Source organism: Typopeltis vanoorti, chromosome 8 (assembly GCF_054136105.1).
Source record: "Typopeltis vanoorti isolate ZY-2024b chromosome 8, IOZ_Tvanoo_1.0, whole genome shotgun sequence".
NCBI classification, from domain to species: Eukaryota; Metazoa; Arthropoda; class Arachnida; order Uropygi; family Thelyphonidae; genus Typopeltis; species Typopeltis vanoorti.
The window spans coordinates 81,537,582-81,681,760 of record NC_143556.1 but is presented as its reverse complement, the minus strand read 5'-3'; the positions used below and the strand labels follow the sequence as shown (position 1 = coordinate 81,681,760).

General features: G+C 33.7%; 1 protein-coding gene across 1 annotated transcript; it reads right to left on the bottom strand.

Annotated features, from left to right (window-relative positions):
- Positions 1–25,819: 25,819 nt before the first annotated feature.
- LOC150104165 (head-specific guanylate cyclase-like) lies at positions 25,820–135,099 on the bottom strand. Its single transcript, XM_090396412.1, has 9 exons — positions 134,869–135,099; positions 68,122–68,192; positions 66,768–66,901; positions 62,360–63,051; positions 43,570–43,888; positions 35,101–35,267; positions 32,400–32,543; positions 32,059–32,213; positions 25,820–26,036 (listed from the first exon to the last, which is right to left on the bottom strand). The coding sequence occupies exons 1-9, from the start codon at positions 135,097–135,099 to the stop codon at positions 25,820–25,822; spliced, it is 2,130 nt and encodes a 709-aa protein (XP_090252538.1).
- Positions 135,100–144,179: the final 9,080 nt, after the last annotated feature.

The following is a 144,179-nucleotide window of genomic DNA, read 5'->3' as shown; positions in this document are numbered from 1 at the left end:
AATATTTCTCCAGTTGGTAACTAGAATTGATCCTTGAAGTCATTCTCTGGACTGTAAGCGTTAAAGACTGTTTAGATATATACGTGTGCTCGCAAAGGATTGCGATGTATTCTACATGCTATAATATTAACTCTCGTGGTAGGTCTGCAACAGTCTCCACTGCACACCTACCTTCAATGAGTTATCACGATGCTACGTTTAGGATTATGCAGGCTTAGCATTAAACTCTGTCATGCCAGATGTGCAGAAACAACGTCTACTAACGTTATTGTGACAAAGCCCTCACGAGTCATGAAATCGTGAATAAGAAATTATAATCGATTATAAACATACGTCCACATATTATCTTATGAAGATTAACCATCAAAAGAAATATCTGATAGCTAAATAATTAAACTTTAAAATAAAATCAAGTATTTTGTTATATTATTTCTTAAAGTTTCTTAATGTACTCTTCCATATTATTATATACTATATAGATATAAAAACAAGCTATTATTAATTTTATATGAATCTTAATTTATTAACTAAGATATTAGTAAAGAACTGAAGTATATGACATTAAAACACGATACAAATTGCAAGTGCGAGATTCTCTTCATAAAAACTACATTTATTATTTTTTTTACAGATAGCTTGTTAGCTTTGCATTAAACAGTGAATAGGCGATTGATCAATTAGGAATAGAACAGTAAAAAGAACACTTGAAATAAACTGACAAATATAAGTAGATTCCGTTATAAAAATTGCAAGAATACTTTCGTTCATCATCGGATTAAAGAAATTTAATCAACCTGTCTGCGACGACTTATCACATTAATAATGACCTCGCTTTAATTTATCATCCTAGACAAAATTAAATAAAACAAATTATTTATTTCATTTGAAGTCCACAGTTAGAGGAATTAATTATCCACACACATTTTCTGTTTTGTCTTAATAATTAAACCAAGGAAAAATTTTATTCATCTGAACATTTATTCTTCATACGGAATATAAATGTCATGCCACACTATCAAATTAAATTTGTATAGTAAGATCTCTTATAGTATTAGTACTAAATGTACCATCTTAAACAATATAAATTAAGTAATTTAAACTGAAGTTGAACTTCTGAATTTTGAAATTTACAATTATGAACAATTGAAATTTACCATCAAAACAGAGGTATTTTAATAGGCCTAATCTTTATTTGTTAATTCTCGTATTACTTGATATATAGTATGTAGGTGTGGGTACCATATTTCTTATTTTATTATAATCTGCTTCATACAGATGAATTATACGTGCATTTTGTTGGTCTGTTTAATCAGAGTCGTTCAGTCAAAGTTAATATTAAATGTAATTTTCAGCAGTGTCTTAAATATTTATTAGTTCGTTATAAGTTTAAAATATTAATGTTAAGTGACTAGTTATTCTCTTCAAAGAGACTGTTAGTTCATGCTATTAAAGCAAAAGTCGACTATTCCCTCGATGTTTTAATGTTGGCGTTACTGGCTGTCGGCTGTAAACATCTTTGCTTTGATGCATGCTCTATCCCATGAGGTACGGACGGGAATACATAAAATCTAAAATTAAAATTTGTTTTTCTTTCATATGAGAAACGTTTACTTTCGTCTAGAGAGATGAAATTCTTCATAGTCGATAATAACACACTTAGAAATGGTCTGTCGTGGGACTCTTTGTGAAATACGTACATTTATTAATTCGTTTTTTTTTTGGCTTCAAAGAATCACAAAAAATCCGTACGTAATTAGTAATCTTAAAAAACACAGTGAAGCTAGTCAAGAATGATGCAAATATAATAATTTAAAATACACACCGTTCTCAGTTCAAAGTTTGTGACCGTCATACAACAGAAATTAACAATTCCCATACAGAGTCTGAAAACTCTCATAACATAAATACTAATTAGTGATATGCTTTCATAAATTTGCAGGTATTCAATAAAGTAAGTCGAGAGGTCCTTTCGTATAAAATGAAGAAAACTTCTATACGGAATTTAGTAAAATGCGAAAGATAAGCCTGTAATTTTTGTTTTCGCCTATAATTTAAATACAGTAAAATGGCTAGTATATTTTTGCGATATGCAATATTTTTCATTAGCAATAAGACACAATTTCTCATTTAAAACCTCTTTTAAAAAAGCCCAATAAGGCTATTAAGATGGATCCTATAAGCACTTTGAAAGAGTTTTTTTTTTCTTTCCGGAATATGGATACAGAGTTAAGCTAGTTACATTAAGACATGCAATAGCATTGAGATTTGTTCGTCAGCCTGTTTTTCAGTCGGATGAAATATACGAGGAACGGATTCGTAGTTCCAAAAAGCAGCTTTCTATTCCAGTTTCTGAAGTCATGACAGTGCTATGTCTTTTTGATTAATGATAGCAATCGAGAGTTTGTGAGCCGCAACTGATCCCTGAACTCCCTTCTGACGCAACGCCCTTCATAAGATAACGGTCAGTATGTTCCTGAATAATTCCCATGTAGGAGTAAAGACAATTTTGTTGGTTAACACGTATGACATCGTTTCACCCACTCGCGTGTGGTAATCTTTACGGGGGTGTATTAGTCATTATATATGACCCTTCAGTTTAACCACCATCAGTCTGTATAATCTTTATTTACAAGTGGCTATTCGGGTTCATCTCCAGAGCGGTATTTTTTAATATTCTCCAAGAATCTGTCAATGATGTATAATCAGCATTTCTATTGAAAGATCCTTCGAGATATTCTCATATGTTATTAGAGCCATCGGAATTCATATAAGAGACATTATTGATTCTCTTAATGTTCATCTATTCATCAGAATTGCATTTCTCTAGTATTGCTTTGCCCTAGAATAGCTGGATGGTTGGTTAGAACTTTATTGGTAGATGGACAGCAGAGGCCTTATTTGGCCATTTTGAAATTTAAGAAGTACATGGCAAAAGCTAGAGTATGTTGCACTGCAATGAATTAGAAGGAAGGGAGTAAAGGTCCAATAGTATAACGATTCCGTAGAGAGTAGCCAGAAGAATGACTGTGAGCCCTTTAGTGTAACCTATATTGGAATTATTTATAAGTTTTTAAATTTAAAAAACAAGGTGAATTAATTGGCTTCATACAAATAGGTTTCGTACCGAGCAAGTCTGTTACTTCAGGAATGTCTGATTTACTGAGCAAACAGGCTAATCCATACTCATGTAGTTAACTGCTATCACACATTGATCTTCTAATCATAATTCTAATTGCACTCCAACAGTATCTATATGCAACTCAGTTTAGGATTGTACACAGTACTGAAAATAGAGGAAGACCATTAATATATTCTTTTGGCCGTTGTTGCATCTTGTGAACAGGATACCAATAAAGAATAGTTTCGCAGACAATAACCAATAGACAGAAACTTCATTGTGTAACACATCGAATACAAATCGCTGCTTGAGTCTTCAGTTATCAGCACTGATAGTTTACTGCTGAATTAATCGCACTATGAATTGGTGATGGAATATTTCTTTGAAGGAGTGTACAGTAATCCCGCGATTAATGCGCCCCCGATTATGCGTTTTCGATTAGTGCGTCATTTTTTCGATACCCAAATTCGATTAGTGCGCCTTTAAAATTTGATTAGTGCGCCTATATACACCTTAAAAATAAATGTTACAGATTTTAAACATTTTCTATCTATGCATTTTTATTTATGGCTAACTATTTCGAAAAATCACTCACCAGAATGAAATAATTTAGTTACCGATTTAAAACATTTTACAAAGTTATTTTTAATGGCATACTACACTACTTCCATGTACACTATGTTCCAAATTTTTACCGGCAATATTTATGTCGTCTGCTATAGTACGTCCACAGATTCGAGACCCTTCGACACTTCTGCGCATGTCACAAAAAGGAGAATCCATTCCGATAATAGGGTAATTAATCCGTCTTCTGGGATGAGTTGTTTATTATTACACGTCGGAAAATTAACTCCTCTTTTATGATCATTGCAGTTTTTCAAGTGGCAACTATTTTGCTTGTATACCAGTTCGGAAATTTTATCTATAAAGCACGTGATTTAGCGTATTGGCGACCAATTCGTACGTCCTTCATTTCTTTCTCCCCTTCAATGATAACGTCCAAGAGTTAATTAAATCTCATTCTGGAGAATTGAGTGATTCCGACCTGCTAAATTTAGATGCACAGCGGGCGGATCAAGAATAATATGAAGAAAATTTAACCACTGATAGTCAGCCAAAAGAGATTTCACAGAAACAATTTGAAAATATTTTCGTACAATCGAAGTTTTTAAGCAGCAATGTTTTGAGGCTGACCCTGAGTTTTTTCATACAACCGACGGTATGGCCGTCGGTTGTATGAAAAAAAGAAACAAAATGCCCGCCAAACATCGTTAGCTCAATTCTTTATTTAGAAGTAGAATAATAAAATTCATATTCTGAATATGTTTTATTGTATATAAACTATTATACTGTTTTATAATGTTAGTCAAGTGGCTTTTAATTTATCGTCCTGCATGTTTCCCAAAGAGCCTGTGTAGCTCAGTGGATGTGGCGTTTGCCAACCACCGCGCTTGGCCGCTCGAAGGAAGACTTGGTTTCGAGTCTAGTCGGCGACTAGAAGAAATTTTTCTAAGCCTTTCTTCGGCCGGTTCCCGAGTTAGTCGATCTCTGGCACGGACAAGAAGGTTTTTCCTCCCGAAAACTCGAGTTTTTCGTCCTGTAAACTCAAGAAAATCGACCGTAGAACCCACATTATTTCAGACATTAAATATATTGTGTTAGGGTTAGGGACCACGAGATTGCGGCACATTTGAGCCGTCTCTCTTCACTGAGTACCGCTTAATTAGTGATAGCCTTGGGCCATCTATCTCTGATTGGTTCCAGTGGAGATTGAACTGCCCACTCAGTCTCCAAAAGTTAGATAGGGCTAAATGGCCTCGCCTACTCCCCGTATACGGGGAATAAAAAGGCGTTAGCTGATTTTTTTTTTTTTTTTTTATGTTTCCCAATTTTTCTATCGGCATCTTCAGGGAATACAAAATTAGTAAGCTATATGAAGGTAACAGACTAGGTTATAACTGATGGTTCTAATTCATACAAAAATTAGTATTGTGCGAGTACAATGCGCGTGTCTCGGGAACGTGATTTATTTGTTATGACTCATGATGTAATTGGCATGAAAGTTCCTTTCGTTGATGTTTAATGATCTAATTAAAGCTTTCCAAATTTCTGGTAAGACTAGACCTTGATTCGTGTTTAGGTTTTCAGTTGTGCGGGCGACTGTAACAGCTTCCATGAAGGTTCTTGAATGGTAGTTATCTTCTATATAGGGCATAACGCTCTTCTCCCACTCAATGTGATGGTTGGTAGAGGCAACGTGGCAAGAAAGGCCTGAAATGTCTTAGCTGTTGTTTCTGACATACCCTATGTGTTCTTTCTTTCTCGTTTCGAAGCTTCTAGAGGTCTGACCTATACAACTAATTCCACATGAACAAGGTATATTATATACTCCAGAGTACTTGTAGAATGGATGAGGGTCTTTCGCTGATCTTAAAAATTCCCGAATAGTGTTGACTGACTTGAATGCTACTCTAATATTATGTGGTTTTAGAAAGTTAGCCAATTTTTTGGAAATGCTGCTGACAAATGGAATAGTAATAGTACTGATGTATTGGACGTCATCACGTTGTCTATGTGGTATATCAGTCAAGAGAATCTTGTTGTAGAGTCTTTTTGGATAACCATTTAAAGATAGCTCTCTGGATATCGTAGCTAATTCCGTTTGTAGGTCATCTTGGTCTGTTGTGTACTGTATAGCTCTTTTCTTGAGCATATGGATAATGCTAAATTTCTGAGATATATGATGAGACGAGTTGAAATGGAGGTAAGGTCCAGTATTTGCACGTTTTCTATACACAGATAGGTTGATACTATTATTGGTTTGTTTCTTTATTAGGATGTCTAAGAATGGCAGTTTTTCATCTTTTTCAATTTCTAATGTGAATTTGATGGTATGGTGGAAACTATTGATTTGGTTGAGGTAATCCATTAGTTCTTCTTTCGTATGATCCCAAATTAAAAAGATATCATCGACATATCTGTACCAACTTTTCGGTTTTGGAATGATCTGGGATAAGATTTTATCCTCTAGATCTTCCAGGAATATATCAGCACAAGAAGGAGAGGGGGGGGGCTACCGATGGCTAATCCGGTGAGTTGTTTGTAGACAGTTTGTTGACAGTTTTAAAATAGTTAGAAGTTAAACAGTGCTTGAACAAAGTAGTGATGTATCTTGGGAACAAGTTGTCTAAGATGTTGATGACTTCAACCACTGGAATGTTTGTAAACAGGGACGTAATGTCCAGGATTGCTAGTATATCATCTTCATAGATAGGGATGTTTTTTAATTTACATTTAAAATGTTGTGAGTTTTTAATATAAGTATCCGAGACGTGAATGTGTTGTTGTAAAAATCTTTGCAAGATACTTGGACAGTTGGTAAGTAGGAGAATAGATTCCATCAACTATTGGACGTAATGGTATACCTTCTTTATGAATTTTAGGAACGCCATACAATCTTGGAGTTAGCGGGTGCATTGATTTTAGCTTTCTTATTACTTCTATAGGCCAGTTAGTCATTCCACGTAATAGTTCATTGGTGTCATTATGGTTTTTTAGGGTAGGATATGTACTGAGAACTTCATAGACAGACGTGTCAGATAATAGGTTTTTAATTTTTTTCTTCATAATCTTTAGTATTATGAATACTAAATCACATAAAGAAGGTATACCACTTTGCCTCTATCAACCATCACATTGAATGGGATAAGAGCCTTATGCCCTATATAGAAGATAACTACCATTCAAGAACCTTCAAGGAAGCTACTACAGTCTCCCGCACAACTCAAGGTCTAACCTTACCAGAAATTTGGAAAGCTTTAATTAGATCATTAAACATCAACGAAATGAACTTTCATACCAATTACATCATGAATCATAACAAATAAATCATGTTCCAGAGACACGCGCATTGTACTCGCACAATACTAATTTTGTATGAATTAGAACCATCAGTTATAACCTATTCTGTTACCTTCATATAGCTTACTAATTTTGTATTCCCTGAAGATGCCGATAGAAAAATTGGCGAAACATGTAGGACGATAAATTAAAAGCCACTTGACTAACATTATAAAAAACGTGTAATAGTTTATATACATAATAGTCAATAAAGAATATCACACACGTTTTATTGTCTTTCAGCTTCATGGTTTTTCCTTTAACTAGGCCCTGAGACATACATTAATTCTTTTATAAAAAAATTAAGGTTCAAAAAAGAAATTTTAGGAACGAATTATACTTTTTCCCATAGGTTATTATATTCGATTAGTGCGTTTTCGATTAATGAGCCTGTTTTAAAGAACGCATTAGGCGCACTAATCGAGGGATTGCTGTATATAAAAATTGCAAGGTAGCACAGCTAATGGTGTGACGTACAATAAGAGCATCATTGGGTTAGAACAAAATTGCTAATCACTATTTGCAGGGTGACCCGATCACAAAAAGAGCATATTACTACTAAAAGTTTTAATTTTTTAAGTATCTGAGAAGTATGAAATGGACAATTCAGGAAAGAAACACATCTCCAGTAGTTTTGAAGAACTAAAAATTGGCATGATGAACCTACTATCATGCCAAATATTTATCGATATCAGATTGTGTTTTGATTATTGTTAAAGATATGTTATGAAGAAACAATAATAACCAAACGATTTATTAGAAGTGCAAGACGAAACCGCTAGAAATAGCGCACATAAATTGAGCTACAACTTTTCATGTTCGACCATACATAATGCATCACGCTCATTGGAAAAGTGCCTTAACGGTGAAGAGGATGAGGGAAAACCAACCATGCTTGTATGATATCGTTAAAACTTTATATATCATTAAGAACCACCATCACAGTCGATCTCTCTCTCTCTCTCTCTCATCGCTCTGTTCTCACAGTGTTCGGGTAATTACATCAATCACGCCGGAACGAGGCCGACAGCTTCTACATTCACGGCACAGGGCGGTTATCGATTATAGCAAACGCATGACTGGTATGACGGTGTCGGGCGCAAAAATACCGCTTCAAAGAATACACAATGAGATAAGACTTTTGAAAACTTTAACATGATCTTACAAACATCTAAAGTGCTTTTATTCTTTTCTGTCAAGTTGTTTGAAATATAGTGGTGAAGTTTAAGAAGCAATGTGATTCTATGTCGGGTTGTTCAGAGATAATACGGAACTTTCAAATCTAAAATAATAAGGAATAGACATTTTCAGAATTATTTCAAGTTCAGTTAGTTTTTTTTTTTTTAACTACAAAAATTAGTATTTCAACTTTCCTGTTTAAAAGCTATTATAGTGTATCTCTATCGCGCTAATACATACAGTTCTTGCCTGCTGCCTTACGAATAAAAAAAAAAGTTGAGAGAATTTGGCAACAGGCTGTTGCCAAAATCTCAAGTTGATGTTTCTTGACAAGGCACTCATAAACCAAAGTATCATGACCAACTATCTGCCTATTAGCATGTTGGATCCCGTTTGGCCAAGATAATCAAAATGTCCTGAGGTATTCTGGATTAACTAGACAGAATAACTTTCTAGACGTCAGCGACCAAGCAAGGCACTGATTTCCATACTGCAATAAATGTTCAATAGTATTCTGATCAGAAGACTTACGGCACCATGGGAGCACACGAAATGCTTGGATATGCTCGTCGAACTATGTTTGCACAATCCGAGCCTTGTAACATGGGATGTCTTGCTGAAAGATTCCAGATCCAAGCATTTCATTGACATTATACAAGGCAATATCTAGTCCCAAATAATCCCCAAGTAAGAATAATTGGTTAAAGTATGTTCATTGTGGAAAATAGGACTCGATCATGTTCATAAGAACAATTTTTTTTTATTTTATTTTTTTATATGTTGAGCCCATACACGAGACATTGCTTGATCAACCTGAAGTACATTAGTACAGTATATGGTAGTCATTTGGGAAAGGAGGAACCTGTTTACATTTGGTTTAAAAAGCCTGCATATTGTATCCTTGGGAAACACATCAGGGAGTGAATGCTCCACAATAGAGCAGTAGGAGTGATGAAGGAAGAGGAAATGAAACTTGTTCTGTAGGTATCGAGCTGTGCTGTGAAGGGATGTTGGACAGCAGCTGCAAGTGTTCCAACCGGCTTAGTACTAATTGGGGGAATTATTGATGCTATTTCAGATTATCATTTGCATAAACCAAACGATTGTGAATCTGGGAGGACTGAGTTGAAAAAGATGGGTTATTAATCAATCTAATTGCTCTCCTCTGTATTGAGTTAAGCATTTTGAGGGAGCTCTTAGCAGCCCACTCCAAATGTGAGAGCAGTATTCAATGGCTGGGCATCTGATTTGTATAAGGTTAACAACTGTTCAGAGGTTAACGTCTTGAGAGAAAGAAAAATCCTAGTGTTTTATTATTATTATTATTATTATTTTAGAAGCTGAGGATGCAATGGTTGTAATGTGTTTATGGCAGGAGAGTCTTGACGTCAGGGTAATTCTGAGAAGAGAAATCTGGGTTTTACTGACATTGAAATTGACAAAGTTATCTGAACCACATTGGAAGATGGTTTGGAAATCAGAATTGAGGACGGCAGTGGTTGATGTACTGTAGTTTTAGGTGAGTTGTGTAGAGTAAGGTCTATCAAATGAAAGGGAGGAGTGCAATGTGCTGTCATCTGCAGAAATGTGTATTGGGTTGCTGATCAACTGAAGTAGGTCATAGAACGAACCTTGTGGAACTCTGGCATTAGTTGAATGGTGAGAAGATAAGGAACCATCTAACATCGCATACAGTGTAAGTCTAGACAGAAAGCTGGCAATCCAACTACAGAAGCCCTAAGATAGACTAAATGATGGAAGTTTGCTTAGTAAGTCTTTGTGCCAGACTTTGATTTTCTGCCAGTTTTGAGGATATCAAGTACAACTTCTAGAGATTGACCAAACTGTGGTGGTAGCGGTATCCTATACCAGGATACCGCTACTCACCAGCCTGTTTGTGGCAACCGTCCAGTCTCATTGGCTAGAAACAGGCTTGGTGGTCATAATTTTTTGGCTCATGAGTATACTTGCATTCTTTATGAGCTTAATTCAATGCATTATTTTTCCAACAACAGAAATAATATTTCTATAACGAAACAGTCATAACACAAGTATAAGAAAAGGATAATAAAGATGCGCAATTGTTACAAAAGAATGCGGTAGTCAACACATTTACAGAACTTTCCTACGAGTGCTAAAATAGATTGTATGTCAGAGAAGCATGCATTTTATCCTTCTTAAACTATTGTACACATAAAAGAATATCTTGAACTCGCTTAAAAATATTTCTGTGCATGTGACGCGTAAACATTCGCAATTCCGACATATTTTGTTATGATTATTACTTCATTCGCCACATCTTCAAATGCATCTTATACAGTTTTTAGAGTTAGGACAGGCTGCAAGAAGCAGCTGTCCTGAAACTGAAAGCCATTGTCAAGTGACATCTGTGAAATGACGGAAGGATATAGCAGTAAAAATTGCTTCTACGTCTTAATAAATAGCTTAAACTTTCTTCCTTATTCCCTTTTACAATATGGCCTACTTCCAAGAAACTTTGAAATGTTTTGTGTTCATCTCTCTCTCTCTCTCTCTCTCTCTTTCGCCCATGCACTCCTTTGACAAATGGATACCCCTTCTGAATGTTGGCTTCATTCCAGATCTCCAAACAACATCCATTACAAAAAGTCTGTGTATTAGTGAATAGACCATTATGGAAAGAATGACAAAACGAACTCATTTTATCAAATATACTATTTATCATATGGGTACGGGTGGTTTCAGCAATGAATAAAAATGACAAAATTATATTGAAATTTACGAGCATCATTTATTTACAATAACCTAGCATACAGCGAATCAAGTTTATGATTGAATATGTCTCTTGATGTTTAATGAGTCATTTATTCCTCTGACCTTCCGATCATTCAGTTATGTTGGTTGTTATAACTATACATAAATTGTTCGACATAGTTCTACGAATCTGGGAGATTTCAAGAGAGCAATGGGTTCTTTTTGCCAAGACAATTGCAAAATTCTCATATTTGAAAGGCGAGATGTACGATATCCTTTTTATTTTCAGAACAAGATTTCTGTTATATGCTCAGAATACTCCCATGTTATTTTTAAGGTTTTATATTTGCTTGTATTTAAGTCCTATATATACAAGCCTAGTAAAAGTCACAAAAATGGGATTATAAACAAATCAGAGATAAATTAGCTGTGTCATCCGGTCAGACTTAATAGCTGAATGAATGCCTGGTGGAGGACAGGCAGAGCTCATCCAAGAACGTACTGGATGTGGTAATTTTGCCACTGCATTTTATATAACCCAAAATGTTCATAAGAGTCAGTTACAAACACTGCACCAGATATTGCAGTGTTTTGATGTTATTCTCTTCAATATTCTTTATATTTTACTTTATTTTTACTTTTTTAAACCACAGTAGTGTGTGTGTGTGTGTGTGTGTGTGTGTGTGTGTGTGTGTGTGTGTGTGTGTGTGTGTGTGTGTGTGTGTGTGTGTGTGTGTGTGTGTGTGTGTGTGTGTGTGTGTGTGTGTGTGTGTGTGTGTGTGTGTTCTAAATATATCGATAAAACTGTACAATAAATATGCACAGTAGAACCCAGATGGCGAACTTATGACACGCGTGCCAGAGGAGGTACGTCCGAGAATTTTGCCTGCACGTCAACGATTTGCAGGTGATATCCTTTTATACGCTTATAAATTATTCAATCATTTATTTTAATTGTCGCAATACGTACAAGCTAAATTTTGTTTTACAGGAGAAATCAGCTATGAAGACGTGCATATGATTGGTGCAGTATTAACAAAAGATCGTGCGACCCAAAGACAAAGGCAACAGACAATGATTGCGTTGAAATGCTAATTCTCTGCAACCGAATTCCATAACATAACAACATTCACTATATATTTCTTAGTTTTAACACATTCACAACGGGATGTCGTTTATCGTTCCGATGGAACTTTTCATTACCGGCGAGCTCAACTCACACATACTTTTAACCCTTGGTTGAATTGTATTGCTTCTTGTTTACATTTCAGTTATGGTTTTGCTTGAATCTATATAGCATAGTTTCTGCGAGAGGAAACGTGTGATTCATTAGTTAGCGCCGTTTTTATTCCAGCTGTCTGTAATTACACTATTTGTTCAGAAATATATTACACAGACTGCAAAAGCCTCTGTACCTTATTCAGGGATACAATAAAACTACTTGTTTTTGTTGGATCTGAAGTATGATGGCTGTTGGGAGGATATGTTGTTAACCGCTGGGAGCGAGTTAACATGTTTAAACATTTTTCGTGTGCGAGGTACGTGCAAAACTTTTTTAATGTCTTTTTTCGTAAAGTAAAATCAGGGGTGCGAGTTGTACGCGAGGGCAAGTTATGTTCGAATAAATATGGTAAGCGTTTCGTCAACAAATTAACATCCTTCTGTTGCTTTCCCTGCTCAGCTGACTTCTTTGGTGAGTTACAATGCATAAATATTTTTCTCACTACTGTTTTTTTTTTCTTCTTTCGAATCAACATAATTAAAATCAATTTAATAATACAATAATCAATTTCACACTGAATAATATTATAAATATATAAAATTTTCTATTAATTTTTCCCCAATTAAAAATTGCCCGGCACGTCAGCAACTCGATTGATAAATTTTTAGCACGCGCACATAAAAAGGTTCGTCACCACTGGTCTAGAACATCAATGTGAGACTTAGCAGACCCTACACTATGTAGTATGATCAAGAGAGATCTAAGCAATACCAAGAGAAGCAATCTTCTTCCCAACTTTATAATCTTACTTCCAACTGCATCATCATAACAACACAAACTGGATCGGTTTCCATTGTTCCAGGTTCTGTGTATCTTTACTCTTGCAATGAAGATGTGATGTTAACAAAGTCTTGTTGGCTGGTATAAAAACTCTCCCAGAAATTTCATGGATACAGCTCTTTTCGTGTCGTGGGAATACTTATAGATTTGCTTCTAGCTACTGGCATATACAAACACAGATTCTCCTAGAGATGCAGAGTTAAGGTAGCTGTCCTTCTCAAGACGATTCGGCTCCTATGAGTCATTATTTAATATTTATCTGGTCGTATTTGGGCTCGTTGTAGTCTCGATATATTCAGCATGTTTTCTGCTTACTTGAGAACCAATGCAGTGAGAGACATGGCAGACAATTTTCCCATTACCGTATTAGGTTTATATGCAACAAAATTATTGTTTGTAATAGATTTGGTCCGTCGCAGCTAAGGCTACCACGATAAAGTGAAGATAAAGTGGGATATTTGAATTCAATATATAAATTGTATTGTGGCATTTAAGCGATTTTGTTAACATTTATAGAAGTTTCAAACGAAAATAGTACTAAATAAATAACATTTATTACTAATTTTATATATATATAAATGCTTCTGGTGGCTTCGCTAGACGTGTGAGACATATTTAGTATTATTTAATATTATTAAATAAGAAATATTAAACTGCAGCGTTATTGAACAAGTTAAATTATTTCAGCGAAACATAAGTTTAAAATTTTGTATTCATCAAATTTTATGATATGTATGTGAATAGCATTTCTAATTATTCAAGAGTTTTATTTAGACTTGAAAATGCAAATTTACATGCACCATATTAGTACTATTATTACCAAGGAATCAGGAGTTCTTTCATGGATACAATATGGTACCCACACCAATTGTCATATCCATGCCTTAAATCATTCACCCTGTCTGCATCGCTACCTGCAAAGTCAAGCCACTCTAATCGAGCACTGCTCTATGATAAAAAAAAAATCTGGTTCTCACCCCTTTCTTTTCCTCATTCGTTCTCACCTTATACGTCTGCTCTGTTATTCTCTCCTCATTTTCCATAAAATGAAAAGTTTCATCTACCGGCATCCTATATGACCCTTTCCGAATTTTTACGATTTTCGTCATATCATCCGTCTGTCGCTGTGGTCCTCATTTTCTCTGTCTCATTTCAATCTCAATCTCATCTCAATCAATTCTCAAGTGACCTATGCATTTATTTTCTATTTTTATTAATTTTATACATATATGTAAAAATTTTGGTTTATTTAGATTTTATGGCTGAAGCAACTCACGGGTTATGAGGTCAGTGTATTATGTATGTTAATTGCGTGTGTTCTAATGACCGGGTTCCCTGTTCTATGACGAAAAACCTGAGTTTTCGGGAGAAAAACGCTCTACCTCCGTATGAGACCGGCTAACTCACCTTCAGTTGAACAGCCTGAGAAAGATTCTTCGCCTACTAGAAGGAAATCGAAAATGGTATCATCGAAACCGACTAAGCTACGGAGAATCCTCATATTTTTTAAAACACTGCTCAACAGACGAAAATACTTTTTTAAACCGTTCCAAGGGTTGAATGAGCAAGGCGGTGTTCTCACCCCGGGCAATGAAATTCATCTGTTTCATAAACACAATCAAACGACAATGTTCACGGGGGAGGGGGGAATTCGAACCCAGCAGCCTGTTGTTTAGTAAACAGATATACGCTAACTACTCGGTTAACCAACTCACCCAGTGTATATAATGCACATTTATAAAAATTAAAAATTCAACTTTTTTTTTTTTTCATTTATAAGATTTTTGATGAATTCTGCCGGTCAAAATAATTTAGAAGGTAATAATCTTGCTAGCATCAGTTTACACGCATTACTAAGATTACACATTATTATATCATAATACATGTCTATACTCATATTGTGAGCGATAATGTGACCTGTTGTATCCAATTGTATTTCTATTATCCGAAATCTATGGCGAATTTCAAATCAGCAATTAACTATACTAAAAATATTGGAAGATAAACTCATGTATTAATAACACTAACTCAGAAACAAATTTCTTGCTTATTGAAGACTTCCAGTAGACAAACCATATTGAATATATATCGCCTAATATGAAATTAGTTGAAATCTATATTTTAACTAATTATATATATATATATATATATATATTTCGATCCACTTACATCTTGGAATTGCTTTGGGTATTTTCCCTGTCAACCTGGTAAAGAACACTTGTTTTGCTAATCATTCCTCTCCCACTTTGTGTAAGTGAGCATACTAACTGAGATTAGACCTGCATACACATTTCTGAATGCAAGTTCTTTCCCTTTCCTAATATTCCAATTTTTAATATGATACTGCGATTGATGCCATCTGTTCATTCTCCTAATCTTTCTCAGAACTTTCATCTGTGGTTTCCAGTCTTTGATCAAGTGTTTTATTTCTAACCCAGCTGACAGATCCATAAGTTAAGATTGGTTTGAATACCATCCTATACACAGTTAGTTTAGTGAGTTGACTAATTTCTTTCTTATTCCATATAAACTTATTCAGCTGACTTCCTACCATACCAGCTTTACTAATTCGGTTGTCTATTTCTACATTTAATTCGCCATCTTCAAAAAAATTGTGTTTAAATATCTGAAATGTTTTACTCGTTCACCATTCAGGATGCAGAGGATGCTTTAAGCCTTTCTGCTTATTTTCATTTCCTTTGTCTTTTTATTTAAAATTGATTTATTAAAAATGGATTGATTAAAAATTAAAATAAAATTGATTTATTTCAATAGTTGTGCAGTTTACTAAGGGAATCTTGCAGATCTGCAATGAATTCATTTAGAAGTATAATGCCATCGCGCATAAAGTAAAGAGCTAAGATTAACATGACCAATTTTGGTATGGGTAGAAAATTTGAAGAAAATCGGCTTTTATAATTTTTTGGGGTAAAAAATCTATACATACTAATTACTAAACGTTTAGGTTATATTTTCATATGTCCTTGGTATATATATGTAACGTTTCATTTTAAGTGACACCATCCATAATCCATAATATCCTTCATTTAATATCAGGATATTAAATGAAGGTATTTTCATCAGAAGGCGTATTTCAATATCTCAATAGACAGATTTGTATGATGTGTCAAAGCTTTTCTATTCATTATCTTGGATTGTAGTCCTGTGTTCCTTAGCTATCTTGACATCTTAAAGATCATGTACTATATTTTGTTATAAAAAATGTTCGCTAAAAACATATATTCAAATGTTTTTCATAACCATAATAACAATAAATATAAATTACATCCTTAAAAATATAAGTTTTTTACGTTTCTGTTAAAAATAAATAAATAAAATAAAAAGAGTAGTCAATTTGATTTTTCTGAAAAAAAGTCTTACTTAATGCAAGGATAGCTCTTAATGCTTTTTTATTAAATTATAATGATTGAAATAATTTACTTATCAAATTTATCTCTTACAGCAATTGTTCATTTTGGAGAATAAATAAAAATATCAATGAAATTTATATCAAGAATTCTAGCATTTCTGTTCAACAAAAACTCTATATAAAGAGATGTAATGGTTGCTAACTATAATTACTTGAATAATAGTCATTTAAAATCATTTATGTCATTCATTTAAATTATTTTAAATGATTTATTAATGATGGGCTTTACATAATATTAAGAATAGTTTAAAACGAATAAGACGAGTCATTTGATCGTTGTTTATGGCGAAAAAAACTGTTAGTGTGCAAATATTTTTAGTTAGCTAAACTTCTTTTGAGATTCGTAAATATGTTTCTTTAGACAAATGTTTCCATTTTAGTTTGCTGTTACAAGATAACAGATTTTTTTATGTATTAATTTGCATTTTGTGTATCAATTTGCGTTTCTATAAAGTATTAATTTGCGAGAATAAATCAATTAAAAGAAGCGAACAGTTCTCAAATTCTCAAATGTCTTTATTTCGTTGTTTTTCCGACTTTTTAAATACTTCTCTAGTTCATATTTCGTCTTCAGTCAAGTCTTGCATGCATTTTAATGGTTTTCTTGTCTGTATTATTTATGTTAACAGTAATCTTATTAAATAGGCAACAGTTACTAGCCGAACATTAACGAATTCCTTTGATGTCATTTATACACGTAAGTGGTAGATATGGGAAACGACAGCCTGTCGTGAACTCCTCAAGTTGTTCGGGAAACACAAGAGAACACAGGGGGACGAAGGGGAATAGTGTTCCGTGTTTACTTATGGAACATGGGAAAGGCAGACAGCTGACAGCAAAGAAGCACTTCAATCAACGCATGAGCAACGTACAAAGGGGAGGGGAAAAAGATCGCTTAAGTGAAAACAAAGATTGGGATTTCTTTCTATTCTATGCATTAGCGGAGGTGGAGCAGTACTTTCATTTACAAGACTTGACCTTTGTTTAGCCGGAGTGCTACCATCGGTAGAGGTTTCAGCCAAGATTGTGACAAAGAACAAAAATAGAATGTACAAATACAGTAACATTTCTTGTAGAACAAGTGTGGCCATTTCTAAGATAGTATTAAATATATTTAGGTTAAGGTAGGGATATTGCATCCCATATTGTTTCTTAGCCGAATAAGAAACTCAAAGTGTTTCATGCCGAATATAGAAACCATATAAAGTTCGGCGATTCCAAGCGTGAGCAAATACCTGGATAGTGCAGCTCCTGATCCATTTGGTAGTGCAAACTGAGGCAACTCATAGTAAGGGTGGAGCAAGCTCCGATCACTATTCTTGGTATTTACCCATAATGTGAACGTAGCTCCTAGGAGCTGTATTGCTGTTCTACATTATGAGAGAAGGTCACTACTCAGACCGGTTTCAACCTTTATTGAGGTCTCATCAGTGAGTAGGCAGACCTGTTCTACCAATTCTATGTTTGATTTATCCCTTTCTAAGTAATACTATCCTGATACTGCCTTTTAAGGAACCTTGGAGCAAAGCAATTCAAACTTTCAAGTCTCTGTGCTCATCGCATACTTGAAATCAGAAAATTAAATTGAAAGTTTAGCTTCCGGTTGAGATGAAAGATGACATTAAAAAAGTCAAGGAATGAGAAAAATATGAAAAATTAAAGGTTGAATGTTCGTATACGATAATGAAATGCATCGAAAAATAAAATGAGAAATCAGAAATAAAATACCGTTTTGCTAAGTTACAAAAGAGTTCCGACTGTATTCGTTTTGGTAAACATTTCAGGATAGGAAGGACAGTAGTTGATTCAGAAGTGATCATGCGTATGTTGAAATATAGATGTGTTTTTTTTTTTTTTTTTGTGTGTGTGTGTGTGTGTGTGTGTGTGTGTGTGTGTGTGTGTTAGGAAGTAGAAGAGATGACCTTGGGAATTTTTTTTATATAATTCACTCACGAAAATTTATATACCTTTAGTATATTAGTACGTGGAGGTTAAGGAGTTTTTCTTTCCTATTTTTATTTATTACACATACATTTTTATTCGTTTTATACGTTTTTGTCTTTTGATTCACTTTATATGTTTTGTATTTTTATTTTTTTTAATTAATTTATATGATTTTCTGTCTTTTATTTTTACACAATCAAAGCACTGTGTTCTAGGGTCCGAACATTGAACTTTTTCAAGCCATTTCAATAAACGCGGTGTGGTCTAATATTGGGTGATGAAAAATAAATTAAGAATATATGCATTTAAAGATTATTTAAAGTAAAATGTAAAAAGAAAGAGAATAGAAATTTAAAAAAAAACATATATAAATACTAAGGATTGACATTATTTTTGGATTCTTAGTAATATTAATTGGTATTAAACGGTCTTGTGACTTACTATAGTTTACTTACCAGTAACAAATACGTCGAGTTTGAGAGGTCTTATATTTCATGAAAATGACTCTTTTTTATGCCAAGTTTAATCGGGACTAAATAACGGGATCGTAACAATTTAAATATTATTTTAAAGTGGAACTTTTGAACTCCGTATGAGACCGGCTAACTCACCTTTAATCGAAAGAGACCAGATACTGGTTCCTCACATCTTTGACGGGAATCGAACTCAGGTTTTTCCGACCATGCTCTCTAATTGGAATCCTACTATTCCGTAAATTAACGGCGTATTTCTCAAACCATTTGAGGCCTTCACAATAAGCAGGTTGGTTTAATAAAGGCCTGAAAAATACGATGAACATTGTCTACACTTTATCTAAAAAGCAATAAGAATAACTTTCCAATTCAGTTAACATTTGTGTTTGGCACACCTTCTTTGTCGTAAACGTGTTTGACATGTTTGGCTGATTATAACAAACAGTTCGGCTAATTAATACTAAAATATTCAGTTCTCAAACTTTAAAGAAAAATATTTTGAGTCCAGTTAATTAAAATTCATTTCAAACATCTCCTTACAATATATCAAAGAGTATAATTATAATTTACAGAATCCATCTGAAGAGACTGTATTATTCAGATTCCATGATCTAATGCCCCACCTTCAGTGTCTTCTTTGAAAGTTCATTAAAAGACAAAGCCATCGCCTTGTGAAATGTAGCTTCCGTTAAACAGAGAGAGGTGTATTTTTAATTTGAATCTTAACAAAGGCAAAAAAATATAAGCAGTAATCCAGGTAAATCGGCGTACTAATTAGACAGTGTTTCGTTCATACCAGTAATTAGAGAAATATATTCATTTCCCAAGAAAATAATTATTCTTCTAGATTAGAAAGGATTAAGAATTCTGCATGATTTTCTTTTCCAAATTAGCATAACAGATGCGACAAAATTTGTAAATGGGGCAGTTCATTTAAGTAAATGTAAAATGTGTACGTCACAATTTTTTCACATTTAATTGCCTTTTATTTTGCGACTAAATACTAGCTTTAGTTCAAGAAGCCTTAGTCAAATATTTATTATGATAATGAACATTATTTTACGTATATAAAAGTAATACACGTGTACTGTTGTTGGCAAGGAACCCGACTCCACACACTGTTTTCTTTCTTTCTTCTTCTTCTTCGTTTTATTTTATTTTCTTTTTTTGGTAATTATTTATTAACTAACAGCAGTTAAATAGTAATTCCATATAACAAACTGTTATCTCTGATGTGAATACGGGATATTTCATGCTATTTATCTGCAATTTTTTGATTTAGATATTCTTATTCAGTTTCTTCCAAGAACTCACATATTTATTAATTCACACTCTCAGAAACGAATAATTCGTAAGGGATATGGGTACCATGAAGGAATTAAGTATCTAGATAAAACAAATCTAGATACGCACATCTGGTTTCTTTTTGTTTCTTTCAACAATTTACCCCTTTATTGTCTGTTCTCTGTTTTTTCGAAGACTGAGCAACTAATTTAATTTCTAATAAAAATTGGTTTGTGGACAAGAGATTACATCTTTCCCATACTATCATATTAAAAACACCTAAACGATTTTCAGGGAAAAGCTAAATAATGTAAAAAGTAAGTTGTGAAAAATAACTTTTGATGTAGGAAGAGCTCATCCTTAATTCTCAGTTATTTCTTAGAAGATAATATGATCAATAAATAATGCACGCTGGGAGTTTAGCTTTGTCCAAGTTTAGTTTTATATATTCTGAAATGTCTACTTGTAGACATCGCAATTTTTAAGAGCTGTTGATTAAAGTAGTGTAATAAATATTTCAACAATTCATCACGTTCTCTATAACACAATCTACTGGATAAATGAAACAGTTTGGTATATTCTTTTCATAAACCCGTGCGAAATCCTCTTGCGATCTGAGGCAATATTGGTGAAGCGTTTGTGTAATTTAATGCTCAATTGTGTTGATTCTAATGCTGGTGTTCATTTATTAGTAGAAGGAAGATAACAGCCTCTTTCACACGAGCTTTCAAAATGTCTATAGAGATTATGTATCACATCTTACGATATGAATTCGTAACAAATTTATAAACTTTTACTTCTCACGTAAATTAGATTACACCTAAAATTTCTACTTTTTCGCTGTGCAGGTCCAAATACTTGCTATGGCAAGTTACTAAAATAATTACTCAGCGAATGAAGCCCCTCATTCCCCATTTCTTCACCCACCGCACACAAGACATTTATTAAGAGTTTGACTATCGTGCTACTTCTAACCATAACGTACAAGCAACAGCATTCAATGGATGCAAGAAAATTATTTAAAAATCCGTTTAAAATAAAATAAATGCAATGCTAAAAGGAACATATCGCGTTTTTACAAAAATTATATTTTTGTCTTTTCGTTAACCGAACTATGGTGGAAGAATCTAATTATTTTTAATTACCTCATTCCCGAAGGGAATCTATTGAAAAATCTTCTCCTGTAACATTACTTAGACGTTGAACTCCTATATTCATTAGATAGAGAAAAAGTAGTAATTCGCACAGATAAACTTACCGTATTTCTACATTACATTTCCTCACTCATTTTTAGTTTAAAGGGTTGAAACCCATTTTAATCCATTCCAGCTGGTCATCCTTCAAGGAACAGTGAAACTCCTGTGTCTAGAAAATCTATATTTCTCACAGTTTATCTCTTTATTCCATTTGAATATAATCCCTAGAATTTGGAACTGATCTGAGATCTAAATCGTAAAAAAAAAAAAAAAAAAAAAAAAAAAAAAAAAAAAAAGATAGAACGTGTTACCAATCTATCTACCGCCTAATCCTCCCACTTTCACTATTCTAAAATAATAGAAAAATCCATATGTAATTCGGCTTGTAACTTACCAGTCCCTTGGATCATGTCAGTTAATTAGTAAAAACTGCAGTAGACTCTATCATTCTAAATCCGCGGTTCTTGCCTACTTCATACAACTCTGGATTCATCAAAAACTTTTGACATTCGAATCCGTCATAAATACTTTGCAGAAAGTGCTATCATACATATCTGCTTTTGGCATCTGAGAATTTACTTTATTCTCTAATGGCCCAGTGCACATTTTCAAATCATATGGTATCTCGCTTTTCGTTAATTAAGCTGCGGTCCCTTCTGTCTCATTTGCCAAAGCTCCCAGTGAAAAAGCAAATCTTGTCTGTTACTAGCAACTTCAGTGAGAATCTTACTTGTCTTTCCTCCTTAACAAATTCTGTTTCTTCACTTAATGATTGTGTATGTGCTTGCGTGCACGGGTGCACGCGTGTACTCTGCATGTGTGTGTGTGTGTGTGTGTGTGTGTGTGTGTGTGTGTGTGTGTGTGTGTGTGTGTGTGTGTGTGTGTGTGTGTGTGTGTAGAATTGCTCTAAGAAAGATCTGAAAGAAGGTCAAAAAGAAAATTGTTCATAAGAAAGGTCAGATTACGATCTTCCTTTTCACGTAAGAGTCACGTGATAGTTTTCCCATTTCGGCGAAAGACATGTAGCTCGTAAGACATTTCAATTTATTGAGTGTACGCAGAATCATTTCCTTATATCGATACTGGAGGAGCAATCCCATCATGGGCTGACACTTTACAACATTCCTGTCTACGTTTGCATTGCTTAGTCTTTCTTATTTTTGTCTTCATTTTCACATCACGCATTTTCCTTGTGAGGATCTTGAAGATCACGAAATGCGATCTATAAATAGAAGTTCATGCCTCTATCGCGGTTTGGGTAATTTCAAACAAATCATGGCCCAAATGTGAAATTCAAACTTTTCTTTTTTTTTTTCATTCGAATCAAACGATGAATATTAAGAGAAAAATATTGTGTGAATTGTAACAGTTACATTTTCACAAACACTGATCAATAAGGATGTTGTGCATTTAGAATATAGACTAACAGTAGCATCAGTGTGTCAAATACTCTACTCTGATAAGAAATAGAAAGAAATGTATAATGTGTGCGTAAATATAAAATACTGTCTTGTTAATAGGCACAAATTTATAAACGAACTCTTCGCTGTTATTACTAAATCTAACGAAGTGTTAATAAAATAAAAAATATAAAAATAAATAATAACAATAATAATAATAAATAAAGAAATAAAAGAATATACAAAAATCGTACATAATTGATTTTCGCTGTTAAAATCTTGAAGCTGGTTTTAAGGTTCCGATTACAAAATAATTGTAGAGAATCCCTTCCAAAAATGTTATGAAATATTTTATTTATTACAATAAATAAATACATCTTCTTACGCTTATTTTATGGAAGAAAGAAATCTGCTTTTTCTGAAACTATTAGTTTTTATTAAAATATTTACACAAATATAGCATTATCAATTCCCTGTTGAATGCGCTTCGTAATAAAATTCGGCATTTTTCCTCGCCAACAGTAATAACTACTCAAAGATCTTGCTGATTTATTTTTTCTTTTTGATGACCCTATGGTAAGGAGATGTTGGCATTTAAGAAGTTTAAGAGCTCCTCCTGAGAGTCAAAGTTTGAAACTAAATATCATGTTCTGTTATTCTGAGACAAAGACAGACAGACAGACAGACAGAGGGAGAGAGATAAAATGATGGCCTAATATTTCGCAAAAAAGGTTATATTGTCAAATTTCTGTTATACTAATTTTATTCATTTATATAAGGTTCTGCACAGTGGACAAATTAGTGTATGCACTTTTACGACAATTACGGTGCTAGTTTCCATTTATAAATGAAATATTAATAAAAGAAACGAATACTATATTAATCTACTGCATTATTACTTCTACATACGACCACCGTTGTAGATTATATTATTATTCGTTTCGATTTTCTTCTCAAAGTTTTTCTTTATCTTCAGCATTTCTTTACAAGTTATCTATGCACCACACTCTGTTCGTCCCTGATTAAAATCGAATCATGTTCCGTATATCCATACCAGATCATTCAGCCTTCTTGGATTATTTAAAACTTCCAACAGTTAAAGTATTGTTTCTCTCCTCTGTTTCTTAATATTATCTTTCGTGGTAACGCCACATCTATTCCGACATCTACAGAAATGTAGATGTCGGAATTTAACTACTTAACTACTGCGTCATACTTAATTTCATTGGTCAGCTCTCAGCACGAGCAGTATTGCTAGTCTCGCTATAGCGATAAGAACGCTTTTCGGATTTCCTTGTTTTCCACAGTTATTCCCAACGTAATTTCAAAATATTAATCCCTATGCCCATCCCACCAATTTCATGGCTGCTATACTTCCCTTTCGCCATGATTTAACAGTTACTCTAATTCGTTTATTTATTTATTTTTTTCTTGAAATAACCTATCCTAAAAGAACTGACTTATTTTCCTTATTCTCTGATCGCCACCATCTTTTCTTTCTTTCTTCATTTACTTGGAGGTCCATAACAAGCAATTACTGTTGTGGCCTGATCACTTTTCTTGCTATTACGTTGCAAAATTTAACCACCATTAGGATAAACACATCGGTGATGTTTTTCTTCCGTTATTCCTATTGGGCTTTCTTAGCTCACACACACTGTTGACGATGTCTTTTAGAAATACTTGCTTTAATTCCCTACTAGGAAGGAAGGGCCTTCAGAATGACTTTTTAAATGAATGAAATGTAGTTGATTAATCGGAAGTCTGATTTTTTATTCCTCTTAGGAGAGAAAAACACGCAATTCATATACTCGCATCAGAGCTTCGTAGCTAAGTCGGTGTCGACGATTCCCATCTGTAGAAAAGCCCTAAGTTTCGAATGCCGTCAAATACAATAAATACCTTTATGAGCTTTTCATTTAAAAAAATAAGATTTCAATATCATAAGGAAGTAGAAGCATTTTTCCAGGTATTCAGATTTTTCTTATCGCCAACGGATGAAGAGAAGAAGACAAGCGATTCTCAGACATACTCGTAATAAACTGGCCTCAATGCCTTAGTTTGGAATGTTATTTCACCACAAAAATTGCATCTAATACGCACTGCAGATACACATTGGATGTGGCGATTTTACAAGGTTACGTTCTAACCAGGTTGTGTATACCATAATAAAACAAATTAATATTTTTATTTTTGCTTTATTATTATTGAATAAAATACGCGCCTGCTTGCAACCCACTTGCAATCAGTTCTTAACAGCGAAAAAAGATAAGACAGCTTTGTTCATGAGGTGAGTGGATAATGCCTGTTAAATGGCATGCTCCAGTGGGTTTTATTTTTTATTAGAGATTTTTTATTTTTATTAGAGAGAAAAACTACTGTTTTTGGAATTAAAAACAATTATTATCCCCTTCTACTTGTAGAAAAGGAGTATCAAGATTTTTATCCCAGCATGATTTTATATTCGGTTGTTAAGCATTAATAAAAATGCTTCCCATTTCTCATCAGAAACGAATTTACGCCTTTCTCTTCCAATAAAGGACATCCTCGATACACACAATAACGCTATAGGGAGAGACAGAAAGCATAGGAAGTACAGAGAAAAGCTAAAGTGATGCTTAATGTTTATTTATTTTATTTAATATTTAAATCGCAAAGGTGTTGTATATTGTTGAAAATGCGCAAGCAAACAAGAATAAAAATGATTATTCCAAGGATGCAAATCGTAATTACAACGCTCTTACATACTTAACAAATTATATTATAATTATTGGCTAAATACGGCTTTATGCTATTACTCACCGGATATGATGTCCTCCGACATGTTTTAGATATTGCAAAAATGAAAATATTTCATCTAATTTAGTAACAATAAATAACAATAAAAAGTTTAAATATTAAATGACTTATATGATCGATCAGTTGCACATATGGCACGAATGTATACTTTATGATTTTCAATATGTGAATTTTGTTAACATGAGAGAAGCATTATTTCTATCGAAATTATGAATATTTATTTATCTTCCTATTGAAACAATGACATTTACTAACAGCGTCTAATAGTTATCAAGCGACTGATGTACGACTGGGAATAATCTTAACTCTTGTTACAAGTCCACATTTGAGAAAAATTAGAAATTATCTCCTGCATGGCTTTGGAAATATGGACGCTCAAATCGGCAGACGGATCAACTTTGGAATGCGAGTAGTTTTCCAGGAAATAAACTGTGTCATTGGGACCGCCTGAATACTCTTTAGGTAGATGGCCCGGAGAGCGTGGAGAAAGCGCGAAACCACCTACTTTTCTTAGCAACCTAGTTGGGAAAAAAAGGGAAAAAAGAATTAGATCAAACTCTACTAATCTGATAGAAAATATATTCAAAATATATATTCGGTCACTGAAACTTCATGTTATGAAGAATATAACTGTTTTGGTACTGATATGAGATTTCTTGCTCCCCTTAGATTACTGCTTGTCTGGTCTCTGATGAGGACAACGGTTCCAAACAGCTGTCAGGCCCTTGAAACCTAATCAGCAGACTAAGAACAGATATCAAAAACTTCATTATACTGTATATTATTAAGATCCATCCAAACTGAATCATTTTATGCTCTATATTTTATAATAATAATACTATACTATTCTGAATGAAATACGAATAATAAACAAGGAATGAATTTAGTGAACAGCATTACTAAGGGAAGGTACTTGAAACGTCCTCTAATATCTCTCTTGTTTTCTTATCTCTTTTGTCATAGAACAAATTCAACCCCACAAATGACTATTCGCTGTTTTCTTCTGTCTTGTACAAGATCTGTTGCCAGTTTCTGACTTAATTTTGTGGTTGCTCGTAATATCTATAACCATGTTAATCCTTCTGCACATGATTCTTTCATTTGTCCATCCAGCATCTGGTGCACGTCTCTCTGGATGCATGCTGACGGACCGTAGTGTTCCAACTTTTGTCGTTTGACATTATTCATAATTGTATGTGGCCTGTCTTATCATATGTAATGTGTCTATTTGTTTTCATTTCTATCATGTGTTTTATTAATTTTCAGGAGAAATGTCATTTTGAAATCTAAAAATTTGCGTAATTTTTTATTAATTGTTTATGTCTCAGCTCAACTAAAGATGAGTGGGAATAAAAATTGCATCATAGAGATATATTTAAAGTGGTTCAATAGTTCATTACTTTCTGTATTTTTTTAGTTTGGTAATCATTTTCCACGGTATTGATATTGTGTGTTTAATTGTTGCAGTTTAATTTAATCATATTATGATTAAATTAAACCGCACACTAATCCCTTCCCCAATGTCTTCCGTGTTTTGTGTTTGGTGCATATGGCCTATTGCAATGGCTTGTTAAAGAAGCAAAGTAAGTTGGCTTCTTCGAAACCTAATTACTGCTTAAGGATAGTAAATTCTATCTGCATCTTCTTCTATCTGGAAACGGCGTGTTACTTCTGGCCGGTTTGTCTGTTTTGTTGGATGATGAAAAACCTAGTTTGCAAAATCGTGTTATCGAGTTTTTCATTCCTTCACCTCCGTCTGAGACCGTATAAACCACATTCGTTTGGAAATGCCTATTAAAAGTTTTTAGAAATGATTAGACGCAGGTCTTTCCAACTAAAGGATATCGTCCATACCGACTGAACTATGGAGGTTCTGTATTAGATGTGATTAATGAACCTAAAGAGTTAAAACTACTTACATGTCTTATTACTTAATTGTTTAACAATACAGATAAGAAAGAAGATAGCATTTGAAGCGATGTTTCTCTGCTAACAGAGACGAATGGTTTATTACTGAAAACATAAATTGAATTCTGTCTACTGAAGAATTTAAAAACAATTCTTCAAAATAATTTGTTTTATACTTCCGATTTTGGGATAGCAATTTTTTTAAAGATTTTTCAGTTAAAGTCTGCATTTATTACCAAAAGGAAAGGTTTAAATTCCGTGACCGTTCACTTTCTTTCTGCCTTCGTAGCGATTTTTGAATACGTGCACAAATCCTTATCAGTTTTGTATAAGCCACTGAGTAGTTTCCAAAACCGTTAAGTGAAGCAATTGGTCGCAGATGCCGTCGTTCGTAATAACGCGCAATCGATATGTACGATCCGTATAAAAAGTATAAAACTTTGAACTAAAAAAAAAAAAACACATTCGCATTACTCTGCCGCTTCGGTTTCTGGAAATCGTAAATTAAGGAGTTTAAACACGTACTACACGACGAACTGGTTTAAGATCGGTGAATAGAAGATGTGCAAAGATATTTATTTTTGCAATGTGGAGTTAATAACTTTAGCAAAATGTGAATCTTTTTTTTATATTAAACTGTTATTTGAAAAGATCCACACGGTTAAATAAAAACATACGACAAATAAAGTTTATTGAAATATAAAACCCTCCGGTTAGTTTTTCCAGATCATCGATAACATGGTGAGTTCTTATAAATTCAATCCTTGCTTTTGCTAGATTACCTGCCAGAAAATGGAATCAAATAATGGCGTTAACTTAGAAGTGAAATCGAAACAAAACCTACTTTATTATACATAGTAAAGAAAGTACTCAAGATTATTGAAGAAGCCTAAACAATAAGGTAGGTAAAATTTACATTTGTTCATATATGATAAAAAGTTACACTGTTTACTTAGATTATTAATTTATTATTATATGTTGATTGAATTACAAATGGTTTGTTTTGACTGAGCTATGACTGAATAATTTTTGTAGCACAAAATAAAATGTACACATCCTTACTGTCAATTAAAACAGTTTAAGATGTTTAAGCAATCTTAGCAATTAGGCGCATGACCTAAATATTCTATGCAGTTCACAAAGCATGCTGATGATGAGACTGAATAAAAATATTCGTAACATTTTTTTTCGGGAAATTAAAGATACGAACAACTTCGGACAAGTTACATAGTGTTCTCTCCATCAGACAAGATCCTCCTGATTGCATGCAACCATTCCAATGATTCTTCCACTGATCATTACTTGCTGTTCCCCGTTCCGCGATGTCTTGTACTGTTTCTCCTTAAGAATGGCTTTTAAAACCAGGGAAGAAGAAGAATAATTTGCATTGGGACAAATTGTTCTTCTTCTCACAATTGTTCTTCAAATTTTGCTAAAGTTATTTACTCCACATTGCAAAAATAAATATCTTTGCATTCTTCTATTCACCGATCCTAAACTAGTCGGTCATGTAGTGCGTGTTTAAACTCTTCAATTTACGATTTCCTGAAACCGAAGCGCAGAGTAATGCGAATGTTTTTTTTTTTTTTTTAAGTAGGTTGCAGTGGTGCATTCATGTTATATTTGTCTACGAATTCTTGAATTTAGGCGCCGAGAGGCAGTTGTGTTGCAGAAAATAGATGCCTGAAGACCATTTGTGACAACGTTTTGGAACAACAGCATCTCCCAGACATTGAGGGAAAGGTAATTATAAATACTCTGATTTTCTGATGTTTAAGAACGCCTTTATCATGCGTAAGATCCTAATGTTAAAGAAAGTGATTAGCGTTTGTCTTAATACTCGATCGAATTCGCATTTTTAAAATCGGAATATTAGTTCAGATTTCTATGATTAGTTCAGTATTATTTCTGGTAATGTTTCTTATAAATTTTAAAGTATTTTATGTGACTGCCTTACCCAATGTTTCCTACAACATATAAATTTCACCATAGTGAAAATAATTATATAATAGTTTTGCTCTTAATTTTCACTTAATTCTTAATTCATTCTGGATGAAGGGAACACTGATTTTATAAATTTATGCAAAAAGAATATATATTTAAACGACCCCAAAACGCTTCAAGAATAGAATTTGTATCGTCATTTTATTGACAGATGCACCTATTATTTGATCATATGACAATGAGAATCTATGCTTTCAGCGTTCAAATCTAAGCATAGGACATTTGGATGTATATCAAGAAGGATAGCATCTAAATTTTATCTGTCTAATATCGGCAAAGAAAAATAACTAATGAAAAGTCGAAGCTTTGGGACGAAAACAACACAATATTTAGTACTCTCACTGTTGTTACTAATTAGCTGACAACGATAACGACTCTCGCAGATAAATTCAATTTCCGGCATTGAGTAGTCCATGGAGTACAGCAAAAGGATGAAACGAATAACAAACCTTTACTGAAGAACTAGAGGAGAATGTCATCAGAAGCGACACATAATACCTGACCTCTGACTCTGAAAACCGAAATCGTTTTATATGCATTTGTCTCCTGATTGGGTCTTGTGAATTAATACTTCATTTAATTTTCTGGATCAATATATCATATTTATAATCCAGTCTGCTATCGGTAATTTGTAAGATTAAGGAGGTGGTGATGTTTATAATTCCTCGCAAATCTCTTCCTAAATCTATATCCTAAATGAAGCGTCTTCAGTTACATTCGCCAAAAATGATGTCCTTTACTAATTAATTTTATTGCAGTCCTACTTCGCTAATCTCTTATTAGATGAACACGAACAGTCAAAACAAACATAGGTATTAACGATTCACATTTTACTATTTTGCCTATGAATAAATTCATGTTGTCTTCAAATGAGAACGCCATTACCTACTTAATAACAACTTCCTTATTCGTACTTCTAGTCTTGTAAATCCTCATGCTAACTTAGAAACCATAAAGTCTTTTGATCAGTTGTTGGATACGTGAATTCTCTGAATGAAAACAAAAACTGTTTTCTGCATTGAACACTGGAATAAGTTTGCTTTGATAGTCTGGTGACCATCTTTTGTATCTAGTTCATTTCGGTTTGGTGTGGATTATATTAGGGATGAAGCAGCTAAGGCTATGCGGCCTCTGTTTTATTTCTGTTAAATGTGCATTCTAGCTGCCAAGGTTGCTAGTTTTGGGGGAATATAAATCTTGCTACCTTCACACAACACTAGACTAGATTAACTTATTTTCTGTTGAAAAATCCTTATAAAGCATCCTAGATAAAATGCGACTTCAGATCTTTCAAACCACAAAGTATTGTTGTTATTAACTAGCTATCGAACTATCAGAAGCTGAAAGAGGAAAATTGTATTCCGTTCACGTGAAAGGCAGAAATGTCTCTGAATTGCAATGACGAATGAACTACTGATACTCAAGAGTCTCTTTCCCCAATTTTTTTTTTTTTTAATTTACGTCGTATACCAGCACCAGTTATGAGAGTGATGGATGAAAATCCACCTAGATTTTGTTTTATCTTTTTCCGTGTTTTGTTTTGTTCATGAAGTTTTAAACACATATATATGCAAACGAAGTAATGTTATCTTCTACAATATACACGTTTTGAACAAAGAACTGCGACATTTTAAAATCAGATATTTTTCAAACTGAATACTAGCTTACTTAACCTAAGATATAATCAATTCATATAATCGGAGTCACGTGAATGAAAGTTCATTTTGTTCTAATGAGTAGACATGAAAATATTAAAAATTCATAAAAAATATGTTCTTGATATGCAAAATCTGTAGACAATTGTATATAAATGTAGAATTTCTTCTTAGATTTTTATTGTTTTAGGTATCGGATAAAATAAAAACAACAAAAGGGAAGTCGGTACAATCGTTAAAAGAGTAAAAAATATAGCGATATCGTAGCAAAGTTATTGACATGGAACAGACATAGCAACAGCTGTTACTGCTGGATATATGTCGAGTTAGACATGCAACTCATATTTCTCCACGTCAAATAAATAAACATAAAATAAAACAGCGATTAATTTAGCTTCTAACTGTTTCTGAAAATCCGAAATATATGTTATATATGCCTATGAAAATCTTCCCTTTAAGTTTTCTGTTCGGAATTCGTAGAAAGAGGGCAATTACATGTTACTTTGAAGAACAAGAGAAAAGTAAGTAAAAACAAGAATGCTTGATTACATCTGACATATACAGAACTAAAGGGGGGGGAACTCCAGTAAGATAAATAGAAAGAAAATTTTACAAAACAACAATAATAATAATAATAAATTTGAAATGCGTGTTAGGGGGGGGGAGAGAGAAAGAGAGAGAGAGAGAGAGCGCTTCAGGTAGAAAGTTATACATTTTAAAAGAGAGATATACAATGATAGACTGTCTATATATATCTTTCCGTTCTATTCCAAGGAATATGTTTTTTGTCTTTTTCTGGGCATGCGCAATTTCTTAAATAAAAACTTTAAGTAGGTTAGGACTTCTGTATTCAAGGAATGGATTGCAATTTCTAATCGTGCTTGATGAGTTATTTTGTATGTAATGTAGATGCCAAATATTACTACAAATATCAGAAGCAATGCTCATGAAACTAAAAGGAATATATAGTTACCTATATGTTGTGGGACTGACGTTGATTTTCATGGCTTGACTATTAGATTCGAATTTATTAGCGACAGTCACATTATTTCCAAATAGACAATATCTTGGCATTTTCATTCCCACCACGCCAGCAAGTACAGATCCGGTATGAAGTCCTATCCTCATCTGTGAAAGAAAGACAAAAAAAAAGTTAAATGACAAAACGGAACTTACATGCATTTATTTTAGCATCACATTCTGATAAGGCGTCAGTTTAGTTGAAAGTTAAGAGTAAAAACACAAAATATCATTTTGTGTTTTTACTTGAGAGTGTTCGTGCACACTTAAACTGACAGAGAGATTTATGATTACCTGTAATGGCTTGCCGTCATGGGAATAAACAGTTCTGGATACGTCCATCATCTTTAGTGCCATCCACGCAGTCTGCTGTGCATGCGTGAGACTTGGACGATGAAGACCACCTGCTATGCAATAAGCGTCGCCAATTGTCTCGGTCTAAAATAAATAAAAAGAAAATACAATTTTATGGTTGCCGAAAGTAGATGAAATATTTTCATAATGTTATAATAATAATCGATTTCAGTATAAAAGTCGGAAATGACTTTTCAATGGACCTAAGTTCAGAAGCCATTGAATTTTAGATACCTTCCAAAATTTGTGTTTCCTTAGGTTTATTGAAAAACAATATTGGATTTAGCATTTAGATTTTCAAACATTAAAGATATAAAGTATGATTTGGAATCTTCGATATTTCTGATGCCAAGATTCTTTAGATATTAGTTTTGGAAAGCTAAATGCAGTTGCGAATGTGATTAAATTAACCAAAGGAAGGAACTTCCGTCATATACTATCACTCTTTATAGTTAACTCATTTATCCATCCAATTCGCGTAACATCAAAGACGAGGTGAGTCCCCAAATAGTTAGTTTTCAGACGATCTAATGCAGCTGGCTTGCTATTCCTCTGCTGAATCCATCTAATGATAAGTATTTCATGTCTGTGTGTGTTCACGAGACTTGGCTGTTTTAGAATGAATTCCCCCAGTTTCCGGGAGGAAAACTCCCCTCCACCTCCGTATGAAACTGTCTAACTCACCTCCAGTTGAAAAGCCTTCTCGTCTTAGATGGGATTTGATCTCAGGTCTTTCACGCAAACGGCTTAGTCTGTACCGATTGAGCTACAGATGCTGTTTATAGTTAACTAGAAACTGTTAGTGTAATCAATCATAAATCGGAGCGCAAGGTTTCTACCTAATATACTCAACAAACCTGTTCACAGAAATCATTGGTTACCATGTTTGCTATTAGAGATATAGAATTCGACTAAATCAACATTAAAGCCCAATTCAGAAGAGTTTGTTCTCAATGATTTCCCTGTTTTTTACGAATATCGAAATTGGGACGCTTGGTTTCAAATTTAATGACTTTTTTAATTGCATACTGAGAAAATACATTTTAAATTGCACTGAAATGTTTTTTCGAAGAGAAACTAAACTTATTTTTAAATAGGGATCCGAGTTGTAGAGTGTTTCTGGTGTTCGAGTAAAAAGACATTGAACTGTTCAAAAAACAAAAAAAAAAAAAACATAGCTGACAGCAAATTTATATTAGCAAACTAAAACGAATATCAACTTTTCTGATATTTATCATTTGGCGCACAAGAGAAACTTGCTTTACTTTCATTTAAGATACTTTATTTCCATGAATTTTGGTTACATGCAATTCCTGCATATCTTTCTTTTTTTCATGCTTGAATACACTATGATGGTAATTCTGATGATGATGATGACTGAACGTCTCATACGTTCTCTTGTTTTTCCCTAAAGTGGCCACCATGGATGTTGCATTATGTACTATAACGGATGCATCTGCAGAATGGTCTCCCACGATGAGTCCTCGGATTCCTTGGAGGTGTCGGGTAACAACAATAATAATAAAGCAAGCATTTATGATAACTATTTACATTTTGGAACTAATTATTGCCTACTCTAATTAGTGTTTTGTAACATTTACAAAAAATTAAGAATTACTATTATTATTATTATTATTATTATTATTCTCTAGAGTTTATTTTTCACCAATGCAATAGCATTACTGAATGCCAGCAAAGAAAATTGAGCGTCATAAATATGCCATGCTTTCAGTCAGAGCTGCTATTAAAATGGTTAGGATGAAGAAAAGTAAATAAGTACTATGCATTACCCATTTTTTATTAAATGTATACGAAACGAATGAAATATTTGCATCTTTACGTTGACTTCAAGCGATAAGACAGATTTAAATGGGCACCCGTTTTCAGTTACTCCTTTTGTGAGCTTTAGTCTCGCAAAGGAGAGAATTTTGGATGGTTCTTTGAATAAAAGAAGCAAAGATATGTTTCTTCATATGCTAAATTACCAGAGCTTATATCAACGTGAACTGAAAGACTTTACTTTAAAGAAAATCCGGGATGGTAGAGTTTGTTGAATGGGCTGCCCCATCTGTTTATCCAGTTACAATAACAAGTTTCTAAACTTTTACAGACGAAATTATGAGGTGCGGCAAATATTTCCAACGGAAATTAAACTCCATATGCCGTATGCATGTATGTAGGAGTATGGTCATACGTTCTGGTACTCTGGGCAAATGCGGCACGCATTATTAAGGAAATGGGTTATTATGCTCGGTGATCACACGCCCTATTAAAGACCATTCGCCATGCAGACTGAATAAAAGCAGACTGTGTTTGCTCCTTTTTAATAACGGCTGGCGGACGTGGATATTTTGAACATTTTATTGATTCGCTGTCCTTACATTAATGTTCTACAGCGCACTCATTCCAGAAACAATATGGTGATCTCCATTTTCTATTTTTACATTAATACGTTCAATTTAATCCTTTGCTAGCGGTGTAAATAGCTCTCTTCTTAAATATCTTATGACAAAACTGCGCAGAAATGCATTAAGCACCCCATTAATTACGTGTAATATCGCTGGTTAATAGGTGGAGCAAACATGTAGACGTAAAAAAGATTAAGGGAATTTAGATGAGAAGATAAAGAAGTTTGCATTACCTTATATACATCCAACTCTCCACAAAACTGGTCAAAATGAGTGTACAGGGTATACAACATGTTTATCACCATGAGAGGAGTTGCTGTAGCACAGATAGCTGTAAATCCGACGATGTCAGAAAATAGGAGGGTTACGTTATCGTACTGCTGAGCTTCGACTGGTCTTCCTGAAAAATTTAATAGATTCATGTGTTTTTTAAATTTAAATTTTGTAACGAAATAATGTAAACCTAGAAAACGAATTTTTGACATTTATGCATGCTCGAATAAAAAGTAATGTCATTCATGACATTCTCTAGAATTCGTTAATATATTCTTTATATTTTGGTAAAACAATAAAATCATTTAATTAAAATAGTATTTTACTTAAAATTTTAAAAGCAACATTTAAATTTTAATAAAGTGGTCTAAAATCTCTAAGAAAACAAAAACAGCTTTATTTGTTTCATCTAAATATATTATATCAGTAAACTTTAATTTTAAACTATTATCAAGAAACAAAAAGGAGAACCCTTGGAGGGTAATGGATGGCAATGCTGTAGCCAATGAAGTTCTAACTGAGGCTCGGCTATTGCTGTTACCCTCCTGCCATGATCAGAGCTTTAATTAAGAGCTAGGAGAATTTGAAATTGTTTATTTCACACGATATATCAATCAAATTCATAAAACGGAGCATTTGAAGTAGCTTTTCGTGAGTGAATTACTGACATAAGACAGGGTGTTTCAAATTAATTTAGCGGTTTTCAGAGCTATCTGTAGAGAAAACCAGTAGATGAAATATCCTCAAACTTGGTATGGGTATCCTAAGCTATATCATAACACAGATATGTGTTAGATTTTTCTTGTTACATCACGATTACGGCATGAACTTACGGCATTCTCATTTGACTGTTCAACAACTGAATTTGTAATATTTTCATTTATTTAAGGAATTTTAGATATACGCCTTTTTCCTGGTTCAACTATCGAACTTCGTATCTCGCATCGGCGAACCACTGCACTTCACTGCATTTGGTATCATTGCGACTTTTCGCAAAGTCTTTAGGCGTTTGTACTCACGAAGTGCTGTGCGAATTTTCCCCATTCGCACAAAAACACTTCAGAAGCAAAGTGAGACCCATTCATAAATCAAATGATTGTAGAATCAGTCTCGCCCCTTCGTTTATTCCGCCTTATGGCTAACATGGTTTACAAAGTTAACTATATTTTTTCGCTCACAGCGCCATATTTCTCGTTACATGTCAATTTTTGAACTTTTAAACTTTATTTTATTGTAACATCTCTTCCCCATTATCTAGTACTTTGATTTGAAATCCCCTGTATATATATATTTATGTTTATAAAGGCTTTAGACGATCTTTGAGGAGAGTAATCCAGGGTACCTTTTTAGGAGTGTCCACCAGTGTGACGCATTTGGCGTTGATTGGTTGAAATGCTCATATTCTAAATACAAATTTCTCCCTGGTGGTCTTAGTACAGTTTCTCATCCTTCCCACCGCTCTCAATGAAGAAAAATGATTATGAATCTGATTTTTCTTATCTTAAATTGACACATCTTAAATTGACACATTTGGTAGATACGTAAAACATTTCTTCAGTGAGGTAAACAGAATTTATGATCGAATTACGAACTATTTCTTCACCTATCCCCATCGATTCTTGGAGCGGGAAAGATACCTCTTGGGTGAAAAACGATTCCTAAAATGGACTGTGTATACCCACTCATAATTGGTCACGAAACATGGGGGAAAGTTGTAACCGATCTCATATCATTGGTTTAATGATTTTTTCAATTAAAATTGTACTCACATTATTCTTGTTTATGTAGTCTATGTATTTATGTCTATGTGTTTATGTATTCTTATTTTTAGTCTAAATTGAATTTATTCCAAGACTGAACAAACCCGAGCTGCGAAGGTCAATATCAAGGTAACCCTGAGTTCTTTTAAAGAGGGATATCTTTGGACAGGTCTCCCTGTCCAAAGATATCCCTCTTTAAAATCATCCTTTAAAATCATAAAATAATATATATATATATATATATATTTTTTTTTTTTTTTGAGCTTTTCAGGATTCTAATACAGATCTGCCCAACTATTGGAACAGGACCATTCTTCTGACCAGTTCAAGGAGATGTTAGATTGCGAAATAAATGAAAAAATGAGACCTTCCTAATTTGCAAAAAATATATTTAAAAAATATTGTTTTATGTAATTATTTCTGATTGAGTAAGAACAGGGGAGAGAGGTTCAAATCTAATACCTTCCAGTGGTTTTGGTGATAGGATATACAATTTCTAATTTTCAATCAGGTCTTTAGTAATGAGCTTAGAATCACTCCTCTAAGGCTGTGTCACCGATTTTTATCCTGTTTTAAATACAGTTCATTCTGTCAGAAACATATTATTCTAAGAAAATACAGAAACACCTGTCATCTTTATAAGCTTAGTTTTACTGACGTAATGTAACAAATCACAAGCACATACGATTCTGTATCAATAATGTGAAATAGAACTTTAGTTGTAATTAAAGTGGAAGTATTTTGGCTGGAATGTTGTCTTAGCACTAGTATGTCCTCTTCACCTCTAAGATTGCGAAATACTTCATACTTTAATCTACACTGAAAACACAATTCAGCAACAATTGTTGCCAAGAACTGTGGCAAACAAAGGAACTATTGTGTTATCATACAGGTCACCTTCATGGTGTTTGTCGTAATCAATGACTGCTGTATGCAATATAATGCTTATTTAAATGAACCAAATCGAGTTAATGGTTCCGCCGAAGTCTAGAATCGCTATTGCAGCGAAAAGTGGCATTCAATAATGGCGATCCATTTATCTGTTTCTTTTGTCGTTATTCTTTAGATGGTCATGGTACATGATTCAGCTTTTAAAGAGTGCTGTACCAGCATTCCAAAGCAATTCAAACACGCTTCCAGTAATGTTTCTCTTTCTCTTTAGAGTTTTGACTGCATTCACTTTAGGGTCGTAAATTATCAGAAGCCATTGTAAATTTCGCTGACTATAACAGCATATTACTTCTTAAAAAAGTATCTCTTCCAAGGAAATAAAGACTCGTAAACCATTCCTATTTTTAGATTTTATCCATTTATGACTGCCCTTTTTATGGTTTAGTGTAAATCCCAACAGGCCATAAATTACTTCCATATGTGATAACAATCTTAACTCCTTCATACTTGCTGTTAACGTTGTTTAAAAATCTGAAGAATTTTAGATTGTGTTATTAATTAAAATAGATATGTCGATATATTTTCAGGTATCCGTTTCAACAATAAGGTTTTACTTTTACTCCGTGTTTCGGTGATTAACAAAGAAATGGGCGACCATCTGTAGCTCAATATAAAGTATTCACCAACAATTCAGAATCTTCTAGATTTATCCAACGTTCAAACTTATGTATACAGTACTATTAAGAACAAAACAAGATGATTTTACTAACCGCAATGAAGCAGTTTTTAAGTTTTGGGAGAGGAACAATAGCAGGGATAATAACCGTGATCACTACAGCAGGCGTCAAAGCACATCTTCTAAAGTTATAACCGTGAAAACACTACTTAGGTCTCACAATCTGATTTTGCCACTTACAGTGTAAGTGGTCTTTCTGATTTTGTTCACTCGAATAAAACGCTAAAGGCCAGCAACTTGCATTAACGAACAATATTCAATGGATGGAGTATTTTTCTATTCTATTTATATTCGATTGAGCTTTTCTATTCGTTTTACATTAGTTTTACTTTTATAATTTGCATTCAAATATATGCTTAAGTTTAAAAAAATACGTTTCCTTTCATCATTATCAATTATATCGGTTGATTCTGAGCTTTAAATCTCAAAACCTACCCAAAATCAACCTACAGAAATTACGACACAGGGAATATCCACGATTTATCCGTTTTATAAACGTAATCCATCATTTCATATTTACAGAAGTTATTCTATCCTAATCGCCAGTTCTAGAATTTGACAATAACAATTTTTCATTGTTTCAGTAAACAAGAATGTCTTCTTTCTAAAACAAGAGCAGTTCCGAACTCGAATTACTTCTCCATCCGCCGCTTCAGACGTCTCAAGCAATGACATTCATCAGATTCCCTTAGTTGGCTTTACTGCTTTAAGAAGATATTCTAGCATGACTTCAGGCTTCTTAGAACATTCATCATAGTTAATCCGTACGCGACAGTTTCTAAAATACAAAAAAAAAGTTAATACCGTTTGCAATGAATTTTTCTTCTTTGAGATTAGTTACTCTAGAGACATCGTTAAATAAGGTTAAAAATTTAAGACAGTGACCTTTTAAAAGTGCCACTTCAAATCACTGATTACATTCCTTTTAAATTAAAGATGGTGCTTCACTTTTAAAAGAACTAGATTATGAAAATTTGCTAATGTGGAAACTTTTAATTCATAAAGCAAATACACGAAAAACGTCCGCCACTGCATACGCAACACATTAAACATGAAGCAAATTGTCAATATTAGCTAAAGTAGTACTTCTGAGATAAGTTGATTTAAATTTATTTTCTAAGCAATAAATGATGCTAAATGTAATAAATTAAAGACGATGAAGTTGCCTTTCGTACGGCTGTAGCATAAAGAAAATTTGTTATGACTTCTGTGGTGTAGCAGCACTGAGAATAATTAGATCACAGTATTCCTAATGTTAACTCCAAGATAGAAGAGGCTTTAAATAGCGAATATAAAATTTTAAATGATGAATATTTCAGTTATTTCAAAATTCTATCCTTAAAATTTATAAATTCTAATTTAAGGTTTAAAAATTAAACTCCATTTACAATGTATAGTCTCAGAATGACCATTAAGAAAATGAATAACACCACTGTGCAAGAATTATCCCAAACTGCTAATTTGAAAGTCTCGGCAATATCAAAAACACACTCGTAATCAACCTACACAGAGCCATTAAAAGAAAGAAATTATGGTTTGTAGTCAATGCACTTCTGGTATTAAAAATAATAATAAATAAAATAATGCGAAAACTGTGACATTTGTTTTCATTTATCTGTGCAATTATTCTAGTAGCTCATAAAATTTAGGAGGAGATATAAATATTAATAAGTGCTCCATGGAGACGATATATATATCAAAAATAATTAAAGACATAAATTTTCAGTCAGTAATAAAACACAAGGTCACAGTAACATATTTACATTTCCAATAAAATTTGCATTTTTTTTCTCGAGTGAATTAGGAGCTTCTTTCTAATCTTATAAATTCTATTCAGTGTGTAGTCAGTGATCTTTCTAACAAAACGTTAGAAATCATAGAAGTCATTCAGAAACAAATTTTTTCTATTTGCATTTTATAGCAAAACCTTTATTCGAAGTTAGTTTAGTATCGTATTAAAATATTTAAAAGCTTTGTTTACTTTACCAATGAAATGTTTAAGTTGACACTTGAATGAAGAAAGAGAAATATAATTTTGTTCAGAAATCGGACAAGAACATCAACTTTGATGTTCTTATTCATACTGTGAGTTTATTTCTTGCTGAATGAAAAATCTTGTTTATCCGGAAAAGAAAACTTACTGGTGTTGCTGACTGTGATCAGCAAATATCTCGTATTCTTTCGAAAAAGCCCTCTCATTCTGAAAATTGTTTTTTCTAATATCATTGACCAGTATCGAACCTTTGGCTTTTCTGAAGAACAAGGTTCTGAAGAACCAAGAGTGACATTGCCTTATCTATTCCTTTTCACTGCGCTGAAGAGACGTTCAACAAAAAATCAGTGTCATTTTATTTAAGTTGGAAAAAGAAGAAAAAACCCATAATGTCTTTGTATAATAACATGCGTCAAAAATAGTATTAGAGAACCTCTATTTTTGAGAAAGGAAACTGCTAGCTACTTCAAGTTAACGAGTTCTTCGTATACTGCAGTGGTTTTGATAAACAGAACTGGTGAAACACACAGGAAGTTTTATTCTGCTTAATTTTGCTTTTTCGGTAAATGATATAGTGCTGAAAATATTCTAAAACATTAGAATACGTTTCTAGCATATCAGCACATCATATATCAAACCATCTCCTGTATCTGTCGACGTAAGAGAAGCATATAAATGGCAAAATTTGCACAATGATGAGGCCGCACGTCCAAACCTTATCTAGATAAACGGAGAAGTGGCCAAAGTAATATATCACAAGATGAACATCCAGGCTGAGCCAACACATTAGTAATACGAAATCCTGTTTAACATAACCCCTGCATCAGCACCTGTTCACGTAACGTTATTAAAAATATTCAACTCTGCCTTTGTCAGAAACCCCATATTTATTCACCCTCTATCGATTCGCTCGGTTAGTAGTAAAATGGTTGCCTCGAAGTGTAATAAAACTATGCACTGGTTTGTATACTCAGCATTATTGTTGTTTTTGGAAGAAGTCTCATTAGGCATTTAAAAAAACCTTTGCAGATTTCGTCGAGTTCTGTTGATTTTTTTTCTTTCGCTACTTACCGACATCTTTAATTTATCAACACGTTTAGAAATATCAAAATAATCATAAAAATATGAATTTTCCAATAAGAATTGTGTATAGTGATGTTATCATTTTTGCACTGATTCAACCTCATGGCAGTTCCTGCATAGAACATATGCTGTAGACTTTATATTTGACATAATTTGACACACAGGTTTTTAACGTTTTTTATGTGACTCCAAAACACGAGGAGTTGTTAAACTATAGTTGATTACCGTTGGATTTTATCTAATGATTTTTCTATTTTTTTTTAAATTTTTTTCTAAAGACATGTAGTTATATTCTTTGGCAAATAAATGTTTGATTTAATAACACGAGTACAGTGTATAGAGATTTTGAAATCACCTTAATAATTTTGCGAAGCTCTCATAATATTGATAAAGATCTTTTTCCTATTTTCCACTCTTCATTCAATTGAATGTGTAATGAATAAATACCAATTGCATCCTACTTATGAAAGAAAACCGGATGAAAGGCAACTTATGAGATAATACTTTGACAATGCGTAGAAGTATTTATTAAAATCAATATTCAAAAGGTAAAGAAGAACGATCAAATATTGAATATTTTATTATATTTCATTGTCAAATATTAAATTTAATATTTTCTACACGAAGCAAGCTAGAAGATAAAATGCAATATTTCATTTTGCATTATGAGCTCATAAAATAACGTAGCTTTTGAATTTTTGTTAGAATTCTTTGCGATATTAAAATTTTATTTCTGACTATATTAATAAATAAAATGTATTTTCTATTTTCCGAAGATTTAAAAATCGTTTGTTTTCTCCCTTTGAAGGTTTCGAATTGCCTGCATAATCCATCTATCAATCATATCAAACTACTCTACTACCTTTAGAAAGAAAAGCGTTTTGGATAATAGAGAAACAGAATAATATAATAAGAGATTTCCTATTTGTTCTGAACCTTAGTTGTCATTTTCACCTTGTATTATTAACAATATTATTGTTCAAATTAGTACACAAAGTCTTCCCTTCCAAGTATATATTTTCTATTTATTTCATTTCTATTTAGTGTCTCTCTACGAGTGTTATTTACACTACATAAAAATGCAGGCTAACATTTCTTCATGTCACTAGATCCCTATCAACTGATGAGGCCATATTTCTATTTTTCTTTTTCATATACATTCTTTCATCCAATATAATTGGACCTCTAAATTAAAAAAAAAAAAAAGAACCACACGAAGATATAGAATTGAAGCTTTGACGAGAAACCATGCTTATTTCAATAAATGTGGCTGGACAAATTCTAATTGAGATCTTTGGAATGTTGCAACATCCTTCTAACATATATTTCTCACTTGTTTTGTCATTAAATCACCAAGATTGTAGCCAATATTTCCTGGACAATCTTATCGAGAAGCAGTAATAAAGTAAAAAGGGTGAAGAAATTATTCTTTTTAAATTGACAAATTTATTATCGAAAACATTTAATCATTTATTTAACATGATGGGAGTCGAGGGATCAAGGATTCCATGAAAGGGTCAATGGTCTAAAAAAGTTTGTCAACCCCTGCTCTAGACAATACTCATATCTGCCGATAATACAGAACCGAGAAGATAAAGGATGTGTCTTAGACGCTATAAACTCTCTTTATAGCGTCTAAGATTGTTATCTACAGTTTCACATAACGGTAGATAATAGCCTATTCTAATTAGAGACCTAATTAGATGTAATGTAATTAGATGTAATTAGATGTAATTAATCAGGGATAGATAATACATGGAACTCCCCAAACAAACAGGAATATAACGAAATCACAATTGTTTATCTCTCTCTCTCTCTCTCTCTTTGACAAGAAATGCACTTTTCATTATTTTCTATACCTAATTAAGAAGCACAATGAAAATAATAATCTATAAAAATGCTACCTTTCTGTGTATATAAAGAGAATTAAGATTTCGATATGTTTATTGAACATTCATTTTCTTACCATGCCAGAGACTCCTAGCTACATGTGGAGGAAACACCAAATTGAGAAGATCGACATTTTTCTTTCTCTCTTCTTCTACAGCTCTGTTGGCTTCTTGTATGTTGCTCTTTAATTTGTCCATTCTTCGCTTTAATCCGTCTTGAGCTCTTACCTGTTCTTCCATCAAAATAATGTCTCTAGTGGCATCGTGTATGGGAATGTCCGATATGTACAAGCCTCTGCTTGTCATCGCCTCCAGACCATCCACTACGGGAGACACTAGAAACACTAAAGTGTCCGACTCCCGACAGCTGATCATTTGACCCTTGAGTTCCATACCCTGCAACATTCAAGAAAAACACATAAACAATAAACAAAAGTAAGCAATCGTAAAGCAATTTATGATACTTACTTTTCTTGAATCCTGGGAATAATGGAAGAAAGCACTGTCATCTCTCAGTCCTTTAACTGTTCATGCGAAAATAAATTACATACGTGAAGAAACATTCAGTGACTTCACTTTCACTAGTTTAGAAATATCTCCTAAAAGAAATCAAATGCTTTAATTCCTCCTCTCGGAAATGCAAGTTTGTATTACTGTGTTTATAATTTAACAGCCAATATTTTATTGAATATTCTACATAAATGACAGTTCACCCACCAACCGCTTTTTTACCACTCAGATGCACTTTACATTTTCTGAAAGAGCAGATAAATTTCAGAGAATTTTTCTCCCGGTGACATGTTTATTGATAGCTCACCGTTCGATATTCATCCCTTTTGTTGTGTGCTTGTTAAAAGCATCCATATCGATCCTCCAATTGTATCACTCATCACTCACAAGAACCCTCCTTCTTTGCATCGCTTTTTTTTTGTATCATATTATAATAAAGTTCTCAGGTTTCACCCATGATAATATTCCTGTTATTATTGCCGAATTATAATATCCTGAATTCAGCTAAGAGTTTATATGAAATATAAAACTGGAAATTAAAATTTTGATCTTCATGATTTTGCATGATTTTGTTCTTCAGTTTTGTTAAGAGTATTCAAAATACTCTTAACAAAATAAATCGTTCTGGTCTAGGACGCACTTTTCAAATTAAGGCGAGTTAGCTGGTCTCATGCAGAATTTGGAAGGTTTGCCCATCCTAAAATCAATGGTTCTCATGCCGTAAAAGAGAAACCAACCAGCAGAACACATGCAGTTAAAACGCACTGGCTTCACAGCCCTTAGTTATTTTGCGCCTAATTTCGAAACAATAACAACAACAACAACAGCATTTAATTTTTATAACATTCAAAAGAAGCACTTGAAATAAGATCTTTTCCCAACTATCGGTGTTCTTTTTTTTTTTTATAAAGGGATATATTTGCTAACCTGATATTTGCAGAGATTCATGTTTCATAATAAAGACTGAATCGATCGAATAAAACGTGCTATTTCGCAAGTCAGTCTCCTGAGAACATCATTACGTTTTCTCGATAAAGGACACTTTCTTCTTAGCTTTTAACTTTTAAATATCTATCCTCCTGAAAGATAATAGAAACTTGCCAACATCCTTTAACCATCTGAAGTTGAATAATGATAGCCGCTACTAATGCCGAAGACTGTACATCGCCCAGTAACGAAAGCATATGTGACAAGTAGAATAAAATTATTTAATCCGACTGTGAAACGAAAAACAGAATTATGTACTTTAATCTAAAAACCAAAAAATTGACAGCATCCCTGTTTTGTATTGTCTTCAAAAAAGATAAGAAATTCAACTAACAAGTTTCCTTACCCGATAGTACGATTAAATAAGCTAAAACAGATTAGGTCTGATTTTTACTATTCTCTTTTGAAATATTATAGACTACTTAGTAGAATATAAAAAACACTGAGTGCTCATGCCAACTGATTATGAATAACCGATCATAATAATAAACCATCTGTTTCCATAATCCGGCTCTCAGTCTTTGACAGAACGGCCAATTTGCTGAACTCAAGAAAATTACATAATTATTCATGTGTATCAATTGATTGGAAGATTTAATAAACTCCCGCAATTCTGTAACACCATATCGATATGAGTTATCAAAAATCCAGAAGTAAGTCACTCCACTGTGTTCTTTTATGGGCGGAATGAGTTCTCCAAATCTGTGGCATTTATAATATCCTGTTGGATTCACTAATTCCATAATCAAAGCACTTCTTACTTTATCTCTCATTCTACTATTTTTGTTCTCATTTTTTCAAATGAATTAGAACTATACAAGCACCGCATTAGTTCAGTCAGATTAAAAGGTCCAATAAATAACTAATACTAACCATTTAATAGCCAATAATTTATCCATGGGTTAATTTGCATGTCCCTAATAGTAGCTAATCTCCAGAGGTTTGGAGAGGAAACGTTGTATGAAGCCAACTTAAAATAGTCTATTTGGTAGAGATATATGGATGATATATTCATTTCCAGGAAATGTAAACTAACCAAAACTGAATAATGGAAGAGGTAATACTTTTTCTAAGAAAATTAAAGAAAATCAAGTGAATGATAAGCATCTAAAATAATTATTTCTTGAAATGAAAGTTTTCAAGAAATATAATCAATTTTACTATCAGAATAAAAAAGAGACTTTGAGCCAATTAGTGTTCGGGAATTCTTGTTGTAGGAATCTAATAATTTTACAATTTTACAGTGGGGAAGGAGTGAAATGCTCCTTCTTTCAACCAAAATAATGAGTCGAGCAAAAGATAAACTAAATTACTAAACTTCTGTCCTTGGAGGAGATTTTTATTCAAAGTCATTAAATAAAGCTTATAATCTTGAAAATTGGGAAATTAATAAATAAACTGATAATCTATAGATGTCTTTTGGGTTTACCTTATAAAGATAAATAATTGAATAAATAAATCATAAAAAGAAAACAAATTACATAAATACTGCATGTTGAAATTATCAAAATTGATTTATAGCATATTTAATTTACAATGTCGCTAACCAACAAACATCTTATTCTATACTAGAAATGTAATAGAGACATGCGCATTAGACATAATATACATTTTAATTAATGACTTTACACATATAAGAGAAAACCAAATATAATTTATTACTCTTATTTGGCTCAAATATGTCTTGAACGTGTTTCAAGAAAATGGTGGAAATTGTAACAACATTTTGAATTATGAATACAAGAAGAACGATTAATACAGCATGCGTATAATATCACATGTCTTGGTCGCAGCCGTACAGTAGGAGGAAACACCTTTAAAGTTAGAGAGGTGGGAGAGAGATGTATAATTAATTAATTAATTTAAAAAATTATAAACAATTAACAGCAGTCACTTCCCAAAATTTAGAGATAGGCACACAGTCTGATTAAGATTAGGACCTTGGCTTAGGTCTTCGCATGATTTAAAAAAATAGTCGATCGAATTAGCATAAATATAGTGAAACCAATCTGAATAATATTCTTCGTTTCCACAACTCATATAATCAAAAATAAAAATTTAATATACAGTTGGAAAGAAGCAATTAATTGCAGGTTTCATCAAGAAAAATCGGAAAGTAGTACAGTTTTCTGGAAGCCTATTATAAATTCGCACAGGCACACACGTCGTTTTATTATGTTTAAACTAAATCTCTATAACAATGTACAGATGAATTATTAAAACTCTAAAAGAAGGACATTTTGCATTTAATAGACGAGAAGAACAAAAAAAAGAGAAATTAGACAGTTTCATTAACCAACTCATCCTTATCAATTGTGTTTAAGAAGCAAATCTTCTTAAATACAATTATATATAGTGAAGCAACCACATTCAAATGGATGTGTCGATATGCATAACGCTTTTCGTATCACTTCAATCACTTCATTACTTCAAAGATGTAAATGTTAACATTGCTTATAAGCTAGTCGAAAATCTATGCAGCCTCCTAAGGTTTCGTAAGATATTAGTTCTCTTTCCAGAAATATCTAGATGGCTATAAACTTCACTGTCATCGTTAGAAGTTTTATATTAGTTAGACCTGAAGAATTACGACATCGGTGAAGGTGAACATCATACAGATGTAGCTCATAAAAATCAGGCTTAACCGCACTCATCTCATTTGCAAACCATATCATTTGGATGAAATATCGCTGTTACGCATTATTTTGAAGAGAATTCCCTGTAGCTTGGTTGACTAACAGCATACTTAAGGATACTATTAGTCTAACAATTTATTTTTTATTTATTTTATACAGACTCCAGAAACCCAGTTCCAAATAATAAACATGGAACTTTTTTCTCTGCCACTTCAGTCCGTCTTGCAAGTGGGATGGTGGTGTGACACTAGAAGATGAAATCCATCTACCTCGTAAGGAGAATCACAAGTATCGATGCTAATGCGGAATTTTTATTCGCATCCTGTTGGTTTGAGCGTCAGTACGTTAAATACTCGTTAGCGATTAATAATTGTTAAATATTTGTTAACGGTTTTACTTATATCGTTTTATTGATATCGTATTTGTGTTTTATATTAATCAGTAAACCTAACAAAGTTACCCGATATCAACGTATCAAAACTTAGTAAATTGTTCAGATTTTGTTCTCATACTCTTAAACCTACCCAAGATGGCACCTCAGGTTTTTGTTTTGCATCGGGAAAAAGTTGCATTAAGTTGGTATATCTAACAAACAACGTCATAATTTATTAAAATTCAATCTCCCAGATCGTAGTGGCAATGGGTAGGTCCTTTACACACACACACACATTCACATTCAGTCAAAATTTGAAAATATAGCAGGAAGAATTTTGCGGTTTCAGAAAATTATATAATGATCATACACTCCAGGCCAATTATTTGAATGCTTAGTAAATTACTGCTACCATATTTTACATAATCTTTAATATTTCATGTTTATCTAAAAGCACAGAAAGAAACTTCATTCAATAAAAAGACAAAATTTATGCGAAGTGTAGAATTAAACATTTTATGACTATGAGATCAGCAGCTACAAGCCAAACATATGTTATTATTATCAATTATTAATCACACATAAAAACTCATTTCATGAAGTGCAGATAATTATAAATAATGACTAGGAGTTCGGGCAAGAATGTATTCATGCAAATAAACAAGTTCTCAGATATTTTAATTTATATTGTGTTACCGTTCGTCTTCTCCTCCTTAACACATTGGGTTTCAATGGTCTGTCACGGTCAAGTGACTTGGTTTCATATAAACCTATTTAGTTGTCTGATAGAGTGGTTAATCTTATCTACATATCAAAAGCAGCTACTCAGTTTCTTCTGAAAAGTCCCTATGACTTCCTGCATGAAATCTGAACCCAGATCTTTCCAACCAAGGGTACTGTCCTTACCAACAAAATCACAGAGGCTCTAATAATAATAATAATAATAATAATAATAATAATAATAATAATAATAATAATAATAATAATAATGGCAGTTATGTAAAATTTTGTAGTAGTAATTTACTAAGCTTTCAAAGAACTTGATGGGAGTGTATGATCATAAAAAAACTAATAAAAAATAACAATGAAGGAAGCTGAAATATGGAATAGATATATAGAGAGAAGCGACTTTTCCAGCTAATTTGTGTTGCACATTAACTCTGCATAATTTAGCTGCCACTTCTGAGGCCATGACAAATTATGCACACCTCCGAATAGCTCATGCTTAACAAAAAAGGTCTTAATAAAATAAATAAAAACTTTTGGATTTCGTCATATATAATGATGGCAGAAACCTTTACTGATGGTCAGAGAAAACTGCGCCTGAAACGCTAAAAGTAAAGGAGAAATTATTTTTGAAATAAAAAGAAAGTAGAAAGTTTTAAAATTATATTAAAGCTGTAAAGGAATTTTTTTCCTGATTTTATCTTCTACAAAAAAAAAAAAAAAAGAATCGAACCGATAGCGTCAGCTAGTCTCAAATTGCAGTAAATATGTTAAAAATAATATTTCCGAAAATCTCAAAGTTATTTCTGGAAATTTTTTATTATAAAACACAATAACATCATCGTTGACAACAACAAAGGAGCGGTCGCTGTTAATACACATGGATGCATGCTCTCGCTTGCACGCAGACAAATGACTCCTTTTCTGTTGATATTACTGTCCAAAGCATAGGATTTGATGTTAGTATATTACGATTACAGAGATTTGAGTGTGTTCTTTAGCTGATTTGCCGTATATTTAAAAAAAAAAGTAATCAAAAAATATCTAATTGCACATGAGATCGGCCAACTCACCTTCACTGAAGGTTTAGTCAAGTATCTTTCCCTCAACGGAAAAAAGCCCAGGATTAAAGGCACATTGGATAAAATTCGTATAGACTAGTTTTGTGCATATCAAAAGTTGTTTTATTACAATTGCAATATGACGTCTCACTTGTAACGGAGTTTAGTCAATAGACCATAGAGTTAGGTTCTGTATAAAATAAGTTCTTCTTGCCTGGTTGGCTCCATGGATTAGCGTATCGCGTTCCGACAACAGGCCATTGGTTTTTATCCCCACAGCATGAATGCCGTGTGAATGTCGTTAGGTGGAAGATGAATATTCTCGCCTGGTGTGAGACAAATACCTCATTTATCATTCGCCTTAAAGTGGCTATAAAAAGTGTCTGTATCTTTAATACAGGGTTTCTAAATTCTGTAATCTTCAGTTACCCATAGTTCTAATACCAATGTGTACTATGGGCTAGTAGCCTTTATCCGGAAGAGTTTAAATTTAAAAAAAGTCGTAAAGCTAAAAAAAAAACGTTTTGTATCTTCTGTAAAAGAAGTCATGCAGCAATCTCACCATCAAATATTTCAGTAGAATCTAAAGCCCGAAGCAATTGTCTGTTATAATCTGGAAATGGCATATTTAAAGAGAAATAAAAGGAACTTGGGTATTCCAAAGAAATTGTCCGTCGACAGTCTTTCGTTAGAAAAATTGCATAATATCTGCACTAGCGAGTAATTTGATATTCCAGAGTAACTTGAAGATCAGTAACAAAAGTCCATAACAACTGACTTTTTTTTCAATATACGAGCGCGGTTCTTTGTATTAATTATGTAACTTTTAAAAATAATGAATGACTACAGAAACAGAACAAAGAGCGAGATTAATAAACATAATGGACTGGAAAAGCGTATCGGTTTTATTAAGATTATTATGGTAATTAGTAACAATGTTCTTCGAAGCTTCTCTCTTCAGAGATCAGATTGTATCCGTAATTAAAACATAGCAGTGGAAGGTCACTGAAGTCGGGCATTAACTAATTAGCTAAAGTTTGATTGAAGGAAAGACATTAGGTTCATCATCATGCATAAAATGACAAAATCAATGACGAATACAAAAGACAGTAATAGCGGGTTGCAAACGCTACTGGAAAGGTGGCATTTTAATTGAATCAAACATCCAAGATAACTCGAGAAATTAGTTAATCAGCTAAAGTATAGAGAAAAGGGATACTTGGAGTTCTCAAATGTTTTCAGATGTTCAGGCTCATACGAACATGCGGATTCCAAACATCTGCGGATACGTAAAGAACTCTTGTATTGCTCGTTCCATTAAACACGGAAGTGCTAATATTTTCGATAAATCAACAGCGCAAATGACTTGCACCATTTTCTACTGACAAACCGATAACTAATTGTGATAGAATATTCAAAAGTTGTTTTTAATCTCGCTTGATAATACTTTCAACTTTGAAGATTTAATAAAACAATTCTGAACTTGCTAAATCCCTAATAATTCAAGACTTTTTTTTTTTTTGAAACTGTAATCTTTCGCGTTTGTAAATGAAGAAGATAGTAGGTTTCAATTTAGTTTCATCTAAATTCCCAAATATATTTAGGTAAAAACTTCCCCAATATAACTAAGCCTCCATATTAATCTTCATGAAAATTTCTTGTGGAAATATATAATACGAGAAGATCAAAATTAACATATCTCAGTTTAAGGCTTTGTCAAGCTATCCCAGTAATCCAAATGCTACTAATCTGTGCAGGAATGCATGGTGAGTCAAGCGAAAGCGATATATAAGAGGGAAAAAAAGCAGTTCCGCAATTCCCACCTGGTCATTATAAACAGCACGTGTGTTTATAACGACCTTCCCTTATAAACAAGTTCCAGAACGGGCTTCCCTTATAAACAAGTTCCAGGATGCTTTTTAAAGATGGACACAGGATTTTACCAGCCATTTGGATTGTTACTACCATCCAAGGTGAGGGCGATATGGTTTGCACGTTAAGCTGTACTACCTAAACAATTTCAAGCTGTCCCTGCACTCCGTGAATTTCGTCTCCTGAACAAATACCGACTAGGTCCGCTATCTCCATGTGCTCTGTGACTAATAATTAATCCTTTTTAAATGGGATCGCGAGAGATAGACCTGACAGAGGTCACAAACCAGTCACTTCGCAACAAGTTGCTATTGTCGTTGTGGAGCAGGCCATGCATAACAGTTCTGGTTCCTGAGTACACGTGCTGTATATCAAGACAATGATTGCCTTAAACAACTGCCTGGATAATTCTACGGAAGATTCTGCATTTCTACTCATTCAAGATTACCCTGTCACAGGATTCGAGCTCGCATGACTTTGAAAGTCAACTGACATTCACTTTAACATTCCTTACTCGAGAGGAGTTGGACGCTGCATGGCTGTGGATTATTTCATGTGGATATGAGGCTCACTTTCACCTGAACGGAGTTGTGAACACCTATAATTGCCGGGTATAGGCTACGAAAAGCCTGCATGCAGTCCAACACATTCCTTTGCATTCGACCAAAGGTATCGTCCAGTGCGGGTTTTCAGCTTCGTTTATTATTAGAAATTTCTTCTTTGAGGACATTCATCAGTCGACTTCTGTGATTTGATCAGTTACTGCCGAGAGGTATCGCGATATGATAAACAATTTTGTTGTGCCACGCCTATGCATTGATTAATTCATTTTCATGCAGAATGGAGCCCTTTCGCACATCGGTCGATCCGTACAGGAGGTTGTTCGTGAACATTTCACGGAAGCCTTAGTGATCAACTGCACGTTTTCCAATGCATTTCCTATTGGTCACTTGATCGGACCTCAGGTGACTTCTCGCTCTAGGGTTTTCTGATAGATAGGATTTATTGGGAACATCTTGATAACTTGCTAGTGCTGAAAGATAGCATAACGCAACACGTGCGCATCATCAGTCCTAACAACTTACGTTCTGCCGTTCAACACACTGTACAAAGAGTGAAGTTCGTGGCATGCCGGGCATCATATGGAACCTTACAGCATAATGAATGTAGTATGAATGAATGCTGAGTGAATCATAATGAATGCCGAAAATTCATTTGAAATGAAAAAATGAATTTCAATGCATAACAGAAATGAAACACACACACACACACACACACACACACACACACACACACACACACACACACACACACACACACACACACACACACACACACACACACACACACACACACACACACACACACACACACACACACACACACACACACACACACACACACACACACACACACACACACACACACACACACACACACACACACACACACACACACACACACACACACACACACACACACAGAAAAATTACTAAATCTACATTCGGCACGTCATATAGCACTTCCGGTGGTGGATTTTGGAGCTACTATTTTTTTCTCAGATATCGCTTTCGCATTACACTCAATGTTTTCCAGGAAGTTTCGCTGCCTTTGGATCACTGCATGACGCTCCCCGAGTCCTTAGACAGAGATATTTTAATTTCGATCACATTGTATATTAAAGAAATCCCATAAATATATGCATTCGTCCCTAAAGCAGCCAACGATTACGGAGATCAGACCAAACTGAACAGCTTCCTGTACCACGTGTGTTTATCCTGAGAATGGATTGCTAATTTATGTCCCTGAATGCAATTCTGTTTAGTGCTTGTCAATTCATGTAAATTTATATTGTCCATCCATCTCATTCAGGCCATACATCTTTTTCCTAATGTCCACTGGATCTTGTTGACCAACCGAATGCTCTGCATTCTAACAACCTTGTCATACACTGTCTATTGTAAAGCTTCCCTTACAAACGACTGTGAGAAGTGGCCAACGGGTCTCAGAATTATTGAAAAAATCATCCCAAGCTATACATTAAATTACATTAATAAAAAGCATCGTCTAAGTATGTATTTTTGACTGTTGATCCGTATGTGTTCATGGGGCCGGTATTCCTGTTCTGAGAGACGAAAAACCGGGGTTTCCTGGAGAAATACCCTTCTATCTGCGTATGAGATCGCCTAACTTATCTTTAGTCGAAAGAGACCAGATAAAGGTTCCTCACGTCATAGAGGGGGAAGAGAGGATCGAAACCAGGTCTTTCTGACCAAAGCGCTTCGTCTATACTGACTGATCTGCGTAGGCTCTAAATAAGGCCATATTAGCAGTATAATCCACATCAGATCACATTTTGCGCGATGATCAACTACGATAGTCTTTTTCTCGTAAATGCTTGTTGACCACAATATCGTTTACAAAACTAAATAGAAAAAGGTGATGGGACATGTTAAGACATACATACCCTTTCTTGCTCCAGTTGTTATTATCAACCATCCAGTATATTCTCTCTTAAATGTACTCCTCGCTGTTGCCATATAAAGAAGCCGTAATGCTAATAAGTTTATTAGGTTCATATGTTTTCACAATCTTCCGCATCAAAAGTCGTTTTGAAGTCAAAATATGTGATTATCGATTTAAAATTCTAAACCTTTCTCAGATATCTTTCCCAGTGAAAATATTTGCATTTCTATCCTATTGAGTACAGCAATGCAGATTACGAACGAATCCTATCTTAAATAGACAATAAGATAATTTCTTCCCCCCATAATCCTAATATACTGTGTAATTTCAGTTTTAAAAATATTCAATGCAAAGTTCATATGCGATATGAACTTTACCAAGTTAAAAATGTTCAAAATCTCATTTAGACAAATGACTATACTCTCCCCCACCCACACACTCCTTTACACTTCTTACCCATTCAAGAAAATAAAAAAATGGATGAGCATGGATTTTTTTTAAAAAAACAAATTCTTGAGTAATATCAATGTTTCCATTGAATTATTATCATTATTATTAGAGATTTCCAGGAAGTCAGAGACTCATCGAAACAGGCCAAATATTACCAACACCGGCTGTCACACCTTTTGTTGAATTATGTATATGGTATATAATTATATACTATAGAGTAACACTACGTGTGTAACGCTATCGTGTCCATCTATTGTTGTTAATATATTCATATATTCATATATATATATATATATATATATATATATATATATATATATATATATATATATTCATATATTCATATATATATATATATATATATATATATATATATATATATATAATACAGTAGTTTTTTTTATTTGTTTAACTAAGAATTGTGAAAATGTTCTCTGCTTACGATTTCTGCTGTTAGTAGCACAATATTTTCTATAAATGTTACTCTTTGACAAAAAAGATATTTCACATGGCAAAGTTATAGTCTTATTATTATTATTATTATTATTATTATTATTACTGTTTCTAAAAAATCTATAAGGAAAGTGAAATTGTGGGTGATACGTGACAAATTCATGTGAACTGGTCGACTACTAAAATCTGTTGGTAATATGTTTTTTTGTTTTATTCTAGGGTAACGACCCCCAAAAATAGTCTTCCTTGTTTATACTAAAATCTCGCCACAGTGCCTAAAAACAGCAGTGCGTGATTAGTATTTTGTTTCTGTTTCGAATGAAAATATGACATTTTTAACTTCATCGATGTCACTCTTGATTCGAACAACACTGTTTTACATGAAATTTAGGAAATTGGATTGGATATGAAATATCGATTTCAACTGAATACATACGTTGTGTTTTGCGTGTAATAACATGCACCACGTAAATAAATATAAACGGATAGATCAATAAGATAATAAAGATTTTAATATCTTTTATGTCAACAAAGTTAGTCCGTTCTAGTTCACAATTACATCAGTCTATCGTTTTAATAATATTTACTTTGAATTATTATTTGCATTTTTCTGTACACAGTGAGGGAAAACATCTCTTTTAGATAAGTACAATTTTATATAAGTGAAGTTCGTTTAATCGTGAGATGTGCTTTGTGAGAGGTCATTGCCCCTTGTAAATGACTGCCAGGCCATGTAACTTTAATGATTGCTACATGTATACACATAAAGAGAGTGCAGGAAGATGTAGAGGAATATTCAAATAAAAGTGATCGATTGGATTTGTTTAGAACAGATTAATATTTCTTTGGTAGTCTGTGAACTACATTTTTACTTTTAATGATGAATAGCATTATGAAAATGAATACAGATTCTTTAATTTAAAAAAAAAATAATATTTGCTATTCTTAACACGGAACCTCGCCTCGCATACCGTTCGTTTGGAAAGAACTAGGTTGGCATCAAAGTTTTGAAAAAAATAATTTTTTTCTTTAAGACTTATCCACACTAAAGCTGGATTAGCCAGTCTCATATGTAATGGCAAGGCATATGTTTTTCGTTTCAGTTTAAGAGAATGAATACATTGGATTTTTATCCCTAGGTTCCTTTAAGCAATTCTATTCTCAACACCAGCTTACCCAGCTTCGGATAAAGATGAGTTCGATTGGTACCCGATTCAATTTGTCATGTGAACATTATTGTGAATAGTTCCCATAAAAGCAATTAAAAATCATAAAAAGATCTCTTATGGGAATGGAATAATTTGCAGATGATGGGAGATTTTATCGGCCGTTATTGATTAAAAAGTTCGTAGGACGATTGAGTTTGTTTTTTTTTTAAATAAACATAAATTTTGTTCAACTTCGTATGTTTAAGAAGACAAAAAAGTACTTAACATCTCATGTAATTTTATGCTTTTATTTCTTGTCTTATCTTTTTTTTTTTTTTTTTTTTCATATAGAGTATGGTGTAGCTTCATCACTCCATGCATTGCAGTCCTAACATGGTCGATAATTTATCCGCTTTCGAACCGACAGGCTGCAGATTCGTTCTGCCGTGGACATGGCTGTTTATGATTGTCTTTATGTGGAAGATGAAGTTCATCGCCAAGTGTGAGACCACCGTTTACCAACTTACTAGACACTTCAAATGGCTTGAAAAAAAATTGTTTGGTTTTTAGAGCAGGGTTTTCGGACTATGGAAAATAAATAAATAAATAAAATATGTATAAAATTAATAAAAATATAAAACCCTTAACTTGCCTACAGTACTAATCTGCTATCAACTGAATGGTATAAACGAGGAAAAAAATGATCTAATTTTACTGAATTTAAGGGCACAGTTACCCAAGCCTATGCAAATACATTCTAATGATTTAGGTATAATAAATATGGAAATTGTCGAAACAATAAAAATGTGTTTGAAAATCGCATTTGTTTATAGTTTTATGCCATTTACGATTGCAATTTGAAGGAATTCAATGAAATATTGTGTCTCGTATCGTATTTATAATAAGAAGCCATTTATGGTATGATAAGGGACGCAAAATTTCATTAAATCCCATCCAACTAGGATAATTTTTGCAAGATAAATTGTGATATCTCGAAAATTTTCTTAAGGAAAATACGTACTGAATTTCAGTATGTATTTTCCGTAATCGAAGTGATCTATAGCCTACACATATCAAGTGGTTTAACGCTATTGACAATATTATATCAATATCTTGAAGATATTGGCATAACAGCACGACCTTCCATGTCTAACAAAATCAGTGAGAGAAAACAAATGGATGCGCACGCATGCTCCGGATCGCTATCAATCTTCTAATTTTATTGAATGTTTCATGTTGAAGTAGGCAGGGCTTCCTATCAAATATCAGGAAATAGAAAGAAAGAGGAATCTGAAATGATGCTGTCTTTGGAGCTGTCTGCTTATCAATAAACATTTACTCTTCGACTTCCGTTTCTACTTAGAAATGAGGTCTTAGTCGAAAGATTAATAGCTTGTTTTGTTACAAGACGTCTAAGCAATTGCGAATAATGTACAGTAACAGTTTTTCGTATAAACCTACCTCCAAAATTACATCTAATTGCACTTCGCTATTCTGTGTTAAAAATGTATTAATACTCCAGAGATCGTGTAACTATCAAATTATTTATAATGTCAAAACTATATCTTATTTCTTTTACTACCAAATGTAGGAAATGATACTTAGGTATTAGTATTGCGAAGTCATTCGCAGTACCACAAGCATGATTGGCGATTTGGACTTGAGATACCACAATTTCAAATCTGCGTAAAAGAAGAACACGTGTAAGCATCGTCTAACCATAGGATCATTAAGAAACAAAATGTGATATTTACGAAGTGTACGCAATGTCTTACTATTGTCATTCCGGAAATGGGCGAAAAAATGATTAACATACCAAGGCATTGTTTCTACTGTTCAGCGCTAATGACAACGTAAATATGGTAATGAGGTACGTAGATTGTACCTATTTCAAAGACAGAAGATTTTGTCTTCCGTATAAGATCGAATACTCGCCTTCAGTTGAAAAATTCTTACAAACTTCGTGTATCTTCTTAGATACAATTAAAATCCATGACTCTCCCTCCAAACAAACAGCACGTATCATTTCTTTTCATCGTCTTCAGTAGTGGATTTCTTCCTTCCTTACTGTTTTACTCTTACACGTTAACCATACTGTACTATGCAACTGTTCGAAATCAAATCTGACGGAATAATCCCTATTCTCTTGTTCTAGTGCCCTTGTTTGTATATTGTGCTGTTCTTGTGACTATTTTGACAGTTTTTCAGGATGAAAACCCCAGTTTCCAGGAGGAAAAACCCACCCGACTTAATGGTCATGATAAAGGTTCTTAGCCTCCTTAACGAGATTCGAACCCTAGTGTTTCCAACCAAGGGCATCGTCGAAACCGACTGAGTCACGGAAGCTAATGCTGGATTGAAACAGTAAAATAATAAGGATCATGGATTGAAAGAAAATACATAGCCATGCTAAAGACTCTAAACATTTACGCTACATCAATTGAGAAACTCTTAAGTCCTTCTCTAGAAAGCTATAACTTGTTTAAAGAACGAAATTTCTACATAAGATCCCAGTTTACAGCTTTATAAGAAATATTATTCAGTTCTGTTCATTTTAATGAATACATAAATTGATGATATTTGCATGTAATTTGGATAAAACCTTTCTTAGCAAAAATAAAAACATCTACATATATATCTGAGAAAAAAATTCTATTTATTTTTAAATCAGCGATAACTATTTTTTCCCTAATGCCTCTGTTTATTACTAGCACTAAAAACCAGCGCGTAACTCATTATATAGGCTAACATAACATGCAATAACGTAAGACAAAGTTAATGTTCTTGCGATATCTGAAACAAAAACAAATACACAAACGTCTAAAAGGAACCAATATAACATATTTGCTTTCCCAAATAGAAATTAAGATTATCTCGAGTTTAAATTGGTTTATTTTATTATTTCATTTTCATATGCAGTAAGTTAAAAACTCATATATCCGTGCAGAAATTAAACTAAGGATTCCGGATTTCTTGATTTGAAATAAGCATTGGTATGTTCCCTGTTTTAGAATAAAACATGCAAATGTGTATATTCGTATCTTCACGAGTTGGCGATACTGCTATATATAATGAAGAAATAATCTGTAGGACCCACTATAGGTGTGTGCACTGCAAATTTCACATGAAAGAGAATGAGTAAAGATTATTTTATTTTCATAGAGTAACATATTAGTCGGGAACATTGGCAAAAGAATGAATCAGCAAATATTCATTTGGAGTAAGCGTGATCAGCTAATGGGAATGGAAGTTATCATATCAACCCTGAAATGAAACGTAAAAATATTTAAAGTAAAGAATCTTATACTGATAAGCAAAGGATGCGAAAGATAGCGAGGATATCTCAGTAAATATATGGATACGTTCGACCAGGAAGTCAAAGATTTTGCTGTGATTCTCTTCAAGTAGAACAATACGTAAAGATATTCATATTCTAAGTTTGTGTGGAAGGGATTTGCAGATAACTCAAACATCAACCAAAGAAATCAACAGTGTAAATTACTCTAGTGTGAACGACATCATCTCTAGGTTCCTAGAGGACGGAAAAGTATCTATATGGTATGAGGAATCATAGTACTCCCTTTACCGATGGGCTGGGCGAGTGCAGTGTCGCGTCGAATGCAGAGAGAACATTTTATGCCTATGTGTCATCCCAATAGCAAGTCTGATTGGCAGAGACAATCTAGATATCAGTTGTTTCTTCCGGTATGGAGACAGTTATTGTCGTTGTGCTGGATATAGGAACACTGGTCGATAAATAATACGTTTGAATTATGTAACTAACTGCTACCTCTACAAAACATTTTCTTAACGCGACAGCAACGATATGGTTTGAAGAAAAAGAAGAGGAAACACTTGATGGTTTGCACAAAGTCCGGATATCCACCCAGCAGAATACTTTTCCGGCGCACTGTCATGTCGGACTATAGTTCTGTCTAGCAACACTACTTGGACTACCCAAGGAAGTAGAGTACAAACGTTCAACTAGGACTACTTAGTTGGTAGTAGGAATATGTGTCCGCTTTCTGACCATCAAGGTGTTGGTTCAAAACTCATGAAGGGCATGCATGTTCTGTGAATGATTTTGGTGGTAAAGAACTTTAATAGCTCAGTGTGAAACACCAATACTACCCTGATTTGTTGGAGGCCTAAAGTGGCTTCAAGAATATTCATGTTAGATCTTTACATCTGGGTTTCCGGATTATCTAACGATTAGTCCCTCAGGTAATCACGTACTTTATGTCCAAAATTTTTAACGGGTGGGAATTACATAAATATTATCTGACTAAAGACTAATGTTATCACAAACCAGTGGAGAGAACCTACATGGTAATGTATGCATCGAGGTTTCTCTGAAATATAATACACGCGATTCATGAATAAAACTGTTCTAAAATGATTAGTTATAGATAATTTTATTTTGGAAGCTGAAGATCTCTTTTATCAAATCAATTTATAGCATCAGGTTAACTCTCCATAACAGTCTTAAATAATAACAATGACTAGTTTTTTAATAAACGAGAGTCAAGTTTAAAAAAAGAAATTATAAGAACATCATCCTAGCTATTATAATATTTTTAGGATAATCATCATATCAAAAGCGGAGCTTTTAAAGCTTACGTCTTCCTGAACCAATATGGATAAAAGTAGCTTTCCTTGCTCATTTTGTGTTACCTTTTTATTATTACGAGGATGGTCTGAAAGGTTCTAGGCCTAACAATGAAAAAACAAATTTATAATTTAAAAAATATTTATATTTTTCACCATAATCTCCCTTAAGACTAATACATTTATCCCAGCGATGCTCCAGCGCCATTATACCGTCCATGTAGTGGTTCTCGGTAAGATCAGCAGAATTCCCATCTGCAGCTGCAATCACCACTTGAATAGAAGAAAAACGCTGACCAGCAAGGAAGAGTTTTAGTTTTTGGAAGAGATAGACGTTAGAGGGAGCCAAATCTGGGGAATAAGGTGCATGTTTCAACAATTCATAGGGAAGATCCCTTAATTTTCCCATTTCCAAAACACCTTTGTGGGCAGGTGCTGCATTTTCCTGATGAAAGATTATTTTTTCTTCTGCAAACCGGGTCTTTTCTCACGAATTCACTTATTTTATTTAAAAAATCCTCAAATATTGAACTACACCAAAATAAATCTTAACAAACCAACTTGAAAAACTACGTTCATTTTGTTATAACACTGAATACCCTCAAGTTGCCTACAAGCGCTTACATTCTTGTGACCTGAATCATTTCCTTGCTTTCATTAATTAATTAAATTAATATAGCGGTAAGTATATAATTTGTGAAACAATGATTATTATATTAAATTTAATAAATATTATTATTTAAAAAAAACTAAAATCTAATAAAACACAAATTTTAATCAATCAGACAATGGAGAATGTATAAGATATTGGGAAAATAAGCATTATTAATGATAACTGTGCAATTCTTATATTAAAATTAATTTATATGTGCATATATATATATATATATATATATATATATATATATATGCACGGTATGACTGAGATGTTTTGGCCGAACACTTCTGTCGACAGCTGCTTGAGAATTCCCACAAACGCATATCCCATATAAGTCCTATGGGTTGTAATCAATTAAACGTCATAGCAATATGAAATAGTGCAGAAATCGGTCATTAATGTATAATAATAATCAAGGCAGAAACAACAATTTAAATAAAGTATAATATTTTCGCGTTAAGGGTTAGAGAATGTTGTGGTGTTTACCCAAAATTTTGAGAACAAAATCTATCGGTGCCATATATTCACTATACTTTTCAAAATTCATCAATAAGCTAACTTACAAGGAGTTATGTTATGAATGGCTGTAGTAAGTCATTCACTCGCTCTGTAAATAACTTATTGATGATAAGTTTTTTGCCAACAGAAGTATGGTACTTATCAGCTAATACATTACACATTTCTTTACGCTTTACTTTGATGGGTTATAAGCTATTTGCAACGATCGTTTATTGATTTAATCATTTTGTTTTTTTTATAGTCCAATTTATTTTAACACTTCTGTTAACATAAATTATTTTAGAAAGCTAAAATATGAGAACCGACCTGATATTTGATATCATATATGCATTTTATTCATAACAGATAAGCCAATAACTAATAAAAATAATATTAATAAACAGTAATAAAATTACATTACCTTAATTTGCTCATATTTCTTGCTAGCTTCATTAACCACAAGTAAGAAGGTCACATTCGTTTTATTCACAATGTCTTCAAAGTCCATTTTAACTTTAGGCTGTTTAAAATCGAAATATTTCCATACGCGGGCCCCGTGAATATGTCTTTTCCTTCCTAGTACACGTACGAGTCCATTTCCGACTTGGATCATCCGCAATTGTTTGTCACAAATAAAATGAAATGGAAAAGCTTTGCAGAATGTTGCTACCGATACTTCAAGATCCTCGGGAAGAGTCGAAAGGTTTTTGGCATACCTTTCCGACTTTTCGTGAATACTCCGTCTTTTCAAATTGTTCACCACTTGCACCACATAGCGAAACCCTTGAGTTCGTTGTCTGCACAGTATGACTGAGATGTTCTGGCCGAACACTTCTGTCGACAGCTGCTTGAGAATTCCCACAAACACGTATCCCATATAAGTCCTCCTGGTGTTGTAATCAAGAAGTAGTTCTTCATTCTCAGCGTTCACTTCCAATAGTTCGGTGAACTGGTCGTCATAGCAATGCATCATAACATCTTGGAGACTCTCGATACTACGGAAAAAATCCACTAGAGTTCCTCCTAGAAAAAGGAGGGCTCTTCCATACATCTCAAGACAAAATGATGCGTGATATTCTCCTACTTCTTCTAGCAAAAGAGATTCTGCAATCCCTGAAATAATAAAACAATTTAATTATCTGTATGTTTTTTAATTTTTTTTCCAAATCTAGGAAATATGAAGTATTGAAAGGACATATTTTTAGTTGCTGAACCTCAACAGAAAGATAGACTTTTGTTATGTAATCTAGCACCTAATAAAGAAGTCAATAGTTTCATTTCAACTAATGAATTTTGTCTGAACTTTAATCTCGGTGAAATCAGTTCAAATATTGAAGTTGTGAATTATCTTCAGGAAATGTGTACAAAAACAACTTTCATTGTAATTATATAAGTTTTCATATTTCAAAATATTTGCAGTTAATTTTTGTATCTTATTATAAATATGCCATGGAAGTTGCTTAAAATTTCCATGAAATTACTGGGGATGCACAAAATATTTTAAAATTTGGCTGTGAGATGAGAAACAGGAGTGATTTCGAAGATCAAAATGGTCCATTTATTTATTCCTATTAAATTCTTAATAAACTTACATTATATTACAACAAGAAGAAAGTCTTGAAAATTTAAATAAACATTCCGCTACAAAATAAAAATTATGTACATGGTTATCATGGAATGACTCTAGCCATACTCTAGTGTTGGCCATTGTCCATAAATTTTAGCACATGGGATTACTGGTAGTTTTACTTTATGTTTCTTTTTCAATTGGCATTGGAAACAGAACCAACGTACAGTATCTAATTCGATCATTTTGCCTTAACTTTTAAATACATTATTAAGATTTCATGTCCTGAAATCGCCAAATGATGGTTTATGAGTTTTGAAACTGAGCTTTATTTTTCGTTTTTTTATTTTTCATTAACAGATGAAAAAAATTGGATATTACCAGTAGGCGGTGGTGGTGTTAGAGGAAGAAATGAAACTATGGTAATTATTGCTCATAAGGAAGATGAAAAATGTCGACAACTTATCACAGTATTTCTGACTGCTTTGATGACGTAATGATCAAATTTATTCTTCACTCAACAATTGAAGACCTTTCCCATTCAAAAAATGAAAAAAGTCTCCAATTGTTGAGCGAAGTGAACATTCCCCAAAATAAAAATAAATATAAATATCGTATTTCATTTATAGGCTGATCGTTAGCTCTAAATTACGTTCTATCTATCTATCTGATTTACAGTTACGCTCAGACTCACACTATGCAGGTTTTCGTAACCAGATCGACTGATTAGAGTGGTTAATTGTTATTCACTTTCTCTCCTATGTCTGTATATTGCATATGTTCTGGCCTGTTTTTCGGAATTAGAAACCCTATGGAAAAGAAATCATACCACCGCCGAGTAAGGTCGGCAACTCACCTTCAGTTGAAAAGTCCTCATAAAGGTTCTTCGCGTTCTAGGCGGGATTCGAAAGCAGGTTATGGAATGTATAGAAAGGTTAAGACTTTTTGAATTTCTAGTGACCAAAAATTCATTTTCACACTTTAAATAACTAAATAAAATACGTACATTCTAATTATAAAACAGCGCAAACACACTTTAATCAAGTTACTTTCCTTTTTAATCAGTTATTTAAAATCTGGAAGTAGATTACTCTCTGATGTCTGTGCTTCCTAAACGTAAAATAATAATAAAAAAAAATACGTGCAGAATTATATCTGCAATGTTTATCAGGCGCTCTGGACAAGAAACACTTATCACGAAAGAATGGTTATGCTCACTGAACCTGCTTTTCTTCTAAAGTTTTTAGACGACCCACATGTCAGGAGCACGTGCAACAAATAACGTTTCAACTAACAACGCTGGAAAAAATATCCTTGGAAAACCAAGGAAATTTTAAGCTCGTAATAGTAGCAACAGTTGCTGCATTGTTATGCAGCCGATAACAAACAGTTTAAAGCAAGCTACAACACAGAATGTTCAAAGCGCTATTTTCTTTGTTAACAGTAGGCTTTAAAATAAAGGATTTTATTATTTTAGAATAAAGATCGTTAGAACAAACGATTTAATTTTTTTTAGAATAAATTTGTTAGAACAATGGATTTAATTTTTTAGAATAAATGATTGTTGGAATATAGGATTTAATTAAATGAAAGGATTGTTAGGATGAAGGATTTAATTATTTGGATTAAAGGATTGATATTGTTAAAATTATTTCACTTTTTTTCTCATTTATCATTGCAGCAAGGGTAAGTATATTTGTTCTGCATTCCTTTCGTTTTCAGATTTCTTAAGAAAACGTTTTACGTATGTTTGAAGCAGTTGATTCAGAAATATTTACGATGTGTAAAGTATATTCATTTTGACACAAAATATATTTTATTCAGACATCATATGTTATATGCCAAAAATAGGCTTGAACTGCAAACTTTTCAGAGAGGGGAGAGAGGTTATCCGTCATCCACTCCCTTTTACACTAAGCAATGTAAAAACATCCCAAATGCTTCTGAAATGAGTTCAGAATTTAATGTAGTGGATATTCTAGAAAATGCAATGGCTCAATAATATACGTGTAATTTTTCAAACTAAAATGTCACGACTGCCCTTCGAAATGCACAGCGTAAACAATCATATTCTCTCATCGTATTTCGCCCTTTCACGTAAGTGATCAGAATATTGCTCGGCGTCGAAAGCGTGGATGTGAGTAGAAGGTTCGTTCTCAGTGTTCTCATGAATGATGGTCTTTTCAGAACTAGTCAAATCTCTCAAAAAAAAAAAAAAAAACTTCTAAGGAACAGTTTCCAGTTGGAAAGATAAAACTACCATTTTTCTTGGATAAAAAAGACGCCTCTGAAAAAAAAAAGGGGTAAACGTTACGAATTCAAGATAGGTGTCCATTCCTTTTTCATAGTTTCCTTTCTGAATGGAAAAAATATACTTCTTCTGTCAACATAGAATTTTATGTTCTTATGTTATTCTTATACCTTGAGGTTACAAACGTAATAATTTCAGTTTTTATTTTTTTAATTAAATTTCTTAAAATACGCGCTATGCGCTGCTAGATTCCATTTCAAGAATTAAATGCTAATTTTGTACAATGAGCTCTTTCTAATATCATAAGCATCTACTTCAGTTTCAGAAGTGGTTACATCGGTATGAGGACTATTAATCTTTCATTGACAGCGCCTCCTATTTTTAGTTATCTTCAGCAATGAAAGACTAGGTAGAGAATATCTTCTAATTTAGAATAAATATGAATTATCCAGAAAGTAATTTGCACTTTACATGGCAGTAAGAATGAAGACACTTGTGCTACTTAAGATGGCACTAAGAAAAAAATTCTTGGCTTTTTTTGTTTTTGGAAACAACAGAAAGAGAACTATTCATAGAATTGTCAGAAGGATACTCTTAATGAGTGTTTTAACAAGCTATTGTGTTCTTCTATTATTGTAAGCACTTTTATTTTATTTCTGTTTACAATTCACAATTGTTCGCATTCAGTGATTAGTTTTAATGAAACTCATTCAACAACAACAACAACAATAAAAACAATTGTCGCCATACGCCTTTTTTTTCTATCGTATTAGTCGAAATAATAATTATTATTAAAGAAACTATCTATAATAAATATGAGTATGTCTCTTCAATTAATAATAAATTTAATTTAATAATAAATCATATATCTTCAATCGGGCACTACCAGTGCAACTCATGTTAACATTAGTTCGTTATTTATTTATTATAATAAAGAAATTCGGATCTCAACCGAAGAGAAAATTCATATAATTCATCACATAATAATAATCGAGAAGCATCAATACATACCAAGACTTATGCTAGCTTGAGAAATAATCTCTGCCAACGCTTCCTCTTGCTGATTTACAGTTTCCTGTGGGACAATCCAAACGTCCATGGTTTCTACGTCATCCAGATTGAGAGCTTCAAGACTGATTTTCTCCCTAAAGGAAAAGGGAGACGTTTAGCGAAATAAATCAAAAATTCTCATATAAAAACGTGTCTTCCGAATAACTCAGAAGCAAAATCAATCACTAGAACAGATAAGGACAAGTCAAGTGTAACGCCTTCACTTCGTTTTTTTTTTTTCCACTCCTCAATGTGCCATGCTCAATGCACATTCACATCTTAACATTTATGATATTAATCTTTGTCAAACGAATAGCTTCCCTTTTTATAGTATTACTAAGTAATGTCTCTAAGAAAACTTAAATTCTTAATAACATATGCGTGCAAAGATGGAAATTGTTTTAAACATTGGATCCGTACTTGGGTTAATAACGCTTAATGAAAAGGATATATATATATATATAAGTTATCGACCAATTTTCGGCATATATATTCAAGATTCTAGTGACATTTCTTGTATTCCATTTCTACAGCTCTCTTCAGCTAAGATGGTCGCATCAATACCAATAAAATATGTTTCGTTCGTCATGTATTGCAATATTCATAATTAAAACAAATTTAAAAAACAATAAAATGAAATGGAACTATTTTCTTTCTGAGTGCTGATTTCGACGAAGAAAGTGCGTGTGTGCTTTTGGATGGATCAGCTTGATGCAGAATCTGGATGAAGAACTGAGAGTAACCATTATGAACGAAACTAAATTTCGAGAGTCATGTTTTACCAACTTTCAGCTTTTTTTAATCAATCAAATGTGGGGTTTTTCTGCACGGAATTTTAGCCTTACTTATTTATGTTCCACACTTCTTCATCCCAATGTATCCAAGCTGAAAATGTACATTAAAAGTTCTCGAATTAAATAATTTAGCCAAATGATTCAGGTTACATTTTGCATTAATAGAAAACTATTTAAAGAAATTTATTTGATCATCCAAACAGAGAAAAATGGTTTATAGCACGAATGAGCTATCTGCACGCGTTTCTTTAGTATTACGCAGTTTACAACTCTCGAGTCTACAGTGCTGTCAAATCAGTGGAATCTAAAAAATAAAATAATAAAAAATGATATCTGTCAACAACTTGTCTAAGACACATAAATATGTTTTCTGATATTAAATTGATTCAACTCGCGCCTGCCGTATATAGTTAATTTCTATTACTCTGCTTAAAACTGTTAACATTCGCTGTGAGACTGGTTCGTTAAATGGTACAAATAAATAAACTCAAACTTCTGAAAGAAAAAAAAAAGGAACTTACGTGATGGATTGCCAAGCATCGCTTTTTCTTCCTGATACAGTTTTCCGAATTGCTGGAATAAGGAAAGAAACCTAAAAAAAAAAAAACGACACTTTTGTTAAAAATTATAATCATGCAGCATGCATGATCTCAAATTACTCATATGGTTTTAATTTATAAGGTTAAAAAATCTTAGTAATACTTATTTGTCATGCAGAACATTATTCAAAAACGAATAAATGGAAATAAATATGTGAACTAACAGTGTATAATTTTTAACACGTTCATTGCCAATCACGCGATATCGCGCGACGCGAGCGCTCACGAAACGGCCGATCACGCGTTATCGCGTGGACGTCGCTAACTAAATTTAAAAAAATTAAAAAATTTGACCATCACACGAAATTCCTATTTTCAGCTTGGCAATGAAAGTGTTAACGTACATTTTTGCATGCTGAAAGTTCATTTTCCTGCAATAGTGAACAAATCTGCATTTTCAAGACGGAAGATAAGTTAAAATAAGTACAGAAAGTTGTTTTATTTTTTGAGAGGCTGCGCTGAAACTTGTAAAAAATATTTGTGTAATGTGGTTTGACTCTAACAATAGCACCCTCTGGGGGATTTTTTCCTCTTTTTGTGAAAGGCTGTCATATCTGAAAGATACCGAACACTTATTCTTACCTCTATAGAGTAGTCGCAACATTCGCCCTTCGGTTGAAAACAGATTATATCAAAATCGTCGATGAGACATAACTTTAGTTGACGACTTTTCAATCGAAGGTGAGTTAGCTGTACTAGTACGGATGTAGAAGAGTTTCCACCTCCAAGAAACCGAAATTTTTTTTGTGTTCCCACAGATATGCAAACGAGCTCGCGAATACATGCATCTGTCAACAAAAAATGACTTTTGGGAGAAAGGAGGAATGTCACCAAATGAAACCATTTTATCTTTGATGACGTATGCGTTCATTTCTCCCAATAACATGTCACATTTGAAATGGATTGTCCGAACAGATTTCTGAATAAAATGAGATGAAATGAAAATGCGATGATAATTTAGCCCATCCCTTCTTTAATAGGTCTGAGAGCATTACGACCTTAGAATTAGACTTCTGACAGTCTACAACTCTTCAGACTCTAACTTTAAAAGGTCAAAATATAATCATGAGGAGGTTTCTGTGGTTAAGAAGTTAAATCGAATTATTACGGTTTTATAACCACAATTTTATTAAAAAAAGACTGTTTTTAAAACTAAACAAGTACTAAAAACCGAATAACAGATCTATACAACCATTAATGCGTGTTAGCTGGAAACAGTGCTATTTGATGTCGCGTTTTATGGTTCACTTTCACTCTGTCCGAGGTCTGAACTGGGTAAATTTTTAATAAACGCTGAACAAACTTGATTTAAAATCAAACTTTGATTTTTGTGCATTGCGTAGGAATTTTAATCATATTTTCTGCGTCTTGTAATTTTTTTGTGAAACAGGTTTTTATCAATGTAGGACATGTTTGTTCTGTCCCAGAGTACATCATGACTAGTAGAAGTTGTGTGAAATGCCAAGCCAGACTTATGTTCTGTCTTTTTTTGTACGATCTTTTGATGTTCGCTCATGCGGATTTCTCCCGATCTCCCCGTCTGGCCTACGTAGCAGATGCCACAGGAACAGTGAATATTATAAACTCCTGGTTTTTTCATTGGGTGATGAGGTTTCGGAGGTTGAAGCGATTTTGATAATTTTTCAAGTAGCTAATTTATCTGTTACATTCTTGGTATAAGGAAGGGTGACTGCGTTCCTGAAGTCTTGTTTATTTAAGTTTCTTGTAGGTGCTGTATTGAGAATTTTCTTAATTGTCTTAGTTGATTTTAAATCAAGTTCAGACCTCGGACAGAGTGAGAGTGAACCACAGAACGCGGCATCAAATAGCATTGTTTCCAACTAATACGCTGGAAACAATAGATCTGTTATTGAGTTTTTAACGAACTTTTTTGAAGTTCATAATACCAACAAATGAACTTGTTTTTTTGTAATTTCTTATAGTTTGTGCTTTAAACTTTTAGTTATCTTTACCCCTGAAGATGTTAGACTGACGACTAACGAAACTTGTCGGGTTTGTTTTTTAGTAGTTGTTTAGTTTTAAAGAACAGTCGTTTTTAATAAATATTAGGTCAACATATAATTATATTATGATGATATAATAAAAATAAAATGATATAATATTAAAAAATTAATTATCTAACAGACAGAATACATAATTCTATTAAAATATAAAGTAGCTATCATCATCATCAAATTCCTGATATATACCCTCAAGGGGTGTACAGGATATGATAGTGCTACATGAAAAATTTACATCATTACTAACTTCCTATCTACAATTTTCCTCCAAATCAGTCTGTTAAATGTCAAGACTCCAATATTAGCAGGTGTCTTATATTTTTGTCTTCTAAGCTTTTTACTGTATCAATCCACCTATATCTTGGTCTTCCTCTAGGTTATTTTCCTGCCAACCTGGCAAAGAACATTTGTTTTGCTAATCTTTCCTCTCCCATTCTGCTTAAGTGACCATACCACCTGAGATTAGCCTAATGCATTCCTGGATGCTGACAATATCAAGTTCTTTCCTAATATCCTCGTTTTTAATATCATATTGCCATTGATGCCATCTGTTCATACCCCTAATCTTTCTCAGGACTCTCATATCTGCGGTCTCTAGTCTTTGGTCAAGTGTTTTACTTCTGACCCAGCTCTCAGATCGATAAGTTAAAATTGGTTTAAACACTGTATACAATACAGCTAATTTAGTGTTTTGGCTAATTTCTCTCTCTTATTCCATATAAATTTATTCAGTTGACTATCTACCATACCAGCTTTGTTGATTAAGTTGTCTATTTCCATATTTAATTTAGCATCTTCACTAAAAATCGTGCCTATCTAGCTGAAATGTTTTACTTGTTCCACAGGTTCTTCATTCACAATGCAGTTGATATTTTCAATGTTTCTGCCTATTTTCATTGTCTTTGTCTTTTTAATGCTGACCTTCATACCATATCTATTACTAAAGTATCTATTAGTTCTAAAATTATCAACCGCTTTAATAAATCGTATGAAAGTTCATCTCTAAGAAACTATGACATATCAGAAGCAAAATAATGCAGTAGTAGTCATTCTCGTAAAAAAAGGTGCAACAGCCATACAATTGTATAACCTTTTCTATTTTTAAAATGAAATATATTAAAAGAAGAAAATAAATGACACCTTACAGAATCTATTTGATTAGATGGCATAATTTACCAGTATAAAATCTGCAGACATTAAACAACTTACTCGTTGTAATCGTCAACTTGTTATGAGTATGAAGAAACAGTGAAACACTGTTTCACTGTTTCTTGATATTATCTGAGGACATTATCTTTGCCTATGCAAAGATAATATCCTCAGAAAAAATGTCAGGATGCTTGAGCTTACAAACAATATTCAATCCTGTTTAGCACAGCTAGCATTTGATGAGTCGAGCAATAGACATTAAGATTCTAAGAAGGAAAAGAGAAACGCAAGAAACGCAATAGACAATAAGATTCTAAGAAGGAAAAGAGAAACGCAAGAAACAATACTACGAGCGGGTTATCCTAGAACTCACACTGTATTAGTTAAAAGGGGCAGTTATCTGCTTTACTCGTGTGTTTTCGTCTATACTTTTTTTTTATACTACGTTCTTTTTTTTTCTCAGCACTATCGCTTTAGCGCTGAGGAAATAGCGATGTTTCGGACAAAATCTACTTATTATCATGTTAAAAGTTACAATTTCATAGTTTATTAATGCAATAAAATTTGGTGTCTTAAGAGATTAGTATAATACTACATAGAATACACAATTCCTTATCATTTCAAATCATTATGTATAACGAAGTAAATGATCATATTTAATCCAATATTGAGAAAGTTCACTCAATTCCAGAAGTAGCTGAACTTTCATCAAAATCTGTCTGTCGAGCGGTGCTGTTTACGTGTACTTACAGAACGAAAACGAGCAGTAAAAGGGAATTAAATAACTATTTATATACTCGTTTACATACACACACCTCACTGACTTTAATTCGCCCAACTATCGTGCACTTACTTCCTTAGACATTGTGTATCTCTGAACTAAATTATTACTCGTTCCGAAAACAAAAGACCACCATCTATAAGCTACCTGATCAATTATTAAATATTTCACTCCCCAAGTAGGTTATTTCAAACTGTTCAGCTTTTCTTCATAAGGCATACACACCTGTTTTAAAGAGACGAGAAATAATGACCACCCAACTTCAATAATGCAATGTGCAGAGCAGTATTCGGTATATTATTTGTCGCAGTATAGTGTATGTTAGTCGTAACCTTTCTTTGGTAGGGAGACGTATATAGATACATTATCTACAAATACTTATCCGGACCACCCTGTTATTTGAAGTTATGGAAAATTCCACATTTCTTAATAACATAAAAACGGTGTACAGATAGGAAGCAGTTTTTAATCGCATCAGTTGAATACGGGTGGTATGTCAAAACCAAGTGAACTCAGTGACTTCGAGAGAGAGATTGTGGGTTGTCACATTGGTGGCATGTCCATACGTGCCATTACTGCTCAATTGGAGCATCCAAAATCAATGGTTGGCAATGCATTCAACAAATGAGGATGTTCTGGCATCACTAGTGCAAGAAAACATCCAGCGCAGCAGCCGAAAATGAATGACAGGAACAGGAGGGTGATAAAACTGGTGGCACGCAAAACCTGGCTACAGTAGGCACATACCATCCGCAATGAGTTCCAGAGCGCCATTATGAGCACTAATGCTGTACGGGAAGAACTCCGTTTACTGGATTTCCACTGAAGAGCAGGGGCACACAAGCCGAACATCACAACAACAAACAAGGCTGCTCGTCTGGCCTGGTGCAAAGAGGTGCGATTAATCAAGGTTCACCGGTTTCCAGTCTGATGTCAAGGTGTGAGAGTGGTGGCATCTTGGTGAACGTTTGTTACCACAGTGCGGTTTACCCACATTAAAGTTTGGTGTTGGAGGAGTAATGGTGTGGGATGAATTAAGTTGGTTTGGAGTGGAACCACTGATCGCTGTCCGTGGTTCCATGAACGCAGCTCAGTACCTTGATATTCTGGATAATCAGGTGCTGCTTACGGTGTGGAGTCTTTATGTAACGAATTCTTGTTACTATTTATTTATATATTTTCTTTTAATACATATATATATATATGTAAACTTTAAAAATAATTGTCATAAAGTTGAAACATTATTTTAAATATTGGGTTTATTAATTTCTACATTAATCTTGTTTCATATTTAAATAACTTTCACGGCTTACACATGTTAGTCTTGAAAGTTACATTTTTGTTACAAGAGTAAACAAGTAATAAAAATATAGAATTTTATTTCAATATTTTTGTCGTTTTCCGACGATTTCGTAGCGTTTCACATGTCTCAAGGAAAAGACGATTAAATTATTTGAACTTGCTGGAATGTAGAAATTTGAATCAAGACCAGGCTTGTCAGGATACGCTCTCATTTAAGCATGATTTATGACTCGTTATTGCGATTTGATGTTTTGAATGCAGTTACCTGTCTGTTGAAGCCCACGTAACGTTGGGTGAAACATATTAGCGGTTTTGAATAAAATTCTATATCATTTTTGTTAAATGTGTAAACCGCGAAAGTTATTTAAAAATTATTTAAAATTATTATTAAAAATTATTAAAAGTTATTTAAAAGTCTAGTGCATTAAAACTATCTCTTGAATGTTTTTCGAGTATTTTAATACATTAGTTTAACAATGAATTGATATTGTTTAAATAAACAAAATAATAAAAATGTGCGTAATGAATAGAAAGGGAGAGTCTATGAAAATATTCTTAAAATAGAAGCAGCTGCTAGACACATTTGTAACCTACAGCACATGAAAATAAAATTATACAGTTGAAAAAAAAAATGACATTTGACATAATATTAAAACCCGCATGCATGTACTGTAATACATTTCATGTTCCAACAAATTGTGTACGCCTTAAATTTTAAATTCACGTTTGAATATGCTACGTACTTAAGTTTGTCTCTAAAATTATTTCCTATAACTTCCGATGGAATCAAAACGAATATATTGCATGCATAAACTGGTTTTAATTTTACTTTTCCTGCTTCAGCAAAATGATTGGTGTAACTCTTTACAGACAACAGCACTGCATCTTATTAAATATTTAATATCTAATGCAAAAAATAAACTTTTATTCAATAGACCAAGTCAAGGTTCGTGGCATCGTGTTCTTCCTAAACCTTTCCAAAATATGAAGAAAAAAATGCGTATCTTTTCTACTTATTGAACTGCGCCTTTCGAGCAATCTCCTTAAGAAATCTTATTTGGTGGGTTTTCTGTGAGGCATATCTTGAACTGCTCCTTCAGAATATCCACGAATTTAATCTGTATCCTTTCTTACTGCAAATATGTAACGCATTTTGTGAAAACTAGATTTCTTATATTCCTACTGAAAATACCAGCGAGAGAGAGAGATGCTGGGAATAGAGAAATATTTTGAGCGATAGAAATCTGTGGTTCTGCTTGAACAACGGTTCGAGAATCTTGTTACTTTGCTTGGCATCCAGGACGTCTATTTACGAAGGTTGTCCAGTGAAGCGAATAGCACTAACTATAGCAACATTTCCTCTTCAGAGTCTTAAGAATGTCGGAAAGAATGCGCGCCCGATAAAGTTTTCCAAAAGTAATAACAAGTTATAGAGAGGATCCGAAGTTATATACACTGCTACAAAAGTGTGAGCAAAGTAAAAGAAACAGCCTGCTATCTGCAGAAAAGAATATTTCACTTTTATATTGGCATACAGAAAATAACTTGTATTTCAAATACGATCCAACTTACGCTCTCTTTCTTGAATGCAGATATGTCACATATAATTTGATATTCCTATGCAAGATCTCTCTCTCTCTCTCTCAACTTGATTTTCGTATAATGTTTCATTATTTATTGATTTTAGTTGTTTATTATATAGATGATGGTCATAATTTTGGCACGGCCATATAGCAAACAGAAATATAATGTTATTAGGATAAATTACCAGAAACATGTTTTAAAAAACATTGCTGTAAAATATCGGGGAAAGTAGCTTATTACATTGGAAGTCTTCTCATTAGCACGATGAGATTGAATGTTATCTGATTATTGTGCTAGGACTTTTCACATTTAAAAGATAAAGTGTGTGTGTGTGTGTGTGTGTGTGTGTGTGTGTGTGTGTGTGTGTGTGTGTGTGTGTGTGTGTGTGTGTGTGTGTGTGTGTGTGTGTGTGTGTGTGTGTGTGTGTGTGTGTGTGTGTGTGTGTGTGTGTTTAAAGAGAGGGCGTGAGTGTGTGTGTGTGGAAAATTAGAGATGCACAGAGATATAACCCATACATGTATTCACAAAAGATTTATTATTCGTAAATAATAAGAAAGTTTAAATTTTAATTTCTCTCTCTCTCTCTCTTTATCGTAGTGTAAATTGTCCTATTTATCTAATATCTTATGGACATATCATTCATATGTCCATAGTATTATCTTGATGAAACAGAGGCGCGACATCTATCCGAAATTAGTAATACATTTAAAAATTATCGAGTATTGGTAGATGATTAACAAAACAAAGCATGAAATCGTCCAACTACATGATTCTACGTGTTATATAATAATAATAATTGAACTGGTACAGATTTCAAGGAATAGAGCGCTGCCCGAAGTCGCTCTAGGAAATAAATAGCCGATATTCCGTTATTAATTTTAGATAGAGCTGTTAACAATCGTCTATCAAAATTAAGAAAATTACAGTGAAGAATTGATTCAATGGTGCTTTGGAACTCACATGTGCATGTAAATCAGCTTATATAACTAAACCTCTTTTACCTATACATTAAATCCTCAGCATAAGAATCCTCAGTAGGACTAAACAATTACTTCAGTAATGTTTACTAACGTGAGAAACACCTCTCGTATTATTCGATCGACTTTACCTCTTCATACAAGGATTTACAGCAATACGTCATACGGTATGACAGGAGAAGAACGCATTCTTATATCATAACTGCGTACCAACCTATCACACATCCTAAATTGCTTCCACTGTTCCAGAACACTAAGCAAAAACTGGGAAAGTTGTATCAATGTTAGTTACTGCACCAAATGGCATATAATGATTATTGTAGCTTATTGTAGATTAAAGGACAGTGGGAGTATAAATTTATCCTCTTCACACTGATCTATAATTATAAAAAAAAGTACTCTGCACTACGTGTGGTATTACCAATTTTTTTCAGTTACTGTACTTTTTTTTTGCTATTGTACTTTTTCAGGTATTTTTCATTTGTACAGTTCGTGATTTGTGATAGTAACTTGAAAATTTTCTACTTGTAAAAGAGCTACTATTATTAATTGCTTTGCCAATGTTTTGTAATATTCAATACAAAAAATGTTTTTTTGTTTCACTTTTAATCACTGAAAGCCATATCATATATGCAGCGTTCATCTTTTGGAGTTTTAAATATTCTCCACCTTCCAAGAATCCACGAAATGCTAAATCTGCTCATATGAATGCTGATCACAATTCAAACTCGATTATATCTGGATCTACTTTATATAGAATAATTCCTGATCCTTGTAAACAAATTTGTAACTATATTAATCATACTGGCAGTAACAGCCATCAAAGGCATAAAATATTCCAACTGTTTTGTGAAGGGATGCAACGTACTTCGGCAACTAGTTTAAACCCACACGAAGGACGCAGGAAGCCACCATCATTGCTGTAGTGTTTTTATGTGGTTCAATGAGTCCATTCATACATACTGCTGACATTAGAATATTTCAACTATTGACAGGAATGAAATTTGGGGAGTTGTCTTAAATTATAATCCTATCTAGAAGATGATCTCATACTTTCTGATAAATGCTTCCTTGCAGACCGCTGTTGCCTGAATTTACCATTTGTCTAATTTGTTAACCTGCAGGTTATTAAAATCCACAATAGCTTCCCACATCAACAGAATGTTGCCGGCCGCTGTGGATTATAACTGCACCTTTTTTATATGTAACATGTTCAATGCATTTTAGAAACAGTTGATGTGAATACCTAGTAGGATGACAATTTTATTGCTGGTTGCACTTCTGCTGCCGACTCTCATACTGCATTCGTAGTGCTATTACCCATTAGCCCACTGAACTGCGCGTGTGGGCATACACACAAACACACAGACCAAACCATCACCATCTGTCTAACTCCTTTTATACAGGCTGGAACAGCAACCTGACTCTAAACGATGCAGTAAGTTCCACGAATAGTACTTATAATAAATTGCAGACTCGGTATACCAATATCTAGGCAACTGTAAATAGCCTTAGAACGCAAGCAAGATTTTCCGCACAAATCATAGTAATACCATTTTAGGATAAGGACCCCGAGATGGTCGTAGTTATCTGCATTTTCATCTATGCTACTATTAGCATACTATGCATTGCAAATGAACTTATTATTGATAAACGAAGATGGAAATCGACTATAAACTGATTAAAATAAATAAATATATAGGGATAGAAAGGAGCACATACTCCAATCTAGAAATAAAAAAAACGTAGTAAATTTATCTTTATTTCATTTTATTTTGTAATTATTCCTGTTAATTAAACGGGGTATATTTTTAACACAACTCATTAATCTGGTGGTTCATTTGTTAAGTTTTCTTATTATTACCAAGTAAAGTGGAAATTTAAATCTTACGATCTGCATATTCCAAAATTAAATTTTCTTTATCACAAAATTCTTCTTGGGAAACCTCTTAACTTCACAAAGTAAGGTGTTGATAATTATCAGAATAACCTCATCAATCCTTACAGCATTTTATGGACAGTGCTCAACAGCATTAAATTAACATTCTTATGAACGGTGTTCACTTAATGACCATCGTTCATTAAATGAGCGGTTCGTTAATTTCTTATAAAACCATTCTAGTTTTTACCCCCACCCCTCCCTCGCTCTCTCTTAAGCAAAGCAAACTTATGCGTTTTGTTTTATTAAAGAAGAAAACGTTTTTATCGCAACACTAACGTCTCGCAGCCTTCCAGTGACTGAACTTAGCGACTCGATTGGTAATTTCTTAGCTGTCGTTTTAGTCAACTTTCAACCGATCGTATCGGGAAATATGACAAACCGTCAGACTTACTCGAGAGTCATTTATCATTCTATGCCGTGCTGAGCACGTGGTATTTGGCGTGAAATTTATATCTCCTCGAGCGTACGAGATGCGTTCCCTCGTGTCAGAGACGTGTTTGCAGCTATTCAGATATATCATTTGTCACGAGATCTAGCTGTCGTTTTCATAACAAAACGCACCAAGAAGAGCTTTATGTGCGAATGAATCGTAAACCTATTTGAATAATATTTGAAAAGTGCTTCGGATTCCAACTTACATGAATATTTCAGATAAGCTATCCAATTCACAACCCATGAAAATTGCTGAGATTTCTCTTTGCGTAACACGGAAAATGGTATTTATTTAAGCATAAACTTTTTCTTGGTGGTTCTTTATAAATACCTTAAATATATCCATAAATGTTTGTACATTTTACCATATACATTTTACATTATCATATTTCAAGGAATAAATTTCGTGCTTTGTGTCCAAATATCTATTCTCATATTATAACTATCTGCCACAGGACAGGTCCTGAATTATAATTATGAAGTCTAGTAGAGTCTGCAACAAAAATCAAGAAATTGTACACTTATTACTAAATGATATCGTATCTTCTCTCCCCCACGCTGGACAAGGATCCTCATCGAAATATGTAAAACAAAACATACTCATTCTAAGATTCTCTCCCCCCCACTTCGTTGGCCCACCTGGGTTATACCGTATCCATTGCACCTGTAACGTACCTTATATTGATGAAACTGGACTCAGAATTCCTATCTTTTAAAAAAATAACATTGGTAAAGCATGACTCTCAGATATGCTCCTAACACCCTACTAGATTGATCGGTAAGATATCTGTTCTTTACATCATAAAAATAAGAAAAAAAGAAGCCTGTGAAATTTTGATCAACCATCCTAATCTTAACAACAACAACAACAAAATTAACATAAAAATAACACCGCACTTAACTTATTCAAGTTTTACAGAAAATCCTTACTTCAGGACACTAACCAATAATTTTAGCTATTACTGGCCATCATCTATACTGCTTGTCCTTATTTATGTGAGTAATTATGTTAGAGCATGTTGCTGTCTACCTTAATATATCGCTTAATGAATCTTGACCAAATAGAATATAATAATAATATTTTTTAAATTTTGTTTTTACTGTTTACAACATATATTCTTATAATATTCATAATGATGATTATTACAGATGTTTCTTTGCAATTTTACACTCTATATATACAATATCAATGGACATAATCACTCTATATTGTATACTTTTGTTACAGTTATTACATACATTACATACATTTGATTACATATAATACATTACTTACATTTGTTTACATATGATACTTAAATTACATACATTTGTTTACATATAATACATACTTTGGTTTACATGTGATACATCTTGGATGAGAACTAATTTCTCTGCTTTCATCCTCGAAGCTTTTATGTAAGTTTATCTGAGGATGACACCAGTTAGATATTATTTATTGTTTTTTTTTTTTTTGCTATGTTGGGAAGCTACGAAATCTATGATTGAGAAATTCGCGCGCGCGCGCTCACACACACACACACACACACACACACACACACACACACACACACACACACACACACACACACACGCACGCACGCACGCACGCACGCACGCACGCACACACACACACACACACACACACACACACACACACACACACACACACACACACACACACACACACACACTAACTTGAAATGTATTAATGCGTCGCTGAACTGGAAGCCTGAACGAATATATTGTGTTTCATTAAGTTTGTATGGTATTTTGGGTACGTGTTTCTTGTTTCTTGTTCATAGTATGTCCTTAGAGCTCTTTTCAGGCTCTTGTAGTTTGTAAGGTTTCTGTATTCAAAATGTAATTTGTTTATCATGTCTGGGATGTAGAAGTTTCGTGTGGCCTTTCCGTAGTGATTATTGTATTTATATGTGATATAATTAGTTGTCTGAGGTCTTAATATGCGGTATGTGTTTCTAACAGTCCTGTAGTTGGCATCGAAATAATGTTTTAGCAAAGCTGCATAGTGACATAAATGTTTTGCTGTCAGTATTTTGTGTTCTGATATTGCAATGTATATAAGGTCGTTATTTTCTCTTTGTTCCCAAAAGATTAGTTTATCATTTTGTACTGTAGCGACATTAATCTTTTAATTTATAGGGTGCAAGTTAAGGGGATAAAAACTAGCTACTCACTGATGAGACCTCAAAAAAGGTTGAAACCGGTCTGGGTAGTGACCTTTCCTCATAATGTAAAACAGTACTACATCTCCTAGGAGCTGTGTGTTTTTAAATTATGAGAAAATATCAAGAATAGTGAGGGAACTTACTCCACCTTTGCAACGAGTTGCCCTGGTGTGGCACTACCAAGTGGTCACTTACGCTTGGATCCGCCGACAGTTCGTCGGCATGAAACGTTCAGATCGTAGTTTTCGATCTTAGTTTCGCTTACTGGCTGAAAAACAATAAGGGATTTTTATCCCCTTAACTTATAGTGCTTTGTATATATATATATATTAGTGTTTTTAGGCGTATGGGAACTGTCTTTTAACCTGTAGAATTTGCCACTTATTGTTCGGAGTTTGTTGTGTAGATAGTTTATGTGGCTATTCCAGTTCATATCTGCATCGAAGTAAATTCCAAGCTATCGTATTGTTTCAACCTGAGTGATTGTAGTGGTTTTGCTGTTCTGTGTGTTTTTTTTATGTTGGAAGGTGGATGTTGGATGGTTATATATTTGTTATCAACTGGTCGAGTCAGTGGATTTCTGAATATCATTAATTTTGTCTTTTCTGAGTTTAGGTGTGTGGAGTTTTTCGTGAGCCAGTCTATGATCAGATTTATGTCATGTTGCATATTTGTTTGGGCTATGCTTGCGTTATTATGGATGGATATTATTGGTGTATCGCCTGCGTATTGGAATATCTTACCTTTGAGTGGTAGCTGATTAATATCGTGCGTGTAAATGTTGAATAGAGTTGGGGAGAGTACAGCTCTCTGTGGTACTCCACAGGTTACGGGTAGCTCTCTGCTTCGGTTTGACCCGATACGTGTGATATGCCTTCTATTTTGAAGGTAGTTTGTAAACCACCTGTGAAGAGGCCCGTCTATTCCAATATGCCTCAGCTTTTCTAACAAGGTTTGATGTGTAAGTGTATCGAATGCTTTAGTTAGATCAATAAAGACTACCATGGCAATTTTGTTTTTGTCTAAGGCGGTATTAATTACGTCTGTAAAGTCTTCCAAGAGAGATGTTGTTCCCTTATTTTTCTGAAAACAATATTGTGTTTTGGGGATAATATGAAAGGTCTCTGTGTATGCTCTGAGTTTCTTCATTAGGAATAATAATAATAATAATAATATAATAATAATAATAATAATAATAATAATAATAATAATAATAATAATAATAATAATAATAATAATAGTACTCTAGCTTTGATGTAGTAAGGTTCTTTTCACCAGAGGTCAGGTCAGTAGTGTTTACAGTTGACAAAATTACTGTAATTTTAACATACCATCTACATTGTAACTTAGCAAAAATTCCAGATGAGGACCTTTCTATGAAGTTCGATACGTTGTGCAATTATTTTGGTTTATTTTAAACTTAAGTTTTACTAAAAGACAGTAGTTATTTCCATAATTTTTGTTAATAATGAATTCTTATCACCACATAACTATGAAGGAACGGTATTAATATGTTAGATCACCAGTGGTTAATGCACCCTAAAGTATACCAAGATCTTGATGTTGAAATAATATTTACTGTATTTTTAAAGTCTTATATATTCGTATATAGATATATATTTGATTAATAAACACTTTTGACTTTAAAATGATTTTCTTATATACTATAGTGATGAATTAAACAATTGAAAACGAAATTATTGTTAAAGTAATTTCATTAATAAAATTTGAAAAATAATAATCATTACAACTGCTATTTGTATATAGAGTAGAAATAACTATTTACTCCAGATATTGCTGCCACCTTGAAGTGGCAGCAGTGTCTGGATCCAAACGACTAGTCGCGATTTTTTTTAAACAAATATTATAGCTTTAGTGTCCCGTTTAAACTAGCGGAGGACTTATTAAAAAGAAGAAAAAGCTTTCAGGACATACGTATAACCCAAATTATCTTCGCCAGAGATTGATTAACTCGAAATCTGCCGAAATGAGGTCTCAAAACGTTTCCTCCTAGTTGGTGAATGGAATCCACCTTTTAGCATGGATTTCCTCTTGAAAATAAAGTCTTAAAGATAAATTTCCAGAACTCAAAGGTAGAATAATTTCGTATGATAATTTACAAGAGACGGATGCATAGACAGGAAGAAATGCGTTGTTACTAAAGTGGTCTGAAACGTTCTCGTGTTCGACCATAGATGGCAACACTACCGGCACAATTTTTTTTTCTCGTACATCTGGTACATCTGTCATAAGCATCCATGTGTGCATGTCATTCTATCAAGTAGTTTGTTTTATACAGCTGTCTTAAGCAAAAGCCTTGTAATGGATAAAATTGAGAAGAATCGTGCGATTATAAAATTCTTTGTAAAGAAGGTTTAAGGTCAAACGAAATTCATTCCAAATTCATAAAAGTTTATTGGCACTCTTCTCCTTCGTTTTCGAGAATTACGAAATGGTCTGCCGAGTTTAAACATGGCTGTACCAGACTTGAAGTTGATCTACGTGAAGGACTTCCAAAAAGTGTAACACCACCAGAAATCATTGATCATGTGCACGATATGGTATTGGATGACCAGCGAGTCAAAGCGAGTGAAATTGCTGAGAATATACGCATTTCAAAAGAACATGTGGAATATATTTGTCATGAAGAATTGCAAATGAAAAAATTTTGCGCATCTCGCATCAAAATCTCTGAACAGTGCTTGGAGCGTTTTAACAAGAATAAAACGTCGATTTATTACTATGGATGAGACTCAGATTCACCATTACACAACAGAATTGAAACAGCAGTCAAAACAATGTGCAGAAGCCTGTTGTTCAGCGCTAAAGAGAAAACGTCGGTTCCATCAGCAGGAAAGTTCATGGTATCATCATCAGTGTTTTGGGATGTTAAGGGCATTTTGTTTATTAATTATCTTGAAAAGGGTAAAACAATAACCGGGGAATATTATTCCGATCTTTTAACCAGACTCGACGAAACAATTCGTGAGAAAACACCCGGTTTGCAGAAGAAAAAATTCATCTTTCATCAGGACAATGCACCTGCCCACAAAGGTGTTTTGGTAATGGGAAAAGTAAGGTATATACCCTATGAATTGTTGGAATATCCACCGTATTCCCAGATTTGGCTCCTTCTATGTCTTCCCAAAACTGAAACTCTTCCTCGCTGGTGAGATTGCAGCTGTAGAGGGGCATTTTGCAGATCCTACCGAGAATCACCACAGGGAAGACATAATGGCGCTGGAATAAATATATTAGTCTTAAGGGAGATCATGTTGAAAAACATTTTGAAATTATAAATTCGTTTTTTCATTGTTAGGACGAGAACTTTGCAGACCACCCTCGTATAGTCGATTCTATTCAATTTCTTGCTCATCGAAATTAAGAACAATTATTCTGTCCGAACGAATTAGGTCACGTGATAATGGCAATATTATTCTCCATTTGTGAGGTTGTTGGATAATCGGAACGTTTTGTTTTCCCAAAAGATACTGATTTTGGTTATATAGTTTTACATATGACTTTCCTTCACTACACCATTGCCTAAAAGTTTCTGAGGGAGAGGGTTGCTCACTGCCATACAGCCTCACCTTCCTGATAACTCATGCACATTTAAGAATGAACATTAACAACATCCAATAATTCCATTATTGGATGTTGTTGTTACACCATGTTCTCTATCATGCATATCCAACGGGCACACGTAGAACAAGTGATCATATGTTGGACAACTTACAAAACCTTTCCATTGTACCATTTCTATTTATTTATTGTTTTATCAAAATTTATACACGTCATCATTAATTTTATATTACTGCAATTTATCTAGTGTTCCAACTATATTTACAACAACAACAATAATTTTAACGAACAAGAGATTAACATATTAGGAAAACAGATAAGAAAACATCAGAATCAATACGATAGAATATGAGAAACACTAGATAATACGCTGAAATAATAGATGCAATAGAACGATACACTGGAATAATAGATTGATAGAGATATATCCGGCTCTACGCAGAACCACAAACAACTTCTCCAAATGCTTCGCCACAAAATAATGTAGTTTAATCCACTCGGTTGCACAAAGACAGTAACGCAAGCGAGAAATATTATTGTTACTCAACTTTTAATTCATCTAAATTATCAACAGTTTCGTTCCAGTGAATTACTATTACTATTACATGACACCTCCAAGGAGATGTCATACAAGAATAAAACGTCGATTTATTACTATGGATTAGACGCATCTAGGGAGGGCACTCTACTCTATCACGCACAACTCACTTTCTCCACCATTCAATCCGCTCTTAATTATATCGATATCTTCTTTGCATGCATTTCTTTAAGAGTATTCCATGTAATGAGAAATTTTGCAATGATGGATAGAAGCCTTATTCCTACTTGGTCTTGCTTCAATAAATCAATACGCTACATTTATGTACAGTATACCAAATTCTAGATTCTAATTCGCCATCATTATTTCAAACCGAATAACTGCAGTTAACGAAAAATATTGGATAGATATCGACCGATTCCATGCAGGAATTTCTTCGATAGTTTCATTAACTGACAACAATGTAATAAAAAGTTTACAGGCTATCCAAGTATATCAGACAAAACTAATTTTAATTCACAAAGTTCTGTTGAAAGTATTCGTTAGAGTTTTATATGATTCACATCTTTAAAATAATTTAATTTTTTTATACCTAATCTCTAAAAATCCTATTTTTAATTTTCAGTGTGAAATTTGAAATTTTACTAGGAAGATAATATGTAATAAATCTTGTTCGGTTCTATTTAATATTTTATTTAAAATTAATCATTCATCTAATTAGATTGCATATATTAATTATTAACAAAATTTTGTTTTTCCTTCGACACGTATGGAAAGAAATCTGAATGAATCACCATCCTTCTTCTTCCACAGGGAAAAAAAAATACATGACCAGATATTTCCCGACATTAGAGATCAAACTTAATTCTTTTATATAAAACTCTGTTTTAATCACCATAATATCGTTGCAAAGATTTGTAAGTTGAAAAAAAAAGAAAGAAAGAAACGCAGTTGCCATAGATAGCAATAAACAACTCAACATTTGTTGCCATCTGAAAAATAAAGTAATATTATCAAAAATATTTTCTGACATTACTTTCCTTTTTTCAGAAAGTAGGCTATACGATGCAGAAATAAATAAAATGACGCAAGGGGTGTTTTAGTAAGATATATGAGAGAGAGATCAGTAAAAACCGTGTCTGAGAAGTAAAACTTCACCGTCACAACAGCATTCAATATTGCAAAAAATAGTTGAAAGCAAAGGAAAGTCTGCCCATTAAAATCAGAGAATTTTAATAGAAGAGGACTGAAGGGCTACAGCACGTTGGAAAATGGTCTTTGAGTTAACTTCTATGAGTTAACTACTATTCATGATTTCCTCCATGTTATTCAGAACGTGGATAAGCATCTCTCTGCTACTAAGTGCAGAATAAGAACAACTCTTCTGCACTTTTGGAATATATGGAATTCTACAGTGAATTGCCGTATCTAGTTAGATAAGACACTTCCCGCTGTCACATAACAAAGCCTAGTGTGATGCAGTCTTGGTTTAAGGACACAAATGTGGCTCTAATAATCTGAGAAACTCAGAGCACAACCTAAACCTGACTCAATACTGTGGAATGAAATCGAACCTTATTCTTCTCCATTTTCACCGCAGTAATTTAGAGAATTCCATAAACAAAAACTTTACATTAGTGTAAACTTTACATCGGGGATTGTCTAAAGAATGACTATAGTTTAATTCATTAATTTATTTCTAAAAATAAATAAATAATCAAATAATAAATATGTATTTGACCTGAGAAGATTGTTGACCTATTTATTAAAATGAAATTCAAAAAAATTTAGGAACGAAATAACTTTTAAGAACGAACATAATTGGCTTACTCGAGAAATATTCGTAAAGATTTCAAATACATTCCATTTATATAAAATCCGTTCTGCAAGACCGAGCGATAGTATAATAGAATTAGGCACAAGCTGAGGTTGATAAACATGAATCTAATAGATACACATTTGCGAAATGTACTTATAAATAGAAGCATACACGCTCTGGAATTCTCAATGTAATTGAATTTAATTCCTGCATTTACTAGAAATTAAGGTCTCTCTCTCTCCCTCTCTCTCTCTCTCTCTCTCTCTCTCTCTCTCTCTCTCTCTCTCTCTCTCTCTCACACACACACACACACACGCACACACACTAATATGCCTGATAAGCCATGTTGATGGGTGCTTCAAATAAGGGTGATAGGTAAGCTCTTATCGCAAATAGAAATGTCTGCTAAGAAAAATTGGATTTCACCTTTAAGTCTGTTTCACGTATTTGTTAAGAAATTCAGTGTGGAAAAGCGTTCGCTATACCCCCTCCCCCTTTAACTTGGTTGACAAATTATGAAGTTTAAGAAAAATTCGCTGCTTTCTGCGCAAATATAATTTAAGTCAGCGTCTTGAATTTATGTCTTTTTATTCAAGTTGGACGTTTTCGACATATTCATCTTAAGCAAATCGATGTATTCTGTTAGTGCATGAATAAGTCGCCTACTGCCGTATTTCACTGCTGGCAATATATTAGATTAAGCAATTGCTCTCGTCTGGGGAGTCCTGCAAGTAATCTTGCAGACATATTTCAATAGATGTGACGCTCTTTCCACTAATATCTTGTCTCTGGAGACAACGAGTCTATATTAGGGTACTTGCACGAAAAACAGGATAATAAAATACGAAATTCGGCTGGAAAATAAGGCTTCACTGGACCCTCAGTTTCACGGAGTAGCGGTCATTACAGCCAAAGATACGAAAATCATAGCAGACAGACATCGTAAGTCATTATCTCAGTATTGTCGTAAATAATTCATGAAACAACTGTCAGCTAAACAACAGCAAAAGGTGCACAGTTGTTTCTTTAAGTCAAGACACCATATGGATTTATGTAAGCCCTTTATATATAAATAACCTGCTCTAACTCTAACAATTTCAAGGTTATACAGTAGTAAGATATTATTAAGTGACTTAGTTAAAACTTCATTGGCTACAGCATTGCCATCCATTATCCTCTGGATTCTTATTTTTTTCAATTTTTTATATTTTTTTCAATAATCACTGTATGCAAAATTATTTTATTTGTATATGAAAAAGGAAAGGTGTTTAATAATTGTGATAATGTTTAGTTAAAATTTCTAGTGGAATCCCTGTCGCATCTAAAAAAGGGATATTCCCATATTAACCAAAAATTATTCTTTGCATGAAACAAAAGGAATGAAGGTATACTAATCACGAAGTCATATTTTCAATATATTAATATAATTCATTTTAATGTATCAATAAAATTAAAATTTAAAACCGTATAATATTCAGGAAAAAAAATCGTAGTTCAGTATTTCTTAAAATAACGAACATAGCAATACTTAAACTCTTTTATTTTTATAAGCACATTAGTATAAATATTTATTTATAATTTTAAATAGCATTTCAGCCCTTTTGTTTGTGTGAGCTTTTGATTATACTCTATTATCTTTGTATTACCTTTTTATTTTTCTTTATTATTTTTCTTTCATATATTTTTATTAGTTTTTATTATTTTTATTTTTTAATTATTTGCAATTTTAGCCATATATATATATATATATTAAGTATCCGCGAATATTACATCTGATAATCTTATCACTGCAATTTTACGTACAATATTACAGCTATTTGTACTTCAACATAGTGTAAATACGTTTCTATAGATATCAAAGACACTTAGTACATACATTTGAGAAGATATCCTGATCACTAAGGATATTAGGAATTATTCTCCTTCATTAATGGGAAAGAAATTTGAATTATTTATAATACCGACTGATTTCCTTTAGATATAGAGATAAACTGGAATAATGTTAATTTCTGACTAAATTGTCGGTTTTTTCCTCTTTCACTGACATCTTTTATGTTTAAGAACACAATGCATGTTCACTGCGATAAAGATTCATAAATGCTGCAGTGATAAAGTTGACTGTTCTATAAACCATAGTGACTATTTTGCAATAATGATGTTCAGAGGAATGTCGAAGAACAGTTTGTGTTTATAAAGCTATGACAAAAATTATATCAACTTCGGTTAGCATGTAAAGTTTGCATTAATATTAGGGCGTGACACACTAACAGGGTTTAACAGAATGGTAGAACGTAACAGTAAAATTTCAATGTACAATATGTCACTTTAGATGATTATTCGCGGCGGAAGATTCAAAAATGTGAACCAATTTTCTACATGTGAAATCAGTAGTCTTTACCAAAAACTATTGAAAGATTACACAAGTTCACAATACTTAAATGCTGTAAGTTGATATGTGAAACATTTAAGCAAGCAAACTATGCAACGTATTAGAATGCTACTTAATCCTCTGCACGCTGTTTGCAAAGACAGAAATCTCATGTGGATTGGAATCCATTTTCTATTTGCGTAATTTGTAAATTTGGGAGTATTCACTGCGTGCGTGCGTGCGTGTGTGTGTGTGTGTGTGTGTGTGTGTGTGTGTGTGTGTGTGTGTGTGTGTGTGTGTGTGTGTGTGTGTGTGTGTGTGTGTGTGTGTGTGTGTGTGTGTGTGTGTGTGTGTTTCAGTTTTATTATATTACGTATAATATATATACCAAGTTTCAGATTTCAGTTAACAATTGACTTCGAATTTAATTCCAGTGAGAAAGTTCCATTCGATGAATGATAACATAGGAATTGTATAGCAAGATACATAGATAGATACTAAATTAGAATGCACGGTACACTTCCTTGAAATGAAATTTCAATCATATGAATTGGAGAGCTGACTGGTTACAGTTCCAGAACAGTTTGCGAATAATACTGGTTCAAGTGACAAAAGCCTGGTTTATGCCACAAGATTTGCATTTCGCGCTTTCATTCTGCTGACATTATTTGAATGACTGGTCAACCGCTGTATTCAGTTACGAACATTTCTATAACTCAGAAGCATGTAGAGTCGATCCATTTCTGCATAAAACGAATGTTGCATCTGCGGAGCTCCCATTAAAACACTACACTAACGTGAAACAAGTTTTAGAAACATCGGCTACGGTTTGATGAGTTAACCAAAGTGAAATTTTTTCTCATTTCTAGAAAGAAAATGCTAGGACAACTCAATAAACTATCAAGAATATGTTTTCGCTTTTCATTTTATAAGTTGCTAATTTCGCCTTCATTATTTTAAAATTCTTAAAGAGTTATATAAATTTTGCTCTTTAGATGTATCTGGTTCAAGTTGCTTTCCAATCGCCTGCTTTGATTCTGTTTAATTGAGTACATTCAGTTTGTGTGTGTGTGTGTGTGTGTGTGTGTGTGTGTGTGTGTGTGTGTGTGTGTGTGTGTGTGTGTGTGTGTGTGTGTGTGTGTGTGTGTGTGTGTGTGTGTGTGTGTGTTTAGAAAAGTTTGTTCTGAAAAACAATCTTACCGTTTTCTTTTGATTGATAGTAGGTATCACATAGGACGATGCACTTAAGCGATTTCTCTACTAAAATGAAACACCATTAATGCTTTGACCTAATGATGTTTCGCTATAAGGAACCCAGATATACCTCTATTTGATATTCAAGTACTTATATATATATTAAGATACTTAATATATATATATTAATTTATTTAATATAAGTATCATTCTTCTAATTCATGCCCATTCTCCTTTCTGTCTTTTTTTTACCATTTTCACTGGATACTTTTTAGATCTTGATAAAGCTTAAGTGTTGTTATTTTTATAATCACAAAACAATTGGGATCGTTTTATAATATCAAAAGCAATTTTCCAGTAAGTAGAAGGTGATATTCTTCCTTTCTTCAGTAGTGTTCAGTCGAAAATTTCTTTACGAAGGAGTAAAGAATAAAAAAGAGCAATATTCGATCATTGCTCTCTTTCTCTCTCTCTCTCGATATCTTCACGCATTCAAAGCCAGTTTCTATTTTATAACGGGATGCAAAAAAAGTTTCCTTACCGAAAATTTCTTTTCCTAAAAAACTGTTCCTCAGTTTCCAACTAAGTTGAATGCTTCATCATTATTTGCTGTTCCACTGTTCGAACTGAACGGAAATAAGAAGTAGTTTAAAGCACAGCCGAAGCACTTTTTTCCCATTCCTCCATAAAAATGTAAGATTTTCAGATTGTTGTTCTTTTAAAACCGAGCTTTAAAAGATGCATGAACTAGTATACACTAATATACTAATATACGCAGCGAGAAATCAAACTCAAGTAATTAACGCAAATTCAGAATTTATTCCGACTAAAGTAAGATGGTAAGCATTTTATTGTCGCAATTTCTTCTCTTTATTTAAGTCACATTTATCTTGTTTGGAACAGTTAATGAACAGTTAATGAGCTCCGAAACATCATATCAATCATAGTGTATCGTTTTATTTAGGACCAATATTCTGTTTAGGTTTTCGTGCAACTGATTTAGATTAATATTGCAATATCAATTTGGCATAATGTGTGTGGAACAACGCATTTTATAATGGCATCTAAAGCATGACTATTGATGATGAACTTCAATGATGATGATGATGAACTTGGAATGATTATTCATAGAAAATTTCGTTGTGTAGGTCAACTAACGGTAAATAAAACTTATAGGATAAAAATTATTTGTAATAATACTTATAATTATTCATTCATTCAAAATGGCTACAAAACTTCTAGCAAATCAATTCCTACCTATTTTCGAGACTGTGTGTGTGTGTGTGCGTGTGTGTGCATGCGTGCGTGCGTGCGTGTGTTCTCTCCACAATTTCACCGAATATATTTCGGTGAAACTGTGCAGAGAAAATTAACAACATTGTTTAAATTTCGCGTATGATGAAATAGACTTTGTTTCGTTTAAAAAAAGACCAATATATATATGACATAAAAAGTTTAAATAATAAGATTAAAGTTTTATTTTTATTTACCAATACAACAATTTCAATTGTTACACAATACATTATAAGGTATCTAATTTCATAAGAATTTATTTAATTTAAGGAGGTTAAGAGGAGGTACGAAATATTTTCCAAAAATCCTTCAATTACATTTAAATAAGAGAAACGTTTTATTTATGCGGTGTTGGCCTCGATTTTCTCTTTCTCTCTTTTCCGAAACCTTGTGTGTGCTTAGAATAACCAAAGATTCTAGGAGAACGCAGTTGCATAGAGCTATTCAAATTTCACTGGAACGCGACATACAAGACTACACATTAGTCGGCAAATTGGATTTCCTGTCGACAGTTTTGTCGGCAATCGTTACAGATTGGTTTTCAGGATAAATTCACTCTCACACATATTGTTGTTTCATTAGGTGCTCGAGCATGCTCAGTTGAAATAATATTACGTTATTATGTCTTATGATCATTTATATTATGATTTTTCACATTTTATTCACTAGCTAAATACGGTTTTGTGTAGTGCAAGTGGTCGTATCAATTAGGAGATAAAGATTTGAATACTATTTCTAAGATTAATTACTATTCAAAATGTATTAAAATTGCTCACTTCAAAAACAGAAATCCTAATGGAATTAATGATCTTTTTGGATATTATTTCAAAATGGTTACGTTCTGTTTGTATTGTTTGTTTGTAATCAACGAAGATGCCTTCACTGTAGATTGAAAAGCAAAGCATTAGTTTAGACCATGCATTTTTTTCTCTTTAATATAGACAACATTGCTGAGCTAACTCAATTTCCTCTTTGTGTTGTCAACAAAATTATTGGATAGAAAATGCAATCGTGTTAACTAAAAAAAACAAAAAAACTTCGAAAAACAGTATCATTTAAGCGCTTTAACAGATATTCAATAGCTTTGAAAGTCTTCAAAAGATCATGGAAATTTTCATATTCCTTCTTTTCTTATTTTTCATCAGCAATTAGTTTTTATTATTTATCTATATTTCTGATTTTAACATTTTTATATTAAAATTTAAGGAATTTCAATCACTAACTGGCGGGATTTTATGTAGAGGAGCGTTCTGCTTTGATTTATATTAAGAGAATGCTATTGGATATTATGCTATATTATGTTGTGGTGTTCTTTAAGAATTAACAAAGTAAAATGCTACCAGGCTTATTTATATTATTTTTCTCCCTTTAACATAATTACGCTTATTTTCAAATTCATCTTTATAACCAGAGTGTGTTAGTTTTTAGAGATTTCATTTCGCTTTGCACTTCCAACCGTATGACATATCCCTTTGACAAGTTATAAAGAAAAACCAAAAAAAAAAAAAAAAGTAAAGAAAAGAAAGCAACATGGCATACATTATTCGTCGTGTTCGTTATCACTGTGATGTTCAGCGATCTGCGAAGTGCACCGCGGAATAGCACTTTTTTCTTCCATACAGACATTAGCATAATAATGAACGGATAACTCAAAACGTAAAAAACGGAAATTTTTCAGATCTGTATTAGAAATTAGATTATTTTCCCGTATTCTCAACTTTTTCATTAGATCGTCGTGATCGTACACCAATCAAAATCCAATATAAAAGTCAAATTGTAGGCGTATAAATACTGTGGTTATCTAATTTTACATGAAAACCCATTCACGTTTTATGCACCCCAAGTTTTCGCAAGTTTTCTCTCTTTTTTTTTTTTTTCAGATCATCATTCTTCCCTTCAGTCACAATGAATTCATAGGAGAGAGAGAGAGAGCATAATAAGTTGAGTACTTTATTGAAAGAAAATCGTATGCATAGGTGCAAGAAAAAAATCTTTTCCAAGAGTTGCAATTTGTAAGGATGCAACTTCGAATGTTTACGCATGACTTCATGCACTGGCGCGGACTTTGAACAAAGGCCTCTCGAATGCGATTTTAATTTTCTTAAGCAGTTCAATACCGCGCTAGCTCCTTTCTTGTGCTCCATACTTCCAGTTTCCATAAACTTTTGATACTAAGCTCATATTAGTGATCTTGATGGGGGCGATCTGTTGTAACGAGTTCTAAACTTTCGTTGGACGTGTGTATCAGATTGTGTTTGAAAATACTACCGAATACACTGAGCTTTCGCTTGTGGATTCATTGTGAATGATGAGATCAATGAATGACGATTTGTGGGGAAAAACAGAGAGAGAGGAAGGGAGAGAGACTTGTCAAAACTTGGTATTATTCAGAAAAACTTAATGAGTTTCCTGACATGGGTCAACCCCGGTATTAATTATTATTATTTTTACTATTATTATTATTAATAATTTAGAATAGTTACTAATTCAATAATTAAAGCTTTACTAATCTTTCAACTTGCTGAATTATCATGGCCAGTACGCCAAATACCTGCACACAGTGTGAATAAGCTAATACATGAATGACTCGATGAAGGTTAAGAGAAACCTTAGTTTTAAATGTTATTAAGTCCACACAGCAGGAGCGCAATTCAAACGATTTTACCAAATATTGGTGATTAAAATTCTCCGATTGAAGCCAATATCGAACTATATATACATCTTCTTGTATCTATTTTGCACCCCAAACGTTATTAATTTCATCCAATCAGTACCGAAATAGAGTAATATATAATTTTGACATGGGTCACACCTTTATTTTCCTACAAATGGTACGATTGAAATAATTTATTTACATAATTTCTAAATCATATATATTCACGCAGTGAATTTAATAAAACAATTGATTAGTGAAGATCAACTGGAATTTTTTTTTAATGATTTATCCTCGTATATAATTGAAATCACAGATATTTCTAGCTGCACTGCATTGCAGTCTTCCTATATCCCTTTTTGCATTTTATTTCACCTGATCCGATAACCTATGCAACGTCCAAATCCATCTTTACATAATTTCTTGAAACATCCACGAGCATAGCTAACAACATGTGGGCCGTTGTTTTATGTTTACTTTATTTTGTCGGATGTTCTATTTCTTTAAAAAAAATACGCCGCATCGGAATCTAATCACAAAAATGTTTCCATCAGAAAGAAATCGGCAGAGATGAGTTTAACTTAACGATAAACAACTATAGCTGACTGGTTTCGAGTTCAAAAAAAGTCTTATTTTTTCTTTTTCTGAAAAGAGATAGAAGTAGAATTTTTTTTTCTTGTGAAATAAAGTTTTAAGAAAAATATTGGAAATGAAGTTTACAAACTCAAAGAAATAGTTGCAGCTACTCGTTTCTGTAACACACAGATAAAGTATAGTCTCTCTCTGTTAATGGAAGTTAAATATATTGAAAACCCCCATTCACTGCTGTATGTTTAAACCAAACTCCTGCATTTGGCCAAAGCACTTTTTATATCCCAAGAGGAAATTAATGTTAAAGCTCTCTTCTAGATTGGCAGGGTTTGGAACTCTTCCATCTGCTGGTAAAGCTCGAGGATTACGATAGATACTTGGTCATTTGAGAAGTTTGTAACGATTTTCTATTTACATAGTTTCTGCTACGTAACTTCGCAACGTAAGATACTCTCTTAGAGAGCACCAGCTGCGGATATATCCAGACTTAAAAGGAAATTTGGGGTCTGAAAGTGAATCAACATTTTTGGAACCCGCAAAACCATTTTACAAGAACAATAAATAAACTGTCTACAAAAATCATACCTTCGAGTGCAATAATTGAAAAATAAAATATAGTTTGCAAATATAAATTATTTTACAATTCTTGTACACATGACAACTAAAAAGTAATTGATTCTGAACCATGGTAGAAACTAGTGATTTTTACGTTTTATTCTCAATGTCGTTTCAGTACTATTTAAAACAAATTAATTCAAAATACTGTAACTAGGGTGACCACTCAGCAAACAAATTTTGTACTAACTTATGCAGGAAAAAGGTACTAAATCTGAAAATAAAAAAGAACTAGATTTTTATGTAACATTTTATGTAAATAATGTAACATCACATTTTCAGTTATTTAATATACTATTTACATATATACAGGGGTTACAACTCAAAGAAAAGCACTGGAAGGATTTATTCATTATTTTTAACAGATTTTGCTAAATTAATTAACTCTTCAGAAATAGTAGTCTGTAGCTGATGAATGTTTCAATTTTTTGTTTTGTCAAAAGGAGTCCATTCATCACGGGAGTTTGTAATTGATTTCTTATTTTATTTTTATTTATTGTCACTGCTGAAAATATTCTTTCAGTTGCTGCTGATGAATGAGGGAGGCACAGTACAGCTTTAATTAATGTTGTTAAATTAGGAAACATTTTTTCTTCTACCGTATTTTTCATTTCAAAAACTTTATTCCAAAAAATCATGAAAAACCATTGAAAAAAAAGGTCAATTCTTGACCTTTTTCCAATGCTTCTACAGTCTTCGACAGTTACCATTCTCTATCGAGGTCTTCATAATTAATTTCTTCAATAGCATTAGGAAAATTTACAGCAAGTGGCATTATACTGTAAAAACAGTCTGATTTGCACATTTCAGGATTCAGCATTGCTAAACTTTTTAATACAGGATCTTTGAAATTTATTCGTTTGAAAACTTGGCTACATAACTCAATATTGAAGGACAAACATTTCACCTTGAAGTGAATTATGTCTCTTTCTGGAACTTCACTCTTATCTAAATGCATTAGAAGGGCTTCCACTCTCGCCCCTAGATATACATTTTCTATGTCTAAAAACTGACCATTGTCAGCTGGATTTATCTTTTCAATTGATGTATTTGTAACATATTGAGATTTCATGAAATATTTCATGATCATTTTCATTTTATCTCCTACTGATGAAATTAGAAAATGAAAATGATATTCAGTGCCTTGGTAATCTAAATTCAGATTTACAACTGTTGGTAGGACGAATGTTAAGGAGAGAAAATATGCCTTAATTAAGGGATTTTGTAGTGCAGTTAAAACTGATTTGGCGTTCTCAATTCCATCTTCTACTGCGGTCAAGATGAAATATGAAACTAAAGTTCCATTGTTCTACTATTCTTTGCACAACATCATGCATTGAGAGTCAACCAATTTTACCCAACCTCAGCAAATTATGTGGTTTTAAATTTGATAGTTCCTGAATTTGTTTAAATTCTGTTAATCTTTTTGGTTTCTTGTGTATGAAATTGAAAATATCTGCACATAGTTCTTCTAATGAATTTGCTAGTTTCTTACATGCTTCAGCTGCACATAAATTAAAGCTGTGACATTTGCATCTGGCGACATATAAATGTTCATTTAATGATTTAAGGCGAGCCTGAATGACAGAATGTTGTATCATCATAACAGAAGCATTATCAGCAGCAAAGCCTAATAAGTTTGTAAGAGGCATCTTCAGCTTGTTTAATAATTCTATTAGAGCTTCAAACATATCTGAACTTGTTTCGTCACTAACATCAATGATATTTAAAAACGAATCATCTGCTGATTTTGTGGAATCATCATTGTAACGAACCACAACTGCTAGATTTATTTGCTGTAATATCAGCTGACTCATCAATAATTAAAGCAAAATAAGTATTTTGAAGTTTTTTCGAGATTTCATTAAGTGAATCTACAGCCAAATATTTTTATAAGACAGTTACATTTAGTGCGTCCACACTCTATTTGCTTAGCGACTTCACTATCAGGGGCAATTGTTTTAAATAGAGTTGGAAGGGTATCCATAAGCCTTAAATGCAGATTGTGTTCTGCAATATATGCACATAATCTTAATTCTGCCTCTTTAATTTGTTTTTCCGACTGGTATTTGGAACTGGATTTAAACAGTGACATTGTACCGGGTGTGCATCTTTTAGATTATACATTCTGCTTGTGTTTTGGAGTGTTTGTATCACGAATCATTAGACTTTTGCTACCATTAATGCTTTTATCACAAAATTTACAATAAGCAGTTTGTCCTTTACTTTTACCTGAATTGATCCATGATTGAAGAATGGTATCCTCCAAACAGTCTTCTTTGAATTTTTGCTTATATGATTTTTTGATCTTTTTAGAAGAACCTTGTAAACCTGAATCTGAATTTGAATCATAACTAGCATCACTTTCTCGTTTATCTGAATTACCTGTGTCAAAAGTAGTTTCTTGTGAGTGGGAAGGGCCGGCATTGAGATCTTCACTTTCAGTGGCTCGTTTGTGTACTTTACTGACTCATGCACTGCATTTTCTTCCCTGAGATTTAGAATCAAATTTTAATTTAGAAAGTTTTTCTTGCCACTTGTCCATGTTTGAAGGGAAAATCTAAATAATAATATTTTTGATGAAGAACTGAAGAAGTTTTTTTAATAAAATTAATAAAAACACTGTACTTCAAAACTCACTGTACTGAACAGATATCTACGAGTACTTCAAATCAAACTGCGACTGCGAGCAATGAATTGAAATTCGTACAACGTCGATTGTATCTCATCGGTGAAGTTTGAAATTTTTTAAACATCTAACAGTTTAAATATCCCGACAATTATATTGTTGTATGCTATATAACGACGAAAAAACAGAAGCTTTCACTGATATCTTGGAGTTACAATGCAGCTCTAACTACACGCATTCGGACTTATTATTCATTGAAAAAATTGTGAATTTTTTCACCTGTTTTGAATCATGCTTGTATCGCTGAATGTGGCATATGGGGAGGTGGGAGAAGAGAAAAATATTAAACTCATATGTCTAACTCTCATATTCTTGTTATTATTATTCGGAAGGAAAAAACTACTAGATCTGTTGGTGAACGTACTAGAACACTAAAAATTTATAAAAAGTACTAGATCTAGTACGAAAGTAATAGATGCGGTCACCCTGACTGTAACAGAAACTTTTAAAAATCGGCCCCAATTGAATTTTTAACATAGTAAACACGAAAACAACAACAATAATAACAACGTTACTGACTTGCTGGGTGAAGCATAAAATGCTTTTTGTTTTCCCCTTTGTCTGTGTCGAGAAGCTTGATTGGGGGGGGGGGGTTGTGAGTCTTATGCTCGCACTCTGTGAACTATGGAGTTAACTCTGTTCTGCTGAGAGCAGGATTGCCTTGGGTCTTTTATGTTTGTGTTCGTCATGTTCACTATAACTGGAAGCTTGTTTGATTAGTGGGTTGGGATGAGAGTGTGCCTTGCTGAAGAACTTTTCCGCATGGTCATGAAGGAGAGAATAGATGTCTGGGGGTTCCGGTTTCTCTGTAGATCTGCATGTTTCTGATGAACCATGGGGCGTCCAAGATCATCCACAGGCATTTGTTTTGTATCCTCTGTAGTTTCAGGATGTTAGATTTGGATGTGTGACTCCATGCTGGGAATGCATATGTGATTACTGGTCGTATTACCATCTGATATAGTAACAGCTTGTTGCGTGTATCCAATTTGCTGTTGCGGTTGATCAGTGGATAGAGTTGGGCTATGGTTCTGGATATCTTTGTGCCTAATGAGCTTGATGTGGTTGTTGAAATTTAGCTTTTTGTCTAGATGTACTCCAAGGTATTTGGTTTCTGTCTGCCATGGTATCTTTTTTCCAAGGAGTTGAATATCATCTTGGATGAAGGCTTTGGGTATGGTGAATAGTATAGCTGAGCTTTGACGGGGTTTACTTGTATCCTCCAGTCCGAGAACCATTTCTCTAGCTGTGTGATGGTGTCCTGGAGACGACTGATCGCCAGGTGTGGGCGGAGAGATCTTGTCATTATGTCAAAGACCTTGTCAAAGGTCTTGGCAATATCCAGAAAGACTGCAGCTGTGTGAAGGTTCCAGTTTTATACTTGAGTGATATGGTCCACTAGTCGGTGTATTTGTTGCACTGTGCTGTGCACACGGCGGAAGCCAAATTGTTCGTTTGGAATTATTTTTAATTGGTCTGATTTTTCTTGTAGTCTTGAGAGGATGATTTTTTCAGCAATCTTTCCTAGGTTGAAAAGGAGGCTTATTGGACGATAGCTTTGCGGGAGTTGTGGATTGTTTACTGGCTTTTTTATTGGTATAATGTCGGCTGTTTTCCATGCAGTCGGGAAGTGGTGTATCCTCAGTATTGCATTGGTTATATTAACCAGGTGCACAATAGCCTATCGAGGAAGTAGTTTGATGATTCTGTTTGTAATTTCATCTGGACCTGGAGCGTTTTTTGTTGTTTATATGTTCTTTGATGTTGGTTATTTCCATTGGATTAGTGGGGGTGATGATGTCTGGTTTGTCTGAGATCTGTCTTAAGGTATGTATGACCTGCTGCTGGACTTTATATATATTGGTGATGTTTATGTTGTCATATGATGGGCTGCATTGTTTTTCTAGGTTTTCCACTGTTGCTTCTGCTTTTTCTTTATAAGTGTGCGCCGTTCCATGAGCAGTTTGCATGGGGGGTAGAGGGTTGTTTTTGGTGCGCAGGATCTTCAGAAATTTCCATATTGTGTGATCTTATGGGTTGAGTGATGACGGTTTATTGTTCCAATCTTGATTCCTGTAATTTTGAAGTGCTTTTCTGACTTGGTTGTTCAAGTTGTTCAGTGTTTTCTTGTCCTGTGGGGCTCTTGTGTTGTGGTATCTTTTCCTGGGCTTTGTTTTTTGTTCTGATGAAGTCCATGATGTTTTCTGGGAGACGTCTAGTTGGGTGGTTGGTTGTGGTTTTGGTGACTGCTTCTAGTGCTTTTTTGATTTGGTTTGTTAGATTGCTTACTGCTTCATCTATTTCTTCTTTTTTGTGGATGATAGGTACAGGGCCAGTGTATTCTGGTAGGAGTTTGGCTAGGCTATCCCATGATATGAAGGTGTGCTTGGGGGGCTAGTTGGTCCTGCGTGCCAAGTTTGATAAGGATTGGGTCGTGGTCAGATGATAGTTCATTGATCGTCTCTATTTGGCATTGATAACTGCTGTTTCTAAGGATAGCTTATGTCAAGTACATCTGATCTGCCATGAGGGCTGTAATGAGTGTGCTCAGTGGGTCTTGCTACCATAACTGAGTTAAGTGTTGAATTGTTGAGTAGTATGCGTCCACTTCTGTTGTTGTTGGTGCTGAACCATGCTGTGTGTTTGGCGTTCAAGTCTCCTGCTATGATGATGATGGTGGGATCTGTGGTGCCAAGGACGGCATCCAGGTCTGCTGTCAGTAGAGGGTTGCTTGGTGAGTTGTAGGCAGCATATATCTTGAGGTTTCCAGCACTGTGTGTGTGTGGACTTGTATTCCTGTAGTCTCCAGTTTGGTAGTCTGTGGGTTGGATATGGCATTGTGGTGGAGGTACGGTTTGATATAGATGGCAGTGCCTCCCCCTCTGGTGCTGAGTCTGTCTGTTCGGTACGTTGTATATCCGCTCACATTTGGGTTGTTGACAGGTCTTAGGTGGGTCTTGTTGATCAGCATTATGTCCGGGTTGTGTCTTTGTGCGAATTCCTGTAGTTCTAGTGTCTTCTTGGTCAGGCCGTTGGCATTCCAGGCTGCAATTAGAAGCGAATTGGGTTTTACGTTTGTTTTATTCATTGTTGAGTGCTGTCAGTATGGAATGGGTTCCTTGCAGGAATCTCTTTGTGGAGGATGGCGTTGGATTTGTTCTGCTGAATTCCTGAAGCATAGTGGTTAGCGAGGCAGTCAGTATTGCTGTGATGTTGGAGCCTATTTGATTGCTCTGCATTGTGTCCTTTGGGAGGGCTGCTTCTGCATAGGTCTTGGTGGGAGGTTGAGCCCTTTCCTGACTTTTGTGGGTTGGGTTTTGTTGGTTTGATGACCGTGCAGCTGAGATGCTTTGAGTGGTCCAGATTGGGGGAGATTGGACGGGTATTGTGGTTCCGTGATTTCTGGGGTGGTGGTTGCATCCTTTGTAGTTTGCTGGGTGGGGACCTCCACAGTTGGCACATTTGGCTAGTGTGGTTCTTGGTTTTGTGCATGTAATGGTTTGATGTTTCTCACCACACTTCAGGCATCTGAACTCGGCTTTACATAGTCTTTGGGCATGGCCAAACTTTTGGCAACGATGGCATTGCTCTGCTGATGCCCTTTTCCTAATTAGTTCTGTTGTTATCCTAAGTCCACAGACCGCAGTTATGTCGTAAATTCGTCTTTGCATGTTCTGGAACTCACCTAACACTAATGGCACCGGTCGTTTATCGGATCTGAGCATCCGTCTGACTTTGATTGGTGTTAGGCCCTGCTGGGCGAGGTCTGCTGCGATCTCCTCGGAGGTAATGCCTTCAGTGACACCTCGCAGTACAACCTTGAGATTTCTTTTGCTGCTTAGTTCGAAGGTGTGGTACTGTAGTTTGTTGTTATCCATCATTTTTGTTATCCCTCTGTAGTCTGTGCCTGTTGTTGGTTGAATTTTTACTCCTTCGTCGGTGTTTCTGGCCCAGGAGTAGTCAATGTTATGTTCTCTCAGGTTTCGTGCCACTGTGGTCCATTTTTCTTTTTCACGGAGAATTACCGGGGGGACCTTTTCCTTTTTTTCCAGCACTGTTTGTGAGGGTGTTTCGTTTTCCATATAATCATCCTCGGTTCTGCGTGTTTTATTCGTGTGTTCTTCTGTGAAGTCTGTCTGACTGTGGTTCTCAGGTAGGGAGATGGTCGTATTGTTGATCTCTTCAACTTCGTCCTCGTTATCTTCGGGTTTATCTGGTTGAGTGTACAGGTTTAGGAAACCTAGCCATTCCGTGTCGAATTTTTTAAGTAATAATTTAAATAGTTTTAGTGCTTGATCTTTGTTTAGATACTCTAGAAGATCATTAAAGTTATCCATGTCTGTTCTGTTCGTTGTTAAATCTAGTAGGTGGTGATTGGGGAATTGCGTATGAACGTATTAGAAATTTCGTAGGTCTTGAGACCTGCCAGCAGAAATTCTGTAGAGGATATCGCAAATGCAAAGGACTGCCAGCAATATCGAGTGATTAGCTAAATGCGCGAAGCAATACCAAATTAAATATCACAAAACGAAGAACGCTTACCTCTATATATCATTTATCATTCGAAAATCCAAAAATATCACACTAATCAAAATCAAAACGCGATACTAATACACGAGCCGCCATCTTGAAATTCTTTACCCAACACGAAAACAACACAATAAAAGTTTATAAATAATAAATTTTATGTTTTTAAAAGGTGTATTTATTTATCAATAAATATGATAAGAATTATTAAGAATTTCCAAGAAATATTATATAATTTAGAAACATTTTTAGAATTATCACTTTTTTTTTTCAAATTATTTTTTTATTTGAATATTCTGTGTATTTCAATAGAATTTCTAGTTTCGCTTTATAATAAAATTCATCAACTATATTAAATCCATCGGGTATAAAAACAGCGTACTTATTATTTTCATAAAAAAACAGCGATTCTATCGGTGGTTCTCTTTCAATGAAACTCAATACGAACATCAAAGCATCTCATGGTAAGTAATAACAATTAAGTGCGTGCTGGGTCTATTTAATATGAAAAAAAAGTTAACTTTACAAACATTATTTAAACTGTTCTTCATGGCATATTGCAAAACAAAAAAACAAACAAAAAAAACCCTTCTCATTGTGTTTTTTTTTTGCGCGGCACTGATTCGTTGGACTGTTGAATGACTCAGAACGTGTTCCGAAAAGAAATATCCCTTTCGATTCGAGATTTCGATTACAGAAAGCTTAATATGAAACTTGGTCGTTCTTATAATGATGTACATTATGGTGTAACGCTGGCGCCATCATAATGCTTTCTATTCATTTCTACTTTGGACACTAAATGTATTGAAAGTGCACACATTTAGTGCACTTTCGATACTAACTACATTTCCTCTAACTCAATAAATTCATCCTTACTGCTCTAAGCTCGGCCAGAAAATTCTTTGAAGTGATTATATTTTAGTGAACTAATTCTTCACAGTATCACTTTTAAGGTTGATATTGAAATGATAGAGAAATATTAAACACCAATGCAAAATAAGGAATATTTTAGAAAATATGGTTTTGTAAAATGTTGTTCTGTATTGTTTAATTAATGATATTTAATTTGGTCTTATATTGTTTTATTCTGTGTAAAGTTAATTTAATATTTTGTATTCTACTAGGTAGTGCGGAGCAGGAGAGTCTCTATTTGTTTTTTTTTTATTTCTGGAAATTTTAATTATTTTTCTTACTTGGACACGACAGGCTCAATAGACAGGATATTTAAATTATGTTTAAATTTAATCGAATTGAATTATGCTTAATTATGTTGATATTTTAACCTTTTGCAATTTTATGTGCATGCACTTAAAAGACTCATCTAGATTTCATATTCATTTTTACTGAAATGATCTGAGAGTCTACATTTAAAGCGTAGTAAAAAGAAGAATTTCAAGTAATATTGTTATACGGGTACAATAAAGTGAATAACGGTGAAAAGTACATAAATCCTTTCGTAATGTCTCCCAATTCTAATATAAATGTTTTTTTCACAAAAAAAAAAAAAAAACAGTCTTGGTGATTTTGCGATGCCTGAATGTTGCCAAGAGAAAGAGAATAAAGAAGCTTTATTGCAATACAGAATAGAACAATGATGTTTTAAAATGATCTCTTCCAACTAAGCAAAGCAATTATGATCACAAGATTATATTTGAAGTCCCAACTGTAATTCTTGACGACCGTTGAAGATGTCAGTGTTAAGATGAAAAATCTGGATTATGATTCCCCTAACTAGTACTATTTCCCCCTAATTTTATTGATGACTGCGAATTTGAACGCATTCCCATTGCGTGTGTTAGATAAAAGACAATGCTCCAAACCTAAAGCGCATTTATTTGCATTCACTCGTATCTATAGACGAGATTTCCTGATTTTTGAATTTAAAATCTTAAAATTCTTACATAAAAAAATATTGAATAACTCTGAAATTGGTTATCTAAAATCTATAAATATGTTCTCTTAGTCGGTGATCAGAATTGCAGATCCTGAATCGTGGCAGTTGCCTAATGTTATGCTGGTCTTCTAAAAAGAATAATGCATCGAAACTAAATATATTTCTTTGTTTCAGATTTTTCGATATCAAAATTAATATATTACTAATTATAATGTTGGTTTACTGTTCATCATGAGTACGCATGATCATAATCTTCAGGAGAGAAAGGCAAATCTTCCTCATTTTAGTTATATTTTTGGATGGATAGAATTTTACCTCTTTTTCAACAAACTTTCATATTCTTTCGCTATTGTTGTTCTTTTTTTTAAGTTAGCTGTTACCTTCAAGGTCATAAATATGTAAACAGTAGGTCCATTTCAACAAGTTATACTCGAAATTTGCTACCATCGCTTCTCCTCTTGTGACCTCTTAAGTCATTGCGAGTTTTATTTGTCTCGGTAGAGCCATTGTTATTTTCCTTGCTTGTACACTATTGATGCGGCGAAAACAGATCCACTAAAGACACAATCCCGAAAATAAATAAATAAGTGACAGAACGTGAAATCAATAAATAATGTCAATTCACTATAATTCTTCTGTCACTTGCAAATCTAGAATACACAAATCAACTCTATTAAAGTTAGTGAGACGGTAGAACCCCTCTTGACACTATCCTACACACTTCCTGGGTTTAAAACACATTCAGATCATGAAAACGGTTTACTAATCAATAGTACAGCGAGTCTATTAGATATGTATTTTAAATAATGCAAACATATTTAAGAAACGCTTTAATGAGTAAAATTCAGCACAAAAAGGGAATCAATGACAACACAAGTGGACTATTAAATTTCCCGTGAATTAACGTTAACTGTAAAATTTATAGTAGTTTCATACGAGTGGCATAGATGTAATGTGGAAAAATGCCACCTACATGCAGTGAAAGTGTTGAATTCCCTCATTTCCCCCTTTATAATCTTTACAGGAAGTTTCTATTATTTCTTTCAGGTAAGCGATACTTTTTGGTTTGTACTTCTGGCTGGGAGACTTATGATTTCTTATTAGCGTCTTTCAGATGCGAGATCGGTACTCGAGTGTGTAGAAAAAACAGCCAACCACTTCTCAACGATCTATTTCTATTTTTGTTTTATTGTTTATTTGTGTCATTATGGTCAAAATGATATCGTCCAAACAGCAATCACTGTCACAAAGCTATCTTTCTTCTTAATAAACTACTGGCAACAAATAATTGCCTCAACATGACTGGAACTCTCAACAATGAAACCTCGTGCTGATCAGCGTGGTCGCTTGTTCTTCTATTGATGATACCTTTAAATGGAAGTCAGGAAGAAAAAAAAGAACGACTAGATGCGATGGACCGTGACTCGAATAAATATCTGAAAGAACTGGTAAAGAAAAACATATTTTTTCCATTTCAGTTTGCAACTGACGTCATCATTGACATCATCATCACAAAAATTATATTATGCATTGTGGTGCAAAATATTTGACTGATGTGGCGCATGCGTACACATAGCAGTGCACTTATTGCGCATGACGAATATGTAGAGTAACGAAATGCACAACATTGACAGGCGTCATGAAGTTTGTTCTAGCATTTTAATGGATAGCGCTGTCAGGGAATGAATCGAAGTATTGTAAGCCATGTCTTGTTTATGTTCGGTACGCGGGAGCAAATTATCGACACCATATCCAACCTTTGCGGCTCCCAGAGTTGAGAATTATTTCCGTTTTCCTGCACTCATATTTGAAAGGATTGGAGGGAGGGTCGTTTGGATTGTGCGAAATGTTAATTAACTCAGATGTTAATCTTGGTATGGTATGCTTTGCGAACTTAAAACCTCTATGCCTGAAGGAAGTAATCCAAAGGGTGAAATAAAATCATCTTTGGATCGATCGGTTCCCAGTTAAGTTTCAAAATTAGACTTACAGAAGCAACAGTCCAAGCAAATGCTCCTTTAGGTTACAAAGGATTTCCGACATACGTGATCGACTGGAAGCCAGTCAAGAACAGAAGTTTCTGTAATATAGAGAAGTAACGTCATTTGCCATTTCTGTAAATATCTGGTCTTAGTGAAAACATATACCGACTGTCCATTTGATGGAGACGATAACTTTGTTGTTTGTTGGATAGCCCTCTATGATTTGCAGTATTACTGCCCATAAGATTTATTCTAATTAAATTTCATCTATTGACCAGAAAGAAGAGTATTTACAAATTAAAATTAATGGAAACCATGGTGTTCGCTTTCATCTTAATCAAGGAAAGAAAATACAGCAAATACAGTTCCAAATAATTATTGCTTTCTTTAACCGGTAAACTGTATACTACCTCATAAGTAATGCATTCTAATATTGTATTTTTATTAATTTTAACTTTTCCACTCCTGTTTGAGAAGAACAGTTCGTTCAATCACTACTATCTCCGTCTTGATCCTCCGTTGCCAGCCTGGTTGGCAGAGTAGTTAAGTTATATGCTCTCTAACCAACAGGCTAGAGGTTCTGATCCTCTAATCGGAGTGGGTATTTGTGATTATCCTTAGGAGAGAGATGTATTTCATCGCCTGGTGTGCTGCCACTGTGTCGCCTATTAGAGAAGCGAAGGGAAAAAAAAATCCCATATTTAGTCTATAGACCGAAAGTTGCAGATTATGAAACCTATTTTAAAATTAAATAATATAATAGAAAGTCGACTTAAAATACAATAGATTTACAATCTTTCGTTGGTGGGAGTGACATAAAAACATCCGAATTAGTCCAACATTTGTTTTCAATTAGCATCTTTAATCTTGTTCATTTGAAATTTGATTCCATAACTGCTTCATTGGTTGGCTATGGTTATAGCCTTTCGGCTGTTTAGGGGAAGCTATATATACGCCACCGTCTAGGGAAATGACTATGAGCAAGGTGATTTACCGTTGCCTTCTTTGATGTACAATATCCTATGGGTGTACCCTGTGTGTTCACGGGGCCGATTTGCCTGCTTGCGGGATGAAAAATCCCAGATAAACTGGTGGAAAAAAGCCCTACAGTTCATTCACGCCCAAGACCAGCTAACTTGGCTATGGCTGAGAAAGATCCTTAAGCTCCTCACGTCGTCGACGGGAATCGAACCTAGGACACTCCTTCCCCAGGCATATGGTTGCGTAGAACAAAACCACTAAGCTAACCGCGCGGACAACTGCTTCATTAATGTCAGCATATTCGCATGGATTGGTTTCCTGAGTTCGTCATTTAAAATTTCCCTCCAGTTCTATGAATCGTGCTGTATTTTCGGGCATAGTTGGTCGAATATAAACTGTCTCCGCTCTGCAAGAGGTTGCGAGTTCGAATCTCGCTGTGGGATGAAAATATCTAAAGGATGGAAGAATTTCATCACAAACGTGAGACCACTACCCTGCTTATTGGAAGGCTGAAGTAGCATAAAAATAGTTCGATGTTTGGTTCTCTATGGAGAAGGGTTCCAGATTATTTAAACCGTAGACTGCACATGTTTCTTATGTAGGGGTCTACCATTATTATCAGAAGAATGAGCTTAGAAAAATCTAAGAGCATCGTCCAGAGACTGATATATCTGACTTATGTTTTATGATTAGCAATCATTAAATATTTTTTATGCATTTAGAAAATCATGAATGTTATTCTGCTTGCACGGATTTCATTGCTTGACTTATTTCGTTGATTGATTTCCACTTTAGAATTCCATCTTTTTCAAGCCACTTCACACCTCCAATCAGCAGGGAGAATTCCTCCTCTTTCTTTTTTTATCTTGCTGGTCTTTTCTTTCAATACATTAAATACTGCAACGTCTTTAAGCTAATTTCTAGGTATTTTCAAATGCAAAAAAATTAAAAAACTCTCTCTCTATATATATATATAAGATTTGTACTGTTTAACGTTTTAAATTAGTTATCACCAAAGAGACTCATTCTCAAAATTTTAATGTTAAAAACAATACATTCCTTGATTAAATTTTCGTAAAGGAATTCAAAAGTTTCCAAAATGTGAAATAAGCCGTGAAATAAAAAAAAACAGTTAAATAATTTGAAATCGAGATTATGACTAATATGTGGAAATATTTTCTATTTAATTTCTTTTAGGTTTAGTATGGAATTTAGTATGGAAAAAATGGAGCAGAAAATTAGACGTCAAGTCTAAATTGACAAAACTTCAAGGATATTTAAAAAAATGGATTAACCGACTGAGTAAGTCTTCTATAAATTACGATATAGGATGAGTATTAAACGTTAGTAATAATAAATAAATATGGAAATATTCTTCAGATAGTCTCGTAAATACGATGGTATTTCGCAATAAAATTTTTGTTGTGACAAGTCTGTTTATTACAGAAATTGAAAGCAAAGTCGTTTTTCGCTTAAGTACTGAGGAGAGCGTGTTTATTTTCCTTGATAGCATGTAGTAATTTTATATGGTTTCGAACAATTTTGTCAATTTTTGTCAATAAAATGGTCCAATTTAATCTAAAATAGAGAAGATCTGACAAAGTGCTGTAACCGACCTAAATATGAAATTTCATTAAAATGCCTTCAGCCAGAATGAAGTTTTTATATGCGTACGAATGGCTGACCAAAACAAATCTAATGGGTGCTTTAGTATTTTGCGAAACGCATCTAAAAATACTACGATAAAGACTTTACTACGCCTCTGCGCCCAGCCTGTTAAATTGTGTACAGTTCGTTTAGGAAAGAGGAAGGAAATGAAAAGAAAAAAAAAAGCAATTTCGGTGGGATACAAATAAACCTCGTATCTTGAAGTGAATGTGTCGTAGGATAAGGAAAACTCATGCGCATTCTAATAATAGATCCTAGAAAACGAAGTAATAAAGCATATCTTTGAATTTTACAGCTGGAAAATTCCAAGCATTAAGAAAATGATACATAAGGCTTATCAGAAGCATGGAGACTTTCGAGCAGAAAGAGATGACAGCACTACAGCGGAGAGAGAGAGAGAGAGAAATGGGGAAAGGAGTAAGTTAGAGGCTTTAAATCGGGTATATGTGCGTGGGAAACAAACAGCTGCTGGTTAAGGAGCTCGTGCAAATGACATATACTTACTGTATTTCCATCTCATTTTGCAAAGTCTTCAGAGTCTACTAGCGCTCATAACAGATATCAAGTCATAAATTATACTTTCCAAAAAAAAGTTACTTCTCAGAAAGACTTGAAATTATACACGAAAACGATTTTATGACTTAAGTTATAAGAAATCGTCATTTTGGCTATTTTTGATAAATATTATCGTAATTTTGACAGGTATATTTTAAGCTATGAATCCAAAAGATCTATATCCTAAAGAAAATCTATATTCTTTTATGAAAAGATGGAAGTCGTAGTTCTTGAAGAAAAGTAGACAATAAAGCCATTCGGGGAAATGGAGGCAGTATGACTGCAAGAACAGGGGTGTAGTTGGTAGTGGCGGCTCGTGGCTTGAAATCATGGGGGGGGGGGATGCTGCAAGTTTCGAAATATACGTACACACTGTAAGTACAGTGTATATGTGTTTGGATAAAATATCAAAATTATGGTAAAAATTAAAAAAAAATTAAACATGAAAAAATATTGTTTATTATCGATAAAATACAGTTTGGTATAATTCAAAATTACGTACAAATAAAATCTATTCCTTTAATTGTAATTAAAGGAATGGATTTACAATTTTTGGACATTACAATTAAATCCTTTAATTGTAATATCCAAATATTTAAAGAAACGGAATAAACACGATAACCACTACGAACACTCTACTACTGACGCAAACTGCATATAAACAACAGTGGAACTGCCCGACGGACAGTGCCCTATTACGCTGATAGCTTGCATCTCCCATGACGTGCATATGCTTGCGCGTGTAGCAATATAACCCTGTGGTAAACACAGTGCTGCTAGCGTCCTTCGCCCTCCTAAGTGCTACAAGATGGATTTTTATTATTTTTGATGCAAAATAAGAGAATTGTATAGGATTGTTAGTGATAAAATTAAATATTACAAGCAAATATAAATAAATTAATAAATATATTTATATATGGAGAAAAATTGGGGTGCTGCAGTTCCGCAGTGCCTATGCATGAGCCACCCCTGGTAGTTGATTTAGTTTGTTTGGAGTTTGACTGTTTGGCGATTGTTAACCAGCTTCTATTGATGTTCTTATCGGCTCAGGGTAAATTAAAAGAATGATGAAGACCAGGTCATTTGAACACTACTTCCGCAGAAATACAACCTGTAGATAAGGTAAGATAAGATAAAGAAATTTATCATCACTTCTACAGAGAAACGACTAAGTCTGCTATTTTATTCTAAATCTCTAATTTTATTAGAGAGAGATCGGCAATTAGCCAAGTTATCTTTCACTGGTAACGTCATGGGATTTCATAAAAAAATAAAACTGATCTGCTACCATAAATGTGAGAAGAGCATACCTGGAGTCTCAGACGTGCACTATGGTTTGCATTGAGAAGTTAGCACTATATTATTACAGAGTATAAGACAAGCTCTAAGATAATAATTTGCTCTGAGCGATTTGATTAAAAAGGAGCGTGACTCGGGTCTATTGGTTATATAACACTTACACTGAGAGCTATAGTGCCCCATTCTACGATTCTGCTCCACTAGCCTTAATGAAATTTCCAGACAGCATCGATAATTAAAAATCTAAAGTAAATTCCCGCATGCATAATTGAAAAACGATATTATTATTATTAATTCGTTGTTTACATATTAAGATCTTGAAATACTGTAAAATATGGGAATTCTCATAATTTTTAACAGATTCAGTCTTAAGTTGTTTGCTTTGCACCTGAACAGCCATGTGAAATGTGTTAGCTGAGTTCGTATTCCACGGTGGCATAGATATTTGTGAAGGTAAGGCTAGAGATGAATGTCATCATCCGATGAGAAACCATGACCCCAAGCTAAATGGACAGCTGATGTATCTGAAATACACCACCCTTGGTCGAGAGCAGGATTTATCGATTATCTGATCCTAAGTCCACTTACGGTGTTACGTTCTGTAGCCTTTTAGTTTTTCTTGGAAGGGTAGGCAAAACTACTAATAAATTAAATACATTAGCACTTTTCCCATTTTGGAAACGTTTGAAACTAATTTTGTAAAGCTCCTACTCAAAACATAGCTAGAAGGTTTAGTATTACTATTAAATCTGAGTAAAGGCAACAAAGCTTGAATGAGATCGTGAGATTTCTCAGAGGAGAAATCTCACGATCAATTTAATTTAATTTCATTTGAAAACGTCAAGATCGTATTCAAATTAAATTGAATGCAAACTTGAAAACAATGCACCAAAATATCTCTCATCATCATTTTATACATGGAAATAATTACACTCTGGATCTACTACAGTGCTCTGAAAATTAAGGAAAAAATCCCAAGTGTCAAACAAACCTGGTTTTCCCTTTCAGTCGTTTCCGACCGAAGGTAACTTTGTAGGCATTGTCCACAAAGTATTCCTGGTGAGATTTTGGCAGGGAAGTTCACCATTGCTCCCCCCCAATTTTATCCGGGCTCGGTACTGGCATATAGCTTGGACGTATTCATGATTATAATCCATGTGTGTTTACGGGGCCAGTTTGCCTGTTCTGTGGGACGACAAAACCTGAGTTTCCGGGTGAAAAAAAAACCCTATGAGACCGGCTAACTCAATTTAGTCGAAATAGACTAAAGGTTTCTCACGTCATTGACGGGAATCGAACCTAGGTCTTTCCGACCAAAGGGCTTCGTCTATACTGGCTGAGATATGGAGGCTCATCCAAACAAATAATTATATTATAGTTGGTGAAAACGTAATTTCTATTCACAGGCCAATTGGAATTAAGATATCTCGGTGGCCTTAGAAGTAACTTGATGCAATAGTCTCCGTTATTGGCTATCTCTCTCATACTATATGACGTAGATCAATAAAGTTTAGACATTAAACTTGTAATTAGATGCGCAATACCATTGATAAAATTTTACAGCAATAGTAAATCTAAAATTGATCCTTGTGGAAACTCACTATAGTTACACGAGTACATTCAGATATACGATAGTACAGTTTTACTCGCTTCCGTTTCTTCTCTGCGATCTTTGCCTCAGTTCACTGAGATGGCGTCCTCGCATTTCCAACGGCTGATTTTGAATTATGAAGGATTTTGCTATTGCCAGCAGCAAGTTAGGCCATTGACTTGGCAAGTTAGTTTTTTTTTCTTCTTGCTGTTGAAATATACAGTTGTATAATATATTTTAGAAGAAGATCTGATTTATTTAGTAGCACGGTCTAAGCGAGAGAGAGAGAGTGGAAGTATACAATTTTCAAATAGAATGTTCGTGTTCGAAGACCTTTATGCTTTGATTAAGAACTAAATAACTCTGAAGATGGATGTCAGATTTTAGAGGCTTGTAGACTGTAGATCACATCTCTCTCTCTCTCTCTCTCTCTCTCTCTCTCTCTCTCTCTCTCTGCCTATCTGTCTCTGTCTCTTTCCTTGGTTAACATAGCATGGCGGAAAAGACGCTCTCTACAACTCTGGAGAATTAATTTCCATACAAGAAATGGTCGCACAAAATCCATTCTAAGTCACTGAAACATCTTTAAGTCCGCTACTTATGAAAATGGATTCCATCTTCATTCGTAACCAACGTCTGTTCTTACGTAATACACAAAGGACTTATCGAACTCAATATTCATCTCGCTTTATTTGTAAAGAAAATTTCTACTATTGTCTTCTAGAAAACCTATGCTAGTTTACCTTTCTTGGTTTTTGTGAAATATGCATATAATTCCTTATTTCTTTCGTTAACATTGCTAGGCAATCTTTCTTCATATTCTGCAAAGTTTAGTGGAGACTCATTGGAAAGGTCATAGTCAAAGGAATCTCTCTGTCTGAAGTATATAAGTATCTAATGGTATTTTCTTTTCTCTATTGGCTTGTCTAACCTCCCACCCCATTATCTGGTTCATTAATAAGTATATAACTCTCTTCTCTGTCTTTTATTTTATTATTATTTTTTATTTATTTTTTATTTTTTGGCTTGTCTTTTTGTGCTATTGCTAAAATATTTCATACAGTAAATATTTTAATCACCATCTGAAATTGCTTACATAATCTGAATATTAACCACGTTAGATAATTCCTAAATAAATGATAGGTCCAGTTCTCCATTCTCACGTTGTGTGTCTTACAAAGTTTAAGGAAAGAAAAAAAAAAGTCGCACAACAAATCGAGAACTTGTCCGCTACCAGCAACATGCAATACTGTATATCAATTTCATAATGCCAGTTTGTCTATATTATACTGCGAAACTCGTAACTATAGAAACACAAACAGCACTCTTACGCATGATAATTCAATGAACTTAACAACACTCACCACATTTAGATATATATTAAACCATGTGTAGTAATAAAATTGATCAAATAAAACGGAGTTCGTATGACAATACCAGTCTAATTAATTTTAATAGATTCAAAGCAAATCCTCCTTTGGTTTTATTTTGTCGAAAATACTCATTGTTAACAAATTTTAATTGTTCCTAAATATTAAATTTCAATCTAACTAGCAACGATGATAGTCACCACCACTCTGCCATGCACGTTGCGTGTGATGAAAAATTGGCTTATTATTAATATTTAACCAAAGCAGAAATTGGGCGCCGTCTGGTTTTCTTCGTGCATAACAATATACGCTTGGCTGAGTGTACTTATCCTATCTGATTCCGATGCAAAACGAGTCGTATTTTTCGTGGAGACGTACAGGTCAAGCACTGAGGCTAAAGAATAGCTACAGGAAAGAGAGAGAGAGAGAGATCTTGTCCTCAGACCGTTAGATCGATGAAAAGATCTCTCTCTCTCTCTCTCTCTCTCTCTCTCTCTCTCTCTCGCTTCGTATAAAAAATGTTTTGCTTCATAAAAATAAAGAAATTAATGAATGCAATTTTCTAATATAAGGAAAGGAAAAAAACAAAATCTCATAACATCCATACTTATTGTGTAATATCTGAGCTTCCTGGCCTTGCTGCTTGGCATCTTTAATGGTCCGAATTCAGCCGAAAGCTTTATATTAAATCTTATTGTATTGGTAAATGGCTAGTGTTATAAAATACAAAAACTGAGGTTAGAAATGGAAGTAGGAAGGATTATTTTTGCTCTTTGTAGTTACGGCCCGAAGCAACTAGGCCATGAGGCCAGAAGGTAATGTTTCTTAATCGTGTTTTTATGGCTAGTGTATCTGACTCGTCATGAAAAACAGGAGTTTTCGAGAAGGAGAGACTCTTCTACCTCCGTATGAGACGACGTAACTCACCATAACTCAAATTTAGTTGAGGAAAAATTAAAACATTTATAAATGTAACTTATGTTTCTAAATAGAAGGTTAGTTAATAGGCTGCATATTGAAGGCGGCGGAAAACATAAAATGACCTCAGTATACATTATACATATTAAGAATAGTAAAGAACACAAGAATGCTGCCTGAGCCCAGAAGCCGCCACCTTATCTTGGGGATACTGAAAATACTGTGAAATTTGAAATCAGTGACTCAGTAATCACGAATCTGGAAAAGGGGGCTATGCATAAGAATTAAAGATTTCTATGAAATACTATTCAACGATGATGTCGGTATTTCAGACTGTAATATTGAAAGCTGAAAACATTAATACTGAAAACATTGCATGACCAGTAAACAGATGATAAGGTTATTACGAGCTGTACAATCTGTTCTTTAGCCATCATTGAATAAAATCTGCTGAACAGTTTCGCAAAATTCTCTCCACAGCTACCCCAGAGAATAGAAAGAGTGGTTTGGTCAACAGCAGTCGGAGTTTGGTTTAGTCTGGTTGGAATTAATAATTAGACAACTAAGGCAGTTACACCAGTATATAATGTCTATGACTTGAGTATTTCTTCGGATCAGTTTATCTCTTTTATAATATGAAATAACCGAGTTTATTAGAAGAAACTTTGTATATCTACATGAGACCAGTTAATTCACTCTCAGAAGCATTTATAAAGGTTCCTCAATTTTTAAATGGAATTCCATCCCCGGATTTGCAGCTGCAATCGTCCTCGCAAGTGGTACTCTAATCGGAAGATCCTTTGTAAGAGGATATCATATATCCTTCTGCCTATTTACAAGTATGTACCCAACCTGAACCTCCTACTCACCGCGTGAATATATCTCAAATAGGCAGAAGGAAAACTCATGCGCATTCTAATAATACATCTTAGAAAACGAAGTAATAAAGCATATCTTTGAATTTTACAGCTGCAGAATTTCAAGCATTAAGAAAATGATACACAAGACTTATCATAAGCATGGAGACTTTCGAGCAGAAAAAGATGACAGCACTGCAGCGATAAGCGAAATGTGAGCAGATACCGCAGACATGTGTAGTTACACATAAAGTTTGCTTGAAATAATGTTGAGATCAGTAAAGATACGCAGGTAACACTATTCTATGAACATATGCACAACGAAATCCCTTGATGTACGTTAAAAAAGCAAAATATAATAATAATAATAATGAATTTGTTAAAGTATACCTATAGATTGGCTATACTCATAATAATATTTATTTGTTTGAACCCTCGGATTTTTCCTTCTTGAGAATTTTTTTGTTTCTTTTTTAATTATTAACTGGACAACAGTGAATTAAAGTTTAAGGAGATATAAATTTTTATATTAGTCCTGAAGAATTCATAAGTGACCTCACTAGATTTCCGGATGTCTGCCACTAAGTGCTTCTTTAAGAGAAACAGTCTTAAAAATGCTTCAGAAGGATTCTCATCTTGTTGAAATTCTCAGACAAAAAAAAGAACTTTCCCTGTTTAATAATTAACATGTCCCTTAGTGTCAAGAGAGTGAAAGGAATTAAAATTTAAACTAGAAAATGCTTTAATTAGAGGTAATCTCGTCCGAAATGTTTCTTTTTGTGGTTAAAATCCGGTCTAAGATAACATCAGAACGATGTTTCTATCTTGTGCGAAGAACCATGAAAGTGCCAACTATTGTCACAAAACATCGTGGTTTTCAGTTCAAAAAAAGGCGAATCGCATTAAATGTGATAATCAGCTTATAAAGTAATGTATTCAGTGAAAAAGAGAAATCCACTTTGGATACGCAAAATGTCAGAATAATTATCAAACAAATGCAAAATTTTAAATAAATGCATCATATGACATAGTTTAGTAAATGTTGAGGAATCTATAGAATTAAAAAACAAATATTTTATATCACTCTTCTTCACTAATACATGAAATAAAAGCTATAATTCATTGTTGATTTTAGTTGCAGATGTCGCATAAAAGTATTAATTATTCCAATTGGATGAAATGCTTTCTGCAAAACATTTCGATCCAAATAGCATTTCAGTGCAACCGTGCTCTAGATCTTTTAGAAACTGCAAAATGGATCTACCTCTATAGCGACAATTAGACAAATTCTAATTGTCGTGACTAGTATGCTAGCAACCAGTGGCGCACCCAGAGGGGACCTAGGGTGTTCTCCCCCCCCAAAAAAAAGGAAAAAAAAAACCACTAGAAAATTTTCCAAAAATCTTTTCCTAATTAAAATTCATTTTTTTTATTTATCTTGTATCGTGTCTTCTATTTCTATACTGCTTATGAATTAGCGATCATTGCAGATGCTCAGTCATAGGTCGTATGCGATGCGTAGTGTGTATTCTCAAATCGTCTACCCCACTCGCCCCCCCCTCCAAAGATAGATTAAATCCTGAGTTCGCCACTGCTAGCAACACACCATGATGTGCAAATTTGTGTATTGTCTTTCTAGCATGTTTTATTGCCACATTAAATTCAAGTAATTTTAATGAATGTTTATTATTTAACAATAACAATGCTAAATACGATTATTGAAAAAAATCTTCAAAAATACAAGCGTATTTCCGGATATATCTGCTACTTTGCATATAAGGAATAAACAGCTGTTCTTCTGCATGTGTTAAAAAGGAAATCGCAAAATAATTATTTGTCATTTTGTACCTGACTGCTGATCAGAAGGATTCAGATGTGATTCTGCGCCTAAATCAAGTAGCTGTTTCAGAAAACAACGGATGGTTCGTATATGTTTAAAAAAACGTAATTATAGTGTAGTTACCTTCTCTTAATACCAGTCTAACATAGAAATGAAATTAATTTATGCACTTGGCAACGGAAAAGCGTCGCGGGTAAGAATAAAATTACGTGGATGAGAAAAAGAAAAATTGCATCATGGTCAATGAATGCCTTCTAGAGCTTTATTATCCCTAAGTGGCTATTCTTGGCCAGCCTGCCTGGCGGAGCTAGCGTGTCCGCTCTCCAGTCAAGAGGCTGCGGGTTCAAATCCCGCCGTGGGCATGGATGTTTGTGATTGTCTGTGGAAATACCAGTGGCGATGGTCGGCGGTAGATGGCGTTGGTGTAGTTACGGTCAGTTGGTGGAGTGTGAGTGGTGAAAGCAGAGTTGTAGAGTATATGCCCTCCCTCGATGAGTCTTTGGACTCCCTAGAGGTAACTAATAATAATAATAATAATAAAACAGCAGTTGACTGTTTTCAGCTTCGATTTCAAGGACAAGTAATTCTTGTCATTGTTCTCAGGACGATGTTCCTGAGATAGATCATCCTGAATCTTTCTTTGGAGAAATGAGATGAAAGGTAGTGATGGATAACGTAAAAAATATCGGGTAAATTACAAGGGTACACTAATATTCAAAGCAATTTTAAGCATACTGAACGTCATGCCATGTGAAACAAAGATTAGTGTACTCTTCTCATTCCTCTTCGTGTAATTTAAGTTTTTCTTGTATTAAACTCATGCTGCTTTTTAATACCAGAGAAATCTCCAAAAATATACTCAGTAGCGTGCATGTAATTTACGATATGAATTTTATCTGGTATAAGATTATTTCACTTAGAATAACATAATTAGCAGTCGCATTTTATTTTTATTCCCTGTGTTTGTATAGCCCAGTGGAACCATAAAAATATTTCATAAAATATTTGACAAAGTAAGAAAGTGAAGAAAATATTCAGAAGGCAGGATATTGGCTGCAATTTAGAAGCTGCTATTCTTCTATGGTTGCTAATAATTAATTATATTAATAGTTGCTTTTGATTTTTTAAGACATGAATGCATTCTCTTCAATTCCAATATCATTCAACTTACTATTCAAGATTGCAGCCAATCTACCTGCTTTCTCAGAACTCTTTTAACTTTTTTTTCATTTATATATTATATGAGATGTTCTTATGAAAGACTACTTATTTTAAAATAAAGTAGACAAAACATTGGAGAAATAAAGTGTCGAAATCGTTGAACGATAACCGGTAGAGGTATCGCCTGAGAAAGAAGAGAAAAATTATTTTTTAAGCGTTTTTCGCTTTTGCAATTTTAATGTAACTACTCAAATTTTGTCAAGTATATCATGTTGCGTATCTCTATCGAATTAAATAGACAGACCAATAATATTCAGCGTTTGTACTGAAGTAAAAAGCTTGTTGAATTTTTGGCCCTAATGAGTCTTGAAATGCCATTGTCAGTGACAAGTTATAATAGTTGTAGTAAGAGTCTTAAGGTAAGTCTTGAATATTTTAACTTGTTTCAGGTTTCTATATGCAAAAGTACAAACGTCATAATGAAAGCATGTTTTGTCAGATAATTTTGACAAAATTTAATAACCTTGGTTTTTCTACAAAAATGAAAGCTTTTCAGAATAAAATCTACCTGCTTATGTTCTTCTAATTCTGATTTTCCTTTTCAGTCGTTATCATAGGTGACTTTGTAGCCATTGCCCACAAACTATTCCTGGTGACATTTTTACAGGATAGTTCCCCATTGCTTTCCCTGAAATAGTTTCAAATCGAAACTATTTTGGGTGGGTGTAATTAATTTACCTTATAATATTCGACAATGTAGCCTGCACTCTTCGGGATTCAGTGTACGGAATGGAGTGATTAGTGTTGCTATTTATTTTTCTTTTCCATTCACAAACTCATTTCCTCCCCAGTGATTAAAATTTCGGAAGAATATTTTTAAGTGTAGTAACACATCTTTCTCTTCTCTCTCTCTCTTACACACACACACACACACACACACACACACACACACACACACACACACACACACACACACACACACACATGCACACTCATTCTTATTTCAGTACTTCTCTGCATTCTTCAGACAGAGAGCCATTAGCTAAATTGCAAGCAGTCCTTTTTCTATACCACGCTTCTGGAAAATGTTCTTTTTTCTTCTTCTTCTCCTTCTTTTTCTTTTTTTTTCTTTAAGTAATTCCGCACTGAAAACTACTCTCTCTCTCTCTCAGCCATGGCCTTCCATTAAAGTCATTTTTGTTTATTTTTCAAGCATCCCGCATATCTATATTATCTCGGGGAGTGCTCTGGAGAATACTCAGCTTTCCTTTCTACAGGCTACTAAAAAGGTGATGGTGGTGGCAGTGTTCTATGCATTGTGCCTACTGATTTGTAATATGTTAAGGGGATAATAAATTCCTCATTATTTTAAGGCCGGATACGAAACTCGGAGATCGAAATCTAAGAGTTTCATGCCGAAGAACTATCGGCGAGTACAACGTAAGTCATCACTTGGGTAGTACAACACTATGGCAACTCGTGTCAAAGATGGAGCAAGCTCCGTCACTATCCTTAATATTTTCTCATAATGTAAAACGCAGCTCCTAGGAGATGTATTACTGTTTTACATTATGAGGAGAGGTCACTACCCAGACCGGTTTCGACCTTTATTGAGCTCTCATCAGTGAGTAGGTAGACCTGGAATATCAAGGTTTAAGTGAACCGAACCTACATATACTGCTACTAAGAAACTCTTAGATTTCGATCTCCGAGTTTCGTACCCGGCTGTAAAATAACACGGGCTTTATTATCCCCTTAACTTAATTTATGTCGCAGGAAAAATAGCCTCTTGGCTCTTTATCGTAGTAATAATAATATATGGGTACACCACCGGTCTGGCAATTCGTTAGTAGAGGTATATGTAAGTTCGGTTTCTTAAACCTGATATTCCAGGCCTACCTACTCACTGATTAGACCTCAATAAAGGTCGAAGCCGGTGCGTGGTTGGCTTTGAGAGGCTACGCTTGGGGGTAGGTTTTGCCTGTCTCTGAGTGGGACCACCGCTGAGATTATGGGTCTGCTTTTAGTGGGGTGTGCCTGCCACTGGGAAGGGCCAATGCTGAGAAGTTCTTCTCGGTGATGGGGTGAGCTTGTCACTGAGTGGAACAATGCTGAGTTGGGCGATCTTTCGGAATCGTCTTATTTTTAGAGCCCGCTTCACCCATACAAAGGTCGAAACCGGTCTGGGTAGTGACTTCTCCTCATAATGTAAAACAGTAATACATCTCCTAGGAGCTGCGGTTTACATTATGAGAAAATATTAAGGATAGTGACGGAGCTTGCTCCACCTTTGACAAGAGTTGCCATAGTGTTGTACTACCCAAGTGATGACTTACGCTTGGACTCGCCGATAGTTCTTTGGCATGAAACGCTTAGATTTCGATCTCCGAGTTTCGTACCCGGCTGTAAAATAATATGGGATTATTATCCCCTTAACTTAATTTATGTCGCCGGAAAAATAGCCTCTTGGCTCTTCATCGATTTGTAATATATATAACCTACATTGCATTATGTGGAAATTCATGTACAATGTTATTTTTATGAGTAACTTCAACTGGTTTATGACGTTATAAATTATTATTATTATTAAACATGAGTTCGATAAAAACCACCTCACCAAAACACCCCGAGTCTGTCGACGATTTCTAGCTCTTTTTTATTGGGAAAGGAAATTTGTCAGTCTCGGATGGGGGATACAGATTATGACTGGGTCTTGTAGTCGTAGCTGTCTTGGATATAACAAATCCAGAAAATCGGTCCCAATTACTGGAGGGATATTTGAATGTGGTGAATTAAAATTTAAAAGTGTTAAGAATACAATCCGAATTATGGATTAGAACTCTTCAATCTGTAGAAAATGCTTGAACGATAAAAATAGTCAATAAAATTGAATTAATGAATTCCGTTCTACTCAAAGTGATTAACGTTCCTGAAGGTCGACTGGAATATTACGTTATGATAACAGCATATGCGATTAACAGTCCAAGTGTGCTCGGGCCAGTACTGTATCTATACAAAATAGTGTGAGTGGATCAGAGCCTGATAAGCTGGTCGAAAATGTTCGAGTAAGGCATTGGACAATAACAACCACGTGACCAGACAGACGAGTTTCAATAATTATTTGTTAAGCGCTTTTAATGAGTTAGATTAAACAGTTAGAATGTTTGGCGAGCACTTCAGAGCTTATCTTTAATAGTGGTGTAGCAGACTAGATTGCTTTTGCGCTGCTAACGGATTGTGAGAGCAGAAACTTGAGCAGACAACAATCTTCTATTATTATACCGAAAACAGTTCGTCCTAGGCCTTTGCTGACATATTCTAATATGCATTTCGAAATATGCGTAAACTCGAAATAAGTATTACGTTAAATGAAATATATATATTAAATGTAATTAAAATATTTCTGTCTTCATTAAATTGCTATTATAACCAAATATCAGATAGGAGTTAGACTTTGATTGTTGGTTCTTAAAATAATGATTATTTCTTAAGTTTCTTAGATATACATAATTTTTTTATTTATTTCGTGTGCGAACTACAGAAAATGTAAGAGCATACATATAAATGATTAAATGCATACGTTTAAAGAAATAGACATTAAAAGAATATGCATTAAAAGCATACATTAAGAGACAAAAATGCCACTTGCATAAAATATTACACAAAAACATAAAATGTCAAATTTCATTCATAAAATGATTAATATACGTTAAAGCTTTTTCATTACACTGAATTAACTCTTATCGGGTACATATATTATTAATGTCTATTAGGCAGCATTGCATAAGATGATCCGTGGTTTGTGTTTCATCACGTGAGCAGCTGTCATTGTCTGTGTAGTCCCATCTGATCGTATTCTGCTTTGATCTGCCCACTCCAGAACGAAGTCTATTCAATGTCTTCTATTTTTGTCAGTCTAGATGTAAACCGGAAGAGATTCGTTTAAGTTCAGAGCATCTCGAGATTGTTCTTGCCACATTGTTGACCTTGTGGCTTTTATGGAATCAACCAACGGTTCCACTTAATGAATAAGACTTTTCCTTGAGTCTAGCCTCCTATTTACTGCAACATATCCATATAAAGGATGCCGTTCATCATTTAGTTGTCTCCGCTTATATCTACTCTGTGTTGTTCTTCTGATATGAAGAGGTGCAATACCAGACAGATATATATTAATGAAATCTGTAGAAAGAGTGCTCAATCTATCACTCTGAAGTCAGACATAGTTTGCATGTAATTAACACGTTGGATATACAGAATAAGAATAGTTTTCTCGAGTTGTCCATCATAGTGCCACTCAGAATGGAGATAATTGAGCATGACTACTTAATGATTATAGATTACCCTATAATTGTACTCGCTCTCAGAGCAATAGTAGCCTTCAAACCATTTCCACATCAACAACAGCAAAGACTAGAGTGAACCGACAATCGATTTCCCAAGCTAGGAACTACGCCAGGGCAATATATTTGAAGTTTATGAGCAAACTTACGACTATTTGTATCGTAGGTTTAATTATCACTTTGAAAGAAAAGCAATTCTCTTAAAGTCATATCAGAAACTAGCATACGCAGAAAACGATCAGGTTATCGCAAAAATAAAACAACAAAAATTGCAAACTCTCTCTCTCTAAACTTCCGTAAGCTTCCTTCGCTATAGTTCTATTAGAAGATGAAATTTAAACCTTTATTTGTACGTACATTTTTTCTTGTTCCTCTCGTCTATAACATCTGTACCTATCCTAGAGATTTTACTACGGAGGGATTTATTTCTCAATAATTTTAAAAGTAAATTTACTTATAATTGTCGGATATCGGATACAAATATCGGATACAGATTTACAAATAATTTTAATTTATAAATATCTCTGTATTCGAAACCAGGTCTTTCCAAATAACGTGATAAATTTTGACATATTATAGTTAAGTATAAGGTCTTAGACTAAGATCTGATTTTAAAAAAAACAGCATCTTTACTCTCCTGAAAGCAGACAAGCCAGCCGAAGAACACACAAAAATGTTGACGCCTTGTTTGGTTGTTTGATAATTTTAAAACATTTCAGCAAAATATTAAACTAATTAAAATATGATTAGAACAAATGTAACCATATATGAAAATAATAGACGAAAAACGAATAAGTGTGAAATAATGCTTCTAAGAAACATTCAGTTTAAAATATGATTCATTTGTGATTACTGAACAACACATGAAATCCCTTATGTGTCTCGTGACGTCGTGCTATTGCATGATTCACTTTTCAGTAAATTCTATTATTTCAGATTTTATTATATTTCTGGTTGTCTTTTGTTTGGTTCGTTTAATCTTATCATGTTTCATATAATCGCATGCTTCATGCGATTATATGAAACAACTGCGAAAGAACAGAAAATTGACCCATTCTAAATTTATAGCTGCATATAATTGCAACGATCGAAGAAAACATTTGTCGATTCCGTCATATAGATCGCCGTTGTCACCCTAGTAACATCGAATTTATTGTAGTAGACCATCTAATGCTGCACATACCAGAATCATGACTGTTTGGCTAAATGGAGCCCCTTAGTTACATTACATTAGCGCCATCTATGAATTAAATCTCCCAAGATTTCTCTACCAGGTACCAAATGTCTGGTGACTGACCCTGTGATACTCGCGTCAGCTGTAACAGAAATGTTTCAATACAGAGATCGAAGTAGTCGATGACTTAGCTTGTATCCTGTCTTAACCGGCAAGTCAACTAATCAATTAAAGGATCAAAGTACTTTAGGGGAAAATTAAGATCTCCGTAACGTCTTCTCAACATTTTCAATCTACCGGGAATTCTACTTTAAAATTATCGACGAGTTGCAAACTCAGAAATTTTTATCCAGAACAAATTAAATGTCGATAACTGCGCAGTACTTGACAAACACAAATCGGTGAACTTAATATTAAACAGAATAGCAGCCACGAGACATTTTAATTAATGATCTAACTGGTTAATTATGCAATTTGTCCTTCATATCACGACAGAAGTGATTTAAATGTTCCTAAAATTTTAAATTTAAAGCAAATTTGCGATTATCTGCACTAGATATAGAAGTCGTGGCTTAAATATAAGGAATTATATATCAATAATCGTAATCATAGATTGATTACGAAATCAGAATCCTTCTGAGAATTTTATATTAATTATTTTTTGGTTTGAAATTTATTTTACAAACGGATAAGCGATGTTTATAGACTTTAAGCGCTGTTATGAAAATGCTCTTAAAAATAAATTATACTCCCATATAGAATATTCACAATTATGAAAGGAACAGCAAAGAAAATAATATATATATAACAGTCTCGGAATAATTACTAAAAATTACAGAACTGTTAAAATGTTGTTGTTGTTGTTGTTATTATTATTATTATTATTATTATTATTATTATTATTATTATTATTATCATCACTTAATAATGATGATGATAATTTAAGAGACGTACTAGAAAGACCTAATTATCATTAATTTTTATTGTTATTTAGATATTTATTATCTTTCTTAAGAGATTTCATTGTGACCTGTTACGCATATACGAACCACATGGTTGCATTCCAGACTGCAGCAGTAGAACTTTGCAGTAACCTGAACTATCACCGCCAGCTTGTGCCAGTGCCGAGTTCATTTCCTGTCATTTTAAATACGGTACACAGAACAGGCACCTCATCTAATTTAATTAAGATTTTCAGAAATTCTTTGCTAGAAACGTATCGATTTATCCATGTCTTAAGACTACGTAAACCCTAAAGGTTTACGTAGTCTTAAGACACTAGAGCAACATGGCCAGAAAACATCAAATTGCAAACTCCGTAAATAAAGATTATGTGAATTACTGTTAGGATGCTTGATCCAAGCTTCTTGCGACAATGTCGATGCAAAAATCAGTTTTTGTATAAGACGTCACTCAATTTTTGATTATTTTTAATAATGTTTCGCGTGAATTCTGAATTCTATTTTTTGTTTCGTGCTAAATGTTTGATTTCCATATTTTACTTCAAAGTTTCTCTATCGAGCAGAAGATTACGCTGAAAAATGGTTGCAATCATTTAATTCATTCCAGTAGAATGAATTTCGGAAATGTTTAAATTAAAATAGAGGAAAATCTCTCTCAAATGAGCCTTCATAACTCAGTCAGTAATTACGATGTATTTCGGTCGAATCCTCTCTATGATACTATGAAACATTACAAGAGTTTCTTTTTTTTTTTTTCATATTTTGCATTTTCATCTGAAGATAAGTGACCTTATTTCATAAGGATACGACATGATTTTTTTTTCTCTGAGGCAGTTTTTTTCACACTATAAAGTAGACGTAATTATTGAGCATAAGACACTAGTTTCATAACATTAGCTGCTTCGACCCTAAATCCAAAATAAGCTAAATCATCATACACATAAATAACTTATTCGTTGAGCCTGGACTTAAAGATAAAGAATCAAGTCGACCTTTTCCTTTTCCTCTTTTATTTATTTTTATTTTACATTATTATTTCAACCAGAGATTAATGAGAGGCATAGATAAATTACTGCATCTCATTGACCGATGATCTACGAAAAGTAACATAACAGCCCAAAACTTACTTCGATCTACTATAAATAAAAATTCAACACCTTAGACATAGAACATGACTAAGGTGTTCATAGTTTCATACTGTATGTGACTATCAATTCCTAATTAATCTAACGATCTTCATACGATTAAAGGGACAAAACACTGCCAATAATTGGATGGCGCCATGTTTTTTTTTTTTTTTGTTGTTGTTGTTGGGGGAGGTGGGAGAACATCCATTCTTCCAGCTCAATAGATAATCAATCCTGGTATTCTACCGAGCAATAAATCAATGGATCCTTATAAGACGATTAGATGATTAAGATTTTGTTGTGTTCAAGATAAGCAAAGCACGAAGAATGTCTATAATGATTTTCCTGACCGCATTTCTCTCAAGACTCATATCTTAATCATCTTCTGGCATTACTAAGAGAGAAACGTTTCACTGCTAAAACGCACAGTTCGCCGTTCAATTACAAGTACACTGTATTAAAAGGCCGCGTGAGACATTAGAGAGACATACGATGATAAGGGTACTATTGAACCACCTCTTCTTCGCAGCGGGAAAAGACAGATTAAATAATACCATCACAATTAAACTATGTGGGTATTAGTCGCCTTTGTTTACGATTCATGCCACCTTTTAGTTACGCAGCAGTACATGCACCAAACGCATTATTACTAATTAGATTTTCTCAGCACTAACTAGATTTAGTTAATATTTTAGTGTGCTGAGCGATAATGTAATTGACTAAAATCCTGAAAGTTAGATTTCTAATTTGGTAAAACCATGCCCTTTGATCTCGTCATCTCCTGATATTCTGTATTATTCCTAAAAGATTTTTTTTAAATTCAACATTTTTTTTAATAAACATGAAAGGAATATAAGTTCAATGAAAAATTAGTCTGTAATCAGAACGAATTACATGATAATCTTTAGTGATATAATAACAAATAAAATAGTTTTGAGAGAAACGGTAGTGCAGAGAAAATAGTAACTTTGCGATTTAGTTAGAAAGACCTGAGTATAATGTGAAGAATTTTCATCCAGATCAGTAAGCCCGTGTAATAAGATGGTAGCAGGTTTTCCCTCCCTGAAAACACAAAAATCAACTGAAGAAAATTAGCTTGTTTCTATTAAAAATTAGGCTTAATAATCATAACTTATAGGCATTTTTAAGTAACAATATTAAAATCTTTCAATTTTTTTTTTCAATTAAGAAATTACAACTGTAAGTGTTTATTTTATTTTAATTTTTATTTAAGTGGTAATTAGCCGATCATACCGCAACCACTTACGCTGCTGACAGGCGCGCTATCTGATCGTTTGAACAGCATTGGACAGCGACTAAAGGATTCAAACAAAGAAAACTAAACCATGTGACTTTAGAATTAATTTAAAATAAATTAGATTAACATACTTAGTTATTAAGAGCAACAATGACAAACGTGTTAAAACCATTACTAAGTACAAAGTACATGTATTCCATATAGTCTCTGCTAGTATCGTTTTTCAAATAAATGTAAGTTAGTTGATCTCATAGAGAGAAAATATGAGTTTTCGATAGGGAATTTTAGAGTTTCTTTCCACAAGATATGCAAACAGATATAAAACACACAATTTAGAGACACCAAATGCTTTCCACACGTTTTTCATTTTTTTTTCTGAAGAGTCGAACCATAAACTTCCAATACCACATAGAAGTGTTACTCATGGTTTAGAATCAAAATGTATTTTAAAATAATCCACAAAGCAACCAAGAATGTTCCCGTATTTTATGGTTTACGTTATTTTATTAAGTACAGGGACTGAACAAGATAAAGATATCTTGGGGGAGACAGAATCTTTATAGACAAATTAAAGCACAGAAAGTTGGCTTCAGTTATTGTTTTGAAAGTTGGATCCCTTGTTGAATCATCTTTAGTATATACGCAAATTGTGATATCTTGGCATTTCAATGTATACATTTTTTTTCTTGCCAGAGGAAGAAAATTTCATGCGACTCAAATCTGGTGAGTAAGGAGGTTGTTAGGAATCGATGAGGACACTATAATTCCTGGACACTTCGCCAGCTGGCATGAAGCATTGTCACGATGTAGAAACTAGGTGTGCGAATAATAATAATAATCATAATAATAATAATAATAATAATAATAATAATAATAATAATAATAATAATAATAATAATAATAATAATAATAATAAAGATTTAGGAAACTGTAATAAGTTGACAGACATAAATCTGCTGCATGCCATTAGCAAAGGAATTTCCAAGAAACTTTAATCTTACAAGAAATTTTAATATTTTAGATGAGGGCATGATCAGAAGAGAGCAGTGTGGTGTATACTAGATCTAGTATACACCACAATACAACGTAACACCTTAAGAAAAATAAATACTGGTGAATTTAACTGTTTGATAATGTTTCTCTATTATGAAAAGCTTTAGTTCTGTTGCTATAAATTATGTGTGGGTTGCACTTCAAAATAATGGAATGCCAAGGAGAATAATGAACCCAAGAAAGAAATGTTATTATAAATTTCAATGCGTGTACCGCATGACTGATGCTTGTCACAACCTTTCCAAACTGTATCTAGAGTGCAATAAGGATGTCTTCTCTCTCTCCACTATTATATATTGGTGCTAGATCACATACCTGAGAAACATGACAGAAAATAATTAAACTCAAGGTGATCCTTGAGTTTAATTATTTTCTGAAGAAGAATCTTTAAAAGTTGGTTCGAAGATAATTAGAAATAAAAATGAATGAAAGGAAAAAAAAAACAATGTGAATAACAATGTATCAAGTATAAATAAATGTAAAAAGTAAAATCGTTTCAAATTTTGAATATCTCAGTGGTATTTTATCCCCAGACGAGGTATTTAGGAATGTAAATATAAGCATTCCGAGAAGATAAGAGGTGCATATGAAAAAAAATTATTGGAAGAAAACAACAATAATAATAACATTGGAGATACAAAAATAGTATTTCATTTATATATTAAAGCAGATTCTTTTTTATGGCAATGAAATATGGTTGGTTTTAAAAGAAGTACAAAGAAAATTACAAACATTCATTAATCGATGCGTGTAGAGTAAATTTCAAATATGGTGGCCTAAAATTATGGGTAATAAAGATATCTTGAAAAGAAAACATGAACAAAATATTGACATCATAATTAGAATGCAAAATCCAGGGGATTTGGTCATATACTGAGAAGAAAATCACAAGAAATCTGACATTCACTCCTAGAATGGAACCCATTAGGGAAGATAAAGATTGGCAATTCAAAAATACCTTTCGTCTATTTTTTTTTACCATTTCGCGGACTTTTATTGTCTTAGTATGGTGAACATTGATGCAAATATTTTATTTTACTGAAATTCGCCTTCTTTCAATAAACTGAGGTATGAATCGAGAAGAACATTTATTATAAATGGAAAGATGGAGAAATATATTAAAATAAGAAAGTAGATTACAGTTACTTAATCACAAAATTAATTTTTCTTATTTTATTAGACTCTGCTTCGAAGCTCTCGGGACTAAACACGGAAAGGTAAGAAATGTTATGAATTTCGGTGCAGTTCAGAATTAATGAAAAGTGCTCTCATTACCATAATCAGAATTACTCACGGCACCGTCAAGGATCCGGTTTCATCTTTCTTAATTAGCACGTAGCGTTAACTACAGTGTACTATGATGATAACACCAGTAGCATGAGAAAGTAATGAGGAAACAGGATGTGAAGATGCAAATGGAGAACGGTATACGAAGTTTTTCTTAACAGCATCTAATGGTATCCGCGCACTTTACAATCTCACAAGTAGCTGTCATTATGTGCGAGTATCACAGCATGCTAACATTACCCTTTACAAAATTTAATTTTTGTCCGAAATGATCCCGTATGCAGAGATAAGAGGAACTGTAAACAAAGGAGGTTCGAAATGACCTTAGAAAATGCCATTTCCATCCCTAGCAACAAAGGAAATTTGAAGAACAACTACGCCGTTTTATAATCTGGTACCAAGTCATATTCATTTATGATGGTTGATGGTTTCCGTGTTTTTAGCTAAACATTTATCTTAATAGTGCAAAATACTCGCTATGTACGTATGTATTTGCTTTGTATTAGATAAACTATACTACTACGATAGTAGAAATTACAGCGGTCGAGTGATGATGAAATTATATAAATCCTTTTTGGAGAGATGTGACTGAAAAAAAAAGTTTTATGTGCTTTCACATTAAGGATTTAACAATACCGTGCTTTTGAAATAGATGGTCAGTAGATACATTATGAATAATTTACATATTCGTATTCAATATAACGTGGAGAAAAAATCGTCAGGAAGAATTTCCTTTTTGGATGTGCGTGTGAAACGGTAATCTGTTGTATTCCTTCGGACTTCAGTCTACTGCAAAACAACTTTTGTAGTTCGCTATATTCATAATGCATCTGCATCTGTTCGCCATCGATCTTCAAAAGTGTGATATTCTTAACTCCTTAACTAGAAAGTATAAACATTGCAATTTTTTCTTCGAGGGATCTCTCCAACAAGAATTCGAAACGATCAAACGAACTTCCTTACTAAATGGTTATATTCCACATGACGTTCACAGGACTACATACTTATATTAAGGGTGTGTGTGTGAATGGGTACCAGCGATTATGGGAATACCATCTAATCCATCAACAAAATTTGCAATCTCTTTCTTTCTCCAAAGTAAAATCTTTCACCAGTGAAGCTCCTTAGTGTTTGCCAAGATCCATTTTCTTGCAACTTGTCTTATTAAGGTCAAAAAGAAAGGTCAGTCAAAAAACGTATTTTTATGAACATCAAAATCATATTTGTTTATCAGACATCATAAATCTGGCTTGGTGCAACATAAAATTTAAAATATTAAGCACGAGATGCAGTAGGATAATTCAAAACTCTTACCTATATCTACTTATGAGCATTAATTCTTTTTGAAGGAAAGTGTTGAAGCCCTACTTCATTGACAGAATCTGAATCGTAATGACTGCCATTTTGATTCTATCGTAACACTGTTTCTTTTGTTCAAATTTCATTACTGTTGTTCTTCAATTACACTGATGATGTTTTACGTATCGTAATACGAAATATTTGTATAATAAATTGCTTTTGTTGTAGCATACGTGAGTTTGTATAATTATGGAAGCTCCACAGGTCTCATTATATAAAAAAAAAAGCATAAGATGGCAGATTGTGTGATGGTGAATAAATATCATCGTCATCTATAAAGGAGTGATCAAAATCATAGCATAAATTCAATAAAAGAAAAATATCACCTAAAACTAATCAAATGAAAATATGTGCTCACATTGATTTTCAGCAGCACATTTTTTTTTTTTTTTTTTTTTTTTTTTTTACCCATTATTAAGCATCGGTTTAATGAAAGCGTTAATAATGGAGCTGGCGTCATGTAATAATGATCTTTCGTGAAATTTGTGTATGGCGTGACATGATGTCTGGACGCAAATAGAAACAAAACCAACCGGACACAAAAAATCAATCTTCTGTTGAATGCAACACTTACAAAACTGGCTATCACAGAGAACAAACAAAATTAGAATATGCTGACATTATCAAATCAAACCAATTGCTAAATAATAATAATAATAATAATAATAATAATATGAATGCGAGAATAATATTTTACTGAACGTATCACTGGTTACTAGATGCTATCATAAGTATCGCAGTTTAATTAAAAAATAATAAAAATTAATAAACATGTTGAACGGAAAAGGGTCTTCAAAGAAAAGGTGCGATGTCAACTTCCGTAAAAGAATGAGATTAATGAGTAAAAAAAATTAATTATTCATGTCCAGTACATATTAGGAAAGGTTTTCTACCACCGTTTGTTATTATCGTATCATGATGGGATATTGGGGTAAAAATAAAGGTGGATCGAAATCAAAACACGGATATTGTAGCTATCTTCCTTGTTTCATGATCATCTCAGCTTACTAAGTTGTGCAAAACAGAATGTAATAAAGGCGAATAAGAGTTTATGGTGTGAGAAACACGATGTATTAGGAAAGTGAGATCGAACCCTTTCCATTAAAAAAAATAGTAACTGAAGATGCTTATATTTCCTTAACTGATGATAAACCAGTCCGTTAAAATAAACAATTTTATAGCCGAACTTCATATCCCCATGTATTCCTTTTTCAAAATTTAGCACTTAACTTTATATCCGCATGCAGTTCAACATTAGTTATTGTTATGACAACACACAGAGAAAGACAATCTATTCAAAAAATAGCACTGGGTGATTACGTGATTTTTTGTATTTCATAATATAGAAAAATTACAAATGCCTATACTTCTACATTAGAAATAGTAACAAATTATCTCTCTCAAGTATAGTCTAGTTGTAAGCAAAATAACCAATTCCTTGGCCTACGAGGATCCCCCGATTTTATCTATCTAAACTTCGGTTGAGAGTTTGTCTAAAATGTTTACATTCCACTAATATTAACAAGGAACTGAAAGAATACTCCTGAGCCATAGCATCGGCTGATATGGACACGTTACGCAAAACTTTGCAGGAATTTGAATATAAACTAAATCTTTATCTTGTTACTACAAGTATATATAAATCTATGTAACTTGCAACAGTTGAAACACTTTCCTTGCTAAATTAAGGGGGCCTTCAGAAATATAATCGCTAACATTTGGGCCCTTATTTATAAAATATAACGCTCTGGTTGCGCAGTAGAATTTTTCTAATAACAAGTCTATACATTTGTACGACTTATTCAAATAGGAGTTTCCTGGATACCAATTTTTTCGAGCAAGAACTATTCTCCTTTTTAATTTTCCACTTATATACCCATTTGATGCAAGGTAAATGGCAAAACTTTCCTTTTCAATATCATAAAATTCACTTATTGATAGTTTTAAATTCTGGTTTTTCTCTGCCATTACATATTAAATAAAATAACATTTTATATGCAATGTTATTCTGTTAACAAAAACATTTTTCGTGGCTGGAGTATTTATTTAATAAAATATGAAATAATGCACTTTATTCGCAAAAACGTTTTTCGGTAATACGAACCTTAATGGTTCCATTTTCCACCGTTTCTATTATTCTGGCTATCACGTTTTTTCGTTTGAATATTCTTACAACTTTCTCTAGACTGCGTGATCACTGGACATTCGTTATAAAATCGAGGCCATCTTCCCATCGCGTTTCAAATAACCTATCTGGATGTTGTGTCATTTTACTGTATATATTGCTCCTTGAGGTAACTTCCCGAAATCTTGGTGGTACGTGAATAAAATATACAATGAAAACTGCAGGAGTATCGTAAGGCGGACTTCTGCTAGCCAAGGCAATATCTGGGAGACTAAAAATATTATTTTCAGAGGATAGCAGCAATTTAAAGTTATGGTTTTTATTTCACAAGAGGAAATTTCATTTTTAAGTTCTTAATATGTGAATCCGTTAAAGTATCGCGCAATCCAGGTTGAATCACGTATTTAATATCGTTGTTTTATTTTATATGTTTTGTTTTATCTCCAATGATTCACTGGATAAAAAATCTTCCTAAAGTTAATTTTTCTTATGAGTTTTCTTAACGGTATTTATTCTGATATTCACTTGGGTATACTGCAAATAACTTTAAACATGAATATAAATTTAAATTTTCACATTTTCTTGCACAGTATAAAATAGATCACTTTCAGAAGCAGTGATCTATTTGTGAGTAGTTTTGGTTATTAAAATGCTTATATAATTATAAGTATAAAGCGCTTAAAGTAACTGGCATACATGTTTATTAAACTCTCACTTTACACTGCTTTTTTTAAAACTAAAACTACTTACAAACATAACTTAAATGTATCCCACACACTGTTTCGCCACTTACGAACTCGTTATGTATTTAATGATCACCAGAAATACCAATGAAGATCCTTTTCAAGAAAACTAGGAACAGATGAAAGGCACATTATTTTTATTATGATTTTACGTCAATATATGAACATTATAATTGACTGGAAAAATTGTGTTTATACGTAGAACACAATACAAAGAGGTTGAAAATTATTTCCTTTCACATGATTTTGCATAGCCTGTAAGTAATATTGAAGTTCTGGTATAGTTTTATTAGTCACTCATATGTTGTCATGGTTACATGAGAATAAACAGAAAAGAAGTGAAGCTATGTTGTATTTTGATTGAATACCGATCGGAGGTATCCTTTTTGACTAATAGTTTCCGAAAAAGGAAATCGGAGACAATTCTGTCGGCTATTCTGAAAGGCTGAATACAATCGTCATATTAAAGGGAAAAAATCTATTATTGGCGAATAGACTATCTGAAACTTGCTATCATCTGGAAAAAAGAAAACTTCAACTAAATAATAAATAATATTAGTTAAAAAAGTTAAGAAAGAAGAACCTGAAGTATGTAGCCACTAATAAAGAAATTTCTGCATTGGATTTGTGAAGCTCTAATATCAGAACCAATTCAATAAGCGCTGCCGAATTTTAAGATAATAAACAGTACAGTAAGAAACAAATACGACGGAAATAAAATTACAGTCGATTTGTACCTGCGAAAAATCCTCCGCTATATCGATGACAACGACTCTTAAACACAATTCTATTTGACCTCTTCCTAAACGAAAAATTCTCTAAACGGTCACGTGACATTCTTTAATGAAAAAAACATATCTGCGTATAGAGAACAAAGTTGAAAACTGAATAACTTACTGATGGACCGACAACAGTGCTGACAGCAGTACTCAAGACTCGGAGATCAAGTCTTTCCCCTTCGGGAGTTTCCGGTCTGTCGAGATGCAAAAAGTCCGGTGACAACCCTCCGCTTCCACGGCTGTCTCTATCGGAGGAGTCATCTCCGATACCCAGTCGGGTAGGTGGCGGGCTGAGCAGGGATAACCGACGGCTGTCTTTGACGCTCTCGCTGGGAGACACCACGGGCATCACTGGCAGTGGAGTGGTGAGAGTAGAAACCGAGTTTTTGAAAGGACACCCCATTCCACTCTCAGTTCGCAGAGGTGGTCAAGTGTCTGCTTTACGGAGAAGACGGAGTTTCATATCTGCAGGAGATCACCGTTGCACATCGTCCACCTTCATCGATGGAAAAAGAGGGGGAAAAAAGGTAAAAAAGGAGGAGCAAGAAGGGGAATGGCCACGCTTTTCCTTAACGTGGGATGTGCTGTGGAAGAGTGAGCGCCCTCACTCTGTGTGTGTGGTGACAGTCAAGTAAGAACTACATGCGCGTGTCATCGCGACACTAACAACACATCTGTTTCCGATGTTTGTAGAGCGCCTTATGCTCGCCGACTAACACAGTTCGCATGCGCGTCTTTTAGTCGACCCTCGTGCTTCCTTGCACACAAGCCTTTCTTCTCGTGTATCACACAATCAAGACCTCGAGATGCGTGCTTATATTCGACTAATCCGGTGTAAAAACTAAACGGAAGGAACACGTGACTAAAAGGTCGCCATCTATCGGCACTTATGAGAATTAACTGAGAGTATGGTTTCCATTCAATGATAGCAGATTGTGGGAGATGGTCCGATGACGATTCGTAAGAACTTCGCATTAAATTTTATCAATGCCATTATTAAACTGCTTTCAGCTAGTTACAGTAGATTTTAGACTGCATCATACATAATGTTAGGTTAATTAAATCTATAGTAAAATTTTTACATAAATGTAAAAGTGCATGACAGACATGCCATCATTGAGACTTTGTGTATCCATTTGGATAATTATAGACGAAACTATTAATGATGAGACACCAATGAGGTTCGTCTGTGAATTATCGCTCTCCAGTCTAGGTTTAACATGTTCAGAAGCAGTACTAACCTCATCAAAGTCAGTTATTTTCCACAATCACTAAGATGAAGTCTTCTTCTTCGAGATAATTTTCGTTTTTAAACTCGATAATGGATCATAAAGCTAGTGAAAGGTCATTAATGTTAAATAAACCTAAAAGCGTATATTTACATTTGCGATAATATTTATTTACAGTATCGTAAATTCATAATTTATAATAATATGAAAAAGATCGTAAATTGTTTCACATGAGATATTCAAAGACAACACTAAACTTAAATTTCCACCGGGTTCTTAAAATGACCTAAAGAAACTTCAAAAAAGCGAGAATAAAGAAGTAAGAGGAGGTATGGGCCCATTTTTTCTCAAAATATAAATTATTTCAAGTTCTAGCAGCCTCTTTTTTCTTTTGCGCCTTTATAGCCACACCTGCGCATGTGCCAACAGAGACACATGCCACCTAAATGATACACACCTCAGCCAGATGGCTTCGCAAAGTTCAGCTAGTGACGGTACACAGAATTAACCACCTTCCCACGAGGACTCTTTATACGCAGTAGGTGAGCTACCCCGTTGCTCTCTGGGGATTATGGAGAGATGTAAAGATAAATAACTAGGATTTACTGATATCGTTACTGGTAGCAGACTGTATTCGTATTCTCCAGTATAGCTCTTTGGGAAGAAGAAGGAGAAGCATCTGGAGTAGAATGCATCAACGAGGTACATGAATGGGGGAAGATACTCTAAAAATTTAAAATGAAATATCTACCAAGATAGCAAGTTTAAAAACTTCATTTCTATTCTTAATATTTGATGCATTTTCTAAATCTTATCTCATTTTTATTTTATTTTATATTTTCTTTATTTTTATTTCATGAGTTCAGCAATACATGTTACTGAAAGTGAATTATTTAGTATATCCGCTTTGAAACCAATCAGTTATTGAGATTTAGAATGGCATAAACAACTTGATCAGTTTATGTTTATTATCATTATCCTCACATTAAAGGTATTATGCAAGAGATTGACTTTTATTATCATTACATCTGCTTAAACACTGTACACAGCTCTAGTCTGCTATAAGTCTTTAACTCTTTCGTATCGGTCAGATATATATAGAAAATTAGAGGCATTATGCAAGAGGTTTGCTTATATTCAACAATGCATGATATTGCATTGTTGCATAACATAAAGCAATTTTTTTTAGATTTATAGAAAATGTAGAAATTTACAACCCACAGCAAGGTAGCTAGCTAGCTAAGGAAGAGCATCAGCATTTGGATTTAAAATATATTCCAGCATCTCACACAATGAATTGTTGTTTATGCGCAATGTTGAACACTATGGTTCACAGTGATCGTATCGTTTGCAAATCACACATTTTCAGGTGTGCTACTCGAGACATTATTTCTCACTAAACACTGTTTATTGCTAATAAATCTCCAGTCCACCTTGGGACACTGTTCCCATATTTACAGTGGTTTGTCTAAAAATCACATCATCATCAACAAAAGTAACACTTTAATCTACTGCTTAATTTCAAAGTCAATACATTTTCTGCATCTTCTTCCGTTTTCCTTTAACTGTAGTATCTTTAATATATATCACAAAGCACATCTCAGTCCACAGTAAAGTGAAGTAACATTTCACTACTGTAAAGTAGGGTCTATGTATTGCTACCTGAAATAAGTATCTGATTTTCCACTACATTTCCCACAGCTGAATCCAGTATATAATTATCAGACACCGCAAATTCTCTCTCTCTCTCTCTCTCTCTCTCTCCACTTTCCAATCTCATCTATTCACTGTCTCATCTCATCCTACACGCCATTATATTATTGACGTATCCCACTGTAATCTTACACCGCATCTCTCCTTTGAGTACCTTCCAGTTTTAATTAACTGATGATTGTCTGCGAGCGTTTGGGTAAATAATAAACACGCAGACAATCACAAAAATAATAACAAAAAACACACTGCTGATATTTTTTTTTTTATTTACGTAGTTTTTTTGTTGAGTGTATGAAAAACATATCAATGACTAGCAATAGATGTAGGAGGCGTCATCTACTTTAATATGCCTTTTGTTTTGCTGCCTATTTAAAAAAATATTCTCTAGAAAGTTCCCTTTAGAATAATAATAATAATAATAATAATAATAATATAACCGAAAGAAAGAAAAAATAAAGGGGAAAATCAAAACAGCTAAAATGTCAAACAGCGCTGCCTAATTACTACTCATTAAGGCATTCTTGAATATTTTTGAACATTTATGAATATTTGAATTTGAATTTGAGTTACGAATATTTTTCTATGCACTGTGAATATATGAATGTTAAATATAGGAATAGCTTTTTTCAAACGTAACCAGAGCAATACTTCAAAACAAAACTGCATAAATAACAGTTGTATATCGTTTGTACCAATGCGTTTTTTGTTATCAGCTGAAATTAAAATTATTCATCGATAATTAAAGCTAACACGAAATAGTGTATGAAATAACCTAAAACTTAAAAGCGTCGGAACAATCAAATTTAACAATTAATTTTTTTTTTTAGTTTTATTATTTGCGTTTGTTCACCTTGCAATAGTTTGATTATTCCATATACAGAATTTCGGATAATTATAAATGCTCAGTTTGCTGTTAGAAGCTATTTGATTCTGGAATTTTTTTCTCTTTAATCAGTTTTAATGACCACTCGTTATAATGATATTTTGGCATTTTTCTTGACCGTTTGTAAAATCTTGATATGATTCCGTGTAATGCACACTGAAATTGATTTTCTCAGAGCTGTGTACACATATTAGGCGTTGCTTCAAAATATAATGATATTTACAGTTCCTTCGGGGAAAACACTACTTTTTCTTTCGTTATTATTATTATTATTATTATTATTATTATTATTATTATTATTATTATTATTATTATTTTATTCACATAATTGATACACAGTCAAAACAAGATATTATATAAATAAAAATATGACTGGTGATTCAGAACATTTCAGATTCTACCCAAGAATCTAAGAATAGTCCGTCAGGTAGAGTAGTAAAATATGAACTGTTCCAAGTAATGCTGTTTTTTTGTAGATCATATGGGGTCACTTTGTTTATGTTTAATTGCCGTAAATAGTTGGACAGCTTCTTTGAAGTTGCACCAAGTGCACCGATAACTATTGGGATGAGTTTGGTATGTTTAAGCCACAGTCGGCCAACTTCGATTGCCAGATCTCGATATTTAGTAATTTTTTCCAGTTGTTTGTTGTTAATGTAGTTATCACTGGGTACGGCGATATCGATAATCCAAACCTGTCGATGTTCGATAAGTAATGTCAGGCATATTGGGTTCCAAATGCCGATCAGTTTGAATTCTAAAGTCCCTGAGAATTTTTGCTGTTTCGTTTTCCAATACAGTCTCTACTTTCTGCTGCCACCAGTTATCAGAAGTAGGAAAGTCATTTCTTTTGTATACATGCCAATGAATTATTTTGACCACTTAATCATGGCGATATTTATAGTCAGTTTGAGCTATTTTGCTGCAGGCACTGATTAGATGTCCTACAGTCTCATCTTTATGATCGCATAATCTGCAATCGCTGTTATTATTGATGTTGAAAAATTTTGTTTGCAGATCAAGAACAGACATTGCATTAGTTTGCAATGTCTGTTCTTGATCTGCTGGAATAAATCCTTCTGTTTCGTTTTTAATATATCCATATTGTAGCCATTGCCACGTCTTGTTCACGACAATTTTTTATTCATTATCTCGAAGACATTGGCTTTCAAGGATTTATTATTTCTTCGCACATATCGGTTATTTTGCTGTTCCTTTTTGTAATCGGATTTGTTTCCTGTTACTTTCAGAAAGCCCTCTTGTGTAATTGCTTAAAGCATTTGCTCAGAGCTATTGTCAATGTAACTTTGTAAACTAATTTAAAATGTTCTTCCACAGTCTCTCTCACTTGCAGCATACCACGTCTACTAATTCTCTTGGTAAGTGCAACCTGTCAACATCTCTTCGTGAATGTAATGCATGATGCATAGTCATTATTCTAGTTTTGCGGTCCAGTTTGTCCAGGTCTTCTTTTGTCCAATCTATTATGCCAGGTGTGTATCGGATCACTGTTATAACCAACAATTCATTGCTCTAATTGTGTTTAATACATTTAGTGCCGTTTTGAGAATATTTATAACTCTTTTGGTGTATTCTGCAGATGTCTGTTTCATCATAGCATTTACATCTAAGAGGAGCTATTTTAGCTCAGATTTATAGAGTTTTTAATGGTCTTATACGGTCATTTATTGAGTTCATATGTTCCAATATGCCTGCCTTTATTTTACACTGTGCTTCTATCAAAACATTCTGAGATATTTCGTCAGCTTGATGCTTACTGAGTTGAATTACAAAGTTAAATATAGCTACCTCCTGATGATTTGCTGTTACTGGAGTTGAGTTTATTATGTAACTCTAGCACCTCAAAATGTAATTCTTTACGTCCATGAGTCTTTGTTCTATTATTGCAGATTCTGAGAATTTTTGTTTCCAAATTGAATGCATTCGCTTTCTAAAGCCCCATTTTTCTGGCGTTGAGCTGTAAAAACATTTTATGATATCTCTGTTTTCTTCTACAGTCCATATTTTACGTTTGGTTTCTTCCAGTCGCTTTTCAACTTCCTGCAGCAAATAGACTAGAGGACCCAGCAAGGAGAACTGGATCCTGTAACCCACCTATCGCCTGATGCCCAGGATCCCCAATATCTGACGCAGTCCTTGATGACCCAGACATCGACTGATCTGGTATGCATTCCTTCTTCTTTTCATCATTATGATGGGGGATGGGACACTGTTAGTCTGGTTCCTCACTTGAGATCTGTCTGATAAGGGTGGCCCTTCTGGTAGTTACGCTGCCGCCAGCATAGGTCTCAACATCATTGAAGGACGCAAGCCCCACCGCCACGACAAGGCCATGTTCCTCGGGGGGGGGGGGAGTATTACTATTATCTTTATTATTCAAGAGAATTATTATCATTTTTCATAAAGATGCTGTCATCTATCATTATTTCAGAGGATTAAGGATCATATTCTTTCATAACAAAGTTTTTGACAAAATATGTGCTGTTTTGTTGTTCGATAGTATTCGTTGTCCAGTACATCCATCATGGGTTGTCCACAGAATAATTATCCTCTGTGAGTTCCAAATTTGATTAAAATAAAAATCATTTGCAGATCCTTCTTCGTTTTGTAATATCATTCCGTAACAAAAATCAATAAAAACTAAAATTTTTTAGTTTTTATTGATTTAAAAACTAAAATAAAAACTACAAATTTTTAGTTTTTATCTGGTTTTTCTGGATTTGTTCATTTTTGTTTAAAAAAAGTACTGCCACATGTGATACGATGTGGCTTGATAGCTGCCTTTTTTTATTGCGCGGTATCGTAAACTGCTACCGAACGAGTTGTCATGCAGATGTTGCAGGAAAACATCCACGAACAAGTTTCTTGATGTTGATTGACGCTTCACAATATCTGGCTTATACAGTTTGCTGTTTGTAGAGCGCGAAGCACGCGGGCTCGCGTGGTTCGCGCTCTACTATGGAATGTGAACTTAGTTAAAGAGTATTGTGGAAAAGCGCGGTTATAATCCGGCAATATAAAATGAAATACAGCTTCAATTAGTCCTATGTACGTCTGGTATTATCTCATCCATTCTAAAATAAGTAAATAAATTGTCCAAAGAAGAAAGAGATCAACAAATATCTACAGACATTCTGTTACTTTTCTTTCTGACAGATAAAGCTTTCTGCTGTGTTTTTCTCCATCAGTCAAAGTCATTTATCTTCGAACACGAATGAAGTAGACACGGAAAATCCTGTTGGAGGCAGTATCTCAGATACCTGAGCTTTACGGTGAAATGCATGTCTTTGGCTATTGCTATTACATTTCTCTGTTGCAGATCGAAGAAATAACCCGTTTTAAATTTGCCGCTATAAAGAGCTTTCCTATCACTGGGAACACATCACATCACTCGTTTTTCTTCCTTTTTTTTTTTTTTTTTTTTTACTTCAGTAATAAGGAGATGCCACAACAAGACCTTATCATCTTTTCGTTTGGTAACCATAGCAACAGAAATGAATTTGATGTGCTTTGAGCACACGGAAGAATTTTTTTTTTCCCTTAGCAATTGACAATACGTACAGAATTGTCAATTTTACTCTGCAAATTGAACGATGGCAAAAGACTCGCTTTAGTATCCTGTATTCGTAAATAGAGGTGGTTTTTTTTTTCTATTTTCAATGTCTGCGTATGCCATAGAATTATTCTTATCTTGTGAGTAATTTTTATGTGTGTCATGGATACCCACACGACGTAAATAAGATTATCGGTTTTTTATTATTATTATTTTCCTACCTAATTCGGTAAATTGGATTACAAAAGCGCATTTTTTTTCAATAGTAACTCAAAGGGCGTTAAGTTAACCACATTTCCTGCTTTTAGAAACTTCTCGTGACAATTTAAATTGGCTCTTTCAGTTTTCTAAAACATCTATTGTTTAAATCTTCTGTTTCTAGAGAATAGAAGGATTCTCCGCTTGGTTGTTAAATCGAATTCATGAAAGACTGCTGTAAATCTAATTGATTACTACTGTAGATGGTCTTAGGGTAAGATAATCCGGATAACTTGAGTCAAAAAACCTTACTAAATGTAGTAATTTAAGCCACTTCAGTCCCTTAATAATAATAATACATCTAAATTGGCTTGAAATGTCTAATAAGCAGGGTAGTAAGCTCGTCCTCCTCTGGCAATAAAATCACCTACTGCAGTAATAGGAGTTCACATAGGACCTCTTATTATTACAGGCCTGAAATGGCTCCAAAACTACTACAGGTCACCTCAGGCTTCTTATTATGAATGAACTCAAATGGCCTACAGTAGCATCACTACTAATGATGGCCATAACATATCTCTTAAACATTTATTTCAAGTGATTAAAATCTCTCGCCGTAAATTTAAACATGATGCAGAACTAGAATTAGATAATCAAAGTTCCTCATAAGTTTGTAATTAATACTTAAATAGTGAAAGAGCTTAATCATGATCGTTCATGATTGAGCACTTTGACTATTTAACTATTTATTTCAGGCGTGTGCAATACAATTGCCATTTCCCGTCGTGTTAGTGGGATATTCGAATAGTCTCCAAACTGTTTCAATTATTGCTTTAACTGTTTATTTCAGTTGCTAATAGTTCATTAATTAAAATGAATGTGAAAATTGCTTATTAGTTACAATACGAAAATCATTCTGTGATGCAATATTTTATTCAAAGGTAATAGTTTAAGTTAATGAATTAAGGAAATAAATTAAAGTCTTTAAAAGAATATCTGAAAGAAATGCGAATCGAGTCATGCTACGAGAGTATATGCTGGAAAGAGACGCTTCATTTCCGACTCTGTTATTTTTTTCTTGATTCAGAACTACTGCATTGTGCCGTTGGGCACTGTCATGACGGAGAAGAACATGCTTTACATTGATCAGTGGTGGTATCGCTTCCGCAATACAGCGTGTACTTGCGCCGGTTATTATCCGACGCTCCGCACCAACATTACGATTTGTGATCGACATACGTATGAATTGATGACGAACTCTTTAAAAACTAGCGCACAGTGGATTGCGATGTCGAAATCTGACCAGATTCAAACCGATCTTACAATAACCGGACATCCTACGTTAAACCCTAGTTGATTCAATGATTTTTCATGTTTGGTAGGTCGAAGTAGATTCGTTTTTTGTGAACTAGAACTTAATCTGTCTTAGTATTATGTCCGATGCAACTAAGAATAACGAGGGAAGTAAATTATGTTGGTATCTGTGCATTATTTCAGGATGGTTTATATTTTGTGGGGAATGAAAAGACCTGCATACGTATGAATTACGTTTACTTCATGTGAAAACCTCCTTCAACTATCTTCTCAACCTTAAGGTTCAGAAAGCAGATGAAAATTGCCTTCCAGTATTAGGTTCATTTTCGAGTCATAACTATAGCATGAATTCTTTCACTTAAATACAGTGCTCTCTCTCTCTCTCTCTCTCTCTCTCTCTCTCTCTCTCTTTCTCTCTCTCTCTCTCTTCAGAGCATTCTTTAGCACTAAACATCAGTGCTTCAACCATCACTTTTACTCAATTTATAAACGGATATTATAAAACACACGGAAAAACT

What these genes read in the sequence shown, in the direction of transcription:
- LOC150104165 (XM_090396412.1), bottom strand. Translation starts at nt 135,099, where the DNA reads ATGCCCGTGGTGTCTCCCAGCGAGAGCGTCAAAGACAGCCGTCGGTTA. An exon ending in AGAAATATGAGCAAATTAAG is followed by an intron (nt 43,889 to 62,359) that starts GTAATGTAATTT and finishes TGAATGTTGCAG; the next exon opens with GGTATGGAACTCAAGGGTCA. An exon ending in GAGAGTTGGATGTATATAAG is followed by an intron (nt 32,544 to 35,100) that starts GTAATGCAAACT and finishes TATTTATTTTAG; the next exon opens with ACCGAGACAATTGGCGACGC.